The sequence below is a fragment of the Pleurodeles waltl genome, chromosome 3_1 (assembly GCF_031143425.1).
Source record: "Pleurodeles waltl isolate 20211129_DDA chromosome 3_1, aPleWal1.hap1.20221129, whole genome shotgun sequence".
Taxonomy (NCBI): domain Eukaryota; kingdom Metazoa; phylum Chordata; class Amphibia; order Caudata; family Salamandridae; genus Pleurodeles; species Pleurodeles waltl.
Genome location: NC_090440.1, coordinates 1,330,673,010 through 1,330,817,188, shown reverse-complemented (window position 1 = coordinate 1,330,817,188; position 144,179 = coordinate 1,330,673,010).

The following is a 144,179-nucleotide window of genomic DNA, read 5'->3' as shown; positions in this document are numbered from 1 at the left end:
GAAAGGTGGACCAGCTATTTGAAGCCACCAGTCCACCTTTCACTGCACAGGCAAGAATGTGATCTGCTTTTGAAAAGGGAAAGCGACCCCACTGCCAGCAGGTGCAGAGAGAAGTTAGGTCAAGCTCTCTGGGTGTTTTCTAAGGGGGTAGGGGTCCACGGAACCCCTTTTTCCTTCTTCCAAGGTGCACCTTGGGAGGCGTACTAACTGGGCACAACCTCTTTGTGGCACACAATCAGTGCACCTCTTGATGGCCTCTTAGCCCCTGTGTCTGCACCTGCAATTCGGTGCAGGCACAGGAGCAAGGTTGTTTTACCATATTCATGGGTTGCTGGCTCCCTGCAAATGGGGGAACACCCTAATGGTAAATGTGTGCTGATTCAATCAATATTATAGAAGGTTCTGCACATACGCCTGCAGCCCCTTCTGCCATACTAAAGTGTCCCAAGTAGAAAAAGCAGGCATCTATGCCCACTGCAAAATTAGGGGAATTTTTATATTTTGGCCCTCATTGTTTCCACTTGCAGTTGGCATCAGTGTTTTCTTTGATTTAATTTTTAAGTTATCACTAACCTCACATGCGTATGTTTAGGTCTGTACTTTACAAGGTATCTTCTTTACTGACCTGAGTGACCTCTCAAAGCTCTGTGCTATCACTATTGTATCTCTCAATGAATGGTTTATATGTGTCAATGGACCACCACTTGGTGTTTGACATTTTTTTCAATAATATCTCCAAAGTCACAATTAGCAGCAATTACTCTTAAGGGGTTTTAGGATGTAACGCCTTAATATTGTGCTTGAAATATCGATTGATAAAAGACATTGAGATTCATAATAGCATCTGGAATGATACTGTCTACTAAATATTATGGTAATAATTAGGTATGGGGTGAAGTTAGGTTTAGGATTAGTTTCAGGGCAAGGGTTAGGTTCAAGGCTTGAGTTAGTTTCAGAGCCAGGCTTGATATGAGGGTATTTGTTAGGTGTAAGGTTAGGTGGTAGGTTTAGGGCTGGTGTAAGGTTTAGGTTAGGTTTAGTGATAGAGTAACGTTTAGGGTTAAGGTTAGATTCAAGGCTAGGGTTACAGTTAGGGCTATTGGCTAGAGTTTAGTATGTAGTTATAGTTTGTTTCAGTATGTATGCTCTTTATGTTTTACAGTGATATGATATGCATATGTTACAAACAATATTTTGAAATGTGGATCGTTTTTCCAATGGTAAGGCTGTATCTAAAACTGCTCTAAGTAGGTAGATAGGTCAGGCCATTTCACAGGCTTATTCTTTTGAAGGTGTTCCTCTCTCAGGTTCCATCCATCGTCATTACACTCCGGGAAGTTTCAGCTTTTTGGTTGAGAGCAGCTGGAGTTCCTCTGATTGAAAGTTGCATAGCAGTTACCTGGTCCTCACCCACACATTTATTAAACATTATTGCTTGGATTTATGATTCAGTGCAAGGCATTGTTGGTTCTGCAGTCTTTTACTCTGCAATGATGTAAATTTAATAGGAATTAAATTGTTTGTCTGCATTCAATGTCAGCGCAGGTGTGTCCTTGTGAGGTCCTCATATAGCAGTGACTGGGACAAAGAGGACTCCACTTAGGGTTAATGAACCTTTTACTTACCAGTAATATTAATTTCCTCGATTAGGAGTTTCTTTTGTTTAGTCACTTGCCTTCCTCCTCCATTGTATAGTTTACTTGGTATAGTGACAGGAGAGGGGGAGGTATCTGATGAATCCACATGACGATTTTGATGAACAGAAGTTTTATTTAGGTAAGAGTCCCCAGTATCTGCTTGTTCCATCACTTCACACAGCTTGACTGTCTCAACATTGTAAAGTGAGCTTCATGCAAGCATTCCAATAGGAGAAAGGAATAGTACATTACAGGTATAAAAAGGAGTGTTTGGAAAGACACAAATAAGAGATGGAACATCACAATACTTTATAAATTATTACTTAGAACATAACACTACATTATAAATTATAAGACATCCTATTACCAACATTTTAAAGGAGAAATCTTTTGATATTTAATTCACTGTGTAGTCTGATGGCCATTTTGGTGGTTGTGGTTTCAGTAGATGTATTGGGGTTACCAGCTGATTAATCAGATCTAGGAATTAGAGTCTCTGGAAAGCAGGTTACTGTGTCCACGCTTCAAATGCGTCTACCCTCCAGATCGACTGAATTGTGTTTGATATATTTGATCTTCAATGGTTTAGAAAAGGGCACTTCTACTGGGAGAAGAGGAACTTTACGTATGACCTTGGATTGGTCACTAGAGCTGCATGCCAGACAAATCCCACTTTATTCTTTACCATAGAACCTATTGGAGGAACCAGTAATCATTTCTAATTTTGCTTTTGGTCATACTCCTCCCCAAATGTCCCTCATGGGCAACTTTAATAATCTGGTCACACATCATACTTGGTGGCACAGTCTTATTGGACCTCAAAATCATATTACTCAGGACTGACAACTTATCTTTCACATTCCAATATGGTTGGGGATTTTCTGGTAAGTCTATACACTTGTTAGGCCATCCATTAATATTCTTGTTTCTGACTGAAGCTAGGGTCTCATAATTTTTGTCACTCTGCTTCCCCCCTTCCCCCACACAATCTTCTTTATGGATAGTAGGGATTTCTTTGGAAAGAACAGCTTCTTCTGGAGGATTGTTTCCCTGAATTCTTCCTTCCACTGACATATGGGTCAAGCAATCAGCAACTTGGTTTCTTGTCCCTGAAACATATTCTACATAGAAGTTATATTATTGCAACCCTAATACCCATTTGGGTACTCAATGTGTAGACTCCTCAATACATTTGGTGGAGAGCATTGAATTCAGATGGTTGTAATATGTTGTTAGGCTAAAAGGTAAGCCTCACAAGAAAACTTAAAATGGTTTATAACCTAGTAACATTCAAATGCTTCTTGTTTGATGGTGGACTACTTTAAGTGTCCTTGATGCAAATGCTATGATCTTTTCCTTACCATTGATTATTTAGGATGAGAAGGCTCCTAGACCTTTTTTACTGGCATCAGTGGTTAATACAGTCTTTTATTTAACATCAAAAGCTCTTAAGTGTGGACCTTAACAATTTCTTCTTTTACCTTATTGAAGGCGTTCTGGCATTTCTCGGTCCACTCAAAAGGAACCCCTTTCCTAAGTAGAGCTCTTAAAGGGTGAACTTGTTCAGCAAAGTTTTTTGTATGTGTATTTAGCCGTAGATTTTACCAACCCCAGGAAGGACTTGTGTCTTCTTTGCAAGTGAAAGAAGCTGCCCTAAATATTCCATTGACTTGACTCCTGTTTTACATTTCTCCATCTTTGTAGTGAATCCTGCCTTACTTAATTTACACAAAACCTCTTTGAGCGTATTATTGTGTTCTTAGTCAGAATTCCCTTAAATTAGGATATCATCTTGGAACCAGAAGACTTTATGTGTTCCCTGCAGTGTATGTTGCATTATGCATTAAAATACTGGCACTTCAGATGCCAACACAAATGGCATTCTTCAGAGCTGATATACCCTAAAAGCAACTATGAATGATGTGAGGGCTTTAGAATCAGGAGAGAGAACCACCTGAGGATAAGCAGACAACAAGTCTAAAACGCTAAAGGAACAATCCTCCTGGATGAGGCTCAACATTTCATTAATATTAGCCAGGGGTGCCTGTCTACCCATATGTTTGCATTCAAATCACTAAGATCCGCACAGAATCGAATACTTTTACCTTCTTCTTTTGAAGCAATCACAATTGGAGATAACCATTCTGAACACTTAACTTTTTCAATTATCATTAGTGCTTCAGGCTTATCAAGTTCTTTTCTAAGGGGTTCTCTCATGAGCAGGGGAATAGGATGTGCTTCATGTACAAGTGGAACAGCATTAGGTTTCAGTTTGATTTTGTGAAGAAAATCTTTAAGTAAGCCTACTTCGTCTGAAAAGACTTCTGGGAATCCCTTACATACTTCCATTCCTGTTATGGACCTATCAACTAGAATAATTTGTTCATCTGCATTGGGGTCAAATTTGATTCCTTTTTCTTTCTGTGATTTCCAACCTAGAAGATTTGATCCCTGTTTGTTAATTAACACCTTTCCTTAGGTGGGTCTATCCATTAAGGTTATATGCATTGTCAACAAACCTACCAAAGGAATAGGATTCTCATCATACCCTCGAGGGTTGATGTCAGGAGGTGACAAGGTGTATTCTCTTCAATAACATTTTTATCCCATAAAATGTTTCTTTAAATGTCAACTCATCAAGTAAGGTGTTTGGGGAACATGAATCTGCAAAAACCTTGAGAGGAATACCATTAAAACTTATATTACATGTAGGATATATCATCTCTAAATGCGTACTTATAGTAGACACTTGGGAAATTATGTTCTCCATTTCACAATCCTCACTATTAAACGTGTTGATAATTTTGCTTCCCGTTTCCTTGCAGACTTTTGCAAAGAGCTCTTTTTATTGCAATTCCTGCATATCACTCCCCTTGCAGGATATTTGGAGTTATTGGCTAAATGCTTCCCATTTCCGCATATTTAGCATTTCAGTTTTTCACATTTAAACTTTTGTTTATGCACCTCCATTACTCCCACTTAACAGACTTCAACTTTGTTTGATATATGATTCATACTTCTTGGTTTCAAGAGATTCTTTCATTTCTTTCATGCACAATGCCGTATGCTCAATGATTTTGGCTATACTTATAGCTTGAGATAAGTCAGGGTTTTCTGCCAATAATTTTTGCTGTGTATTGATATCATTTGTACATCAAACAATTTGGCCCCTGTAAAGAAAGTGAACTAACAATCCAAATTCACATGTAGTAGATAATCCTCTCAAGACAGCAATGTAATTCACAACTTTCTCATTCTTACTGTGCGTCCTAGAGAAACATGTATGTCTTTCCAATACTACGTTGATTTTTTCCCCAAACTGTTCTTCTATCTTTTTTAATATTTTCTGGTATACATCTAACTGTACATCACCATGCGTTTCTCCTTCACCCTCTTCCTCCTCTACATTAAAGTCTGGTAATTCATCAAATATTATCCTTGCATGAATTCCTCTATTATGCAAATAATTATGTTGTTTACATGGCAGATAGAACCTATCTCTCCCTATAGCAATTAAATAAGATTCAAACAATTGTATTCACTGTTTCCATGGTGTTAACCTTTTTCCAATTTCAAAGGAGTAGGTTGGGACATATTAAATGAAGCCATGTCTCAAGCATAATACCCAACTATGGTCAAAATAATAGTTGCTACGAATACCAATGCAATTCCCTAGTAAACCACTTGCATGATTACTGTAATATTTAAACAACTATAAAATTACAGCGGAATCCTAGTATGAACATTTACATGAACATATCCATACTACCTGCTTTCACACCCATATACCGTAACAGACATAGGGGGTGATTCTAACCCTGGCGGTCGGTGATAAGGCGGCGGCCAACCCGCCAACAGGCTGGCGGTCCAAAAAATGGAATTCTGACCCTGGCGGAAACCGCCAACACAGGCCGCCACATTAACACTTCGACCGCCACGGCGGGACCGACAAACAGCGCGGCGGTCACCGCCAACAGACAGGCGGCAGACAATGTACCGCCCACACTATCATGACCGGCCAATCTGCCACCTTTTCCGGGGCGGGAGCACCGCCGATAAAAACACGGCGGAAACAGACTACGAATGGGAAAACGCGCACCTCTACGCACTCCACGAGGAAGGAGGACAGCATGGAACCCGAATTAAACATTCTACCTGCTCTCATCTACCTGGTCATCTACCACGAGTACGAACGCCGGTGCAGACGACAACGGTGAGTACTGCACCTACGACATAGGGGAGGGGGGAGGACGAAAGGTTACGTGCACACACATACGTGATACACCCACCCCCCCAAACCATGTACACACCAATGCAGAGCAACAAGTCACAGTGAAACCACCCAAACCCCCGCAAAAAAAGCAAGGACATAATAATATTGTGACTCGAAATTTATGGGAAATAAAAACCACTGATAAGTCACGGTCAAATAGCAATAACAATTCAAAAATACCAATTCAATATCCAGTGCGTACGATAAACCGAGGCAATAAGTCCTGCACATCTAACGAGATTCCAAGTGTCCGTGGGCCAAAGTGTAGCAACACAAGGGCAAAGCCCACACAGGAGACCTGAGTCCTTTGGAGAGAACACTGCAGGGGCATCTGATGAAAAAACCACAGGCACCTCAGGGGGAAGGGAAGGGGAGGGCACCACAGCCACATGAGTCCACGACGCCAGATCCACGAAGGGGCCACCATGCCCACTGTGACATCCTGGGGAGTGCAAAGCCACAGTCTCTCAAGTCTCTACAGTGGGTGGCTTGCCCACTGTGCCATCCTGGGGAGTGCAAAGCCACAGTCTCTCAAGTCTCTACAGTGGGTGGGTTGCCCACTGTTCCATCCTGGGGAGTGCAAAGCCACAGTCTCTCAAGTCTCTACAGTGGGTGGCTTGGCCACTCGGCCATCCTGGGGAGTGCAAAGCCACAGTCTCTCAAGTCTCTACAGTGGGTGGCTTGCCCACTCGGCCATCCTGGGGATTGCAAAGCCACAGTCCATCAGGTGGATAACAGTCTCCACCGGTCAAGGAGGAGGCATGGTGGGCACAGTGAACCGTGAACAGTAGCTCGAGACAGATCCGGCACTGTCATTGTGCCAGTGGTGCTTGAGACGGCGGGGCCCAGCGGAGCGGTGCTTGAGACGGCGGGGCCCAGCGGATCAGTGCTTGAGATGAAGGGCCCAGCGGAGCGGTGCTTGAGACGACGGGGCCCAGCGGAGCGGTGCTTGAGATGAAGGGCCCAGCGGAGCAGTGCTTGAGACGGCGGGGCCCAGCGGAGCGGTGCTTGAGATGAAGGGCCCAGCGGAGCGGTGCTTGATACGGCGGGGCCCAGCGGAGCGGTGCTTGAGATGAAGGGCCCAGCGGAGCGGTGCTTGAGACGGCAGGGCCCAGCGGAGCGGTGCTTGAGATGAAGGGCCCAGCGGAGCGGTGCTTGAGACGGCGGGCCCAGCGGAGCGGTGCTTGAGACAGCGGGGCCCAGCGGAGCGGTGCTTGAGACGGCGGGGCCCAGCGGAGCGGTGCTTGAGATGAAGGGCCCAGCGGAGCGGTGCTTGAGACGGCGGGGCCCAGCAGAGCGGTGCTTGAGACGGCGGGGCCCTGTTCAGCGGTGCTTGAGACGGCGGGGCCCAGCGGAGCGGTGCTTGAGACGGCGGGGCCCAGTGGAGCGGTGCTTGAGACGGCGGGGCCCAGCGGAGCGGTGCTTGAGATGAAGGGCCCAGCGGAGCGGTGCTTGAGACGGCGGGGCCCAGCAGAGCGGTGCTTGAGATGAAGGGCCCAGCGGAGTGGTGCTTGAGACGGCGGGGCCCAGCGGAGCGGTGCTTGAGACGGCGGGGCCCAGCGGAGCGGTGCTTGAGACGGCGGGGCCCTGTTCAGCGGTGCTTGAGACGGCGGGGCCCAGCGGAGCGGTGCTTGAGACGGCGGGGCCCTGTTCAGCGGTGCTTGAGACGGCGGGGCCCAGCGGAGCGGTGCTTGAGACGGCGGGGCCCAGCGGAGCGGTGCTTGAGATGAAGGGCCCAGCGGAGCGGTGCTTGAGACGGCGGGGCCCAGCGGAGCGGTGCTTGAGACGGCGGGGCCCAGCGGAGCGGTGCTTGAGATGTAGGGCCCAGCGGAGCGGTGCTTGAGACGGCGGGGCCCAGCGGAGCGGTGCTTGAGACGGCGGGGCCCAGCGGAGCGGTGCTTGAGACGGCGGGGCCCTGTTCAGCGGTGCTTGAGACGGCGGGGCCCAGCGGAGCGGTGCTTGAGACGGCGGGGCCCAGCGGAGCGGTGCTTGAGACGGCAGGGCCCAGCGGAGCGGTGCTTGAGACGGCGAGGCCCTGTTCAGCGGTGCTCTTCTGCACGGCGGGGCCCTGTTCAGCGGTGCTCTTCTCCACGGCGGGGCCCTGTTCAGCGGTGCTCGTCCAGTAGGTCAAGGGAGCTAGACCTGGCCTGGACTCCCTGCTCAGTCGCCCTCCGACTGTGCTGTTGCTGGACCCTTCGGTGACGGAGTCCTGGGCCCTTTGGTGTCCTTCCTAACACCCGGGATGGGGCTTGTGGGCCCCTCCTGCTCCGCGCTCCTGCTGGCTGACTTTTCCGCCCTGCTGCCCTTTCGCTCCTTAGATGGGGCTCTCGGGCCCTGTACTGCCATTTGTTAAATTTTGTTTTGCCCAATGACTTTGTGTTTCACCACTGCGCATATTAGTTGCTCAATGTTCACCAGTAGCACATGGTATGTTTTGTTCAGTTTAGCCGCCTATGGGCTTTGACATTGCATTAGCCATTACATTCTGTATTCTGCCTATTGGCTTTGACATGCTGTATCCAGTCTAGCCGCGTATTGGCTTTGACATTGCATTCCTATTGGCTTTGACATGATGTATTCAGTTTAGCTGCCTATTGACTTTGACATGCTATTAGATATTCTGCCTATTGACTTTGACATGATATTATATATTGCATTTTATATTCAGCTCCGCTGCCTATTGGCTTTGACATGATATTATACATTGCATTTTGTATTCAGCTCAGCTGCCTATGGGCTTTGACATGATATAAGACATTGCATTTTGTATTCAGCTTCGATGCTTATTGGCTTTGACATGAAACTAGACATTGCATTTGATATTTAGGTTAGCTGCCCATTGCCTTTAACGTGGAGTTAGACATCGCAGTTGAGAATCCAAGCTGTATTTTTCCAAGCTGTGTTTTTGAACCAAGATGTTTTTCTCACAGTAGACTAGACCTGATAAGAGAGGGTACATGGTGTTGTTCTCTCTGCTTGAGCTTGGGAACAGGAGTAGTCTTGGAGACCTGGCCAGTCTCCAAAAGGCTTGCTCAGTTTCCCGGGTCTGAGAGGAGGGGGCACACCTTTGTAACGAATGTAACAGGCTGCAGAGGGTCAGATTCGAATCTGCCGGACCTCGTGCTGGAGCTTGGCGCCAGCTGGCAGCAATCCTGTGTGGGTAGATGAATCTCTTTCTCGCGGCTGACAGGGGTCATCAGCTTGCAGACCTTAGAAAGATGAAGCTGTGAATAGTTCCCACACGGTGAAGTATTTGTTTTGCTTTGCATTCAATATCTTATAAATATAACCTGCTGTGTATATTCCAAACTGATATATTTTGTTTGATTAACGCGGACTTGAAAGCTACTAATTCGTCATTCATAAATATTGTGGTTGGGGAAGAATTAACAACAATAAAAGTCTTCTTTGACCTCAGAAGTGCATTTCTGTTGTGTTATGTTAGTGCTTTAGAAACTAGCTAAGAGGAAAGCACTACAATTGGTACCAGAAGTGGGGCCGGTCATTAAGAGGTGATTAAGAGGGTGTTGACGAGTTGGTAGATTTCTAAGTGCACACTTTAAAAGTGTAATTGTTTTTGTTGTTTGGAGAATTACAGAAATTGTTTTTTTTGGAGAATCACAGTAGCACGGCAGACCATGTCTGAGAATGCATGTGTTGATAAACTGCCTGATGGTGCTACGAAAAACTGTGAATTGTTTTCTGTTTGGAGAATTACAGAAGCACAGCAGACCATTTTTGAAAATGCATGTGTAGCTAAAATGCCTGATAGTGTTTTGAGAAATAATTTCTGTTGTACATATGTAGAAAAAGTGTCTTTTGGAAGTAATGATGACAGAAAGGTCTGGATACCTTTATCTGCTTACAGAGAAATGCAGGAGAAATGTAGGCAGTTGGAACATGAAAATAGGAATTTACGTGAGCAAATTAGCCAGGATACAATAATTCGAAATAATGCTGAAAGTTATAAAACTGCTGTTTTTGAAGAATCTTTCTTGTCCCATTCCAGTAATGAGGGGGTTAAGACAGCTCCGAGCTGCACTGAGTTTTCGTGTGAGAAGTTGGAACATGAAAATAGGAATTTACGTGAGCAAATTAGCCCGACTGAAAGTTATAAAAAGGCTGTTTTTGAAGAATCTTTCTTGTCCCATTCCAGTAATGAGGGGGTTAAGACAGCTCCGAGCTGCACTGAGTTTCCGTGTGAGCCAGGGTTTTTGCCAGCCAAAATGCATTCCTTAACTGATAAGATGGACGAGAGAGACCAGAATGTGATTTACCAGTTACCGTTGCAAAATGCACAAGTAAAACGAAGGATTTTAGAGCAAGACACCCCGAGTTTCATTAGCTTGTTTGATTTTTGGAAAAAGAATAGCCCTCATTTGAGAGAAATCCTAACACTTTTGTATATGGTCACTGTGAAAAATTATATGCAGTTGCGCGCTTGTGATTTGGCAAATGAAATAATGCAGACTTTAGGTTTCTGCGCAGTGCAAGAAGGAAATACTTATGTACATTTAAATCAAGAACAAGGAAAGAAAATATTGCCCCTAGCTAGAATCATACAATGGATCTGGTACTTGCAGACAGGGCTAGAGTACCACAGGTAAAAGAATTACCAATGAAATTGTGTGCACCATTTGAATTCGTGTCCACTGAAGATAAAAAGCATGTTTGTTTTACTAATGATTCATTCACTGAAATGTTGCTTTCTGGCACAGTAGAAGGAACAGCGTTGTATAATGTGTGTCAGATTTTAAAGCAAGAGCTACGTGAGATGTGTCATTTGTACGCTGATTTTTGGTTCATTGCTAATGTTTTAGCTGCTTGTTTTTGCATATGGCTTGTACCTAACTGGTTCAATTACCTTGCAGATGTTAATGAGAAAAATTCAGAGAGAGAAGTGTACACCCAGAATTCTGCCTTAGTGGGGATGGCTAAGTGGGTGCCCCAGAAATGTGAACAGCTGAGAGAAAAAGCCACTTACAGGTGGGCAGAGATGAGAGAGATGCACATTCCCCTAGATTTGATAAAAACTGTGCAGCACGCACAAAAGCAATCTGTCATGCAAGCAGTCACAGAGCAGTTGGGGAGAGGAAAGTTACCAGGACAGAAATGGCAAATTGATCAGGTTTTAGGGAGAGTGATTGCTGCAAATTACCAAGGAAAAATCGAAATTATGCTGATACCTAGAAAATAATCTGATTCATTCATACAAATTGGAGACAGAATGGCCCAAATTGACAAAAATGCAATGAATGGAGGTTTGGTAAAGAAGGAGTCTGCCCCAGCCCTTCTGACAGTGCAAGAAAAGGGAAGCTGTGGCGCAGCAGATAAAAACCTCAGTGCGGATGTGTGGGCTGAAGCCCTAAGTGATCCTCCAGAACCTGCAGAAAATATAACAAAGGGCCTCAAAAACGTCCTGCTGATTATAAAACAGGGAAAGAAAGAGGAAGGGTGCAGTTTAAATGAAAAATGTTATTTGCAAGAAAAGTCATACTTGTTTCTTTTGCAGATCCTAGCACGTTTCGCCACTGTCCCTGAGTGTGCTGTGTGGTCCCCCTTCCGGTGTGTGCGTGTGGGGGTCGGGGAAGGGACCGAATCCCCAACCTGAACCTGGCTGAGTAAAGTGCCAGCACCATGGATCCATTTTGCGCAAACTGCGCCTTCAGTTCAAGTTCAACTTGTTTGATTGCATTCTTCCACTGGAACTAAGCTGTGTTTTTTTTTTTTCCCTTCTCGCATGGAATTCTGACTTTTGCTTACCTTCCAGAAAACCTTTCAGGTGGACCGTGCACCTTTACATGAGCAGAACTCATGCCACATCAAATTGCTAACACTGTTGAATTAGAGACTCACTCAGAGTATAAAAATTGCCCAGTCTTTTCTATGTAGATGTATCTGATGTGAAAAGTTATGAGATCAATGTGTTAATTCACTTCTATTGCTTTACAGGGATTGTTTTGATCATTCAAATGTGACTTGCTGATAATGTTTTTTTTTTGTGCTGATGTTTTTTGTTTTTTGTTTTTGTTTGAAACAAGAGATATGTGAAACAAAAATTCATTGGTCAAAGGGCGGAATGTACTGCCATTTGTTAAATTTTGTTTTGACCAATGACTTTGTGTTTCACCACTGCGCATATTAGTTGCTCAATGTTCACCAGTAGCACATGGTATGTTTTGTTCAGTTTAGCCGCCTATGGGCTTTGACATTGCATTAGCCATTACATTCTGTATTCTGCCTATTGGCTTTGACATGCTGTATCCATTCTAGCCGCCTATTGGCTTTGACATTGCATTCCTATTGGCTTTGACATGATGTATTCAGTTTAGCTGCCTATTGACTTTGACATGCTATTAGATATTCTGCCTATTGACTTTGACATGATATTATATATTGCATTTTATATTCAGCTCCGCTGCCTATTGGCTTTGACATGATATTATACATTGCATTTTGTATTCAGCTCAGCTGCCTATGGGCTTTGACATGATATAAGACATTGCATTTTGTATTCAGCTTCAATGCTTATTGGCTTTGACATGACACTAGACATTGCATTTGATATTTAGGTTAGCTGCCCATTGCCTTTAACGTGGAGTTAGACATCGCAGTTGAGAATCCAAGCTGTATTTTTCCAAGCTGTGTTTTTGAACCAAGATGTTTTTCTCACAGTAGACTAGACCTGATAAGAGAGGGTACATGGTGTTGTTCTCTCTGCTTGAGCTTGGGAACAGGAGTAGTCTTGGAGACCTGGCCAGTCTCCAAAAGGCTTGCTCAGTTTCCCGGGTCTGAGAGGAGGGGGCACACCTTTGTAACGAATGTAACAGGCTGCAGAGGGTCAGATTCGAATCTGCCGGACCTCGTGCTGGAGCTTGGCGCCAGCTGCCAGCAATCCCGTGTGGGTAGATGAATCTCTTTCTCGCGGCTGACAGGGGTCATCAGCTTGCAGACCTTAGAAAGATGAAGCTGTGAATAGTTCCCACACGGTGAAGTATTTGTTTTGCTTTGCATTCAATATCTTATAAATATAACCTGCTGTGTATATTGCTAACTGATATATTTTGTTTGATTAACGCGGACTTGAAAGCTACTAATTCGTCATTCATAAATATTGTGGTTGGGGAAGAATTAACAACAATAAAAGTCTTCTTTGACCTCAGAAGTGCATTTCTGTTGTGTTATGTTAGTGCTTTAGAAACTAGCTAAGAGGAAAGCACTACAGGCCCTTGCCTCCCCTAGATGTTGTGGCTGGTGAAGTGGGCGAACTTTGCTCCTTGGGGGCAGCCGTGTCAGTCCTCTCACAGCGGCCCTTTAGCTTCCTGGTCTTCTTGCCTGGTGGGGGGCTGGCTGTCCCCTTGCTGCTGATTGAAGTGTCACTGCTGGCAAAGGGTGGGCTCCAGAACCCATGCACCACAGTGACACTCGAAGCTGGGCTGGTGGTGGCTGAGGTGCTCTTGGGACTCTTTGCAGATGGAGGGGGTGGGTCAGTGGAGGGAAAGAGGTCAAGATTAGCAAGGAAAACTTTCTTAGGACCAAGGTAAAAGGTAGGAGAAGTGGTGATGGAAGTGGAGGAAGAGGATGTGGTTGTAGGAGAGTCAGGTGTGCTGTCTTTGGGTGCAGGTGCTTGTGCTGGAGGCTGTCATGAGGTGGATGGCTGTTGGGTGGGTGTCTGCCTGCGTTTGTGTGTCTTGGAAGAGGGGGTGACAGACACAGTGGGAGAGGACACAAGGGACGTGTAAATGGTAGTGGGGGTGGTGACTGCACGTGTGCGGACTGGACTGGAGGGTGTGCTGGTGATGGAAGCACTGGCTGATGGTGGTGTGCATGCAGGTGTGAGTGTAGACGTCACAGGGAGGGAGGAGGGAGACGAGGAGGAGGGGGACACAGAGGTGGTAGTGACTGTTGGAATGTCTGCATCTGGGTGTTGCTTGCGTGAATGCTTGTGGGTTCTGTGGTGCTTGTGTCTGGATGAGCTGCCCTTGGGTGTTGAGGTGTGTGCAGGCTGGTCTGATGGTGTGGATGGGATAGGCTGAGGAACAGGAGACAGAGACAGGCTGGAGGCAGTCAGAAGAGGGAGGCTGGAAACAGGGACAATGGCTGCCGTCAGTGCTGAGGCCAGAGCATTGAACGATCGTTGATGGGCAGCCTGACCCGAATGAATGCCCTCCAGGTAGGCATGGCTCCGATGCACCTCCCTTTCTACCCCCTGGATGGCATTCAAAAGGGTAGTCTGCCCAACAATGATGGTCCGCAGGAGGTCAATGACCTCCTCACTGAGGGCAGCAGGGGTAACAGGGGCAGGGGCTGAGGTGCCTGGGGCGAAGGAGACGCCCGCCTTCCTGGGCGAGCGGGCACGGAGCGTAGGCTGAGGGGCTGCTGGGAGGGCGGGGCTGGTGCGCTGGGTGGCGGCTGTACCTGTAGAGGCGGGGGCCCGGATGTTGCCGCCACCGCTAGGGAGCTCCCATCCGAGGATGTGTCGCTGTCGCTGGTGTCACCACCGGTCCCCGTTGTGGTGCTCCCCTCGCCCTCCGGATCACTGGTGCCCTCGGTGTCTGTTCCTGGTCCCACCGGGGCCTTGTGACTTGCAGCTCCCTCGTGCTCCGATGCCAATTCTCCTCCGCCTGATGATGCTAATGCACAGATGCACAAGAAGACGAAGAAGAAGGGTGGGGGGAGAAAAACAAAGACCAGGTTGAGTGCATGCAATGTCAACACCGTTGGCGGAGAGGACAGACACAGGAGCCTCATGCACTAAGCCGCGCATTCGGGGTACACTACTCAGTACTTCGGACTAGGACAACAGGTCTAGAGACGACAAAGGCGCACATGTGTGATGCTGGACCATCGATAGCTGTACTTGTCACCCTACAGAGGTGGGGGCCGGGAGCACAGGGCCATGCCTAAAGGAGAGGACTACACTACAGAAAGCGCCCTGGCCTAATGTCACCCCCAACCCTCCTCCCCCACCCAGACGCCTCCACTGCGCAGAGAGATAGCAGAATGTGCTGATACTCACCCCCTTGTGTCTGCTGTGATGTCCTCAAGCGCCCATCCAAATCAGGGTAGGCCACCGCCAGGATCCGGGACATCAGGGGGGTCAGGGTACGACTGGCACCCCTCCTAGGTTGGGAGGCCATCCCCAGCAGTGACTCGGCGGTCTTCCTGGTCCCGCGGCGGATGTCCTCCCACCTCTTGCGGCAGTGGGTGCCCCGTCTGACGTGGACCCCCAGGGCCCGGACTTCCTTGGCGATAGCACGCCAAATGTCCACTTTCTGATGGGCGCTGACCTATTTGACATGTACAGGGTGGGAAGGAAAAAACATCAATTTTCTGCATGTTAGATGCGATCGGCCCCACCTCCCCAACCTTGCCATATGGTACATGCTCTCATCTGTCGTGCGTTGCACTCCTCATTCGCCCCCCACCCCACCAACTTAGCATCCACCCCAATCCACACAGGCATAGCCCATTCAATGTGCACCCAGTGTACTTACCTGTTGGTCTGGAGGACCGTAGAGTAACGCATACTGGGGGAGGACCCCATCCACAAGTTTCTCCAACTCCTCATACGTGAAGGCAGGGGCCCTTTCCCCAGTCGCAGCAGCCATTGTCACTTCCAGACCGAGGTCACAGCAGCACTTGCAGTATAGGTCCTCTCCTGTGGATGATCAGGTCTCGAGTGATTAAGCAGATAGAAAATGGCGGTCACGCCCGCAGCGGTGCGTACCGCGGCGGTGCGTACCGTGACCGCCGGCGCACCTCGTCATTGGCTCCTGAAACCCATAGGCCTCAATGTTAGCCAATGCGGCTTCGTATAGCGGTCTTCGACCGCCTACCGCCACGGTGTGCCACGCCAGCGCATTGACCTCACATCCCATTGTCCCACTTCACAGGTCAGGCAGCCGCCATTTCAAGGACCCACATGGCATTATTTGTACTGCGTCACACAGGCCTAGGCCTTGCATTGCCACACATACACGCCTTTCAATACATAGATAAACGTGTGCTATGCATGCAGTGGTGAACGTACCTGTGATTTGCTTGACTCTGTGCGCCATGTTGTCCTTCCTAGGCACCGTCCGCTGGGACTTGCGAGGAGAAGGATGAATCCTCGCGTGTACCGACCGCTGGTGGACCTGTCGACAATGGAAGAACGCCACATCATACTACGATACCGACTTGACCGAGCCACTATACATGAACTGTGTGCCCAGCTGGAGCCAGCCCTGATGTCCCCCATCCGCCAACCCACAGGAATTCCCCCTCTAGTGCAGGTTCTGTCAGTCCTCCATTTTTTGGCAAGTGGCTCATTCCAGACAACAGTGGCCATGTCATCTGGAATGTCTCAGCCTATGTTTTCAAAAATCTTGTCTAGAGTGTTGTCTGCCCTGACGAAACACATGCGGCTCTACATTGTATTCCCTGAGGAGGTTAATTTGGCCACTGTGAAGGGTGATTTTTATGCCCTTGGACATATCCCCAACATAATTGGTGCCATTGATGGGACCCATGTGGCTTTAGTACACCCAAAAGACGATGAGCAGGTGTACAGAAACAGGAAAAGTTACCATTCGATGAACGTCCAGGTGGTCTGTTTGGCTGACCAGTACATCTCCCATGTGAATGCCAAGTTCCCTGGGTCAGTGCATGACGCGTATGTGATGCGAAATAGCAGCATCCCTTATGTGATGGAACAGCTACAGAGACAACGTGTGTGGCTAATTGGTGACTCTGGTTACCCCAACCTGCCTTGGCTATTGACCCCAGTGAGGAATCCCCAGACCAGGGCAGAGGAACGGTACAATGAGGCCCATGGGCGAACTAGGAGGATCATTGAAAGAACCTTTGGCCTCCTGAAGGCCAGGTTTAGGTGCCTGCATATGACAGGGGGATCCCTGATGTACTCACCAAAGAAGGTGTGCCAGATCATCGTGGCCTGCTGTATGCTTCACAATCTGGCATTGCGACGTCACGTGCCCTTCCTGCAGGAGGATGGTCCAGATGGTGGTGTTGAAGCAGCTGTGGAGCCTGCGGAGAGTGAAAAGGAGGAAGACGAAGAGGACGACCCAGACAACAGGGACAGAGTTATCCAACAGTATTTTCAGTAGCACACAGGTAGGAATCACCCACGCCATTTAACATTTACTGAATGCCCCCTGCATCTTTACTTTGTGTATTTCCCCCCAGTTCTTTTAAACTGAAGTTTGCTTTTCCCTTCCCTTTTCAGTGCTGTATGACCCACTGCGTGACTTCTGCTTGGTTAGCCCATGGACTAATGCTTATTGACATCGGTATGTTGTCCACACATAAATAACAGAACATTATTGATAAGTAATGTGTTTTATACATTTGTAAATAATACAGGCTGACTCCAGAATGATTTCTGTGCAATGAGTGATTTATTTTTAGTGCTATATATTGGTACATGATATTAAAACGGTGATGGGTGAGGGTGGAGTTATGTCCATGGCAGAGTCCAGTTCTCGGTCGCACAGGTGCATTGTTCATATGGCTGTGGAAGGATGGAGCAGGGGCAGTTCAAGGTTGGACAGGGTGACACTGTGGGACAGTGGAATGACATCCGGGGGGATATTAGGCTGGCGGGGGTCTTGGCATCCTACTCTGTCTTCCTTTGAGATCTCAGGTTCCTCTTGCGGGGTGGTTGTTCTTCAGCAGGACGTGGGGTTCTGGTGGCCCGTCGTTCTGTGGGGGCCTCCTGACCACTAGCGCCGGTGGAGGTGGTAGGCTGTTCCTGGCTAGTGACAGGGGCCCTTTGCGGTGCCACATGGTCCCGCAATGTGGTTTCTATCCGGTTGAGGGCCTGGACTATGGTCCCCATAGCGGTAGCGATGTTCCGGAGTTCATTGCTGAACCCCATGTACCGTTCCTCCTGCTGTGCCTGGATCTCGGTGAACCTGGCCAGTACCGTCGCCATCGTCTCCTGGGAGTGATGGTACGCTCCCATGATGGTGGTGAGGGCCTCTTGGAGAGTCGTTCCCTGGGCCTGTCCTCCCCCCCCCTGTCGCACAGCAGCCCTCCCAGTTGCCCTGTTTCCCCGGGCCTCTGTCCCCTGGACGGTGTGCCCACTACCACTGCCCCCAGGTCCCTGTTGTTGTTGGGGTGTTGGGTCAGCCTGGGTGCCCTGTAGTGGCGGACACACCGCTGATTGACGCGTCCGCGAGACAGAGGCATGGGCCCGCTGGGTGGGAGCTGTGCTGGTGTTCCCAGAGGGGTTTGGGTCTGCTGTGGCCTGTGTCTGTGTGTGGGGAACCGACTGTCCAGAGGTCCCCAATGGTCCGGGTTGGTCATCAGGTTCTAGGTCGACAGAGCTGCTGTCCTCGCTAGGGGCCTGTTCTGGGGGTGGGATGGACAAATCTGGACCCTCCGTGGCGGTGTGTTGGCGTTCGGGCCCTGCAGGGGTAAAGGAGTATGGTTATTGTTTCTGTGTGTGCCATGGCGTGCATTTTGAGTGCCCTTGTCCCCCAGTGCTGGCATTCCCTTGTGGGAGGTGTTGTGAGGGTTTGGGGGGGGGGGGGTGTATGGGTATGTGCAATGGTCATGCTTTGGTGGTGGCTGTCTATGGTTTGTGTTGGCATTCAGGGGTTGGTGTTGTTTAGGGTGGGTTGTGCTGGTGAGACATTGGCAGGGAGGTTGTGTGCTGGGGGTTGAGATTGGGGGTGAGGGGGGGGTTGGCATGCTGGTGGTTGGGGGGGGGTGAAGTAGTTGAGATTCGACTTACCAGAGTCCATTCCTCCGCCTACTCCAGCGAGGCCATCAGGATGCAGGATGTTTACCACCTCTTGCTCCCATGCTGTGAATTGGGGTGGAGTGGGTGGGGGTCCGCCGCCAGTCTTCTGCACAGCGATGTTGTGCCTGGAGATCATCGAGCGCACCTTCCCCCGTAGGTCGTTCCATCGCTTTCTGATATCTTCCCGATTTCTGGGATGCTGTCCCACAGCGTTGACCCTGTCTACGATCCTTTGCCATAGCTCAGCCTTTCTTGCTATGGTGGTGTGCTGCACCTGTGTGCCGAAGAGCTGGGGCTCAACCCTCATGATTTCCTCCACCATGACCCGGAGTTCTTGGTCTGAAAACCTTGGGTGTCTTTGGGGTGCCATGGGGTGGTGTGGATGAGGTGTGGGGTGGTGTTTGTGGTGATGTGCGTGGTGATATGTGGTGATGTGTGCGTAGATGTGGTGTGGGTGATGAAGTTGGGTTCCTGTGTGTGTTGGGGTTTTCTATTGCTGTGCTCGCTCTCTCTATCTCTATCTCTCTCGCTCTCGCCTTCGCTCCGATTTCCAACTAGTGGGGGTTTGTGGGTGATGTGGGTGTGTGTTTTATAGTTGATTGGATGTGTGGGTGTGTTGTTTGTATGTGTCTCAGGTGTGCGTATTTCAAAATGTCCAATGTGGCAGTGTTTTGGAGCTGGGTGTGTATTTTGACCGCGGCGGTGTGTACCGCCAATGGAATACCGCGGTTGAAAGACCGCCGCGTGGATTCGTGGGTCAGAATGGCATGGGCGTGTTTGTGTTGGCGTGACGGTGGAGGTTTGGTCATCTCCAGTTTTCCGCGGCCCGCTGATGTGGCGGCCTTCCTTGGATGTCGGATTTTTGGCGGTTTCACAGTTGATGGTCAGAATGACCGTGGCGGTTTACCGCGGCCGCGGCGGTGGAATGGCGGACTTCTGACCGGCGGTAAGGGCCTTTTACCGCCGAGGTCAGAATGACCCCCATAGATTACTATTGAGAAAAATACTCCAAAACATGTAAGATTATCACTCATATATGAGCTATGTATATGAGTTCATCTGACCTACGTAATGATCACAAGGTCAAAACTTCCTTTAGGCGAATGAAGTCTCACTATTACATTTAAAATGGAAAAGTTACCTCAAGTCCTTGTCAGAAAATCTTTGTGCGATTCTGGAAAATTTTAGTTAAATAGTTACAGGAAGCTAAAAGTGTGTGTGCGGCAAGCACACCTCTTCCTGACATTGGTAGAACAAACAAGAGGCAGTTTGAGCCTCTCTATTGTTAAGCAGGTTCCTTGCCGTACCTCACAAGGTGTGCCCGACAGTTCCTTCTTCTTCACTCAACGGCGCTTGTCCACTGAGCACTCCTGAGACGTGATTTGGGCTTCCTTTTTATCGCAAGCACAGGTAGGCTTCCTAGCCTTTCCTCTAAGGGGCTTACCTGGCGACTTCTTCTTAACCATGACAACGCTTCAGATGAATGCAACGTTCCTAGTTTCAAGAGGATATGCTTCTGTAGCACAATGTTCTTCCTCCTTTTCCTCTGAGATGCGAATTGGATGGTACTCCTTCGGAAGTGTGATAATTCCAGTGGAACTCCTAGCTCCGATAAAGCTGCATACTTTTCCTTGATAACTGATGAACAGGTACGCCTAGCAGGCAACTTCTCGCAATGATTCTAAGTAACTGCCTTAATTGTGCAACATGTACAACAGCAAATACTAGGTAGGACTTTCCAAGGCAGTACCTTAAACCTTCAAAGGTGTCTATTAAGCGGACAGCTTGAAAACACATCAGTCGTGAATAAAGCTAACAGCAGGGGGAAATTACATGGCTAAGGACTCAGAGCTGTCTACAGCACAGCTATCACATCCACATTGCCAATATTGATGAACAACAGTCAAAATGGGGAGCACCCTGTCTTCCATTCCAGCATTTGTGACCCCAAGGCATCATGGTAAATGCAGTCATTAGCACAAATTTGAATAGAGTTTTGAAAGTTTTTCACCATAAGTTGGTGCGGCGAGTGCCGTATCTTCGGACACGTGTTTCTGGCTATTTGGCCGTCATCAGCGAAGAGCAACGTGTAGCTGGCAGGGTTGCTTGAAATGCCGCCTTGAAAGTATTCACAGGTTTAAGTACCACTCAAGAAGGCGCACAGGTGCTTCACCCGAGCTCGTCAGCTCAGAGGCTCACGGGAGCCTTAATTACAACAGTCAAAATGGGGAGCACCCTGTCTTCCATTCCAGCATTTGTGACCCCAAGGCATCATGGTAAATGCAGTCATTAGCACGAATTTGAATAGAGTTTTGAAAGTTTTTCACCATAAGTTGGTGCGGCGAGTGCCGTATCTTCGGACACGTGTTTCTGGCTATTTGGCCGTCATCAGCGAAGAGCAACGTGTAGCTGGCAGGGTTGCTTGAAATGCCGCCTTGAAAGTATTCACAGGTTTAAGTACCACTCAAGAAGGCGCACAGGTGCTTCACCCGAGCTCGTCAGCTCAGAGGCTCACGGGAGCCTTAATTACAACAGTCAAAATGGGGAGCACCCTGTCTTCCATTCCAGCATTTGTGACCCCAAGGCATCATGGTAAATGCAGTCATTAGCACGAATTTGAATAGAGTTTTGAAAGTTTTTCACCATAAGTTGGTGCGGCGAGTGCCATATCTTCGGACACGTGTTTCTGGCTATTTGGCCGTCATCAGCGAAGAGCAACGTGTAGCTGGCAGGGTTGCTTGAAATGCCGCCTTGAAAGTATTCACAGGTTTAAGTACCACTCAAGAAGGCGCACAGGTGCTTCACCCGAGCTCGTCAGCTCAGAGGCTCACGGGAGCCTTAATTACAACAGTCAAAATGGGGAGCACCCTGTCTTCCATTCCAGCATTTGTGACCCCAAGGCATCATGGTAAATGCAGTCATTAGCACGAATTTGAATAGAGTTTTGAAAGTTTTTCACCATAAGTTGGTGCGGCGAGTGCCGTATCTTCGGACACGTGTTTCTGGCTATTTGGCCGTCATCAGCAAAGAGCAACGTGTAGCTGGCAGGGTTGCTTGAAATGCCGCCTTGAAAGTATTCACAGGTTTAAGTACCACTCAAGAAGGCGCACAGGTGCTTCACCCGAGCTCGTCAGCTCAGAGGCTCACGGGAGCCTTAATTACAACAGTCAAAATGGGGAGCACCCTGTCTTCCATTCCAGCATTTGTGACCCCAAGGCATCATGGTAAATGCAGTCATTAGCACGAATTTGAATAGAGTTGTGAAAGTTTTTCACCATAAGTTGGTGCGGCGAGTGCCGTATCTTCGGGCACGTGTTTCTGGCTATTTGGCCGTCATCAGCGAAGAGCAACGTGTAGCTGGCAGGGTTGCTTGAAATGCCGCCTTGAAAGTATTCACAGGTTTAAGTACCACTCAAGAAGGCGCACAGGTGCTTCACCCGAGCTCGTCAGCTCAGAGGCTCACGGGAGCCTTAATTACAGAAGTCAAAATGGGGAGCACCCTGTCTTCCATTCCAGCATTTGTGACCCCAAGGCATCATGGTAAATGCAGTCATTAGCACGAATTTGAATAGAGTTTTGAAAGTTTTTCACCATAAGGTGGTGCGGCGAGTGCCGAATCTTCGGACACGTGTTTCTGGCTACTTGGCCGTCATCAGCGAAGAGCAACGTGTAGCTGGCAGGGTTGCTTGAAATGCCACCTTGAAAGTATTCACAGGTTTAAGTACCACTCAAGAAGGCGCACAGGTGCTTCACCCGAGCTCGTCAGCTCAGAGGCTCACGGGAGCCGTAATTACAACAGTCAAAATGGGGAGCACCCTGTCTTCCATTCCAGCATTTGTGACCCCAAGGCATCATGGTAAATGCAGTCATTAGCACGAATTTGAATAGAGTTTTGAAAGTTTTTCACCATAAGTTGGTGCGGCGAGTGCTGTATCTTCGGACACGTGTTTCTGGCTATTTGGCCGTCATCAGCGAAGAGCAACGTGTAGCTGGCAGGGTTGCTTGAAATGCCGCCTTGAAAGTATTCACAGGTTTAAGTACCACTCAAGAAGGCGCACAGGTGCTTCACCCGAGCTCGTCAGCTCAGAGGCTCACGGGAGCCTTAATTACAACAGTCAAAATGGGGAGCACCCTGTCTTCCATTCCAGCATTTATGACCCCAAGGCATCATGGTAAATGCAGTCATTAGCACGAATTTGAATAGAGTTTTGAAAGTTTTTCACCATAAGTTGGTGCGGCGAGTGCCGTATCTTCGGACACGTGTTTCTGGCTATTTGGCCGTCATCAGCGAAGAGCAACGTGTAGCTGGCAGGGTTGCTTGAAATGCCGCCTTGAAAGTATTCACAGGTTTAAGTACCACTCAAGAAGGCGCACAGGTGCTTCACCCGAGCTCGTCAGCTCAGAGGCTCACGGGAGCCTTAATTACAACAGTCAAAATGGGGAGCACCCTGTCTTCCATTCCAGCATTTGTGACCCCAAGGCATCATGGTAAATGCAGTCATTAGCACGACTTTGAATAGAGTTTTGAAAGTTTTTCACCATAAGTTGGTGCGGCGAGTGCCGTATCTTCGGACACGTGTTTCTGGCTATTTGGCCGTCATCAGCGAAGAGCAACGTGTAGCTGGCAGGGTTGCTTGAAATGCCGCCTTGAAAGTATTCACAGGTTTAAGTACCACTCAAGAAGGCGCACAGGTGCTTCACCCGAGCTCGTCAGCTCAGAGGCTCACGGGAGCCTTAATTACAACAGTCAAAATGGGGAGCACCCTGTCTTCCATTCCAGCATTTGTGACCCCAAGGCATCATGGTAAATGCAGTCATTAGCACAAATTTGAATAGAGTTTTGAAAGTTTTTCACCATAAGTTGGTGCGGCGAGTGCCGTATCTTCGGACACATGTTTCTGGCTATTTGGCCGTCATCAGCGAAGAGCAACGTGTAGCTGGCAGGGTTGCTTGAAATGCCGCCTTGAAAGTATTCACAGGTTTAAGTACCACTCAAGAAGGCGCACAGGTGCTTCACCCGAGCTCGTCAGCTCAGAGGCTCACGGGAGCCTTAATTACAACAGTCAAAATGGGGAGCACCCTGTCTTCCATTCCAGCATTTGTGACCCCAAGGCATCATGGTAAATGCAGTCATTAGCACGAATTTGAATAGAGTTTTGAAAGTTTTTCACCATAAGTTGGTGCGGCGAGTGCCGTATCTTCGGACACGTGTTTCTGGCTATTTGGCCGTCATCAGCGAAGAGCAACGTGTAGCTGGCAGGGTTGCTTGAAATGCCGCCTTGAAAGTATTCACAGGTTTAAGTACCACTCAAGAAGGCGCACAGGTGCTTCACCCGAGCTCGTCAGCTCAGAGGCTCACGGGAGCCTTAATTACAACAGTCAAAATGGGGAGCACCCTGTCTTCCATTCCAGCATTTGTGACCCCAAGGCATCATGGTAAATGCAGTCATTAGCACGACTTTGAATAGAGTTTTGAAAGTTTTTCACCATAAGTTGGTGCGGCGAGTGCCGTATCTTCGGACACGTGTTTCTGGCTATTTGGCCGTCATCAGCGAAGAGCAACGTGTAGCTGGCAGGGTTGCTTGAAATGCCGCCTTGAAAGTATTCACAGGTTTAAGTACCACTCAAGAAGGCGCACAGGTGCTTCACCCGAGCTCGTCAGCTCAGAGGCTCACGAGAGCCTTAATTACAACAGTCAAAATGGGGAGCACCCTGTCTTCCATTCCAGCATTTGTGACCCCAAGGCATCATGGTAAATGCAGTCATTAGCACAAATTTGAATAGAGTTTTGAAAGTTTTTCACCATAAGTTGGTGCGGCGAGTGCCGTATCTTCGGACACATGTTTCTGGCTATTTGGCCGTCATCAGCGAAGAGCAACGTGTAGCTGGCAGGGTTGCTTGAAATGCCGCCTTGAAAGTATTCACAGGTTTAAGTACCACTCAAGAAGGCGCACAGGTGCTTCACCCGAGCTCGTCAGCTCAGAGGCTCACGGGAGCCTTAATTACAACAGTCAAAATGGGGAGCACCCTGTCTTCCATTCCAGCATTTGTGACCCCAAGGCATCATGGTAAATGCAGTCATTAGCACGAATTTGAATAGAGTTTTGAAAGTTTTTCACCATAAGTTGGTGCGGCGAGTGCCGTATCTTCGGACACGTGTTTCTGGCTATTTGGCCGTCATCAGCGAAGAGCAACGTGTAGCTGGCAGGGTTGCTTGAAATGCCGCCTTGAAAGTATTCACAGGTTTAAGTACCACTCAAGAAGGCGCACAGGTGCTTCACCCGAGCTCGTCAGCTCAGAGGCTCACGGGAGCCTTAATTACAACAGTCAAAATGGGGAGCACCCTGTCTTCCATTCCAGCATTTGTGACCCCAAGGCATCATGGTAAATGCAGTCATTAGCACAAATTTGAATAGAGTTTTGAAAGTTTTTCACCATAAGTTGGTGCGGCGAGTGCCGTATCTTCGGACACATGTTTCTGGCTATTTGGCCGTCATCAGCGAAGAGCAACGTGTAGCTGGCAGGGTTGCTTGAAATGCCGCCTTGAAAGTATTCACAGGTTTAAGTACCACTCAAGAAGGCGCACAGGTGCTTCACCCGAGCTCGTCAGCTCAGAGGCTCACCGGAGCCTTAATTACAACAGTCAAAATGGGGAGCACCCTGTCTTCCATTCCAGCATTTGTGACCCCAAGGCATCATGGTAAATGCAGTCATTAGCACGAATTTGAATAGAGTTTTGAAAGTTTTTCACCATAAGTTGGTGCGGCGAGTGCCGTATCTTCGGACACGTGTTTCTGGCTATTTGGCCGTCATCAGCGAAGAGCAACGTGTAGCTGGCAGGGTTGCTTGAAATGCCGCCTTGAAAGTATTCACAGGTTTAAGTACCACTCAAGAAGGCGCACAGGTGCTTCACCCGAGCTCGTCAGCTCAGAGGCTCACGGGAGCCTTAATTACAACAGTCAAAATGGGGAGCACCCTGTCTTCCATTCCAGCATTTGTGACCCCAAGGCATCATGGTAAATGCAGTCATTAGCACGAATTTGAATAGAGTTTTGAAAGTTTTTCACCATAAGTTGGTGCGGCGAGTGCCGTATCTTCGGACACGTGTTTCTGGCTATTTGGCCGTCATGAGCGAAGAGCAACGTGTAGCTGGCAGGGTTGCTTGAAATGCCGCCTTGAAAGTATTCACAGGTTTAAGTACCACTCAAGAAGGCGCACAGGTGCTTCACCCGAGCTCGTCAGCTCAGAGGCTCACGGGAGCCTTAATTACAACAGTCAAAATGGGGAGCACCCTGTCTTCCATTCCAGCATTTGTGACCCCAAGGCATCATGGTAAATGCAGTCATTAGCACAAATTTGAATAGAGTTTTGAAAGTTTTTCACCATAAGTTGGTGCGGCGAGTGCCGTATCTTCAGACACATGTTTCTGGCTATTTGGCCGTCATCAGCGAAGAGCAACGTGTAGCTGGCAGGGTTGCTTGAAATGCCGCCTTGAAAGTATTCACAGGTTTAAGTACCACTCAAGAAGGCGCACAGGTGCTTCACCCGAGCTCGTCAGCTCAGAGGCTCACGGGAGCCTTAATTACAACAGTCAAAATGGGGAGCACCCTGTCTTCCATTCCAGCATTTGTGACCCCAAGGCATCATGGTAAATGCAGTCATTAGCACGAATTTGAATAGAGTTTTGAAAGTTTTTCACCATAAGTTGGTGCGGCGAGTGCCGTATCTTCGGACACGTGTTTCTGGCTATTTGGCCGTCATCAGCGAAGAGCAACGTGTAGCTGGCAGGGTTGCTTGAAATGCCGCCTTGAAAGTATTCACAGGTTTAAGTACCACTCAAGAAGGCGCACAGGTGCTTCACCCGAGCTCGTCAGCTCAGAGGCTCACGGGAGCCTTAATTACAACAGTCAAAATGGGGAGCACCCTGTCTTCCATTCCAGCATTTGTGACCCCAAGGCATCATGGTAAATGCAGTCATTAGCACGAATTTGAATAGAGTTTTGAAAGTTTTTCACCATAAGTTGGTGCGGCGAGTGCCGTATCTTCGGACACGTGTTTCTGGCTATTTGGCCGTCATCAGCGAAGAGCAACGTGTAGCTGGCAGGGTTGCTTGAAATGCCGCCTTGAAAGTATTCACAGGTTTAAGTACCACTCAAGAAGGCGCACAGGTGCTTCACCCGAGCTCGTCAGCTCAGAGGCTCACGGGAGCCTTAATTACAACAGTCAAAATGGGGAGCACCCTGTCTTCCATTCCAGCATTTGTGACCCCAAGGCATCATGGTAAATGCAGTCATTAGCACGAATTTGAATAGAGTTTTGAAAGTTTTTCACCATAAGTTGGTGCGGCGAGTGCCGTATCTTCGGGCACGTGTTTCTGGCTATTTGGCCGTCATCAGCGAAGAGCAACGTGTAGCTGGCAGGGTTGCTTGAAATGCCGCCTTGAAAGTATTCACAGGTTTAAGTACCACTCAAGAAGGCGCACAGGTGCTTCACCCGAGCTCGTCAGCTCAGAGGCTCACGGGAGCCTTAATTACAACAGTCAAAATGGGGAGCACCCTGTCTTCCATTCCAGCATTTGTGACCCCAAGGCATCATGGTAAATGCAGTCATTAGCACAAATTTGAATAGAGTTTTGAAAGTTTTTCACCATAAGTTGGTGCGGCGAGTGCCGTATCTTCGGACACATGTTTCTGGCTATTTGGCTGTCATCAGCGAAGAGCAACGTGTAGCTGGCTGGGTTGCTTGAAATGCCGCCTTGAAAGTATTCACAGGTTTAAGTACCACTCAAGAAGGCGCACAGGTGCTTCACCCGAGCTCGTCAGCTCAGAGGCTCACCGGAGCCTTAATTACAACAGTCAAAATGGGGAGCACCCTGTCTTCCATTCCAGCATTTGTGACCCCAAGGCATCATGGTAAATGCAGTCATTAGCACGAATTTGAATAGAGTTTTGAAAGTTTTTCACCATAAGTTGGTGCGGCGAGTGCCGTATCTTCGGACACGTGTTTCTGGCTATTTGGCCGTCATGAGCGAAGAGCAACGTGTAGCTGGCAGGGTTGCTTGAAATGCCGCCTTGAAAGTATTCACAGGTTTAAGTACCACTCAAGAAGGCGCACAGGTGCTTCACCCGAGCTCGTCAGCTCAGAGGCTCACGGGAGCCTTAATTACAACAGTCAAAATGGGGAGCACCCTGTCTTCCATTCCAGCATTTGTGACCCCAAGGCATCATGGTAAATGCAGTCATTAGCACGAATTTGAATAGAGTTTTGAAAGTTTTTCACCATAAGTTGGTGCGGCGAGTGCCGTATCTTCGGACACGTGTTTCTGGCTATTTGGCCGTCATCAGCGAAGAGCAACGTGTAGCTGGCAGGGTTGCTTGAAATGCCGCCTTGAAAGTATTCACAGGTTTAAGTACCACTCAAGAAGGCGCACAGGTGCTTCACCCGAGCTCGTCAGCTCAGAGGCTCACGGGAGCCTTAATTACAACAGTCAAAATGGGGAGCACCCTGTCTTCCATTCCAGCATTTGTGACCCCAAGGCATCATGGTAAATGCAGTCATTAGCACGAATTTGAATAGAGTTTTGAAAGTTTTTCACCATAAGTTGGTGCGGCGAGTGCCGTATCTTCGGACACGTGTTTCTGGCTATTTGGCCGTCATCAACGAAGAGCAACGTGTAGCTGGCAGGGTTGCTTGAAATGCCGCCTTGAAAGTATTCACAGGTTTAAGTACCACTCAAGAAGGCGCACAGGTGCTTCACCCGAGCTCGTCAGCTCAGAGGCTCACGGGAGCCTTAATTACAACAGTCAAAATGGGGAGCACCCTGTCTTCCATTCCAGCATTTGTGACCCCAAGGCATCATGGTAAATGCAGTCATTAGCACGAATTTGAATAGAGTTTTGAAAGTTTTTCACCATAAGTTGGTGCGGCGAGTGCCGTATCTTCGGACAAGTGTTTCTGGCTATTTGGCCGTCATCAGCAAAGAGCAACGTGTAGCTGGCAGGGTTGCTTGAAATGCCACCTTGAAAGTATTCACAGGTTTAAGTACCACTCAAGAAGGCGCACAGGTGCTTCACCCGAGCTCGTCAGCTCAGAGGCTCACGGGAGCCTTAATTACAACAGTCAAAATGGGGAGCACCCTGTCTTCCATTCCAGCATTTGTGACCCCAAGGCATCATGGTAAATGCAGTCATTAGCACGAATTTGAATAGAGTTTTGAAAGTTTTTCACCATAAGTTGGTGCGGCGAGTGCCGTATCTTCGGGCACGTGTTTCTGGCTATTTGGCCGTCATCAGCGAAGAGCAACGTGTAGCTGGCAGGGTTGCTTGAAATGCCGCCTTGAAAGTATTCACAGGTTTAAGTACCACTCAAGAAGGCGCACAGGTGCTTCACCCGAGCTCGTCAGCTCAGAGGCTCACGGGAGCCTTAATTACAGAAGTCAAAATGGGGAGCACCCTGTCTTCCATTCCAGCATTTGTGACCCCAAGGCATCATGGTAAATGCAGTCATTAGCACGAATTTGAATAGAGTTGTGAAAGTTTTTCACCATAAGTTGGTGCGGCGAGTGCCGAATCTTCGGACACGTGTTTCTGGCTACTTGGCCGTCATCAGCGAAGAGCAACGTGTAGCTGGCAGGGTTGCTTGAAATGCCGCCTTGAAAGTATTCACAGGTTTAAGTACCACTCAAGAAGGCGCACAGGTGCTTCACCCGAGCTCGTCAGCTCAGAGGCTCACGGGAGCCTTAATTACAGAAGTCAAAATGGGGAGCACCCTGTCTTCCATTCCAGCATTTGTGACCCCAAGGCATCATGGTAAATGCAGTCATTAGCACGAATTTGAATAGAGTTTTGAAAGTTTTTCACCATAAGTTGGTGCGGCGAGTGCTGTATCTTCGGACACGTGTTTCTGGCTATTTGGCCGTCATCAGCGAAGAGCAACGTGTAGCTGGCAGGGTTGCTTGAAATGCCGCCTTGAAAGTATTCACAGGTTTAAGTACCACTCAAGAAGGCGCACAGGTGCTTCACCCGAGCTCGTCAGCTCAGAGGCTCACGGGAGCCGTAATTACAACAGTCAAAATGGGGAGCACCCTGTCTTCCATTCCAGCATTTGTGACCCCAAGGCATCATGGTAAATGCAGTCATTAGCACGAATTTGAATAGAGTTTTGAAAGTTTTTCACCATAAGTTGGTGCGGCGAGTGCTGTATCTTCGGACACGTGTTTCTGGCTATTTGGCCGTCATCAGCGAAGAGCAACGTGTAGCTGGCAGGGTTGCTTGAAATGCCGCCTTGAAAGTATTCACAGGTTTAAGTACCACTCAAGAAGGCGCACAGGTGCTTCACCCGAGCTCGTCAGCTCAGAGGCTCACGGGAGCCTTAATTACAACAGTCAAAATGGGGAGCACCCTGTCTTCCATTCCAGCATTTGTGACCCCAAGGCATCATGGTAAATGCAGTCATTAGCACGAATTTGAATAGAGTTTTGAAAGTTTTTCACCATAAGGTGGTGCGGCGAGTGCCGTATCTTCGGACACGTGTTTCTGGCTATTTGGCCGTCATCAGCGAAGAGCAACGTGTAGCTGGCAGGGTTGCTTGAAATGCCGCCTTGAAAGTATTCACAGGTTTAAGTACCACTCAAGAAGGCGCACAGGTGCTTCACCCGAGCTCGTCAGCTCAGAGGCTCACGGGAGCCTTAATTACAACAGTCAAAATGGGGAGCACCCTGTCTTCCATTCCAGCATTTGTGACCCCAAGGCATCATGGTAAATGCAGTCATTAGCACGAATTTGAATAGAGTTTTGAAAGTTTTTCACCATAAGTTGGTGCGGCGACTGCCGTATCTTCGGACACGTGTTTCTGGCTATTTGGCCGTCATCAGCGAAGAGCAACGTGTAGCTGGCAGGGTTGCTTGAAATGCCGCCTTGAAAGTATTCACAGGTTTAAGTACCACTCAAGAAGGCGCACAGGTGCTTCACCCGAGCTCGTCAGCTCAGAGGCTCACGGGAGCCTTAATTACAACAGTCAAAATGGGGAGCACCCTGTCTTCCATTCCAGCATTTGTGACCCCAAGGCATCATGGTAAATGCAGTCATTAGCACGAATTTGAATAGAGTTTTGAAAGTTTTTCACCATAAGTTGGTGCGGCGAGTGCCGTATCTTCGGACACGTGTTTCTGGCTATTTGGCCGTCATCAGCGAAGAGCAACGTGTAGCTGGCAGGGTTGCTTGAAATGCCGCCTTGAAAGTATTCACAGGTTTAAGTACCACTCAAGAAGGCGCACAGGTGCTTCACCCGAGCTCGTCAGCTCAGAGGCTCACGGGAGCCTTAATTACAACAGTCAAAATGGGGAGCACCCTGTCTTCCATTCCAGCATTTGTGACCCCAAGGCATCATGGTAAATGCAGTCATTAGCACGAATTTGAATAGAGTTTTGAAAGTTTTTCACCATAAGTTGGTGCGGCGAGTGCCGTATCTTCGGACACGTGTTTCTGGCTATTTGGCCGTCATCAGCGAAGAGCAACGTGTAGCTGGCAGGGTTGCTTGAAATGCCGCCTTGAAAGTATTCACAGGTTTAAGTACCACTCAAGAAGGCGCACAGGTGCTTCACCCGAGCTCGTCAGCTCAGAGGCTCACGGGAGCCTTAATTACAACAGTCAAAATGGGGAGCACCCTGTCTTCCATTCCAGCATTTGAGACCCCAAGGCATCATGGTAAATGCAGTCATTAGCACGAATTTGAATAGAGTTTTGAAAGTTTTTCACCATAAGTTGGTGCGGCGAGTGCCGTATCTTCGGACACGTGTTTCTGGCTATTTGGCCGTCATCAGCGAAGAGCAACGTGTAGCTGGCAGGGTTGCTTGAAATGCCGCCTTGAAAGTATTCACAGGTTTAAGTACCACTCAAGAAGGCGCACAGGTGCTTCACCCGAGCTCGTCAGCTCAGAGGCTCACGGGAGCCTTAATTACAACAGTCAAAATGGGGAGCACCCTGTCTTCCATTCCAGCATTTGTGACCCCAAGGCATCATGGTAAATGCAGTCATTAGCACGAATTTGAATAGAGTTTTGAAAGTTTTTCACCATAAGTTGGTGCGGCGAGTGCCGTATCTTCGGACAAGTGTTTCTGGCTATTTGGCCGTCATCAGCAAAGAGCAACGTGTAGCTGGCAGGGTTGCTTGAAATGCCACCTTGAAAGTATTCACAGGTTTAAGTACCACTCAAGAAGGCGCACAGGTGCTTCACCCGAGCTCGTCAGCTCAGAGGCTCACGGGAGCCTTAATTACAACAGTCAAAATGGGGAGCACCCTGTCTTCCATTCCAGCATTTGTGACCCCAAGGCATCATGGTAAATGCAGTCATTAGCACGAATTTGAATAGAGTTTTGAAAGTTTTTCACCATAAGTTGGTGCGGCGAGTGCCGTATCTTCGGGCACGTGTTTCTGGCTATTTGGCCGTCATCAGCGAAGAGCAACGTGTAGCTGGCAGGGTTGCTTGAAATGCCGCCTTGAAAGTATTCACAGGTTTAAGTACCACTCAAGAAGGCGCACAGGTGCTTCACCCGAGCTCGTCAGCTCAGAGGCTCACGGGAGCCTTAATTACAGAAGTCAAAATGGGGAGCACCCTTTCTTCCATTCCAGCATTTGTGACCCCAAGGCATCATGGTAAATGCAGTCATTAGCACGAATTTGAATAGAGTTTTGAAAGTTTTTCACCATAAGGTGGTGCGGCGAGTGCCGAATCTTCGGACACGTGTTTCTGGCTACTTGGCCGTCATCAGCGAAGAGCAACGTGTAGCTGGCAGGGTTGCTTGAAATGCCGCCTTGAAAGTATTCACAGGTTTAAGTACCACTCAAGAAGGCGCACAGGTGCTTCACCCGAGCTCGTCAGCTCAGAAGCTCACGGGAGCCGTAATTACAACAGTCAAAATGGGGAGCACCCTGTCTTCCATTCCAGCATTTGTGACCCCAGGGCATCATGGTAAATGCAGTCATTAGCACGAATTTGAATAGAGTTTTGAAAGTTTTTCACCATAAGTTGGTGCGGCGAGTGCTGTATCTTCGGACACGTGTTTCTGGCTATTTGGCCGTCATCAGCGAAGAGCAACGTGTAGCTGGCAGGGTTGCTTGAAATGCCGCCTTGAAAGTATTCACAGGTTTAAGTACCACTCAAGAAGGCGCACAGGTGCTTCACCCGAGCTCGTCAGCTCAGAGGCTCACGGGAGCCTTAATTACAACAGTCAAAATGGGGAGCACCCTGTCTTCCATTCCAGCATTTATGACCCCAAGGCATCATGGTAAATGCAGTCATTAGCACGAATTTGAATAGAGTTTTGAAAGTTTTTCACCATAAGTTGGTGCGGCGAGTGCCGTATCTTCGGACACGTGTTTCTGGCTATTTGGCCGTCATCAGCGAAGAGCAACGTGTAGCTGGCAGGGTTGCTTGAAATGCCGCCTTGAAAGTATTCACAGGTTTAAGTACCACTCAAGAAGGCGCACAGGTGCTTCACCCGAGCTCGTCAGCTCAGAGGCTCACGGGAGCCTTAATTACAACAGTCAAAATGGGGAGCACCCTGTCTTCCATTCCAGCATTTGTGACCCCAAGGCATCATGGTAAATGCAGTCATTAGCACGAATTTTAATAGAGTTTTGAAAGTTTTTCACCATAAGGTGGTGCGGCGAGTGCCGAATCTTCGGACACGTGTTTCTGGCTACTTGGCCGTCATCAGCGAAGAGCAACGTGTAGCTGGCAGGGTTGCTTGAAATGCCGCCTTGAAAGTATTCACAGGTTTAAGTACCACTCAAGAAGGCGCACAGGTGCTTCACCCGAGCTCGTCAGCTCAGAGGCTCACGGGAGCCGTAATTACAACAGTCAAAATGGGGAGCACCCTGTCTTCCATTCCAGCATTTGTGACCCCAAGGCATCATGGTAAATGCAGTCATTAGCACGACTTTGAATAGAGTTTTGAAAGTTTTTCACCATAAGTTGGTGCGACGAGTGCCGTATCTTCGGACACGTGTTTCTGGCTATTTGGCCGTCATCAGCGAAGAGCAACGTGTAGCTGGCAGGGTTGCTTGAAATGCCGCCTTGAAAGTATTCACAGGTTTAAGTACCACTCAAGAAGGCGCACAGGTGCTTCACCCGAGCTCGTCAGCTCAGAGGCTCACGGGAGCCTTAATTACAACAGTCAAAATGGGGAGCACCCTGTCTTCCATTCCAGCATTTGTGACCCCAAGGCATCATGGTAAATGCAGTCATTAGCACAAATTTGAATAGAGTTTTGAAAGTTTTTCACCATAAGTTGGTGCGGCGAGTGCCGTATCTTCGGACACATGTTTCTGGCTATTTGGCCGTCATCAGCGAAGAGCAACGTGTAGCTGGCAGGGTTGCTTGAAATGCCGCCTTGAAAGTATTCACAGGTTTAAGTACCACTCAAGAAGGCGCACAGGTGCTTCACCCGAGCTCGTCAGCTCAGAGGCTCACGGGAGCCTTAATTACAACAGTCAAAATGGGGAGCACCCTGTCTTCCATTCCAGCATTTGTGACCCCAAGGCATCATGGTAAATGCAGTCATTAGCACGAATTTGAATAGAGTTTTGAAAGTTTTTCACCATAAGTTGGTGCGGCGAGTGCCGTATCTTCGGACACGTGTTTCTGGCTATTTGGCCGTCATCAGCGAAGAGCAACGTGTAGCTGGCAGGGTTGCTTGAAATGCCGCCTTGAAAGTATTCACAGGTTTAAGTACCACTCAAGAAGGCGCACAGGTGCTTCACCCGAGCTCGTCAGCTCAGAGGCTCACGGGAGCCTTAATTACAACAGTCAAAATGGGGAGCACCCTGTCTTCCATTCCAGCATTTGTGACCCCAAGGCATCATGGTAAATGCAGTCATTAGCACGAATTTGAATAGAGTTTTGAAAGTTTTTCACCATAAGTTGGTGCGGCGAGTGCCGTATCTTCGGACACGTGTTTCTGGCTATTTGGCCGTCATCAGCGAAGAGCAACGTGTAGCTGGCAGGGTTGCTTGAAATGCCGCCTTGAAAGTATTCACAGGTTTAAGTACCACTCAAGAAGGCGCACAGGTGCTTCACCCGAGCTCGTCAGCTCAGAGGCTCACGGGAGCCTTAATTACAACAGTCAAAATGGGGAGCACCCTGTCTTCCATTCCAGCATTTGTGACCCCAAGGCATCATGGTAAATGCAGTCATTAGCACGAATTTGAATAGAGTTTTGAAAGTTTTTCACCATAAGTTGGTGCGGCGAGTGCCGTATCTTCGGACACGTGTTTCTGGCTATTTGGCCGTCATCAGCGAAGAGCAACGTGTAGCTGGCAGGGTTGCTTGAAATGCCGCCTTGAAAGTATTCACAGGTTTAAGTACCACTCAAGAAGGCGCACAGGTGCTTCACCCGAGCTCGTCAGCTCAGAGGCTCACGGGAACCTTAATTACAACAGTCAAAATGGGGAGCACCCTGTCTTCCATTCCAGCATTTGTGACCCCAAGGCATCATGGTAAATGCAGTCATTAGCACAAATTTGAATAGAGTTTTGAAAGTTTTTCACCATAAGTTGGTGCGGCGAGTGCCGTATCTTCGGACACATGTTTCTGGCTATTTGGCCGTCATCAGCGAAGAGCAACGTGTAGCTGGCAGGGTTGCTTGAAATGCCGCCTTGAAAGTATTCACAGGTTTAAGTACCACTCAAGAAGGCGCACAGGTGCTTCACCCGAGCTCGTCAGCTCAGAGGCTCACCGGAGCCTTAATTACAACAGTCAAAATGGGGAGCACCCTGTCTTCCATTCCAGCATTTGTGACCCCAAGGCATCATGGTAAATGCAGTCATTAGCACGAATTTGAATAGAGTTTTGAAAGTTTTTCACCATAAGTTGGTGCGGCGAGTGCCGTATCTTCGGACACGTGTTTCTGGCTATTTGGCCGTCATCAGCGAAGAGCAACGTGTAGCTGGCAGGGTTGCTTGAAATGCCGCCTTGAAAGTATTCACAGGTTTAAGTACCACTCAAGAAGGCGCACAGGTGCTTCACCCGAGCTCGTCAGCTCAGAGGCTCACGGGAGCCTTAATTACAACAGTCAAAATGGGGAGCACCCTGTCTTCCATTCCAGCATTTGTGACCCCAAGGCATCATGGTAAATGCAGTCATTAGCACGAATTTGAATAGAGTTTTGAAAGTTTTTCACCATAAGTTGGTGCGGCGAGTGCCGTATCTTCGGACACGTGTTTCTGGCTATTTGGCCGTCATCAGCGAAGAGCAACGTGTAGCTGGCAGGGTTGCTTGAAATGCCGCCTTGAAAGTATTCACAGGTTTAAGTACCACTCAAGAAGGCGCACAGGTGCTTCACCCGAGCTCGTCAGCTCAGAGGCTCACGGGAGCCTTAATTACAACAGTCAAAATGGGGAGCACCCTGTCTTCCATTCCAGCATTTGTGACCCCAAGGCATCATGGTAAATGCAGTCATTAGCACGAATTTGAATAGAGTTTTGAAAGTTTTTCACCATAAGTTGGTGCGGCGAGTGCCGTATCTTCGGACACGTGTTTCTGGCTATTTGGCCGTCATCAACGAAGAGCAACGTGTAGCTGGCAGGGTTGCTTGAAATGCCGCCTTGAAAGTATTCACAGGTTTAAGTACCACTCAAGAAGGCGCACAGGTGCTTCACCCGAGCTCGTCAGCTCAGAGGCTCACGGGAGCCTTAATTACAACAGTCAAAATGGGGAGCACCCTGTCTTCCATTCCAGCATTTGTGACCCCAAGGCATCATGGTAAATGCAGTCATTAGCACGAATTTGAATAGAGTTTTGAAAGTTTTTCACCATAAGTTGGTGCGGCGAGTGCCGTATCTTCGGACAAGTGTTTCTGGCTATTTGGCCGTCATCAGCAAAGAGCAACGTGTAGCTGGCAGGGTTGCTTGAAATGCCACCTTGAAAGTATTCACAGGTTTAAGTACCACTCAAGAAGGCGCACAGGTGCTTCACCCGAGCTCGTCAGCTCAGAGGCTCACGGGAGCCTTAATTACAACAGTCAAAATGGGGAGCACCCTGTCTTCCATTCCAGCATTTGTGACCCCAAGGCATCATGGTAAATGCAGTCATTAGCACGAATTTGAATAGAGTTTTGAAAGTTTTTCACCATAAGTTGGTGCGGCGAGTGCCGTATCTTCGGGCACGTGTTTCTGGCTATTTGGCCGTCATCAGCGAAGAGCAACGTGTAGCTGGCAGGGTTGCTTGAAATGCCGCCTTGAAAGTATTCACAGGTTTAAGTACCACTCAAGAAGGCGCACAGGTGCTTCACCCGAGCTCGTCAGCTCAGAGGCTCACGGGAGCCTTAATTACAGAAGTCAAAATGGGGAGCACCCTGTCTTCCATTCCAGCATTTGTGACCCCAAGGCATCATGGTAAATGCAGTCATTAGCACGAATTTGAATAGAGTTGTGAAAGTTTTTCACCATAAGTTGGTGCGGCGAGTGCCGAATCTTCGGACACGTGTTTCTGGCTACTTGGCCGTCATCAGCGAAGAGCAACGTGTAGCTGGCAGGGTTGCTTGAAATGCCGCCTTGAAAGTATTCACAGGTTTAAGTACCACTCAAGAAGGCGCACAGGTGCTTCACCCGAGCTCGTCAGCTCAGAGGCTCACGGGAGCCTTAATTACAGAAGTCAAAATGGGGAGCACCCTGTCTTCCATTCCAGCATTTGTGACCCCAAGGCATCATGGTAAATGCAGTCATTAGCACGAATTTGAATAGAGTTTTGAAAGTTTTTCACCATAAGTTGGTGCGGCGAGTGCTGTATCTTCGGACACGTGTTTCTGGCTATTTGGCCGTCATCAGCGAAGAGCAACGTGTAGCTGGCAGGGTTGCTTGAAATGCCGCCTTGAAAGTATTCACAGGTTTAAGTACCACTCAAGAAGGCGCACAGGTGCTTCACCCGAGCTCGTCAGCTCAGAGGCTCACGGGAGCCGTAATTACAACAGTCAAAATGGGGAGCACCCTGTCTTCCATTCCAGCATTTGTGACCCCAAGGCATCATGGTAAATGCAGTCATTAGCACGAATTTGAATAGAGTTTTGAAAGTTTTTCACCATAAGTTGGTGCGGCGAGTGCTGTATCTTCGGACACGTGTTTCTGGCTATTTGGCCGTCATCAGCGAAGAGCAACGTGTAGCTGGCAGGGTTGCTTGAAATGCCGCCTTGAAAGTATTCACAGGTTTAAGTACCACTCAAGAAGGCGCACAGGTGCTTCACCCGAGCTCGTCAGCTCAGAGGCTCACGGGAGCCTTAATTACAACAGTCAAAATGGGGAGCACCCTGTCTTCCATTCCAGCATTTGTGACCCCAAGGCATCATGGTAAATGCAGTCATTAGCACGAATTTGAATAGAGTTTTGAAAGTTTTTCACCATAAGGTGGTGCGGCGAGTGCCGTATCTTCGGACACGTGTTTCTGGCTATTTGGCCGTCATCAGCGAAGAGCAACGTGTTGCTGGCAGGGTTGCTTGAAATGCCGCCTTGAAAGTATTCACAGGTTTAAGTACCACTCAAGAAGGCGCACAGGTGCTTCACCCGAGCTCGTCAGCTCAGAGGCTCACGGGAGCCTTAATTACAACAGTCAAAATGGGGAGCACCCTGTCTTCCATTCCAGCATTTGTGACCCCAAGGCATCATGGTAAATGCAGTCATTAGCACGAATTTGAATAGAGTTTTGAAAGTTTTTCACCATAAGTTGGTGCGGCGACTGCCATATCTTCGGACACGTGTTTCTGGCTATTTGGCCGTCATCAGCGAAGAGCAACGTGTAGCTGGCAGGGTTGCTTGAAATGCCGCCTTGAAAGTATTCACAGGTTTAAGTACCACTCAAGAAGGCGCACAGGTGCTTCACCCGAGCTCGTCAGCTCAGAGGCTCACGGGAGCCTTAATTACAACAGTCAAAATGGGGAGCACCCTGTCTTCCATTCCAGCATTTGTGACCCCAAGGCATCATGGTAAATGCAGTCATTAGCACGAATTTGAATAGAGTTTTGAAAGTTTTTCACCATAAGTTGGTGCGGCGAGTGCCGTATCTTCGGACACGTGTTTCTGGCTATTTGGCCGTCATCAGCGAAGAGCAACGTGTAGCTGGCAGGGTTGCTTGAAATGCCGCCTTGAAAGTATTCACAGGTTTAAGTACCACTCAAGAAGGCGCACAGGTGCTTCACCCGAGCTCGTCAGCTCAGAGGCTCACGGGAGCCTTAATTACAACAGTCAAAATGGGGAGCACCCTGTCTTCCATTCCAGCATTTGTGACCCCAAGGCATCATGGTAAATGCAGTCATTAGCACGAATTTGAATAGAGTTTTGAAAGTTTTTCACCATAAGTTGGTGCGGCGAGTGCCGTATCTTCGGACACGTGTATCTGGCTATTTGGCCGTCATCAGCGAAGAGCAACGTGTAGCTGGCAGGGTTGCTTGAAATGCCGCCTTGAAAGTATTCACAGGTTTAAGTACCACTCAAGAAGGCGCACAGGTGCTTCACCCGAGCTCGTCAGCTCAGAGGCTCACGGGAGCCTTAATTACAACAGTCAAAATGGGGAGCACCCTGTCTTCCATTCCAGCATTTGTGACCCCAAGGCATCATGGTAAATGCAGTCATTAGCACGAATTTGAATAGAGTTTTGAAAGTTTTTCACCATAAGTTGGTGCGGCGAGTGCCGTATCTTCGGACACGTGTTTCTGGCTATTTGGCCGTCATCAGCGAAGAGCAACGTGTAGCTGGCAGGGTTGCTTGAAATGCCGCCTTGAAAGTATTCACAGGTTTAAGTACCACTCAAGAAGGCGCACAGGTGCTTCACCCGAGCTCGTCAGCTCAGAGGCTCACGGGAGCCTTAATTACAACAGTCAAAATGGGGAGCACCCTGTCTTCCATTCCAGCATTTGTGACCCCAAGGCATCATGGTAAATGCAGTCATTAGCACGAATTTGAATAGAGTTTTGAAAGTTTTTCACCATAAGTTGGTGCGGCGAGTGCCGTATCTTCGGACAAGTGTTTCTGGCTATTTGGCCGTCATCAGCAAAGAGCAACGTGTAGCTGGCAGGGTTGCTTGAAATGCCACCTTGAAAGTATTCACAGGTTTAAGTACCACTCAAGAAGGCGCACAGGTGCTTCACCCGAGCTCGTCAGCTCAGAGGCTCACGGGAGCCTTAATTACAACAGTCAAAATGGGGAGCACCCTGTCTTCCATTCCAGCATTTGTGACCCCAAGGCATCATGGTAAATGCAGTCATTAGCACGAATTTGAATAGAGTTTTGAAAGTTTTTCACCATAAGTTGGTGCGGCGAGTGCCGTATCTTCGGGCACGTGTTTCTGGCTATTTGGCCGTCATCAGCGAAGAGCAACGTGTAGCTGGCAGGGTTGCTTGAAATGCCGCCTTGAAAGTATTCACAGGTTTAAGTACCACTCAAGAAGGCGCACAGGTGCTTCACCCGAGCTCGTCAGCTCAGAGGCTCACGGGAGCCTTAATTACAACAGTCAAAATGGGGAGCACCCTGTCTTCCATTCCAGCATTTGTGACCCCAAGGCATCATGGTAAATGCAGTCATTAGCACGAATTTGAATAGAGTTTTGAAAGTTTTTCACCATAAGTTGGTGCGGCGAGTGCCGTATCTTCGGACACGTGTTTCTGGCTATTTGGCCGTCATCAGCGAAGAGCAACGTGTAGCTGGCAGGGTTGCTTGAAATGCCGCCTTGAAAGTATTCACAGGTTTAAGTACCACTCAAGAAGGCGCACAGGTGCTTCACCCGAGCTCGTCAGCTCAGAGGCTCACGGGAGCCTTAATTACAACAGTCAAAATGGGGAGCACCCTGTCTTCCATTCCAGCATTTGTGACCCCAAGGCATCATGGTAAATGCAGTCATTAGCACGAATTTGAATAGAGTTTTGAAAGTTTTTCACCATAAGTTGGTGCGGCGAGTGCCGTATCTTCGGACACGTGTTTCTGGCTATTTGGCCGTCATCAGCGAAGAGCAACGTGTAGCTGGCAGGGTTGCTTGAAATGCCGCCTTGAAAGTATTCACAGGTTTAAGTACCACTCAAGAAGGCGCACAGGTGCTTCACCCGAGCTCGTCAGCTCAGAGGCTCACGGGAGCCTTAATTACAACAGTCAAAATGGGGAGCACCCTGTCTTCCATTCCAGCATTTGTGACCCCAAGGCATCATGGTAAATGCAGTCATTAGCACGAATTTGAATAGAGTTTTGAAAGTTTTTCACCATAAGTTGGTGCGGCGAGTGCCGTATCTTCGGACACGTGTTTCTGGCTATTTGGCCGTCATCAGCGAAGAGCAACGTGTAGCTGGCAGGGTTGCTTGAAATGCCGCCTTGAAAGTATTCACAGGTTTAAGTACCACTCAAGAAGGCGCACAGGTGCTTCACCCGAGCTCGTCAGCTCAGAGGCTCACGGGAGCCTTAATTACAACAGTCAAAATGGGGAGCACCCTGTCTTCCATTCCAGCATTTGTGACCCCAAGGCATCATGGTAAATGCAGTCATTAGCACGAATTTGAATAGAGTTTTGAAAGTTTTTCACCATAAGGTGGTGCGGCGAGTGCCGTATCTTCGGACACGTGTTTCTGGCTATTTGGCCGTCATCAGCGAAGAGCAACGTGTTGCTGGCAGGGTTGCTTGAAATGCCGCCTTGAAAGTATTCACAGGTTTAAGTACCACTCAAGAAGGCGCACAGGTGCTTCACCCGAGCTCGTCAGCTCAGAGGCTCACGGGAGCCTTAATTACAACAGTCAAAATGGGGAGCACCCTGTCTTCCATTCCAGCATTTGTGACCCCAAGGCATCATGGTAAATGCAGTCATTAGCACGAATTTGAATAGAGTTTTGAAAGTTTTTCACCATAAGTTGGTGCGGCGACTGCCATATCTTCGGACACGTGTTTCTGGCTATTTGGCCGTCATCAGCGAAGAGCAACGTGTAGCTGGCAGGGTTGCTTGAAATGCCGCCTTGAAAGTATTCACAGGTTTAAGTACCACTCAAGAAGGCGCACAGGTGCTTCACCCGAGCTCGTCAGCTCAGAGGCTCACGGGAGCCTTAATTACAACAGTCAAAATGGGGAGCACCCTGTCTTCCATTCCAGCATTTGTGACCCCAAGGCATCATGGTAAATGCAGTCATTAGCACGAATTTGAATAGAGTTTTGAAAGTTTTTCACCATAAGTTGGTGCGGCGAGTGCCGTATCTTCGGACACGTGTTTCTGGCTATTTGGCCGTCATCAGCGAAGAGCAACGTGTAGCTGGCAGGGTTGCTTGAAATGCCGCCTTGAAAGTATTCACAGGTTTAAGTACCACTCAAGAAGGCGCACAGGTGCTTCACCCGAGCTCGTCAGCTCAGAGGCTCACGGGAGCCTTAATTACAACAGTCAAAATGGGGAGCACCCTGTCTTCCATTCCAGCATTTGTGACCCCAAGGCATCATGGTAAATGCAGTCATTAGCACGAATTTGAATAGAGTTTTGAAAGTTTTTCACCATAAGTTGGTGCGGCGAGTGCCGTATCTTCGGACACGTGTATCTGGCTATTTGGCCGTCATCAGCGAAGAGCAACGTGTAGCTGGCAGGGTTGCTTGAAATGCCGCCTTGAAAGTATTCACAGGTTTAAGTACCACTCAAAAAGGCGCACAGGTGCTTCACCCGAGCTCGTCAGCTCAGAGGCTCACGGGAGCCTTAATTACAACAGTCAAAATGGGGAGCACCCTGTCTTCCATTCCAGCATTTGTGACCCCAAGGCATCATGGTAAATGCAGTCATTAGCACGAATTTGAATAGAGTTTTGAAAGTTTTTCACCATAAGTTGGTGCGGCGAGTGCCGTATCTTCGGACACGTGTTTCTGGCTATTTGGCCGTCATCAGCGAAGAGCAACGTGTAGCTGGCAGGGTTGCTTGAAATGCCGCCTTGAAAGTATTCACAGGTTTAAGTACCACTCAAGAAGGCGCACAGGTGCTTCACCCGAGCTCGTCAGCTCAGAGGCTCACGGGAGCCTTAATTACAACAGTCAAAATGGGGAGCACCCTGTCTTCCATTCCAGCATTTGTGACCCCAAGGCATCATGGTAAATGCAGTCATTAGCACGAATTTGAATAGAGTTTTGAAAGTTTTTCACCATAAGTTGGTGCGGCGAGTGCCGTATCTTCGGACAAGTGTTTCTGGCTATTTGGCCGTCATCAGCAAAGAGCAACGTGTAGCTGGCAGGGTTGCTTGAAATGCCACCTTGAAAGTATTCACAGGTTTAAGTACCACTCAAGAAGGCGCACAGGTGCTTCACCCGAGCTCGTCAGCTCAGAGGCTCACGGGAGCCTTAATTACAACAGTCAAAATGGGGAGCACCCTGTCTTCCATTCCAGCATTTGTGACCCCAAGGCATCATGGTAAATGCAGTCATTAGCACGAATTTGAATAGAGTTTTGAAAGTTTTTCACCATAAGTTGGTGCGGCGAGTGCCGTATCTTCGGGCACGTGTTTCTGGCTATTTGGCCGTCATCAGCGAAGAGCAACGTGTAGCTGGCAGGGTTGCTTGAAATGCCGCCTTGAAAGTATTCACAGGTTTAAGTACCACTCAAGAAGGCGCACAGGTGCTTCACCCGAGCTCGTCAGCTCAGAGGCTCACGGGAGCCTTAATTACAGAAGTCAAAATGGGGAGCACCCTGTCTTCCATTCCAGCATTTGTGACCCCAAGGCATCATGGTAAATGCAGTCATTAGCACGAATTTGAATAGAGTTTTGAAAGTTTTTCACCATAAGGTGGTGCGGCGAGTGCCGAATCTTCGGACACGTGTTTCTGGCTACTTGGCCGTCATCAGCGAAGAGCAACGTGTAGCTGGCAGGGTTGCTTGAAATGCCGCCTTGAAAGTATTCACAGGTTTAAGTACCACTCAAGAAGGCGCACAGGTGCTTCACCCGAGCTCGTCAGCTCAGAGGCTCACGGGAGCCGTAATTACAACAGTCAAAATGGGGAGCACCCTGTCTTCCATTCCAGCATTTGTGACCCCAGGGCATCATGGTAAATGCAGTCATTAGCACGAATTTGAATAGAGTTTTGAAAGTTTTTCACCATAAGTTGGTGCGGCGAGTGCTGTATCTTCGGACACGTGTTTCTGGCTATTTGGTTCGTCATCAGCGAAGAGCAACGTGTAGCTGGCAGGGTTGCTTGAAATGCCGCCTTGAAAGTATTCACAGGTTTAAGTACCACTCAAGAAGGCGCACAGGTGCTTCACCCGAGCTCGTCAGCTCAGAGGCTCACGGGAGCCTTAATTACAACAGTCAAAATGGGGAGCACCCTGTCTTCCATTCCAGCATTTATGACCCCAAGGCATCATGGTAAATGCAGTCATTAGCACGAATTTGAATAGAGTTTTGAAAGTTTTTCACCATAAGTTGGTGCGGCGAGTGCCGTATCTTCGGACACGTGTTTCAGGCTATTTGGCCGTCATCAGCGAAGAGCAACGTGTAGCTGGCAGGGTTGCTTGAAATGCCGCCTTGAAAGTATTCACAGGTTTAAGTACCACTCAAGAAGGCGCACAGGTGCTTCACCCGAGCTCGTCAGCTCAGAGGCTCACGGGAGCCTTAATTACAACAGTCAAAATGGGGAGCACCCTGTCTTCCATTCCAGCATTTGTGACCCCAAGGCATCATGGTAAATGCAGTCATTAGCACGAATTTGAATAGAGTTTTGAAAGTTTTTCACCATAAGGTGGTGCGGCGAGTGCCGAATCTTCGGACACATGTTTCTGGCTACTTGGCCGTCATCAGCGAAGAGCAACGTGTAGCTGGCAGGGTTGCTTGAAATGCCGCCTTGAAAGTATTCACAGGTTTAAGTACCACTCAAGAAGGCGCACAGGTGCTTCACCCGAGCTCGTCAGCTCAGAGGCTCACGGGAGCCGTAATTACAACAGTCAAAATGGGGAGCACCCTGTCTTCCATTCCAGCATTTGTGACCCCAAGGCATCATGGTAAATGCAGTCATTAGCACGAATTTGAATAGAGTTTTGAAAGTTTTTCACCATAAGTTGGTGCGGCGAGTGCTGTATCTTCGGACACGTGTTTCTGGCTATTTGGCTGTCATCAGCGAAGAGCAACGTGTAGCTGGCAGGGTTGCTTGAAATGCCGCCTTGAAAGTATTCACAGGTTTAAGTACCACTCAAGAAGGCGCACAGGTGCTTCACCCGAGCTCGTCAGCTCAGAGGCTCACGGGAGCCTTAATTACAACAGTCAAAATGGGGAGCACCCTGTCTTCCATTCCAGCATTTATGACCCCAAGGCATCATGGTAAATGCAGTCATTAGCACGAATTTGAATAGAGTTTTGAAAGTTTTTCACCATAAGTTGGTGCGGCGAGTGCCGTATCTTCGGAGACGTGTTTCTGGCTATTTGGCCGTCATCAGCGAAGAGCAACGTGTAGCTGGCAGGGTTGCTTGAAATGCCGCCTTGAAAGTATTCACAGGTTTAAGTACCACTCAAGAAGGCGCACAGGTGCTTCACCCGAGCTCGTCAGCTCAGAGGCTCACGGGAGCCTTAATTACAACAGTCAAAATGGGGAGCACCCTGTCTTCCATTCCAGCATTTGAGACCCCAAGGCATCATGGTAAATGCAGTCATTAGCACGAATTTGAATAGAGTTTTGAAAGTTTTTCACCATAAGTTGGTGCGGCGAGTGCCGTATCTTCGGACACGTGTTTCTGGCTATTTGGCCGTCATCAGCGAAGAGCAACGTGTAGCTGGCAGGGTTGCTTGAAATGCCGCCTTGAAAGTATTCACAGGTTTAAGTACCACTCAAGAAGGCGCACAGGTGCTTCACCCGAGCTCGTCAGCTCAGAGGCTCACGGGAGCCTTAATTACAACAGTCAAAATGGGGAGCACCCTGTCTTCCATTCCAGCATTTGTGACCCCAAGGCATCATGGTAAATGCAGTCATTAGCACGAATTTGAATAGAGTTTTGAAAGTTTTTCACCATAAGTTGGTGCGGCGAGTGCCGTATCTTCGGACAAGTGTTTCTGGCTATTTGGCCGTCATCAGCAAAGAGCAACGTGTAGCTGGCAGGGTTGCTTGAAATGCCACCTTGAAAGTATTCACAGGTTTAAGTACCACTCAAGAAGGCGCACAGGTGCTTCACCCGAGCTCGTCAGCTCAGAGGCTCACGGGAGCCTTAATTACAACAGTCAAAATGGGGAGCACCCTGTCTTCCATTCCAGCATTTGTGACCCCAAGGCATCATGGTAAATGCAGTCATTAGCACGAATTTGAATAGAGTTTTGAAAGTTTTTCACCATAAGTTGGTGCGGCGAGTGCCGTATCTTCGGACACGTGTTTCTGGCTATTTGGCCGTCATCAGCGAAGAGCAACGTGTAGCTGGCAGGGTTGCTTGAAATGCCGCCTTGAAAGTATTCACAGGTTTAAGTACCACTCAAGAAGGCGCACAGGTGCTTCACCCGAGCTCGTCAGCTCAGAGGCTCACGGGAGCCTTAATTACAACAGTCAAAATGGGGAGCACCCTGTCTTCCATTCCAGCATTTGTGACCCCAAGGCATCATGGTAAATGCAGTCATTAGCACGAATTTGAATAGAGTTTTGAAAGTTTTTCACCATAAGTTGGTGCGGCGAGTGCCGTATCTTCGGACACGTGTATCTGGCTATTTGGCCGTCATCAGCGAAGAGCAACGTGTAGCTGGCAGGGTTGCTTGAAATGCCGCCTTGAAAGTATTCACAGGTTTAAGTACCACTCAAGAAGGCGCACAGGTGCTTCACCCGAGCTCGTCAGCTCAGAGGCTCACGGGAGCCTTAATTACAACAGTCAAAATGGGGAGCACCCTGTCTTCCATTCCAGCATTTGTGACCCCAAGGCATCATGGTAAATGCAGTCATTAGCACGAATTTGAATAGAGTTTTGAAAGTTTTTCACCATAAGTTGGTGCGGCGAGTGCCGTATCTTCGGACACGTGTTTCTGGCTATTTGGCCGTCATCAGCGAAGAGCAACGTGTAGCTGGCAGGGTTGCTTGAAATGCCGCCTTGAAAGTATTCACAGGTTTAAGTACCACTCAAGAAGGCGCACAGGTGCTTCACCCGAGCTCGTCAGCTCAGAGGCTCACGGGAGCCTTAATTACAACAGTCAAAATGGGGAGCACCCTGTCTTCCATTCCAGCATTTGTGACCCCAAGGCATCATGGTAAATGCAGTCATTAGCACGAATTTGAATAGAGTTTTGAAAGTTTTTCACCATAAGTTGGTGCGGCGAGTGCCGTATCTTCGGACAAGTGTTTCTGGCTATTTGGCCGTCATCAGCAAAGAGCAACGTGTAGCTGGCAGGGTTGCTTGAAATGCCACCTTGAAAGTATTCACAGGTTTAAGTACCACTCAAGAAGGCGCACAGGTGCTTCACCCGAGCTCGTCAGCTCAGAGGCTCACGGGAGCCTTAATTACAACAGTCAAAATGGGGAGCACCCTGTCTTCCATTCCAGCATTTGTGACCCCAAGGCATCATGGTAAATGCAGTCATTAGCACGAATTTGAATAGAGTTTTGAAAGTTTTTCACCATAAGTTGGTGCGGCGAGTGCCGTATCTTCGGGCACGTGTTTCTGGCTATTTGGCCGTCATCAGCGAAGAGCAACGTGTAGCTGGCAGGGTTGCTTGAAATGCCGCCTTGAAAGTATTCACAGGTTTAAGTACCACTCAAGAAGGCGCACAGGTGCTTCACCCGAGCTCGTCAGCTCAGAGGCTCACGGGAGCCTTAATTACAGAAGTCAAAATGGGGAGCACCCTGTCTTCCATTCCAGCATTTGTGACCCCAAGGCATCATGGTAAATGCAGTCATTAGCACGAATTTGAATAGAGTTTTGAAAGTTTTTCACCATAAGGTGGTGCGGCGAGTGCCGAATCTTCGGACACGTGTTTCTGGCTACTTAGCCGTCATCAGCGAAGAGCAACGTGTAGCTGGCAGGGTTGCTTGAAATGCCGCCTTGAAAGTATTCACAGGTTTAAGTACCACTCAAGAAGGCGCACAGGTGCTTCACCCGAGCTCGTCAGCTCAGAAGCTCACGGGAGCCGTAATTACAACAGTCAAAATGGGGAGCACCCTGTCTTCCATTCCAGCATTTGTGACCCCAGGGCATCATGGTAAATGCAGTCATTAGCACGAATTTGAATAGAGTTTTGAAAGTTTTTCACCATAAGTTGGTGCGGCGAGTGCTGTATCTTCGGACACGTGTTTCTGGCTATTTGGCCGTCATCAGCGAAGAGCAACGTGTAGCTGGCAGGGTTGCTTGAAATGCCGCCTTGAAAGTATTCACAGGTTTAAGTACCACTCAAGAAGGCGCACAGGTGCTTCACCCGAGCTCGTCAGCTCAGAGGCTCACGGGAGCCTTAATTACAACAGTCAAAATGGGGAGCACCCTGTCTTCCATTCCAGCATTTATGACCCCAAGGCATCATGGTAAATGCAGTCATTAGCACGAATTTGAATAGAGTTTTGAAAGTTTTTCACCATAAGTTGGTGCGGCGAGTGCCGTATCTTCGGACACGTGTTTCTGGCTATTTGGCCGTCATCAGCGAAGAGCAACGTGTAGCTGGCAGGGTTGCTTGAAATGCCGCCTTGAAAGTATTCACAGGTTTAAGTACCACTCAAGAAGGCGCACAGGTGCTTCACCCGAGCTCGTCAGCTCAGAGGCTCACGGGAGCCTTAATTACAACAGTCAAAATGGGGAGCACCCTGTCTTCCATTCCAGCATTTGTGACCCCAAGGCATCATGGTAAATGCAGTCATTAGCACGAATTTTAATAGAGTTTTGAAAGTTTTTCACCATAAGGTGGTGCGGCGAGTGCCGAATCTTCGGACACGTGTTTCTGGCTACTTGGCCGTCATCAGCGAAGAGCAACGTGTAGCTGGCAGGGTTGCTTGAAATGCCGCCTTGAAAGTATTCACAGGTTTAAGTACCACTCAAGAAGGCGCACAGGTGCTTCACCCGAGCTCGTCAGCTCAGAGGCTCACGGGAGCCGTAATTACAACAGTCAAAATGGGGAGCACCCTGTCTTCCATTCCAGCATTTGTGACCCCAAGGCATCATGGTAAATGCAGTCATTAGCACGACTTTGAATAGAGTTTTGAAAGTTTTTCACCATAAGTTGGTGCGGCGAGTGCCGTATCTTCGGACACGTGTTTCTGGCTATTTGGCCGTCATCAGCGAAGAGCAACGTGTAGCTGGCAGGGTTGCTTGAAATGCCGCCTTGAAAGTATTCACAGGTTTAAGTACCACTCAAGAAGGCGCACAGGTGCTTCACCCGAGCTCGTCAGCTCAGAGGCTCACGGGAGCCTTAATTACAACAGTCAAAATGGGGAGCACCCTGTCTTCCATTCCAGCATTTGTGACCCCAAGGCATCATGGTAAATGCAGTCATTAGCACAAATTTGAATAGAGTTTTGAAAGTTTTTCACCATAAGTTGGTGCGGCGAGTGCCGTATCTTCGGACACATGTTTCTGGCTATTTGGCCGTCATCAGCGAAGAGCAACGTGTAGCTGGCAGGGTTGCTTGAAATGCCGCCTTGAAAGTATTCACAGGTTTAAGTACCACTCAAGAAGGCGCACAGGTGCTTCACCCGAGCTCGTCAGCTCAGAGGCTCACGGGAGCCTTAATTACAACAGTCAAAATGGGGAGCACCCTGTCTTCCATTCCAGCATTTGTGACCCCAAGGCATCATGGTAAATGCAGTCATTAGCACGAATTTGAATAGAGTTTTGAAAGTTTTTCACCATAAGTTGGTGCGGCGAGTGCCGTATCTTCGGACACGTGTTTCTGGCTATTTGGCCGTCATCAGCGAAGAGCAACGTGTAGCTGGCAGGGTTGCTTGAAATGCCGCCTTGAAAGTATTCACAGGTTTAAGTACCACTCAAGAAGGCGCACAGGTGCTTCACCCGAGCTCGTCAGCTCAGAGGCTCACGGGAGCCTTAATTACAACAGTCAAAATGGGGAGCACCCTGTCTTCCATTCCAGCATTTGTGACCCCAAGGCATCATGGTAAATGCAGTCATTAGCACGAATTTGAATAGAGTTTTGAAAGTTTTTCACCATAAGTTGGTGCGGCGAGTGCCGTATCTTCGGACACGTGTTTCTGGCTATTTGGCCGTCATCAGCGAAGAGCAACGTGTAGCTGGCAGGGTTGCTTGAAATGCCGCCTTGAAAGTATTCACAGGTTTAAGTACCACTCAAGAAGGCGCACAGGTGCTTCACCCGAGCTCGTCAGCTCAGAGGCTCACGGGAGCCTTAATTACAACAGTCAAAATGGGGAGCACCCTGTCTTCCATTCCAGCATTTGTGACCCCAAGGCATCATGGTAAATGCAGTCATTAGCACGAATTTGAATAGAGTTTTGAAAGTTTTTCACCATAAGTTGGTGCGGCGAGTGCCGTATCTTCGGACACGTGTTTCTGGCTATTTGGCCGTCATCAGCGAAGAGCAACGTGTAGCTGGCAGGGTTGCTTGAAATGCCGCCTTGAAAGTATTCACAGGTTTAAGTACCACTCAAGAAGGCGCACAGGTGCTTCACCCGAGCTCGTCAGCTCAGAGGCTCACGGGAGCCTTAATTACAACAGTCAAAATGGGGAGCACCCTGTCTTCCATTCCAGCATTTGTGACCCCAGGGCATCATGGTAAATGCAGTCATTAGCACGAATTTGAATAGAGTTTTGAAAGTTTTTCACCATAAGTTGGTGCGGCGAGTGCTGTATCTTCGGACACGTGTTTCTGGCTATTTGGCCGTCATCAGCGAAGAGCAACGTGTAGCTGGCAGGGTTGCTTGAAATGCCGCCTTGAAAGTATTCACAGGTTTAAGTACCACTCAAGAAGGCGCACAGGTGCTTCACCCGAGCTCGTCAGCTCAGAGGCTCACGGGAGCCTTAATTACAACAGTCAAAATGGGGAGCACCCTGTCTTCCATTCCAGCATTTATGACCCCAAGGCATCATGGTAAATGCAGTCATTAGCACGAATTTGAATAGAGTTTTGAAAGTTTTTCACCATAAGTTGGTGCGGCGAGTGCCGTATCTTCGGACACGTGTTTCTGGCTATTTGGCCGTCATCAGCGAAGAGCAACGTGTAGCTGGCAGGGTTGCTTGAAATGCCGCCTTGAAAGTATTCACAGGTTTAAGTACCACTCAAGAAGGCGCACAGGTGCTTCACCCGAGCTCGTCAGCTCAGAGGCTCACGGGAGCCTTAATTACAACAGTCAAAATGGGGAGCACCCTGTCTTCCATTCCAGCATTTGTGACCCCAAGGCATCATGGTAAATGCAGTCATTAGCACGAATTTTAATAGAGTTTTGAAAGTTTTTCACCATAAGGTGGTGCGGCGAGTGCCGAATCTTCGGACACGTGTTTCTGGCTACTTGGCCGTCATCAGCGAAGAGCAACGTGTAGCTGGCAGGGTTGCTTGAAATGCCGCCTTGAAAGTATTCACAGGTTTAAGTACCACTCAAGAAGGCGCACAGGTGCTTCACCCGAGCTCGTCAGCTCAGAGGCTCACGGGAGCCGTAATTACAACAGTCAAAATGGGGAGCACCCTGTCTTCCATTCCAGCATTTGTGACCCCAAGGCATCATGGTAAATGCAGTCATTAGCACGACTTTGAATAGAGTTTTGAAAGTTTTTCACCATAAGTTGGTGCGGCGAGTGCCGTATCTTCGGACACGTGTTTCTGGCTATTTGGCCGTCATCAGCGAAGAGCAACGTGTAGCTGGCAGGGTTGCTTGAAATGCCGCCTTGAAAGTATTCACAGGTTTAAGTACCACTCAAGAAGGCGCACAGGTGCTTCACCCGAGCTCGTCAGCTCAGAGGCTCACGGGAGCCTTAATTACAACAGTCAAAATGGGGAGCACCCTGTCTTCCATTCCAGCATTTGTGACCCCAAGGCATCATGGTAAATGCAGTCATTAGCACAAATTTGAATAGAGTTTTGAAAGTTTTTCACCATAAGTTGGTGCGGCGAGTGCCGTATCTTCGGACACATGTTTCTGGCTATTTGGCCGTCATCAGCGAAGAGCAACGTGTAGCTGGCAGGGTTGCTTGAAATGCCGCCTTGAAAGTATTCACAGGTTTAAGTACCACTCAAGAAGGCGCACAGGTGCTTCACCCGAGCTCGTCAGCTCAGAGGCTCACGGGAGCCTTAATTACAACAGTCAAAATGGGGAGCACCCTGTCTTCCATTCCAGCATTTGTGACCCCAAGGCATCATGGTAAATGCAGTCATTAGCACGAATTTGAATAGAGTTTTGAAAGTTTTTCACCATAAGTTGGTGCGGCGAGTGCCGTATCTTCGGACACGTGTTTCTGGCTATTTGGCCGTCATCAGCGAAGAGCAACGTGTAGCTGGCAGGGTTGCTTGAAATGCCGCCTTGAAAGTATTCACAGGTTTAAGTACCACTCAAGAAGGCGCACAGGTGCTTCACCCGAGCTCGTCAGCTCAGAGGCTCACGGGAGCCTTAATTACAACAGTCAAAATGGGGAGCACCCTGTCTTCCATTCCAGCATTTGTGACCCCAAGGCATCATGGTAAATGCAGTCATTAGCACGAATTTGAATAGAGTTTTGAAAGTTTTTCACCATAAGTTGGTGCGGCGAGTGCCGTATCTTCGGACACGTGTTTCTGGCTATTTGGCCGTCATCAGCGAAGAGCAACGTGTAGCTGGCAGGGTTGCTTGAAATGCCGCCTTGAAAGTATTCACAGGTTTAAGTACCACTCAAGAAGGCGCACAGGTGCTTCACCCGAGCTCGTCAGCTCAGAGGCTCACGGGAGCCTTAATTACAACAGTCAAAATGGGGAGCACCCTGTCTTCCATTCCAGCATTTGTGACCCCAAGGCATCATGGTAAATGCAGTCATTAGCACGAATTTGAATAGAGTTTTGAAAGTTTTTCACCATAAGTTGGTGCGGCGAGTGCCGTATCTTCGGACACGTGTTTCTGGCTATTTGGCCGTCATCAGCGAAGAGCAACGTGTAGCTGGCAGGGTTGCTTGAAATGCCGCCTTGAAAGTATTCACAGGTTTAAGTACCACTCAAGAAGGCGCACAGGTGCTTCACCCGAGCTCGTCAGCTCAGAGGCTCACGGGAGCCTTAATTACAACAGTCAAAATGGGGAGCACCCTGTCTTCCATTCCAGCATTTGTGACCCCAAGGCATCATGGTAAATGCAGTCATTAGCACAAATTTGAATAGAGTTTTGAAAGTTTTTCACCATAAGTTGGTGCGGCGAGTGCCGTATCTTCGGACACATGTTTCTGGCTATTTGGCCGTCATCAGCGAAGAGCAACGTGTAGCTGGCAGGGTTGCTTGAAATGCCGCCTTGAAAGTATTCACAGGTTTAAGTACCACTCAAGAAGGCGCACAGGTGCTTCACCCGAGCTCGTCAGCTCAGAGGCTCACCGGAGCCTTAATTACAACAGTCAAAATGGGGAGCACCCTGTCTTCCATTCCAGCATTTGTGACCCCAAGGCATCATGGTAAATGCAGTCATTAGCACGAATTTGAATAGAGTTTTGAAAGTTTTTCACCATAAGTTGGTGCGGCGAGTGCCGTATCTTCGGACACGTGTTTCTGGCTATTTGGCCGTCATCAGCGAAGAGCAACGTGTAGCTGGCAGGGTTGCTTGAAATGCCGCCTTGAAAGTATTCACAGGTTTAAGTACCACTCAAGAAGGCGCACAGGTGCTTCACCCGAGCTCGTCAGCTCAGAGGCTCACGGGAGCCTTAATTACAACAGTCAAAATGGGGAGCACCCTGTCTTCCATTCCAGCATTTGTGACCCCAAGGCATCATGGTAAATGCAGTCATTAGCACGAATTTGAATAGAGTTTTGAAAGTTTTTCACCATAAGTTGGTGCGGCGAGTGCCGTATCTTCGGACACGTGTTTCTGGCTATTTGGCCGTCATCAGCGAAGAGCAACGTGTAGCTGGCAGGGTTGCTTGAAATGCCGCCTTGAAAGTATTCACAGGTTTAAGTACCACTCAAGAAGGCGCACAGGTGCTTCACCCGAGCTCGTCAGCTCAGAGGCTCACGGGAGCCTTAATTACAACAGTCAAAATGGGGAGCACCCTGTCTTCCATTCCAGCATTTGTGACCCCAAGGCATCATGGTAAATGCAGTCATTAGCACGAATTTTAATAGAGTTTTGAAAGTTTTTCACCATAAGGTGGTGCGGCGAGTGCCGAATCTTCGGACACGTGTTTCTGGCTACTTGGCCGTCATCAGCGAAGAGCAACGTGTAGCTGGCAGGGTTGCTTGAAATGCCGCCTTGAAAGTATTCACAGGTTTAAGTACCACTCAAGAAGGCGCACAGGTGCTTCACCCGAGCTCGTCAGCTCAGAGGCTCACGGGAGCCGTAATTACAACAGTCAAAATGGGGAGCACCCTGTCTTCCATTCCAGCATTTGTGACCCCAAGGCATCATGGTAAATGCAGTCATTAGCACGACTTTGAATAGAGTTTTGAAAGTTTTTCACCATAAGTTGGTGCGGCGAGTGCCGTATCTTCGGACACGTGTTTCTGGCTATTTGGCCGTCATCAGCGAAGAGCAACGTGTAGCTGGCAGGGTTGCTTGAAATGCCGCCTTGAAAGTATTCACAGGTTTAAGTACCACTCAAGAAGGCGCACAGGTGCTTCACCCGAGCTCGTCAGCTCAGAGGCTCACGGGAGCCTTAATTACAACAGTCAAAATGGGGAGCACCCTGTCTTCCATTCCAGCATTTGTGACCCCAAGGCATCATGGTAAATGCAGTCATTAGCACAAATTTGAATAGAGTTTTGAAAGTTTTTCACCATAAGTTGGTGCGGCGAGTGCCGTATCTTCGGACACATGTTTCTGGCTATTTGGCCGTCATCAGCGAAGAGCAACGTGTAGCTGGCAGGGTTGCTTGAAATGCCGCCTTGAAAGTATTCACAGGTTTAAGTACCACTCAAGAAGGCGCACAGGTGCTTCACCCGAGCTCGTCAGCTCAGAGGCTCACGGGAGCCTTAATTACAACAGTCAAAATGGGGAGCACCCTGTCTTCCATTCCAGCATTTGTGACCCCAAGGCATCATGGTAAATGCAGTCATTAGCACGAATTTGAATAGAGTTTTGAAAGTTTTTCACCATAAGTTGGTGCGGCGAGTGCCGTATCTTCGGACACGTGTTTCTGGCTATTTGGCCGTCATCAGCGAAGAGCAACGTGTAGCTGGCAGGGTTGCTTGAAATGCCGCCTTGAAAGTATTCACAGGTTTAAGTACCACTCAAGAAGGCGCACAGGTGCTTCACCCGAGCTCGTCAGCTCAGAGGCTCACGGGAGCCTTAATTACAACAGTCAAAATGGGGAGCACCCTGTCTTCCATTCCAGCATTTGTGACCCCAAGGCATCATGGTAAATGCAGTCATTAGCACGAATTTGAATAGAGTTTTGAAAGTTTTTCACCATAAGTTGGTGCGGCGAGTGCCGTATCTTCGGACACGTGTTTCTGGCTATTTGGCCGTCATCAGCGAAGAGCAACGTGTAGCTGGCAGGGTTGCTTGAAATGCCGCCTTGAAAGTATTCACAGGTTTAAGTACCACTCAAGAAGGCGCACAGGTGCTTCACCCGAGCTCGTCAGCTCAGAGGCTCACGGGAGCCTTAATTACAACAGTCAAAATGGGGAGCACCCTGTCTTCCATTCCAGCATTTGTGACCCCAAGGCATCATGGTAAATGCAGTCATTAGCACGAATTTGAATAGAGTTTTGAAAGTTTTTCACCATAAGTTGGTGCGGCGAGTGCCGTATCTTCGGACACGTGTTTCTGGCTATTTGGCCGTCATCAGCGAAGAGCAACGTGTAGCTGGCAGGGTTGCTTGAAATGCCGCCTTGAAAGTATTCACAGGTTTAAGTACCACTCAAGAAGGCGCACAGGTGCTTCACCCGAGCTCGTCAGCTCAGAGGCTCACGGGAGCCTTAATTACAACAGTCAAAATGGGGAGCACCCTGTCTTCCATTCCAGCATTTGTGACCCCAAGGCATCATGGTAAATGCAGTCATTAGCACGAATTTGAATAGAGTTTTGAAAGTTTTTCACCATAAGGTGGTGCGGCGAGTGCCGTATCTTCGGACACGTGTTTCTGGCTATTTGGCCGTCATCAGCGAAGAGCAACGTGTTGCTGGCAGGGTTGCTTGAAATGCCGCCTTGAAAGTATTCACAGGTTTAAGTACCACTCAAGAAGGCGCACAGGTGCTTCACCCGAGCTCGTCAGCTCAGAGGCTCACGGGAGCCTTAATTACAACAGTCAAAATGGGGAGCACCCTGTCTTCCATTCCAGCATTTGTGACCCCAAGGCATCATGGTAAATGCAGTCATTAGCACGAATTTGAATAGAGTTTTGAAAGTTTTTCACCATAAGTTGGTGCGGCGACTGCCATATCTTCGGACACGTGTTTCTGGCTATTTGGCCGTCATCAGCGAAGAGCAACGTGTAGCTGGCAGGGTTGCTTGAAATGCCGCCTTGAAAGTATTCACAGGTTTAAGTACCACTCAAGAAGGCGCACAGGTGCTTCACCCGAGCTCGTCAGCTCAGAGGCTCACGGGAGCCTTAATTACAACAGTCAAAATGGGGAGCACCCTGTCTTCCATTCCAGCATTTGTGACCCCAAGGCATCATGGTAAATGCAGTCATTAGCACGAATTTGAATAGAGTTTTGAAAGTTTTTCACCATAAGTTGGTGCGGCGAGTGCCGTATCTTCGGACACGTGTTTCTGGCTATTTGGCCGTCATCAGCGAAGAGCAACGTGTAGCTGGCAGGGTTGCTTGAAATGCCGCCTTGAAAGTATTCACAGGTTTAAGTACCACTCAAGAAGGCGCACAGGTGCTTCACCCGAGCTCGTCAGCTCAGAGGCTCACGGGAGCCTTAATTACAACAGTCAAAATGGGGAGCACCCTGTCTTCCATTCCAGCATTTGTGACCCCAAGGCATCATGGTAAATGCAGTCATTAGCACGAATTTGAATAGAGTTTTGAAAGTTTTTCACCATAAGTTGGTGCGGCGAGTGCCGTATCTTCGGACACGTGTATCTGGCTATTTGGCCGTCATCAGCGAAGAGCAACGTGTAGCTGGCAGGGTTGCTTGAAATGCCGCCTTGAAAGTATTCACAGGTTTAAGTACCACTCAAAAAGGCGCACAGGTGCTTCACCCGAGCTCGTCAGCTCAGAGGCTCACGGGAGCCTTAATTACAACAGTCAAAATGGGGAGCACCCTGTCTTCCATTCCAGCATTTGTGACCCCAAGGCATCATGGTAAATGCAGTCATTAGCACGAATTTGAATAGAGTTTTGAAAGTTTTTCACCATAAGTTGGTGCGGCGAGTGCCGTATCTTCGGACACGTGTTTCTGGCTATTTGGCCGTCATCAGCGAAGAGCAACGTGTAGCTGGCAGGGTTGCTTGAAATGCCGCCTTGAAAGTATTCACAGGTTTAAGTACCACTCAAGAAGGCGCACAGGTGCTTCACCCGAGCTCGTCAGCTCAGAGGCTCACGGGAGCCTTAATTACAACAGTCAAAATGGGGAGCACCCTGTCTTCCATTCCAGCATTTGTGACCCCAAGGCATCATGGTAAATGCAGTCATTAGCACGAATTTGAATAGAGTTTTGAAAGTTTTTCACCATAAGTTGGTGCGGCGAGTGCCGTATCTTCGGACAAGTGTTTCTGGCTATTTGGCCGTCATCAGCAAAGAGCAACGTGTAGCTGGCAGGGTTGCTTGAAATGCCACCTTGAAAGTATTCACAGGTTTAAGTACCACTCAAGAAGGCGCACAGGTGCTTCACCCGAGCTCGTCAGCTCAGAGGCTCACGGGAGCCTTAATTACAACAGTCAAAATGGGGAGCACCCTGTCTTCCATTCCAGCATTTGTGACCCCAAGGCATCATGGTAAATGCAGTCATTAGCACGAATTTGAATAGAGTTTTGAAAGTTTTTCACCATAAGTTGGTGCGGCGAGTGCCGTATCTTCGGGCACGTGTTTCTGGCTATTTGGCCGTCATCAGCGAAGAGCAACGTGTAGCTGGCAGGGTTGCTTGAAATGCCGCCTTGAAAGTATTCACAGGTTTAAGTACCACTCAAGAAGGCGCACAGGTGCTTCACCCGAGCTCGTCAGCTCAGAGGCTCACGGGAGCCTTAATTACAGAAGTCAAAATGGGGAGCACCCTGTCTTCCATTCCAGCATTTGTGACCCCAAGGCATCATGGTAAATGCAGTCATTAGCACGAATTTGAATAGAGTTTTGAAAGTTTTTCACCATAAGGTGGTGCGGCGAGTGCCGAATCTTCGGACACGTGTTTCTGGCTACTTGGCCGTCATCAGCGAAGAGCAACGTGTAGCTGGCAGGGTTGCTTGAAATGCCGCCTTGAAAGTATTCACAGGTTTAAGTACCACTCAAGAAGGCGCACAGGTGCTTCACCCGAGCTCGTCAGCTCAGAGGCTCACGGGAGCCGTAATTACAACAGTCAAAATGGGGAGCACCCTGTCTTCCATTCCAGCATTTGTGACCCCAGGGCATCATGGTAAATGCAGTCATTAGCACGAATTTGAATAGAGTTTTGAAAGTTTTTCACCATAAGTTGGTGCGGCGAGTGCTGTATCTTCGGACACGTGTTTCTGGCTATTTGGTTCGTCATCAGCGAAGAGCAACGTGTAGCTGGCAGGGTTGCTTGAAATGCCGCCTTGAAAGTATTCACAGGTTTAAGTACCACTCAAGAAGGCGCACAGGTGCTTCACCCGAGCTCGTCAGCTCAGAGGCTCACGGGAGCCTTAATTACAACAGTCAAAATGGGGAGCACCCTGTCTTCCATTCCAGCATTTATGACCCCAAGGCATCATGGTAAATGCAGTCATTAGCACGAATTTGAATAGAGTTTTGAAAGTTTTTCACCATAAGTTGGTGCGGCGAGTGCCGTATCTTCGGACACGTGTTTCAGGCTATTTGGCCGTCATCAGCGAAGAGCAACGTGTAGCTGGCAGGGTTGCTTGAAATGCCGCCTTGAAAGTATTCACAGGTTTAAGTACCACTCAAGAAGGCGCACAGGTGCTTCACCCGAGCTCGTCAGCTCAGAGGCTCACGGGAGCCTTAATTACAACAGTCAAAATGGGGAGCACCCTGTCTTCCATTCCAGCATTTGTGACCCCAAGGCATCATGGTAAATGCAGTCATTAGCACGAATTTGAATAGAGTTTTGAAAGTTTTTCACCATAAGGTGGTGCGGCGAGTGCCGAATCTTCGGACACATGTTTCTGGCTACTTGGCCGTCATCAGCGAAGAGCAACGTGTAGCTGGCAGGGTTGCTTGAAATGCCGCCTTGAAAGTATTCACAGGTTTAAGTACCACTCAAGAAGGCGCACAGGTGCTTCACCCGAGCTCGTCAGCTCAGAGGCTCACGGGAGCCGTAATTACAACAGTCAAAATGGGGAGCACCCTGTCTTCCATTCCAGCATTTGTGACCCCAAGGCATCATGGTAAATGCAGTCATTAGCACGAATTTGAATAGAGTTTTGAAAGTTTTTCACCATAAGTTGGTGCGGCGAGTGCTGTATCTTCGGACACGTGTTTCTGGCTATTTGGCTGTCATCAGCGAAGAGCAACGTGTAGCTGGCAGGGTTGCTTGAAATGCCGCCTTGAAAGTATTCACAGGTTTAAGTACCACTCAAGAAGGCGCACAGGTGCTTCACCCGAGCTCGTCAGCTCAGAGGCTCACGGGAGCCTTAATTACAACAGTCAAAATGGGGAGCACCCTGTCTTCCATTCCAGCATTTATGACCCCAAGGCATCATGGTAAATGCAGTCATTAGCACGAATTTGAATAGAGTTTTGAAAGTTTTTCACCATAAGTTGGTGCGGCGAGTGCCGTATCTTCGGAGACGTGTTTCTGGCTATTTGGCCGTCATCAGCGAAGAGCAACGTGTAGCTGGCAGGGTTGCTTGAAATGCCGCCTTGAAAGTATTCACAGGTTTAAGTACCACTCAAGAAGGCGCACAGGTGCTTCACCCGAGCTCGTCAGCTCAGAGGCTCACGGGAGCCTTAATTACAACAGTCAAAATGGGGAGCACCCTGTCTTCCATTCCAGCATTTGAGACCCCAAGGCATCATGGTAAATGCAGTCATTAGCACGAATTTGAATAGAGTTTTGAAAGTTTTTCACCATAAGTTGGTGCGGCGAGTGCCGTATCTTCGGACACGTGTTTCTGGCTATTTGGCCGTCATCAGCGAAGAGCAACGTGTAGCTGGCAGGGTTGCTTGAAATGCCGCCTTGAAAGTATTCACAGGTTTAAGTACCACTCAAGAAGGCGCACAGGTGCTTCACCCGAGCTCGTCAGCTCAGAGGCTCACGGGAGCCTTAATTACAACAGTCAAAATGGGGAGCACCCTGTCTTCCATTCCAGCATTTGTGACCCCAAGGCATCATGGTAAATGCAGTCATTAGCACGAATTTGAATAGAGTTTTGAAAGTTTTTCACCATAAGTTGGTGCGGCGAGTGCCGTATCTTCGGACAAGTGTTTCTGGCTATTTGGCCGTCATCAGCAAAGAGCAACGTGTAGCTGGCAGGGTTGCTTGAAATGCCACCTTGAAAGTATTCACAGGTTTAAGTACCACTCAAGAAGGCGCACAGGTGCTTCACCCGAGCTCGTCAGCTCAGAGGCTCACGGGAGCCTTAATTACAACAGTCAAAATGGGGAGCACCCTGTCTTCCATTCCAGCATTTGTGACCCCAAGGCATCATGGTAAATGCAGTCATTAGCACGAATTTGAATAGAGTTTTGAAAGTTTTTCACCATAAGTTGGTGCGGCGAGTGCCGTATCTTCGGGCACGTGTTTCTGGCTATTTGGCCGTCATCAGCGAAGAGCAACGTGTAGCTGGCAGGGTTGCTTGAAATGCCGCCTTGAAAGTATTCACAGGTTTAAGTACCACTCAAGAAGGCGCACAGGTGCTTCACCCGAGCTCGTCAGCTCAGAGGCTCACGGGAGCCTTAATTACAGAAGTCAAAATGGGGAGCACCCTTTCTTCCATTCCAGCATTTGTGACCCCAAGGCATCATGGTAAATGCAGTCATTAGCACGAATTTGAATAGAGTTTTGAAAGTTTTTCACCATAAGGTGGTGCGGCGAGTGCCGAATCTTCGGACACGTGTTTCTGGCTACTTGGCCGTCATCAGCGAAGAGCAACGTGTAGCTGGCAGGGTTGCTTGAAATGCCGCCTTGAAAGTATTCACAGGTTTAAGTACCACTCAAGAAGGCGCACAGGTGCTTCACCCGAGCTCGTCAGCTCAGAAGCTCACGGGAGCCGTAATTACAACAGTCAAAATGGGGAGCACCCTGTCTTCCATTCCAGCATTTGTGACCCCAGGGCATCATGGTAAATGCAGTCATTAGCACGAATTTGAATAGAGTTTTGAAAGTTTTTCACCATAAGTTGGTGCGGCGAGTGCTGTATCTTCGGACACGTGTTTCTGGCTATTTGGCCGTCATCAGCGAAGAGCAACGTGTAGCTGGCAGGGTTGCTTGAAATGCCGCCTTGAAAGTATTCACAGGTTTAAGTACCACTCAAGAAGGCGCACAGGTGCTTCACCCGAGCTCGTCAGCTCAGAGGCTCACGGGAGCCTTAATTACAACAGTCAAAATGGGGAGCACCCTGTCTTCCATTCCAGCATTTATGACCCCAAGGCATCATGGTAAATGCAGTCATTAGCACGAATTTGAATAGAGTTTTGAAAGTTTTTCACCATAAGTTGGTGCGGCGAGTGCCGTATCTTCGGACACGTGTTTCTGGCTATTTGGCCGTCATCAGCGAAGAGCAACGTGTAGCTGGCAGGGTTGCTTGAAATGCCGCCTTGAAAGTATTCACAGGTTTAAGTACCACTCAAGAAGGCGCACAGGTGCTTCACCCGAGCTCGTCAGCTCAGAGGCTCACGGGAGCCTTAATTACAACAGTCAAAATGGGGAGCACCCTGTCTTCCATTCCAGCATTTGTGACCCCAAGGCATCATGGTAAATGCAGTCATTAGCACGAATTTTAATAGAGTTTTGAAAGTTTTTCACCATAAGGTGGTGCGGCGAGTGCCGAATCTTCGGACACGTGTTTCTGGCTACTTGGCCGTCATCAGCGAAGAGCAACGTGTAGCTGGCAGGGTTGCTTGAAATGCCGCCTTGAAAGTATTCACAGGTTTAAGTACCACTCAAGAAGGCGCACAGGTGCTTCACCCGAGCTCGTCAGCTCAGAGGCTCACGGGAGCCGTAATTACAACAGTCAAAATGGGGAGCACCCTGTCTTCCATTCCAGCATTTGTGACCCCAAGGCATCATGGTAAATGCAGTCATTAGCACGACTTTGAATAGAGTTTTGAAAGTTTTTCACCATAAGTTGGTGCGACGAGTGCCGTATCTTCGGACACGTGTTTCTGGCTATTTGGCCGTCATCAGCGAAGAGCAACGTGTAGCTGGCAGGGTTGCTTGAAATGCCGCCTTGAAAGTATTCACAGGTTTAAGTACCACTCAAGAAGGCGCACAGGTGCTTCACCCGAGCTCGTCAGCTCAGAGGCTCACGGGAGCCTTAATTACAACAGTCAAAATGGGGAGCACCCTGTCTTCCATTCCAGCATTTGTGACCCCAAGGCATCATGGTAAATGCAGTCATTAGCACAAATTTGAATAGAGTTTTGAAAGTTTTTCACCATAAGTTGGTGCGGCGAGTGCCGTATCTTCGGACACATGTTTCTGGCTATTTGGCCGTCATCAGCGAAGAGCAACGTGTAGCTGGCAGGGTTGCTTGAAATGCCGCCTTGAAAGTATTCACAGGTTTAAGTACCACTCAAGAAGGCGCACAGGTGCTTCACCCGAGCTCGTCAGCTCAGAGGCTCACGGGAGCCTTAATTACAACAGTCAAAATGGGGAGCACCCTGTCTTCCATTCCAGCATTTGTGACCCCAAGGCATCATGGTAAATGCAGTCATTAGCACGAATTTGAATAGAGTTTTGAAAGTTTTTCACCATAAGTTGGTGCGGCGAGTGCCGTATCTTCGGACACGTGTTTCTGGCTATTTGGCCGTCATCAGCGAAGAGCAACGTGTAGCTGGCAGGGTTGCTTGAAATGCCGCCTTGAAAGTATTCACAGGTTTAAGTACCACTCAAGAAGGCGCACAGGTGCTTCACCCGAGCTCGTCAGCTCAGAGGCTCACGGGAGCCTTAATTACAACAGTCAAAATGGGGAGCACCCTGTCTTCCATTCCAGCATTTGTGACCCCAAGGCATCATGGTAAATGCAGTCATTAGCACGAATTTGAATAGAGTTTTGAAAGTTTTTCACCATAAGTTGGTGCGGCGAGTGCCGTATCTTCGGACACGTGTTTCTGGCTATTTGGCCGTCATCAGCGAAGAGCAACGTGTAGCTGGCAGGGTTGCTTGAAATGCCGCCTTGAAAGTATTCACAGGTTTAAGTACCACTCAAGAAGGCGCACAGGTGCTTCACCCGAGCTCGTCAGCTCAGAGGCTCACGGGAGCCTTAATTACAACAGTCAAAATGGGGAGCACCCTGTCTTCCATTCCAGCATTTGTGACCCCAAGGCATCATGGTAAATGCAGTCATTAGCACGAATTTGAATAGAGTTTTGAAAGTTTTTCACCATAAGTTGGTGCGGCGAGTGCCGTATCTTCGGACACGTGTTTCTGGCTATTTGGCCGTCATCAGCGAAGAGCAACGTGTAGCTGGCAGGGTTGCTTGAAATGCCGCCTTGAAAGTATTCACAGGTTTAAGTACCACTCAAGAAGGCGCACAGGTGCTTCACCCGAGCTCGTCAGCTCAGAGGCTCACGGGAACCTTAATTACAACAGTCAAAATGGGGAGCACCCTGTCTTCCATTCCAGCATTTGTGACCCCAAGGCATCATGGTAAATGCAGTCATTAGCACAAATTTGAATAGAGTTTTGAAAGTTTTTCACCATAAGTTGGTGCGGCGAGTGCCGTATCTTCGGACACATGTTTCTGGCTATTTGGCCGTCATCAGCGAAGAGCAACGTGTAGCTGGCAGGGTTGCTTGAAATGCCGCCTTGAAAGTATTCACAGGTTTAAGTACCACTCAAGAAGGCGCACAGGTGCTTCACCCGAGCTCGTCAGCTCAGAGGCTCACCGGAGCCTTAATTACAACAGTCAAAATGGGGAGCACCCTGTCTTCCATTCCAGCATTTGTGACCCCAAGGCATCATGGTAAATGCAGTCATTAGCACGAATTTGAATAGAGTTTTGAAAGTTTTTCACCATAAGTTGGTGCGGCGAGTGCCGTATCTTCGGACACGTGTTTCTGGCTATTTGGCCGTCATCAGCGAAGAGCAACGTGTAGCTGGCAGGGTTGCTTGAAATGCCGCCTTGAAAGTATTCACAGGTTTAAGTACCACTCAAGAAGGCGCACAGGTGCTTCACCCGAGCTCGTCAGCTCAGAGGCTCACGGGAGCCTTAATTACAACAGTCAAAATGGGGAGCACCCTGTCTTCCATTCCAGCATTTGTGACCCCAAGGCATCATGGTAAATGCAGTCATTAGCACGAATTTGAATAGAGTTTTGAAAGTTTTTCACCATAAGTTGGTGCGGCGAGTGCCGTATCTTCGGACACGTGTTTCTGGCTATTTGGCCGTCATCAGCGAAGAGCAACGTGTAGCTGGCAGGGTTGCTTGAAATGCCGCCTTGAAAGTATTCACAGGTTTAAGTACCACTCAAGAAGGCGCACAGGTGCTTCACCCGAGCTCGTCAGCTCAGAGGCTCACGGGAGCCTTAATTACAACAGTCAAAATGGGGAGCACCCTGTCTTCCATTCCAGCATTTGTGACCCCAAGGCATCATGGTAAATGCAGTCATTAGCACGAATTTGAATAGAGTTTTGAAAGTTTTTCACCATAAGTTGGTGCGGCGAGTGCCGTATCTTCGGACACGTGTTTCTGGCTATTTGGCCGTCATCAACGAAGAGCAACGTGTAGCTGGCAGGGTTGCTTGAAATGCCGCCTTGAAAGTATTCACAGGTTTAAGTACCACTCAAGAAGGCGCACAGGTGCTTCACCCGAGCTCGTCAGCTCAGAGGCTCACGGGAGCCTTAATTACAACAGTCAAAATGGGGAGCACCCTGTCTTCCATTCCAGCATTTGTGACCCCAAGGCATCATGGTAAATGCAGTCATTAGCACGAATTTGAATAGAGTTTTGAAAGTTTTTCACCATAAGTTGGTGCGGCGAGTGCCGTATCTTCGGACAAGTGTTTCTGGCTATTTGGCCGTCATCAGCAAAGAGCAACGTGTAGCTGGCAGGGTTGCTTGAAATGCCACCTTGAAAGTATTCACAGGTTTAAGTACCACTCAAGAAGGCGCACAGGTGCTTCACCCGAGCTCGTCAGCTCAGAGGCTCACGGGAGCCTTAATTACAACAGTCAAAATGGGGAGCACCCTGTCTTCCATTCCAGCATTTGTGACCCCAAGGCATCATGGTAAATGCAGTCATTAGCACGAATTTGAATAGAGTTTTGAAAGTTTTTCACCATAAGTTGGTGCGGCGAGTGCCGTATCTTCGGGCACGTGTTTCTGGCTATTTGGCCGTCATCAGCGAAGAGCAACGTGTAGCTGGCAGGGTTGCTTGAAATGCCGCCTTGAAAGTATTCACAGGTTTAAGTACCACTCAAGAAGGCGCACAGGTGCTTCACCCGAGCTCGTCAGCTCAGAGGCTCACGGGAGCCTTAATTACAGAAGTCAAAATGGGGAGCACCCTGTCTTCCATTCCAGCATTTGTGACCCCAAGGCATCATGGTAAATGCAGTCATTAGCACGAATTTGAATAGAGTTGTGAAAGTTTTTCACCATAAGTTGGTGCGGCGAGTGCCGAATCTTCGGACACGTGTTTCTGGCTACTTGGCCGTCATCAGCGAAGAGCAACGTGTAGCTGGCAGGGTTGCTTGAAATGCCGCCTTGAAAGTATTCACAGGTTTAAGTACCACTCAAGAAGGCGCACAGGTGCTTCACCCGAGCTCGTCAGCTCAGAGGCTCACGGGAGCCTTAATTACAGAAGTCAAAATGGGGAGCACCCTGTCTTCCATTCCAGCATTTGTGACCCCAAGGCATCATGGTAAATGCAGTCATTAGCACGAATTTGAATAGAGTTTTGAAAGTTTTTCACCATAAGTTGGTGCGGCGAGTGCTGTATCTTCGGACACGTGTTTCTGGCTATTTGGCCGTCATCAGCGAAGAGCAACGTGTAGCTGGCAGGGTTGCTTGAAATGCCGCCTTGAAAGTATTCACAGGTTTAAGTACCACTCAAGAAGGCGCACAGGTGCTTCACCCGAGCTCGTCAGCTCAGAGGCTCACGGGAGCCGTAATTACAACAGTCAAAATGGGGAGCACCCTGTCTTCCATTCCAGCATTTGTGACCCCAAGGCATCATGGTAAATGCAGTCATTAGCACGAATTTGAATAGAGTTTTGAAAGTTTTTCACCATAAGTTGGTGCGGCGAGTGCTGTATCTTCGGACACGTGTTTCTGGCTATTTGGCCGTCATCAGCGAAGAGCAACGTGTAGCTGGCAGGGTTGCTTGAAATGCCGCCTTGAAAGTATTCACAGGTTTAAGTACCACTCAAGAAGGCGCACAGGTGCTTCACCCGAGCTCGTCAGCTCAGAGGCTCACGGGAGCCTTAATTACAACAGTCAAAATGGGGAGCACCCTGTCTTCCATTCCAGCATTTGTGACCCCAAGGCATCATGGTAAATGCAGTCATTAGCACGAATTTGAATAGAGTTTTGAAAGTTTTTCACCATAAGGTGGTGCGGCGAGTGCCGTATCTTCGGACACGTGTTTCTGGCTATTTGGCCGTCATCAGCGAAGAGCAACGTGTTGCTGGCAGGGTTGCTTGAAATGCCGCCTTGAAAGTATTCACAGGTTTAAGTACCACTCAAGAAGGCGCACAGGTGCTTCACCCGAGCTCGTCAGCTCAGAGGCTCACGGGAGCCTTAATTACAACAGTCAAAATGGGGAGCACCCTGTCTTCCATTCCAGCATTTGTGACCCCAAGGCATCATGGTAAATGCAGTCATTAGCACGAATTTGAATAGAGTTTTGAAAGTTTTTCACCATAAGTTGGTGCGGCGACTGCCATATCTTCGGACACGTGTTTCTGGCTATTTGGCCGTCATCAGCGAAGAGCAACGTGTAGCTGGCAGGGTTGCTTGAAATGCCGCCTTGAAAGTATTCACAGGTTTAAGTACCACTCAAGAAGGCGCACAGGTGCTTCACCCGAGCTCGTCAGCTCAGAGGCTCACGGGAGCCTTAATTACAACAGTCAAAATGGGGAGCACCCTGTCTTCCATTCCAGCATTTGTGACCCCAAGGCATCATGGTAAATGCAGTCATTAGCACGAATTTGAATAGAGTTTTGAAAGTTTTTCACCATAAGTTGGTGCGGCGAGTGCCGTATCTTCGGACACGTGTTTCTGGCTATTTGGCCGTCATCAGCGAAGAGCAACGTGTAGCTGGCAGGGTTGCTTGAAATGCCGCCTTGAAAGTATTCACAGGTTTAAGTACCACTCAAGAAGGCGCACAGGTGCTTCACCCGAGCTCGTCAGCTCAGAGGCTCACGGGAGCCTTAATTACAACAGTCAAAATGGGGAGCACCCTGTCTTCCATTCCAGCATTTGTGACCCCAAGGCATCATGGTAAATGCAGTCATTAGCACGAATTTGAATAGAGTTTTGAAAGTTTTTCACCATAAGTTGGTGCGGCGAGTGCCGTATCTTCGGACACGTGTATCTGGCTATTTGGCCGTCATCAGCGAAGAGCAACGTGTAGCTGGCAGGGTTGCTTGAAATGCCGCCTTGAAAGTATTCACAGGTTTAAGTACCACTCAAGAAGGCGCACAGGTGCTTCACCCGAGCTCGTCAGCTCAGAGGCTCACGGGAGCCTTAATTACAACAGTCAAAATGGGGAGCACCCTGTCTTCCATTCCAGCATTTGTGACCCCAAGGCATCATGGTAAATGCAGTCATTAGCACGAATTTGAATAGAGTTTTGAAAGTTTTTCACCATAAGTTGGTGCGGCGAGTGCCGTATCTTCGGACACGTGTTTCTGGCTATTTGGCCGTCATCAGCGAAGAGCAACGTGTAGCTGGCAGGGTTGCTTGAAATGCCGCCTTGAAAGTATTCACAGGTTTAAGTACCACTCAAGAAGGCGCACAGGTGCTTCACCCGAGCTCGTCAGCTCAGAGGCTCACGGGAGCCTTAATTACAACAGTCAAAATGGGGAGCACCCTGTCTTCCATTCCAGCATTTGTGACCCCAAGGCATCATGGTAAATGCAGTCATTAGCACGAATTTGAATAGAGTTTTGAAAGTTTTTCACCATAAGTTGGTGCGGCGAGTGCCGTATCTTCGGACAAGTGTTTCTGGCTATTTGGCCGTCATCAGCAAAGAGCAACGTGTAGCTGGCAGGGTTGCTTGAAATGCCACCTTGAAAGTATTCACAGGTTTAAGTACCACTCAAGAAGGCGCACAGGTGCTTCACCCGAGCTCGTCAGCTCAGAGGCTCACGGGAGCCTTAATTACAACAGTCAAAATGGGGAGCACCCTGTCTTCCATTCCAGCATTTGTGACCCCAAGGCATCATGGTAAATGCAGTCATTAGCACGAATTTGAATAGAGTTTTGAAAGTTTTTCACCATAAGTTGGTGCGGCGAGTGCCGTATCTTCGGGCACGTGTTTCTGGCTATTTGGCCGTCATCAGCGAAGAGCAACGTGTAGCTGGCAGGGTTGCTTGAAATGCCGCCTTGAAAGTATTCACAGGTTTAAGTACCACTCAAGAAGGCGCACAGGTGCTTCACCCGAGCTCGTCAGCTCAGAGGCTCACGGGAGCCTTAATTACAGAAGTCAAAATGGGGAGCACCCTGTCTTCCATTCCAGCATTTGTGACCCCAAGGCATCATGGTAAATGCAGTCATTAGCACGAATTTGAATAGAGTTTTGAAAGTTTTTCACCATAAGGTGGTGCGGCGAGTGCCGAATCTTCGGACACGTGTTTCTGGCTACTTAGCCGTCATCAGCGAAGAGCAACGTGTAGCTGGCAGGGTTGCTTGAAATGCCGCCTTGAAAGTATTCACAGGTTTAAGTACCACTCAAGAAGGCGCACAGGTGCTTCACCCGAGCTCGTCAGCTCAGAAGCTCACGGGAGCCGTAATTACAACAGTCAAAATGGGGAGCACCCTGTCTTCCATTCCAGCATTTGTGACCCCAGGGCATCATGGTAAATGCAGTCATTAGCACGAATTTGAATAGAGTTTTGAAAGTTTTTCACCATAAGTTGGTGCGGCGAGTGCTGTATCTTCGGACACGTGTTTCTGGCTATTTGGCCGTCATCAGCGAAGAGCAACGTGTAGCTGGCAGGGTTGCTTGAAATGCCGCCTTGAAAGTATTCACAGGTTTAAGTACCACTCAAGAAGGCGCACAGGTGCTTCACCCGAGCTCGTCAGCTCAGAGGCTCACGGGAGCCTTAATTACAACAGTCAAAATGGGGAGCACCCTGTCTTCCATTCCAGCATTTATGACCCCAAGGCATCATGGTAAATGCAGTCATTAGCACGAATTTGAATAGAGTTTTGAAAGTTTTTCACCATAAGTTGGTGCGGCGAGTGCCGTATCTTCGGACACGTGTTTCTGGCTATTTGGCCGTCATCAGCGAAGAGCAACGTGTAGCTGGCAGGGTTGCTTGAAATGCCGCCTTGAAAGTATTCACAGGTTTAAGTACCACTCAAGAAGGCGCACAGGTGCTTCACCCGAGCTCGTCAGCTCAGAGGCTCACGGGAGCCTTAATTACAACAGTCAAAATGGGGAGCACCCTGTCTTCCATTCCAGCATTTGTGACCCCAAGGCATCATGGTAAATGCAGTCATTAGCACGAATTTTAATAGAGTTTTGAAAGTTTTTCACCATAAGGTGGTGCGGCGAGTGCCGAATCTTCGGACACGTGTTTCTGGCTACTTGGCCGTCATCAGCGAAGAGCAACGTGTAGCTGGCAGGGTTGCTTGAAATGCCGCCTTGAAAGTATTCACAGGTTTAAGTACCACTCAAGAAGGCGCACAGGTGCTTCACCCGAGCTCGTCAGCTCAGAGGCTCACGGGAGCCGTAATTACAACAGTCAAAATGGGGAGCACCCTGTCTTCCATTCCAGCATTTGTGACCCCAAGGCATCATGGTAAATGCAGTCATTAGCACGACTTTGAATAGAGTTTTGAAAGTTTTTCACCATAAGTTGGTGCGGCGAGTGCCGTATCTTCGGACACGTGTTTCTGGCTATTTGGCCGTCATCAGCGAAGAGCAACGTGTAGCTGGCAGGGTTGCTTGAAATGCCGCCTTGAAAGTATTCACAGGTTTAAGTACCACTCAAGAAGGCGCACAGGTGCTTCACCCGAGCTCGTCAGCTCAGAGGCTCACGGGAGCCTTAATTACAACAGTCAAAATGGGGAGCACCCTGTCTTCCATTCCAGCATTTGTGACCCCAAGGCATCATGGTAAATGCAGTCATTAGCACAAATTTGAATAGAGTTTTGAAAGTTTTTCACCATAAGTTGGTGCGGCGAGTGCCGTATCTTCGGACACATGTTTCTGGCTATTTGGCCGTCATCAGCGAAGAGCAACGTGTAGCTGGCAGGGTTGCTTGAAATGCCGCCTTGAAAGTATTCACAGGTTTAAGTACCACTCAAGAAGGCGCACAGGTGCTTCACCCGAGCTCGTCAGCTCAGAGGCTCACGGGAGCCTTAATTACAACAGTCAAAATGGGGAGCACCCTGTCTTCCATTCCAGCATTTGTGACCCCAAGGCATCATGGTAAATGCAGTCATTAGCACGAATTTGAATAGAGTTTTGAAAGTTTTTCACCATAAGTTGGTGCGGCGAGTGCCGTATCTTCGGACACGTGTTTCTGGCTATTTGGCCGTCATCAGCGAAGAGCAACGTGTAGCTGGCAGGGTTGCTTGAAATGCCGCCTTGAAAGTATTCACAGGTTTAAGTACCACTCAAGAAGGCGCACAGGTGCTTCACCCGAGCTCGTCAGCTCAGAGGCTCACGGGAGCCTTAATTACAACAGTCAAAATGGGGAGCACCCTGTCTTCCATTCCAGCATTTGTGACCCCAAGGCATCATGGTAAATGCAGTCATTAGCACGAATTTGAATAGAGTTTTGAAAGTTTTTCACCATAAGTTGGTGCGGCGAGTGCCGTATCTTCGGACACGTGTTTCTGGCTATTTGGCCGTCATCAGCGAAGAGCAACGTGTAGCTGGCAGGGTTGCTTGAAATGCCGCCTTGAAAGTATTCACAGGTTTAAGTACCACTCAAGAAGGCGCACAGGTGCTTCACCCGAGCTCGTCAGCTCAGAGGCTCACGGGAGCCTTAATTACAACAGTCAAAATGGGGAGCACCCTGTCTTCCATTCCAGCATTTGTGACCCCAAGGCATCATGGTAAATGCAGTCATTAGCACGAATTTGAATAGAGTTTTGAAAGTTTTTCACCATAAGTTGGTGCGGCGAGTGCCGTATCTTCGGACACGTGTTTCTGGCTATTTGGCCGTCATCAGCGAAGAGCAACGTGTAGCTGGCAGGGTTGCTTGAAATGCCGCCTTGAAAGTATTCACAGGTTTAAGTACCACTCAAGAAGGCGCACAGGTGCTTCACCCGAGCTCGTCAGCTCAGAGGCTCACGGGAGCCTTAATTACAACAGTCAAAATGGGGAGCACCCTGTCTTCCATTCCAGCATTTGTGACCCCAAGGCATCATGGTAAATGCAGTCATTAGCACAAATTTGAATAGAGTTTTGAAAGTTTTTCACCATAAGTTGGTGCGGCGAGTGCCGTATCTTCGGACACATGTTTCTGGCTATTTGGCCGTCATCAGCGAAGAGCAACGTGTAGCTGGCAGGGTTGCTTGAAATGCCGCCTTGAAAGTATTCACAGGTTTAAGTACCACTCAAGAAGGCGCACAGGTGCTTCACCCGAGCTCGTCAGCTCAGAGGCTCACCGGAGCCTTAATTACAACAGTCAAAATGGGGAGCACCCTGTCTTCCATTCCAGCATTTGTGACCCCAAGGCATCATGGTAAATGCAGTCATTAGCACGAATTTGAATAGAGTTTTGAAAGTTTTTCACCATAAGTTGGTGCGGCGAGTGCCGTATCTTCGGACACGTGTTTCTGGCTATTTGGCCGTCATCAGCGAAGAGCAACGTGTAGCTGGCAGGGTTGCTTGAAATGCCGCCTTGAAAGTATTCACAGGTTTAAGTACCACTCAAGAAGGCGCACAGGTGCTTCACCCGAGCTCGTCAGCTCAGAGGCTCACGGGAGCCTTAATTACAACAGTCAAAATGGGGAGCACCCTGTCTTCCATTCCAGCATTTGTGACCCCAAGGCATCATGGTAAATGCAGTCATTAGCACGAATTTGAATAGAGTTTTGAAAGTTTTTCACCATAAGTTGGTGCGGCGAGTGCCGTATCTTCGGACACGTGTTTCTGGCTATTTGGCCGTCATCAGCGAAGAGCAACGTGTAGCTGGCAGGGTTGCTTGAAATGCCGCCTTGAAAGTATTCACAGGTTTAAGTACCACTCAAGAAGGCGCACAGGTGCTTCACCCGAGCTCGTCAGCTCAGAGGCTCACGGGAGCCTTAATTACAACAGTCAAAATGGGGAGCACCCTGTCTTCCATTCCAGCATTTGTGACCCCAAGGCATCATGGTAAATGCAGTCATTAGCACGAATTTGAATAGAGTTTTGAAAGTTTTTCACCATAAGTTGGTGCGGCGAGTGCCGTATCTTCGGACACGTGTTTCTGGCTATTTGGCCGTCGTCAACGAAGAGCAACGTGTAGCTGGCAGGGTTGCTTGAAATGCCGCCTTGAAAGTATTCACAGGTTTAAGTACCACTCAAGAAGGCGCACAGGTGCTTCACCCGAGCTCGTCAGCTCAGAGGCTCACGGGAGCCTTAATTACAACAGTCAAAATGGGGAGCACCCTGTCTTCCATTCCAGCATTTGTGACCCCAAGGCATCATGGTAAATGCAGTCATTAGCACGAATTTGAATAGAGTTTTGAAAGTTTTTCACCATAAGTTGGTGCGGCGAGTGCCGTATCTTCGGACAAGTGTTTCTGGCTATTTGGCCGTCATCAGCAAAGAGCAACGTGTAGCTGGCAGGGTTGCTTGAAATGCCACCTTGAAAGTATTCACAGGTTTAAGTACCACTCAAGAAGGCGCACAGGTGCTTCACCCGAGCTCGTCAGCTCAGAGGCTCACGGGAGCCTTAATTACAACAGTCAAAATGGGGAGCACCCTGTCTTCCATTCCAGCATTTGTGACCCCAAGGCATCATGGTAAATGCAGTCATTAGCACGAATTTGAATAGAGTTTTGAAAGTTTTTCACCATAAGTTGGTGCGGCGAGTGCCGTATCTTCGGGCACGTGTTTCTGGCTATTTGGCCGTCATCAGCGAAGAGCAACGTGTAGCTGGCAGGGTTGCTTGAAATGCCGCCTTGAAAGTATTCACAGGTTTAAGTACCACTCAAGAAGGCGCACAGGTGCTTCACCCGAGCTCGTCAGCTCAGAGGCTCACGGGAGCCTTAATTACAGAAGTCAAAATGGGGAGCACCCTGTCTTCCATTCCAGCATTTGTGACCCCAAGGCATCATGGTAAATGCAGTCATTAGCACGAATTTGAATAGAGTTGTGAAAGTTTTTCACCATAAGTTGGTGCGGCGAGTGCCGAATCTTCGGACACGTGTTTCTGGCTACTTGGCCGTCATCAGCGAAGAGCAACGTGTAGCTGGCAGGGTTGCTTGAAATGCCGCCTTGAAAGTATTCACAGGTTTAAGTACCACTCAAGAAGGCGCACAGGTGCTTCACCCGAGCTCGTCAGCTCAGAGGCTCACGGGAGCCTTAATTACAGAAGTCAAAATGGGGAGCACCCTGTCTTCCATTCCAGCATTTGTGACCCCAAGGCATCATGGTAAATGCAGTCATTAGCACGAATTTGAATAGAGTTTTGAAAGTTTTTCACCATAAGTTGGTGCGGCGAGTGCTGTATCTTCGGACACGTGTTTCTGGCTATTTGGCCGTCATCAGCGAAGAGCAACGGGTAGCTGGCAGGGTTGCTTGAAATGCCGCCTTGAAAGTATTCACAGGTTTAAGTACCACTCAAGAAGGCGCACAGGTGCTTCACCCGAGCTCGTCAGCTCAGAGGCTCACGGGAGCCGTAATTACAACAGTCAAAATGGGGAGCACCCTGTCTTCCATTCCAGCATTTGTGACCCCAAGGCATCATGGTAAATGCAGTCATTAGCACGAATTTGAATAGAGTTTTGAAAGTTTTTCACCATAAGTTGGTGCGGCGAGTGCTGTATCTTCGGACACGTGTTTCTGGCTATTTGGCCGTCATCAGCGAAGAGCAACGTGTAGCTGGCAGGGTTGCTTGAAATGCCGCCTTGAAAGTATTCACAGGTTTAAGTACCACTCAAGAAGGCGCACAGGTGCTTCACCCGAGCTCGTCAGCTCAGAGGCTCACGGGAGCCTTAATTACAACAGTCAAAATGGGGAGCACCCTGTCTTCCATTCCAGCATTTGTGACCCCAAGGCATCATGGTAAATGCAGTCATTAGCACGAATTTGAATAGAGTTTTGAAAGTTTTTCACCATAAGGTGGTGCGGCGAGTGCCGTATCTTCGGACACGTGTTTCTGGCTATTTGGCCGTCATCAGCGAAGAGCAACGTGTTGCTGGCAGGGTTGCTTGAAATGCCGCCTTGAAAGTATTCACAGGTTTAAGTACCACTCAAGAAGGCGCACAGGTGCTTCACCCGAGCTCGTCAGCTCAGAGGCTCACGGGAGCCTTAATTACAACAGTCAAAATGGGGAGCACCCTGTCTTCCATTCCAGCATTTGTGACCCCAAGGCATCATGGTAAATGCAGTCATTAGCACGAATTTGAATAGAGTTTTGAAAGTTTTTCACCATAAGTTGGTGCGGCGACTGCCATATCTTCGGACACGTGTTTCTGGCTATTTGGCCGTCATCAGCGAAGAGCAACGTGTAGCTGGCAGGGTTGCTTGAAATGCCGCCTTGAAAGTATTCACAGGTTTAAGTACCACTCAAGAAGGCGCACAGGTGCTTCACCCGAGCTCGTCAGCTCAGAGGCTCACGGGAGCCTTAATTACAACAGTCAAAATGGGGAGCACCCTGTCTTCCATTCCAGCATTTGTGACCCCAAGGCATCATGGTAAATGCAGTCATTAGCACGAATTTGAATAGAGTTTTGAAAGTTTTTCACCATAAGTTGGTGCGGCGAGTGCCGTATCTTCGGACACGTGTTTCTGGCTATTTGGCCGTCATCAGCGAAGAGCAACGTGTAGCTGGCAGGGTTGCTTGAAATGCCGCCTTGAAAGTATTCACAGGTTTAAGTACCACTCAAGAAGGCGCACAGGTGCTTCACCCGAGCTCGTCAGCTCAGAGGCTCACGGGAGCCTTAATTACAACAGTCAAAATGGGGAGCACCCTGTCTTCCATTCCAGCATTTGTGACCCCAAGGCATCATGGTAAATGCAGTCATTAGCACGAATTTGAATAGAGTTTTGAAAGTTTTTCACCATAAGTTGGTGCGGCGAGTGCCGTATCTTCGGACACGTGTATCTGGCTATTTGGCCGTCATCAGCGAAGAGCAACGTGTAGCTGGCAGGGTTGCTTGAAATGCCGCCTTGAAAGTATTCACAGGTTTAAGTACCACTCAAAAAGGCGCACAGGTGCTTCACCCGAGCTCGTCAGCTCAGAGGCTCACGGGAGCCTTAATTACAACAGTCAAAATGGGGAGCACCCTGTCTTCCATTCCAGCATTTGTGACCCCAAGGCATCATGGTAAATGCAGTCATTAGCACGAATTTGAATAGAGTTTTGAAAGTTTTTCACCATAAGTTGGTGCGGCGAGTGCCGTATCTTCGGACACGTGTTTCTGGCTATTTGGCCGTCATCAGCGAAGAGCAACGTGTAGCTGGCAGGGTTGCTTGAAATGCCGCCTTGAAAGTATTCACAGGTTTAAGTACCACTCAAGAAGGCGCACAGGTGCTTCACCCGAGCTCGTCAGCTCAGAGGCTCACGGGAGCCTTAATTACAACAGTCAAAATGGGGAGCACCCTGTCTTCCATTCCAGCATTTGTGACCCCAAGGCATCATGGTAAATGCAGTCATTAGCACGAATTTGAATAGAGTTTTGAAAGTTTTTCACCATAAGTTGGTGCGGCGAGTGCCGTATCTTCGGACAAGTGTTTCTGGCTATTTGGCCGTCATCAGCAAAGAGCAACGTGTAGCTGGCAGGGTTGCTTGAAATGCCACCTTGAAAGTATTCACAGGTTTAAGTACCACTCAAGAAGGCGCACAGGTGCTTCACCCGAGCTCGTCAGCTCAGAGGCTCACGGGAGCCTTAATTACAACAGTCAAAATGGGGAGCACCCTGTCTTCCATTCCAGCATTTGTGACCCCAAGGCATCATGGTAAATGCAGTCATTAGCACGAATTTGAATAGAGTTTTGAAAGTTTTTCACCATAAGTTGGTGCGGCGAGTGCCGTATCTTCGGGCACGTGTTTCTGGCTATTTGGCCGTCATCAGCGAAGAGCAACGTGTAGCTGGCAGGGTTGCTTGAAATGCCGCCTTGAAAGTATTCACAGGTTTAAGTACCACTCAAGAAGGCGCACAGGTGCTTCACCCGAGCTCGTCAGCTCAGAGGCTCACGGGAGCCTTAATTACAGAAGTCAAAATGGGGAGCACCCTGTCTTCCATTCCAGCATTTGTGACCCCAAGGCATCATGGTAAATGCAGTCATTAGCACGAATTTGAATAGAGTTTTGAAAGTTTTTCACCATAAGGTGGTGCGGCGAGTGCCGAATCTTCGGACACGTGTTTCTGGCTACTTGGCCGTCATCAGCGAAGAGCAACGTGTAGCTGGCAGGGTTGCTTGAAATGCCGCCTTGAAAGTATTCACAGGTTTAAGTACCACTCAAGAAGGCGCACAGGTGCTTCACCCGAGCTCGTCAGCTCAGAGGCTCACGGGAGCCGTAATTACAACAGTCAAAATGGGGAGCACCCTGTCTTCCATTCCAGCATTTGTGACCCCAGGGCATCATGGTAAATGCAGTCATTAGCACGAATTTGAATAGAGTTTTGAAAGTTTTTCACCATAAGTTGGTGCGGCGAGTGCTGTATCTTCGGACACGTGTTTCTGGCTATTTGGTTCGTCATCAGCGAAGAGCAACGTGTAGCTGGCAGGGTTGCTTGAAATGCCGCCTTGAAAGTATTCACAGGTTTAAGTACCACTCAAGAAGGCGCACAGGTGCTTCACCCGAGCTCGTCAGCTCAGAGGCTCACGGGAGCCTTAATTACAACAGTCAAAATGGGGAGCACCCTGTCTTCCATTCCAGCATTTATGACCCCAAGGCATCATGGTAAATGCAGTCATTAGCACGAATTTGAATAGAGTTTTGAAAGTTTTTCACCATAAGTTGGTGCGGCGAGTGCCGTATCTTCGGACACGTGTTTCAGGCTATTTGGCCGTCATCAGCGAAGAGCAACGTGTAGCTGGCAGGGTTGCTTGAAATGCCGCCTTGAAAGTATTCACAGGTTTAAGTACCACTCAAGAAGGCGCACAGGTGCTTCACCCGAGCTCGTCAGCTCAGAGGCTCACGGGAGCCTTAATTACAACAGTCAAAATGGGGAGCACCCTGTCTTCCATTCCAGCATTTGTGACCCCAAGGCATCATGGTAAATGCAGTCATTAGCACGAATTTGAATAGAGTTTTGAAAGTTTTTCACCATAAGGTGGTGCGGCGAGTGCCGAATCTTCGGACACATGTTTCTGGCTACTTGGCCGTCATCAGCGAAGAGCAACGTGTAGCTGGCAGGGTTGCTTGAAATGCCGCCTTGAAAGTATTCACAGGTTTAAGTACCACTCAAGAAGGCGCACAGGTGCTTCACCCGAGCTCGTCAGCTCAGAGGCTCACGGGAGCCGTAATTACAACAGTCAAAATGGGGAGCACCCTGTCTTCCATTCCAGCATTTGTGACCCCAAGGCATCATGGTAAATGCAGTCATTAGCACGAATTTGAATAGAGTTTTGAAAGTTTTTCACCATAAGTTGGTGCGGCGAGTGCTGTATCTTCGGACACGTGTTTCTGGCTATTTGGCTGTCATCAGCGAAGAGCAACGTGTAGCTGGCAGGGTTGCTTGAAATGCCGCCTTGAAAGTATTCACAGGTTTAAGTACCACTCAAGAAGGCGCACAGGTGCTTCACCCGAGCTCGTCAGCTCAGAGGCTCACGGGAGCCTTAATTACAACAGTCAAAATGGGGAGCACCCTGTCTTCCATTCCAGCATTTATGACCCCAAGGCATCATGGTAAATGCAGTCATTAGCACGAATTTGAATAGAGTTTTGAAAGTTTTTCACCATAAGTTGGTGCGGCGAGTGCCGTATCTTCGGAGACGTGTTTCTGGCTATTTGGCCGTCATCAGCGAAGAGCAACGTGTAGCTGGCAGGGTTGCTTGAAATGCCGCCTTGAAAGTATTCACAGGTTTAAGTACCACTCAAGAAGGCGCACAGGTGCTTCACCCGAGCTCGTCAGCTCAGAGGCTCACGGGAGCCTTAATTACAACAGTCAAAATGGGGAGCACCCTGTCTTCCATTCCAGCATTTGTGACCCCAAGGCATCATGGTAAATGCAGTCATTAGCACGAATTTTAATAGAGTTTTGAAAGTTTTTTACCATAAGTTGGTGCGGCGAGTGCCGTATCTTCGGACACGTGTTTCTGGCTATTTGGCCGTCATCAGCGAAGAGCAACGTGTAGCTGGCAGGGTTGCTTGAAATGCCGCCTTGAAAGTATTCACAGGTTTAAGTACCACTCAAGAAGGCGCACAGGTGCTTCACCCGAGCTCGTCAGCTCAGAGGCTCACGGGAGCCTTAATTACAACAGTCAAAATGGGGAGCACCCTGTCTTCCATTCCAGCATTTGTGACCCCAAGGCATCATGGTAAATGCAGTCATTAGCACAAATTTGAATAGAGTTTTGAAAGTTTTTCACCATAAGTTGGTGCGGCGAGTGCCGTATCTTCGGACACATGTTTCTGGCTATTTGGCCGTCATCAGCGAAGAGCAACGTGTAGCTGGCAGGGTTGCTTGAAATGCCGCCTTGAAAGTATTCACAGGTTTAAGTACCACTCAAGAAGGCGCACAGGTGCTTCACCCGAGCTCGTCAGCTCAGAGGCTCACGGGAGCCTTAATTACAACAGTCAAAATGGGGAGCACCCTGTCTTCCATTCCAGCATTTGTGACCCCAAGGCATCATGGTAAATGCAGTCATTAGCACGAATTTGAATAGAGTTTTGAAAGTTTTTCACCATAAGTTGGTGCGGCGAGTGCCGTATCTTCGGACACGTGTTTCTGGCTATTTGGCCGTCATCAGCGAAGAGCAACGTGTAGCTGGCAGGGTTGCTTGAAATGCCGCCTTGAAAGTATTCACAGGTTTAAGTACCACTCAAGAAGGCGCACAGGTGCTTCACCCGAGCTTGTCAGCTCAGAGGCTCACGGGAGCCTTAATTACAACAGTCAAAATGGGGAGCACCCTGTCTTCCATTCCAGCATTTGTGACCCCAAGGCATCATGGTAAATGCAGTCATTAGCACGAATTTGAATAGAGTTTTGAAAGTTTTTCACCATAAGTTGGTGCGGCGAGTGCCGTATCTTCGGACACGTGTTTCTGGCTATTTGGCCGTCATCAGCGAAGAGCAACGTGTAGCTGGCAGGGTTGCTTGAAATGCCGCCTTGAAAGTATTCACAGGTTTAAGTACCACTCAAGAAGGCGCACAGGTGCTTCACCCGAGCTCGTCAGCTCAGAGGCTCACGGGAGCCTTAATTACAACAGTCAAAATGGGGAGCACCCTGTCTTCCATTCCAGCATTTGTGACCCCAAGGCATCATGGTAAATGCAGTCATTAGCACGAATTTGAATAGAGTTTTGAAAGTTTTTCACCATAAGTTGGTGCGGCGAGTGCCGTATCTTCGGACACGTGTTTCTGGCTATTTGGCCGTCATCAGCGAAGAGCAACGTGTAGCTGGCAGGGTTGCTTGAAATGCCGCCTTGAAAGTATTCACAGGTTTAAGTACCACTCAAGAAGGCGCACAGGTGCTTCACCCGAGCTCGTCAGCTCAGAGGCTCACGGGAGCCTTAATTACAACAGTCAAAATGGGGAGCACCCTGTCTTCCATTCCAGCATTTGTGACCCCAAGGCATCATGGTAAATGTAGTCATTAGCACAAATTTGAATAGAGTTTTGAAAGTTTTTCACCATAAGTTGGTGCGGCGAGTGCCGTATCTTCGGACACATGTTTCTGGCTATTTGGCCGTCATCAGCGAAGAGCAACGTGTAGCTGGCAGGGTTGCTTGAAATGCCGCCTTGAAAGTATTCACAGGTTTAAGTACCACTCAAGAAGGCGCACAGGTGCTTCACCCGAGCTCGTCAGCTCAGAGGCTCACGGGAGCCTTAATTACAACAGTCAAAATGGGGAGCACCCTGTCTTCCATTCCAGCATTTGTGACCCCAAGGCATCATGGTAAATGCAGTCATTAGCACAAATTTGAATAGAGTTTTGAAAGTTTTTCACCATAAGTTGGTGCGGCGAGTGCCGTATCTTCGGACACATGTTTCTGGCTATTTGGCCGTCATCAGCGAAGAGCAACGTGTAGCTGGCAGGGTTGCTTGAAATGCCGCCTTGAAAGTATTCACATGTTTAAGTACCACTCAAGAAGGCGCACAGGTGCTTCACCCGAGCTTGTCAGCTCAGAGGCTCACGGGAGCCTTAATTACAACAGTCAAAATGGGGAGCACCCTGTCTTCCATTCCAGCATTTGTGACCCCAAGGCATCATGGTAAATGCAGTCATTAGCACGAATTTGAATAGAGTTTTGAAAGTTTTTCACCATAAGTTGGTGCGGCGAGTGCCGTATCTTCGGACACGTGTTTCTGGCTATTTGGCCGTCATCAGCGAAGAGCAACGTGTAGCTGGCAGGGTTGCTTGAAATGCCGCCTTGAAAGTATTCACAGGTTTAAGTACCACTCAAGAAGGCGCACAGGTGCTTCACCCGAGCTCGTCAGCTCAGAGGCTCACGGGAGCCTTAATTACAACAGTCAAAATGGGGAGCACCCTGTCTTCCATTCCAGCATTTGTGACCCCAAGGCATCATGGTAAATGCAGTCATTAGCACGAATTTGAATAGAGTTTTGAAAGTTTTTCACCATAAGTTGGTGCGGCGAGTGCCGTATCTTCGGACACGTGTTTCTGGCTATTTGGCCGTCATCAGCGAAGAGCAACGTGTAGCTGGCAGGGTTGCTTGAAATGCCGCCTTGAAAGTATTCACAGGTTTAAGTACCACTCAAGAAGGCGCACAGGTGCTTCACCCGAGCTCGTCAGCTCAGAGGCTCACAGGAGCCTTAATTACAACAGTCAAAATGGGGAGCACCCTGTCTTCCATTCCAGCATTTGTGACCCCAAGGCATCATGGTAAATGCAGTCATTAGCACGAATTTGAATAGAGTTTTGAAAGTTTTTCACCATAAGTTGGTGCGGCGAGTGCCGTATCTTCGGACACGTGTTTCTGGCTATTTGGCCGTCATCAGCGAAGAGCAACGTGTAGCTGGCAGGGTTGCTTGAAATGCCGCCTTGAAAGTATTCACAGGTTTAAGTACCACTCAAGAAGGCGCACAGGTGCTTCACCCGAGCTCGTCAGCTCAGAGGCTCACGGGAGCCTTAATTACAACAGTCAAAATGGGGAGCACCCTGTCTTCCATTCCAGCATTTGTGACCCCAAGGCATCATGGTAAATGCAGTCATTAGCACGAATTTGAATAGAGTTTTGAAAGTTTTTCACCATAAGTTGGTGCGGCGAGTGCCGTATCTTCGGGCACGTGTTTCTGGCTATTTGGCCGTCATCAGCGAAGAGCAACGTGTAGCTGGCAGGGTTGCTTGAAATGCCGCCTTGAAAGTATTCACAGGTTTAAGTACCACTCAAGAAGGCGCACAGGTGCTTCACCCGAGCTCGTCAGCTCAGAGGCTCACGGGAGCCTTAATTACAGAAGTCAAAATGGGGAGCACCCTGTCTTCCATTCCAGCATTTGTGACCCCAAGGCATCATGGTAAATGCAGTCATTAGCACGAATTTGAATAGAGTTGTGAAAGTTTTTCACCATAAGTTGGTGCGGCGAGTGCCGAATCTTCGGACACGTGTTTCTGGCTACTTGGCTGTCATCAGCGAAGAGCAACGTGTAGCTGGCAGGGTTGCTTGAAATGCCGCCTTGAAAGTATTCACAGGTTTAAGTACCACTCAAGAAGGCGCACAGGTGCTTCACCCGAGCTCGTCAGCTCAGAGGCTCACGGGAGCCTTAATTACAGAAGTCAAAATGGGGAGCACCCTGTCTTCCATTCCAGCATTTGTGACCCCAAGGCATCATGGTAAATGCAGTCATTAGCACGAATTTGAATAGAGTTTTGAAAGTTTTTCACCATAAGTTGGTGCGGCGAGTGCTGTATCTTCGGACACGTGTTTCTGGCTATTTGGCCGTCATCAGCGAAGAGCAACGTGTAGCTGGCAGGGTTGCTTGAAATGCCGCCTTGAAAGTATTCACAGGTTTAAGTACCACTCAAGAAGGCGCACAGGTGCTTCACCCGAGCTCGTCAGCTCAGAGGCTCACGGGAGCCGTAATTACAACAGTCAAAATGGGGAGCACCCTGTCTTCCATTCCAGCATTTGTGACCCCAAGGCATCATGGTAAATGCAGTCATTAGCACGAATTTGAATAGAGTTTTGAAAGTTTTTCACCATAAGTTGGTGCGGCGAGTGCTGTATCTTCGGACACGTGTTTCTGGCTATTTGGCCGTCATCAGCGAAGAGCAACGTGTAGCTGGCAGGGTTGCTTGAAATGCCGCCTTGAAAGTATTCACAGGTTTAAGTACCACTCAAGAAGGCGCACAGGTGCTTCACCCGAGCTCGTCAGCTCAGAGGCTCACGGGAGCCTTAATTACAACAGTCAAAATGGGGAGCACCCTGTCTTCCATTCCAGCATTTGTGACCCCAAGGCATCATGGTAAATGCAGTCATTAGCACGAATTTGAATAGAGTTTTGAAAGTTTTTCACCATAAGGTGGTGCGGCGAGTGCCGTATCTTCGGACACGTGTTTCTGGCTATTTGGCCGTCATCAGCGAAGAGCAACGTGTAGCTGGCAGGGTTGCTTGAAATGCCGCCTTGAAAGTATTCACAGGTTTAAGTACCACTCAAGAAGGCGCACAGGTGCTTCACCCGAGCTCGTCAGCTCAGAGGCTCACGGGAGCCTTAATTACAACAGTCAAAATGGGGAGCACCCTGTCTTCCATTCCAGCATTTGTGACCCCAAGGCATCATGGTAAATGCAGTCATTAGCACGAATTTGAATAGAGTTTTGAAAGTTTTTCACCATAAGTTGGTGCGGCGACTGCCGTATCTTCGGACACGTGTTTCTGGCTATTTGGCCGTCATCAGCGAAGAGCAACGTGTAGCTGGCAGGGTTGCTTGAAATGCCGCCTTGAAAGTATTCACAGGTTTAAGTACCACTCAAGAAGGCGCACAGGTGCTTCACCCGAGCTCGTCAGCTCAGAGGCTCACGGGAGCCTTAATTACAACAGTCAAAATGGGGAGCACCCTGTCTTCCATTCCAGCATTTGTGACCCCAAGGCATCATGGTAAATGCAGTCATTAGCACGAATTTGAATAGAGTTTTGAAAGTTTTTCACCATAAGTTGGTGCGGCGAGTGCCGTATCTTCGGACACGTGTTTCTGGCTATTTGGCCGTCATCAGCGAAGAGCAACGTGTAGCTGGCAGGGTTGCTTGAAATGCCGCCTTGAAAGTATTCACAGGTTTAAGTACCACTCAAGAAGGCGCACAGGTGCTTCACCCGAGCTCGTCAGCTCAGAGGCTCACGGGAGCCTTAATTACAACAGTCAAAATGGGGAGCACCCTGTCTTCCATTCCAGCATTTGTGACCCCAAGGCATCATGGTAAATGCAGTCATTAGCACGAATTTGAATAGAGTTTTGAAAGTTTTTCACCATAAGTTGGTGCGGCGAGTGCCGTATCTTCGGACACGTGTTTCTGGCTATTTGGCCGTCATCAGCGAAGAGCAACGTGTAGCTGGCAGGGTTGCTTGAAATGCCGCCTTGAAAGTATTCACAGGTTTAAGTACCACTCAAGAAGGCGCACAGGTGCTTCACCCGAGCTCGTCAGCTCAGAGGCTCACGGGAGCCTTAATTACAACAGTCAAAATGGGGAGCACCCTGTCTTCCATTCCAGCATTTGTGACCCCAAGGCATCATGGTAAATGCAGTCATTAGCACAAATTTGAATAGAGTTTTGAAAGTTTTTCACCATAAGTTGGTGCGGCGAGTGCCGTATCTTCGGACACGTGTTTCTGGCTATTTGGCCGTCATCAGCGAAGAGCAACGTGTAGCTGGCAGGGTTGCTTGAAATGCCGCCTTGAAAGTATTCACAGGTTTAAGTACCACTCAAGAAGGCGCACAGGTGCTTCACCCGAGCTCGTCAGCTCAGAGGCTCACGGGAGCCTTAATTACAACAGTCAAAATGGGGAGCACCCTGTCTTCCATTCCAGCATTTGTGACCCCAAGGCATCATGGTAAATGCAGTCATTAGCACGAATTTGAATAGAGTTTTGAAAGTTTTTCACCATAAGTTGGTGCGGCGAGTGCCGTATCTTCGGACAAGTGTTTCTGGCTATTTGGCCGTCATCAGCAAAGAGCAACGTGTAGCTGGCAGGGTTGCTTGAAATGCCACCTTGAAAGTATTCACAGGTTTAAGTACCACTCAAGAAGGCGCACAGGTGCTTCACCCGAGCTCGTCAGCTCAGAGGCTCACGGGAGCCTTAATTACAACAGTCAAAATGGGGAGCACCCTGTCTTCCATTCCAGCATTTGTGACCCCAAGGCATCATGGTAAATGCAGTCATTAGCACGAATTTGAATAGAGTTTTGAAAGTTTTTCACCATAAGTTGGTGCGGCGAGTGCCGTATCTTCGGGCACGTGTTTCTGGCTATTTGGCCGTCATCAGCGAAGAGCAACGTGTAGCTGGCAGGGTTGCTTGAAATGCCGCCTTGAAAGTATTCACAGGTTTAAGTACCACTCAAGAAGGCGCACAGGTGCTTCACCCGAGCTCGTCAGCTCAGAGGCTCACGGGAGCCTTAATTACAGAAGTCAAAATGGGGAGCACCCTGTCTTCCATTCCAGCATTTGTGACCCCAAGGCATCATGGTAAATGCAGTCATTAGCACGAATTTGAATAGAGTTTTGAAAGTTTTTCACCATAAGGTGGTGCGGCGAGTGCCGAATCTTCGGACACGTGTTTCTGGCTACTTGGCCGTCATCAGCGAAGAGCAACGTGTAGCTGGCAGGGTTGCTTGAAATGCCGCCTTGAAAGTATTCACAGGTTTAAGTACCACTCAAGAAGGCGCACAGGTGCTTCACCCGAGCTCGTCAGCTCAGAGGCTCACGGGAGCCGTAATTACAACAGTCAAAATGGGGAGCACCCTGTCTTCCATTCCAGCATTTATGACCCCAAGGCATCATGGTAAATGCAGTCATTAGCACGAATTTGAATAGAGTTTTGAAAGTTGTTCACCATAAGTTGGTGCGGCGAGTGCCGTATCTTCGGACACGTGTTTCTGGCTATTTGGCCGTCATCAGCGAAGAGCAACGTGTAGCTGGCAGGGTTGCTTGAAATGCCGCCTTGAAAGTATTCACAGGTTTAAGTACCACTCAAGAAGGCGCACAGGTGCTTCACCCGAGCTCGTCAGCTCAGAGGCTCACGGGAGCCTTAATTACAGAAGTCAAAATGGGGAGCACCCTGTCTTCCATTCCAGCATTTGTGACCCCAAGGCATCATGGTAAATGCAGTCATTAGCACGAATTTGAATAGAGTTTTGAAAGTTTTTCACCATAAGGTGGTGCGGCGAGTGCCGAATCTTCGGACACGTGTTTCTGGCTACTTGGCCGTCATCAGCGAAGAGCAACGTGTAGCTGGCAGGGTTGCTTGAAATGCCGCCTTGAAAGTATTCACAGGTTTAAGTACCACTCAAGAAGGCGCACAGGTGCTTCACCCGAGCTCGTCAGCTCAGAGGCTCACGGGAGCCGTAATTACAACAGTCAAAATGGGGAGCACCCTGTCTTCCATTCCAGCATTTGTGACCCCAAGGCATCATGGTAAATGCAGTCATTAGCACGAATTTGAATAGAGTTTTGAAAGTTTTTCACCATAAGTTGGTGCGGCGAGTGCTGTATCTTCGGACACGTGTTTCTGGCTATTTGGCCGTCATCAGCGAAGAGCAACGTGTAGCTGGCAGGGTTGCTTGAAATGCCGCCTTGAAAGTATTCACAGGTTTAAGTACCACTCAAGAAGGCGCACAGGTGCTTCACCCGAGCTCGTCAGCTCAGAGGCTCACGGGAGCCTTAATTACAACAGTCAAAATGGGGAGCACCCTGTCTTCCATTCCAGCATTTATGACCCCAAGGCATCATGGTAAATGCAGTCATTAGCACGAATTTGAATAGAGTTTTGAAAGTTTTTCACCATAAGTTGGTGCGGCGAGTGCCGTATCTTCGGACACGTGTTTCTGGCTATTTGGCCGTCATCAGCGAAGAGCAACGTGTAGCTGGCAGGGTTGCTTGAAATGCCGCCTTGAAAGTATTCACAGGTTTAAGTACCACTCAAGAAGGCGCACAGGTGCTTCACCCGAGCTCGTCAGCTCAGAGGCTCACGGGAGCCTTAATTACAACAGTCAAAATGGGGAGCACCCTGTCTTCCATTCCAGCATTTGTGACCCCAAGGCATCATGGTAAATGCAGTCATTAGCACGAATTTGAATAGAGTTTTGAAAGTTTTTCACCATAAGTTGGTGCGGCGAGTGCCGTATCTTCGGACACGTGTTTCTGGCTATTTGGCCGTCATCAGCGAAGAGCAACGTGTAGCTGGCAGGGTTGCTTGAAATGCCGCCTTGAAAGTATTCACAGGTTTAAGTACCACTCAAGAAGGCGCACAGGTGCTTCACCCGAGCTCGTCAGCTCAGAGGCTCACGGGAGCCTTAATTACAACAGTCAAAATGGGGAGCACCCTGTCTTCCATTCCAGCATTTGTGACCCCAAGGCATCATGGTAAATGCAGTCATTAGCACAAATTTGAATAGAGTTTTGAAAGTTTTTCACCATAAGTTGGTGCGGCGAGTGCCGTATCTTCGGACACATGTTTCTGGCTATTTGGCCGTCATCAGCGAAGAGCAACGTGTAGCTGGCAGGGTTGCTTGAAATGCCGCCTTGAAAGTATTCACAGGTTTAAGTACCACTCAAGAAGGCGCACAGGTGCTTCACCCGAGCTCGTCAGCTCAGAGGCTCACGGGAGCCTTAATTACAACAGTCAAAATGGGGAGCACCCTGTCTTCCATTCCAGCATTTGTGACCCCAAGGCATCATGGTAAATGCAGTCATTAGCACGAATTTGAATAGAGTTTTGAAAGTTTTTCACCATAAGTTGGTGCGGCGAGTGCCGTATCTTCGGACACGTGTTTCTGGCTATTTGGCCGTCATCAGTGAAGAGCAACGTGTAGCTGGCAGGGTTGCTTGAAATGCCGCCTTGAAAGTATTCACAGGTTTAAGTACCACTCAAGAAGGCGCACAGGTGCTTCACCCGAGCTCGTCAGCTCAGAGGCTCACGGGAGCCTTAATTACAACAGTCAAAATGGGGAGCACCCTGTCTTCCATTCCAGCATTTGTGACCCCAAGGCATCATGGTAAATGCAGTTATTAGCACGAATTTGAATAGAGTTTTGAAAGTTTTTCACCATAAGTTGGTGCGGCGAGTGCCGTATCTTCGGACACGTGTTTCTGGCTATTTGGCCGTCATCAGCGAAGAGCAACGTGTAGCTGGCAGGGTTGCTTGAAATGCCGCCTTGAAAGTATTCACAGGTTTAAGTACCACTCAAGAAGGCGCACAGGTGCTTCACCCGAGCTCGTCAGCTCAGAGGCTCACGGGAGCCTTAATTACAACAGTCAAAATGGGGAGCACCCTGTCTTCCATTCCAGCATTTGTGACCCCAAGGCATCATGGTAAATGCAGTCATTAGCACGAATTTGAATAGAGTTTTGAAAGTTTTTCACCATAAGTTGGTGCGGCGAGTGCCGTATCTTCGGACACGTGTTTCTGGCTATTTGGCCGTCATCAGCGAAGAGCAACGTGTAGCTGGCAGGGTTGCTTGAAATGCCGCCTTGAAAGTATTCACAGGTTTAAGTACCACTCAAGAAGGCGCACAGGTGCTTCACCCGAGCTCGTCAGCTCAGAGGCTCACGGGAGCCTTAATTACAACAGTCAAAATGGGGAGCACCCTGTCTTCCATTCCAGCATTTGTGACCCCAAGGCATCATGGTAAATGCAGTCATTAGCACAAATTTGAATAGAGTTTTGAAAGTTTTTCACCATAAGTTGGTGCGGCGAGTGCCGTATCTTCGGACACATGTTTCTGGCTATTTGGCCGTCATCAGCGAAGAGCAACGTGTAGCTGGCAGGGTTGCTTGAAATGCCGCCTTGAAAGTATTCACAGGTTTAAGTACCACTCAAGAAGGCGCACAGGTGCTTCACCCGAGCTCGTCAGCTCAGAGGCTCACCGGAGCCTTAATTACAACAGTCAAAATGGGGAGCACCCTGTCTTCCATTCCAGCATTTGTGACCCCAAGGCATCATGGTAAATGCAGTCATTAGCACGAATTTGAATAGAGTTTTGAAAGTTTTTCACCATAAGTTGGTGCGGCGAGTGCCGTATCTTCGGACACGTGTTTCTGGCTATTTGGCCGTCATCAGCGAAGAGCAACGTGTAGCTGGCAGGGTTGCTTGAAATGCCGCCTTGAAAGTATTCACAGGTTTAAGTACCACTCAAGAAGGCGCACAGGTGCTTCACCCGAGCTCGTCAGCTCAGAGGCTCACGGGAGCCTTAATTACAACAGTCAAAATGGGGAGCACCCTGTCTTCCATTCCAGCATTTGTGACCCCAAGGCATCATGGTAAATGCAGTCATTAGCACGAATTTGAATAGAGTTTTGAAAGTTTTTCACCATAAGTTGGTGCGGCGAGTGCCGTATCTTCGGACACGTGTTTCTGGCTATTTGGCCGTCATCAGCGAAGAGCAACGTGTAGCTGGCAGGGTTGCTTGAAATGCCGCCTTGAAAGTATTCACAGGTTTAAGTACCACTCAAGAAGGCGCACAGGTGCTTCACCCGAGCTCGTCAGCTCAGAGGCTCACGGGAGCCTTAATTACAACAGTCAAAATGGGGAGCACCCTGTCTTCCATTCCAGCATTTGTGACCCCAAGGCATCATGGTAAATGCAGTCATTAGCACGAATTTGAATAGAGTTTTGAAAGTTTTTCACCATAAGTTGGTGCGGCGAGTGCCGTATCTTCGGACACGTGTTTCTGGCTATTTGGCCGTCATCAACGAAGAGCAACGTGTAGCTGGCAGGGTTGCTTGAAATGCCGCCTTGAAAGTATTCACAGGTTTAAGTACCACTCAAGAAGGCGCACAGATGCTTCACCCGAGCTCGTCAGCTCAGAGGCTCACGGGAGCCTTAATTACAACAGTCAAAATGGGGAGCACCCTGTCTTCCATTCCAGCATTTGTGACCCCAAGGCATCATGGTAAATGCAGTCATTAGCACGAATTTGAATAGAGTTTTGAAAGTTTTTCACCATAAGTTGGTGCGGCGAGTGCCGTATCTTCGGACAAGTGTTTCTGGCTATTTGGCCGTCATCAGCAAAGAGCAACGTGTAGCTGGCAGGGTTGCTTGAAATGCCACCTTGAAAGTATTCACAGGTTTAAGTACCACTCAAGAAGGCGCACAGGTGCTTCACCCGAGCTCGTCAGCTCAGAGGCTCACGGGAGCCTTAATTACAACAGTCAAAATGGGGAGCACCCTGTCTTCCATTCCAGCATTTGTGACCCCAAGGCATCATGGTAAATGCAGTCATTAGCACGAATTTGAATAGAGTTTTGAAAGTTTTTCACCATAAGTTGGTGCGGCGAGTGCCGTATCTTCGGGCACGTGTTTCTGGCTATTTGGCCGTCATCAGCGAAGAGCAACGTGTAGCTGGCAGGGTTGCTTGAAATGCCGCCTTGAAAGTATTCACAGGTTTAAGTACCACTCAAGAAGGCGCACAGGTGCTTCGCCCGAGCTCGTCAGCTCAGAGGCTCACGGGAGCCTTAATTACAGAAGTCAAAATGGGGAGCACCCTGTCTTCCATTCCAGCATTTGTGACCCCAAGGCATCATGGTAAATGCAGTCATTAGCACGAATTTGAATAGAGTTGTGAAAGTTTTTCACCATAAGTTGGTGCGGCGAGTGCCGAATCTTCGGACACGTGTTTCTGGCTACTTGGCCGTCATCAGCGAAGAGCAACGTGTAGCTGGCAGGGTTGCTTGAAATGCCGCCTTGAAAGTATTCACAGGTTTAAGTACCACTCAAGAAGGCGCACAGGTGCTTCACCCGAGCTCGTCAGCTCAGAGGCTCACGGGAGCCTTAATTACAGAAGTCAAAATGGGGAGCACCCTGTCTTCCATTCCAGCATTTGTGACCCCAAGGCATCATGGTAAATGCAGTCATTAGCACGAATTTGAATAGAGTTTTGAAAGTTTTTCACCATAAGTTGGTGCGGCGAGTGCTGTATCTTCGGACACGTGTTTCTGGCTATTTGGCCGTCATCAGCGAAGAGCAACGTGTAGCTGGCAGGGTTGCTTGAAATGCCGCCTTGAAAGTATTCACAGGTTTAAGTACCACTCAAGAAGGCGCACAGGTGCTTCACCCGAGCTCGTCAGCTCAGAGGCTCACGGGAGCCGTAATTACAACAGTCAAAATGGGGAGCACCCTGTCTTCCATTCCAGCATTTGTGACCCCAAGGCATCATGGTAAATGCAGTCATTAGCACGAATTTGAATAGAGTTTTGAAAGTTTTTCACCATAAGTTGGTGCGGCGAGTGCTGTATCTTCGGACACGTGTTTCTGGCTATTTGGCCGTCATCAGCGAAGAGCAACGTGTAGCTGGCAGGGTTGCTTGAAATGCCGCCTTGAAAGTATTCACAGGTTTAAGTACCACTCAAGAAGGCGCACAGGTGCTTCACCCGAGCTCGTCAGCTCAGAGGCTCACGGGAGCCTTAATTACAACAGTCAAAATGGGGAGCACCCTGTCTTCCATTCCAGCATTTGTGACCCCAAGGCATCATGGTAAATGCAGTCATTAGCACGAATTTGAATAGAGTTTTGAAAGTTTTTCACCATAAGGTGGTGCGGCGAGTGCCGTATCTTCGGACACGTGTTTCTGGCTATTTGGCCGTCATCAGCGAAGAGCAACGTGTAGCTGGCAGGGTTGCTTGAAATGCCGCCTTGAAAGTATTCACAGGTTTAAGTACCACTCAAGAAGGCGCACAGGTGCTTCACCCGAGCTCGTCAGCTCAGAGGCTCACGGGAGCCTTAATTACAACAGTCAAAATGGGGAGCACCCTGTCTTCCATTCCAGCATTTGTGACCCCAAGGCATCATGGTAAATGCAGTCATTAGCACGAATTTGAATAGAGTTTTGAAAGTTTTTCACCATAAGTTGGTGCGGCGACTGCCGTATCTTCGGACACGTGTTTCTGGCTATTTGGCCGTCATCAGCGAAGAGCAACGTGTAGCTGGCAGGGTTGCTTGAAATGCCGCCTTGAAAGTATTCACAGGTTTAAGTACCACTCAAGAAGGCGCACAGGTGCTTCACCCGAGCTCGTCAGCTCAGAGGCTCACGGGAGCCTTAATTACAACAGTCAAAATGGGGAGCACCCTGTCTTCCATTCCAGCATTTGTGACCCCAAGGCATCATGGTAAATGCAGTCATTAGCACGAATTTGAATAGAGTTTTGAAAGTTTTTCACCATAAGTTGGTGCGGCGAGTGCCGTATCTTCGGACACGTGTTTCTGGCTATTTGGCCGTCATCAGCGAAGAGCAACGTGTAGCTGGCAGGGTTGCTTGAAATGCCGCCTTGAAAGTATTCACAGATTTAAGTACCACTCAAGAAGGCGCACAGGTGCTTCACCCGAGCTCGTCAGCTCAGAGGCTCACGGGAGCCTTAATTACAACAGTCAAAATGGGGAGCACCCTGTCTTCCATTCCAGCATTTGTGACCCCAAGGCATCATGGTAAATGCAGTCATTAGCACGAATTTGAATAGAGTTTTGAAAGTTTTTCACCATAAGTTGGTGCGGCGAGTGCCGTATCTTCGGACACGTGTTTCTGGCTATTTGGCCGTCATCAGCGAAGAGCAACGTGTAGCTGGCAGGGTTGCTTGAAATGCCACCTTGAAAGTATTCACAGGTTTAAGTACCACTCAAGAAGGCGCACAGGTGCTTCACCCGAGCTCGTCAGCTCAGAGGCTCACGGGAGCCTTAATTACAACAGTCAAAATGGGGAGCACCCTGTCTTCCATTCCAGCATTTGTGACCCCAAGGCATCATGGTAAATGCAGTCATTAGCACGAATTTGAATAGAGTTTTGAAAGTTTTTCACCATAAGTTGGTGCGGCGAGTGCCGTATCTTCGGACACGTGTTTCTGGCTATTTGGCCGTCATCAGCGAAGAGCAACGTGTAGCTGGCAGGGTTGCTTGAAATGCCGCCTTGAAAGTATTCACAGGTTTAAGTACCACTCAAGAAGGCGCACAGGTGCTTCACCCGAGCTCGTCAGCTCAGAGGCTCACGGGAGCCTTAATTACAACAGTCAAAATGGGGAGCACCCTGTCTTCCATTCCAGCATTTGTGACCCCAAGGCATCATGGTAAATGCAGTCATTAGCACGAATTTGAATAGAGTTTTGAAAGTTTTTCACCATAAGTTGGTGCGGCGAGTGCCGTATCTTCGGACAAGTGTTTCTGGCTATTTGGCCGTCATCAGCAAAGAGCAACGTGTAGCTGGCAGGGTTGCTTGAAATGCCACCTTGAAAGTATTCACAGGTTTAAGTACCACTCAAGAAGGCGCACAGGTGCTTCACCCGAGCTCGTCAGCTCAGAGGCTCACGGGAGCCTTAATTACAACAGTCAAAATGGGGAGCACCCTGTCTTCCATTCCAGCATTTGTGACCCCAAGGCATCATGGTAAATGCAGTCATTAGCACGAATTTGAATAGAGTTTTGAAAGTTTTTCACCATAAGTTGGTGCGGCGAGTGCCGTATCTTCGGGCACGTGTTTCTGGCTATTTGGCCGTCATCAGCGAAGAGCAACGTGTAGCTGGCAGGGTTGCTTGAAATGCCGCCTTGAAAGTATTCACAGGTTTAAGTACCACTCAAGAAGGCGCACAGGTGCTTCACCCGAGCTCGTCAGCTCAGAGGCTCACGGGAGCCTTAATTACAGAAGTCAAAATGGGGAGCACCCTGTCTTCCATTCCAGCATTTGTGACCCCAAGGCATCATGGTAAATGCAGTCATTAGCACGAATTTGAATAGAGTTTTGAAAGTTTTTCACCATAAGGTGGTGCGGCGAGTGCCGAATCTTCGGACACGTGTTTCTGGCTACTTGGCCGTCATCAGCGAAGAGCAACGTGTAGCTGGCAGGGTTGCTTGAAATGCCGCCTTGAAAGTATTCACAGGTTTAAGTACCACTCAAGAAGGCGCACAGGTGCTTCACCCGAGCTCGTCAGCTCAGAGGCTCACGGGAGCCGTAATTACAACAGTCAAAATGGGGAGCACCCTGTCTTCCATTCCAGCATTTGTGACCCCAAGGCATCATGGTAAATGCAGTCATTAGCACGAATTTGAATAGAGTTTTGAAAGTTTTTCACCATAAGTTGGTGCGGCGAGTGCCGTATCTTCGGACACGTGTTTCTGGCTATTTGGCCGTCATCAGCGAAGAGCAACGTGTAGCTGGCAGGGTTGCTTGAAATGCCGCCTTGAAAGTATTCACAGGTTTAAGTACCACTCAAGAAGGCGCACAGGTGCTTCACCCGAGCTCGTCAGCTCAGAGGCTCACGGGAGCCTTAATTACAACAGTCAAAATGGGGAGCACCCTGTCTTCCATTCCAGCATTTGTGACCCCAAGGCATCATGGTAAATGCAGTCATTAGCACGAATTTGAATAGAGTTTTGAAAGTTTTTCACCATAAGTTGGTGCGGCGAGTGCCGTATCTTCGGACACGTGTTTCTGGCTATTTGGCCGTCATCAGCGAAGAGCAACGTGTAGCTGGCAGGGTTGCTTGAAATGCCGCCTTGAAAGTATTCACAGGTTTAAGTACCACTCAAGAAGGCGCACAGGTGCTTCACCCGAGCTCGTCAGCTCAGAGGCTCACGGGAGCCTTAATTACAACAGTCAAAATGGGGAGCACCCTGTCTTCCATTCCAGCATTTGTGACCCCAAGGCATCATGGTAAATGCAGTCATTAGCACGAATTTGAATAGAGTTTTGAAAGTTTTTCACCATAAGTTGGTGCGGCGAGTGCCGTATCTTCGGACACGTGTTTCTGGCTATTTGGCCGTCATCAGCAAAGAGCAACGTGTAGCTGGCAGGGTTGCTTGAAATGCCGCCTTGAAAGTATTCACAGGTTTAAGTACCACTCAAGAAGGCGCACAGGTGCTTCACCCGAGCTCGTCAGCTCAGAGGCTCACGGGAGCCTTAATTACAACAGTCAAAATGGGGAGCACCCTGTCTTCCATTCCAGCATTTGTGACCCCAAGGCATCATGGTAAATGCAGTCATTAGCACGAATTTGAATAGAGTTTTGAAAGTTTTTCACCATAAGTTGGTGCGGCGAGTGCCGTATCTTCGGGCACGTGTTTCTGGCTATTTGGCCGTCATCAGCGAAGAGCAACGTGTAGCTGGCAGGGTTGCTTGAAATGCCGCCTTGAAAGTATTCACAGGTTTAAGTACCACTCAAGAAGGCGCACAGGTGCTTCACCCGAGCTCGTCAGCTCAGAGGCTCACGGGAGCCTTAATTACAGAAGTCAAAATGGGGAGCACCCTGTCTTCCATTCCAGCATTTGTGACCCCAAGGCATCATGGTAAATGCAGTCATTAGCACGAATTTGAATAGAGTTTTGAAAGTTTTTCACCATAAGGTGGTGCGGCGAGTGCCGAATCTTCGGACACGTGTTTCTGGCTACTTGGCCGTCATCAGCGAAGAGCAATGTGTAGCTGGCAGGGTTGCTTGAAATGCCGCCTTGAAAGTATTCACAGGTTTAAGTACCACTCAAGAAGGCGCACAGGTGCTTCACCCGAGCTCGTCAGCTCAGAGGCTCACGGGAGCCGTAATTACAACAGTCAAAATGGGGAGCACCCTGTCTTCCATTCCAGCATTTGTGACCCCAAGGCATCATGGTAAATGCAGTCATTAGCACGAATTTGAATAGAGTTTTGAAAGTTTTTCACCATAAGTTGGTGCGGCGAGTGCTGTATCTTCGGACACGTGTTTCTGGCTATTTGGCCGTCATCAGCGAAGAGCAACGTGTAGCTGGCAGGGTTGCTTGAAATGCCGCCTTGAAAGTATTCACAGGTTTAAGTACCACTCAAGAAGGCGCACAGGTGCTTCACCCGAGCTCGTCAGCTCAGAGGCTCACGGGAGCCTTAATTACAGAAGTCAAAATGGGGAGCACCCTGTCTTCCATTCCAGCATTTGTGACCCCAAGGCATCATGGTAAATGCAGTCATTAGCACGAATTTGAATAGAGTTTTGAAAGTTTTTCACCATAAGGTGGTGCGGCGAGTGCCGAATCTTCGGACACGTGTTTCTGGCTACTTGGCCGTCATCAGCGAAGAGCAACGTGTAGCTGGCAGGGTTGCTTGAAATGCCGCCTTGAAAGTATTCACAGGTTTAAGTACCACTCAAGAAGGCGCACAGGTGCTTCACCCGAGCTCGTCAGCTCAGAGGCTCACGGGAGCCGTAATTACAACAGTCAAAATGGGGAGCACCCTGTCTTCCATTCCAGCATTTGTGACCCCAAGGCATCATGGTAAATGCAGTCATTAGCACGAATTTGAATAGAGTTTTGAAAGTTTTTCACCATAAGTTGGTGCGGCGAGTGCCGTATCTTCGGACACGTGTTTCTGGCTATTTGGCCGTCATCAGCGAAGAGCAACGTGTAGCTGGCAGGGTTGCTTGAAATGCCGCCTTGAAAGTATTCACAGGTTTAAGTACCACTCAAGAAGGCGCACAGGTGCTTCACCCGAGCTCGTCAGCTCAGAGGCTCACGGGAGCCTTAATTACAACAGTCAAAATGGGGAGCACCCTGTCTTCCATTCCAGCATTTGTGACCCCAAGGCATCATGGTAAATGCAGTCATTAGCACGAATTTGAATAGAGTTTTGAAAGTTTTTCACCATAAGTTGGTGCGGCGAGTGCCGTATCTTCGGACACGTGTTTCTGGCTATTTGGCCGTCATCAGCGAAGAGCAACGTGTAGCTGGCAGGGTTGCTTGAAATGCCGCCTTGAAAGTATTCACAGGTTTAAGTACCACTCAAGAAGGCGCACAGGTGCTTCACCCGAGCTCGTCAGCTCAGAGGCTCACGGGAGCCTTAATTACAACAGTCAAAATGGGGAGCACCCTGTCTTCCATTCCAGCATTTGTGACCCCAAGGCATCATGGTAAATGCAGTCATTAGCACAAATTTGAATAGAGTTTTGAAAGTTTTTCACCATAAGTTGGTGCGGCGAGTGCCGTATCTTCGGACACATGTTTCTGGCTATTTGGCCGTCATCAGCGAAGAGCAACGTGTAGCTGGCAGGGTTGCTTGAAATGCCGCCTTGAAAGTATTCACAGGTTTAAGTACCACTCAAGAAGGCGCACAGGTGCTTCACCCGAGCTCGTCAGCTCAGAGGCTCACGGGAGCCTTAATTACAACAGTCAAAATGGGGAGCACCCTGTCTTCCATTCCAGCATTTGTGACCCCAAGGCATCATGGTAAATGCAGTCATTAGCACGAATTTGAATAGAGTTTTGAAAGTTTTTCACCATAAGTTGGTGCGGCGAGTGCCGTATCTTCGGACACGTGTTTCTGGCTATTTGGCCGTCATCAGCGAAGAGCAACGTGTAGCTGGCAGGGTTGCTTGAAATGCCGCCTTGAAAGTATTCACAGGTTTAAGTACCACTCAAGAAGGCGCACACGTGCTTCACCCGAGCTCGTCAGCTCAGAGGCTCACGGGAGCCTTAATTACAACAGTCAAAATGGGGAGCACCCTGTCTTCCATTCCAGCATTTGTGACCCCAAGGCATCATGGTAAATGCAGTCATTAGCACGAATTTGAATAGAGTTTTGAAAGTTTTTCACCATAAGTTGGTGCGGCGAGTGCCGTATCTTCGGACACGTGTTTCTGGCTATTTGGCCGTCATCAGCGAAGAGCAACGTGTAGCTGGCAGGGTTGCTTGAAATGCCGCCTTGAAAGTATTCACAGGTTTAAGTACCACTCAAGAAGGCGCACAGGTGCTTCACCCGAGCTCGTCAGCTCAGAGGCTCACGGGAGCCTTAATTACAACAGTCAAAATGGGGAGCACCCTGTCTTCCATTCCAGCATTTGTGACCCCAAGGCATCATGGTAAATGCAGTCATTAGCACGAATTTGAATAGAGTTTTGAAAGTTTTTCACCATAAGTTGGTGCGGCGAGTGCCGTATCTTCGGACACGTGTTTCTGGCTATTTGGCCGTCATCAGCGAAGAGCAACGTGTAGCTGGCAGGGTTGCTTGAAATGCCGCCTTGAAAGTATTCACAGGTTTAAGTACCACTCAAGAAGGCGCACAGGTGCTTCACCCGAGCTCGTCAGCTCAGAGGCTCACGGGAGCCTTAATTACAACAGTCAAAATGGGGAGCACCCTGTCTTCCATTCCAGCATTTGTGACCCCAAGGCATCATGGTAAATGCAGTTATTAGCACGAATTTGAATAGAGTTTTGAAAGTTTTTCACCATAAGTTGGTGCGGCGAGTGCCGTATCTTCGGACACGTGTTTCTGGCTATTTGGCCGTCATCAGCGAAGAGCAACGTGTAGCTGGCAGGGTTGCTTGAAATGCCGCCTTGAAAGTATTCACAGGTTTAAGTACCACTCAAGAAGGCGCACAGGTGCTTCACCCGAGCTCGTCAGCTCAGAGGCTCACGGGAGCCTTAATTACAACAGTCAAAATGGGGAGCACCCTGTCTTCCATTCCAGCATTTGTGACCCCAAGGCATCATGGTAAATGCAGTCATTAGAACGAATTTGAATAGAGTTTTGAAAGTTTTTCACCATAAGTTGGTGCGGCGAGTGCCGTATCTTCGGACACGTGTTTCTGGCTATTTGGCCGTCATCAGTGAAGAGCAACGTGTAGCTGGCAGGGTTGCTTGAAATGCCGCCTTGAAAGTATTCACAGGTTTAAGTACCACTCAAGAAGGCGCACAGGTGCTTCACCCGAGCTCGTCAGCTCAGAGGCTCACGGGAGCCTTAATTACAACAGTCAAAATGGGGAGCTCCCTGTCTTCCATTCCAGCATTTGTGACCCCAAGGCATCATGGTAAATGCAGTCATTAGCACAAATTTGAATAGAGTTTTGAAAGTTTTTCACCATAAGTTGGTGCGGCGAGTGCCGTATCTTCGGACACGTGTTTCTGGCTATTTGGCCGTCATCAGCGAAGAGCAACGTGTAGCTGGCAGGGTTGCTTGAAATGCCGCCTTGAAAGTATTCACAGGTTTAAGTACCACTCAAGAAGGCGCACAGGTGCTTCACCCGAGCTCGTCAGCTCAGAGGCTCACGGGAGCCTTAATTACAACAGTCAAAATGGGGAGCACCCTGTCTTCCATTCCAGCATTTGTGACCCCAAGGCATCATGGTAAATGCAGTCATTAGCACGAATTTGAATAGGGTTTTGAAAGTTTTTCACCATAAGTTGGTGCGGCGAGTGCCGTATCTTCGGACACATGTTTCTGGCTATTTGGCCGTCATCAGCGAAGAGCAACATGTAGCTGGCAGGGTTGCTTGAAATGCCGCCTTTGAAAGTATTCACAGGTTTAAGTACCACTCAAGAAGGCGCACAGGTGCTTCACCCGAGCTCGTCAGCTCAGAGGCTCACGGGAGCCTTAATTACAACAGTCAAAATGGGGAGCACCCTGTCTTCCATTCCAGCATTTGTGACCCCAAGGCATCATGGTAAATGCAGTCATTAGCACGAATTTGAATAGAGTTTTGAAAGTTTTTCACCATAAGTTGGTGCGGCGAGTGCCGTATCTTCGGACACGTGTTTCTGGCTATTTGGCCGTCATCAGCGAAGAGCAACGTGTAGCTGGCAGGGTTGCTTGAAATGCCGCCTTGAATGTATTCACAGGTTTAAGTACCACTCAAGAAGGCGCACAGGTGCTTCACCCAAGCTCGTCAGCTCAGAGGCTCACGGGAGCCTTAATTACAACAGTCAAAATGGGGAGCACCCTGTCTTCCATTCCAGCATTTGTGACCCCAAGGCATCATGGTAAATGCAGTCATTAGCACGAATTTGAATAGAGTTTTGAAAGTTTTTCACCATAAGTTGGTGCGGCGAGTGCCGTATCTTCGGACACGTGTTTCTGGCTATTTGGCCGTCATCAGCGAAGAGCAACGTGTAGCTGGCAGGGTTGCTTGAAATGCCGCCTTGAAAGTATTCACAGGTTTAAGTACCACTCAAGAAGGCGCACAGGTGCTTCACACGAGCTCGTCAGCTCAGAGGCTCACGGGAGCCTTAATTACAACAGTCAAAATGGGGAGCACCCTGTCTTCCATTCTAGCATTTGTGACCCCAAGGCATCATGGTAAATGCAGTCATTAGCACGAATTTGAATAGAGTTTTGAAAGTTTTTCACCATAAGTTGGTGCGGCGAGTGCCGTATCTTCGGACACGTGTTTCTGGCTATTTGGCCGTCATCAGCGAAGAGCAACGTGTAGCTGGCAGGGTTGCTTGAAATGCCGCCTTGAAAGTATTCACAGGTTTAAGTACCACTCAAGAAGGCGCACAGGTGCTTCACCCGAGCTCGTCAGCTCAGAGGCTCACAGGAGCCTTAATTACAACAGTCAAAATGGGGAGCACCCTGTCTTCCATTCCAGCATTTGTGACCCCAAGGCATCATGGTAAATGCAGTCATTAGCACGAATTTGAATAGAGTTTTGAAAGTTTTTCACCATAAGTTGGTGCGGCGAGTGCCGTATCTTCGGACACGTGTTTCTGGCTATTTGGCCGTCATCAGCAAAGAGCAACGTGTAGCTGGCAGGGTTGCTTGAAATGCCGCCTTGAAAGTATTCACAGGTTTAAGTACCACTCAAGAAGGCGCACAGGTGCTTCACCCGAGCTCGTCAGCTCAGAGGCTCACGGGAGCCTTAATTACAACAGTCAAAATGGGGAGCACCCTGTCTTCCATTCCAGCATTTGTGACCCCAAGGCATCATGGTAAATGCAGTCATTAGCACGAATTTGAATAGAGTTTTGAAAGTTTTTCACCATAAGTTGGTGCGGCGAGTGCCGTATCTTCGGGCACGTGTTTCTGGCTATTTGGCCGTCATCAGCGAAGAGCAACGTGTAGCTGGCAGGGTTGCTTGAAATGCCGCCTTGAAAGTATTCACAGGTTTAAGTACCACTCAAGAAGGCGCACAGGTGCTTCACCCGAGCTCGTCAGCTCAGAGGCTCACGGGAGCCTTAATTACAGAAGTCAAAATGGGGAGCACCCTGTCTTCCATTCCAGCATTTGTGACCCCAAGGCATCATGGTAAATGCAGTCATTAGCACGAATTTGAATAGAGTTTTGAAAGTTTTTCACCATAAGGTGGTGCGGCAGGTGCCGAATCTTCGGACACGTGTTTCTGGCTACTTGGCCGTCATCAGCGAAGAGCAATGTGTAGCTGGCAGGGTTGCTTGAAATGCCGCCTTGAAAGTATTCACAGGTTTAAGTACCACTCAAGAAGGCGCACAGGTGCTTCACCCGAGCTCGTCAGCTCAGAGGCTCACGGGAGCCGTAATTACAACAGTCAAAATGGGGAGCACCCTGTCTTCCATTCCAGCATTTGTGACCCCAAGGCATCATGGTAAATGCAGTCATTAGCACGAATTTGAATAGAGTTTTGAAAGTTTTTCACCATAAGTTGGTGCGGCGAGTGCCGTATCTTCGGACACGTGTTTCTGGCTATTTGGCCGTCATCAGCGAAGAGCAACGTGTAGCTGGCAGGGTTGCTTGAAATGCCGCCTTGAAAGTATTCACAGGTTTAAGTACCACTCAAGAAGGCGCACAGGTGCTTCACCCGAGCTCGTCAGCTCAGAGGCTCACGGGAGCCTTAATTACAACAGTCAAAATGGGGAGCACCCTGTCTTCCATTCCAGCATTTGTGACCCCAAGGCATCATGGTAAATGCAGTCATTAGAACGAATTTGAATAGAGTTTTGAAAGTTTTTCACCATAAGTTGGTGCGGCGAGTGCCGTATCTTCGGACACGTGTTTCTGGCTATTTGGCCGTCATCAGTGAAGAGCAACGTGTAGCTGGCAGGGTTGCTTGAAATGCCGCCTTGAAAGTATTCACAGGTTTAAGTACCACTCAAGAAGGCGCACAGGTGCTTCACCCGAGCTCGTCAGCTCAGAGGCTCACGGGAGCCTTAATTACAACAGTCAAAATGGGGAGCTCCCTGTCTTCCATTCCAGCATTTGTGACCCCAAGGCATCATGGTAAATGCAGTCATTAGCACAAATTTGAATAGAGTTTTGAAAGTTTTTCACCATAAGTTGGTGCGGCGAGTGCCGTATCTTCGGACACGTGTTTCTGGCTATTTGGCCGTCATCAGCGAAGAGCAACGTGTAGCTGGCAGGGTTGCTTGAAATGCCCCCTTGAAAGTATTCACAGGTTTAAGTACCACTCAAGAAGGCGCACAGGTGCTTCACCCGAGCTCGTCAGCTCAGAGGCTCACGGGAGCCTTAATTACAACAGTCAAAATGGGGAGCACCCTGTCTTCCATTCCAGCATTTGTGACCCCAAGGCATCATGGTAAATGCAGTCATTAGCACGAATTTGAATAGGGTTTTGAAAGTTTTTCACCATAAGTTGGTGCGGCGAGTGCCGTATCTTCGGAAACATGTTTCTGGCTATTTGGCCGTCATCAGCGAAGAGCAACGTGTAGCTGGCAGGGTTGCTTGAAATGCCGCCTTGAAAGTATTCACAGGTTTAAGTACCACTCAAGAAGGCGCACAGGTGCTTCACCCGAGCTCGTCAGCTCAGAGGCTCACGGGAGCCTTAATTACAACAGTCAAAATGGGGAGCACCCTGTCTTCCATTCCAGCATTTGTGACCCCAAGGCATCATGGTAAATGCAGTCATTAGCACGAATTTGAATAGAGTTTTGAAAGTTTTTCACCATAAGTTGGTGCGGCGAGTGCCGTATCTTCGGACACGTGTTTCTGGCTATTTGGCCGTCATCAGCGAAGAGCAACGTGTAGCTGGCAGGGTTGCTTGAAATGCCGCCTTGAAAGTATTCACAGGTTTAAGTACCACTCAAGAAGGCGCACAGGTGCTTCACCCGAGCTCGTCAGCTCAGAGGCTCACGGGAGCCTTAATTACAACAGTCAAAATGGGGAGCACCCTGTCTTCCATTCCAGCATTTGTGACCCCAAGGCATCATGGTAAATGCAGTCATTAGCACGAATTTGAATAGAGTTTTGAAAGTTTTTCACCATAAGTTGGTGCGGCGAGTGCCGTATCTTCGGACACGTGTTTCTGGCTATTTGGCCGTCATCAGCGAAGAGCAACGTGTAGCTGGCAGGGTTGCTTGAAATGCCGCCTTGAAAGTATTCACAGGTTTAAGTACCACTCAAGAAGGCGCACAGGTGCTTCACCCGAGCTCGTCAGCTCAGAGGCTCACGGGAGCCTTAATTACAACAGTCAAAATGGGGAGCACCCTGTCTTCCATTCCAGCATTTGTGACCCCAAGGCATCATGGTAAATGCAGTCATTAGCACGAATTTGAATAGAGTTTTGAAAGTTTTTCACCATAAGTTGGTGCGGCGAGTGCCGTATCTTCGGACACGTGTTTCTGGCTATTTGGCCGTCATCAGCGAAGAGCAACGTGTAGCTGGCAGGGTTGCTTGAAATGCCGCCTTGAAAGTATTCACAGGTTTAAGTACCACTCAAGAAGGCGCACAGGTGCTTCACCCGAGCTCGTCAGCTCAGAGGCTCACGGGAGCCTTAATTACAACAGTCAAAATGGGGAGCACCCTGTCTTCCATTCCAGCATTTGTGACCCCAAGGCATCATGGTAAATGCAGTCATTAGCACGAATTTGAATAGAGTTTTGAAAGTTTTTCCCCATAAGTTGGTGCGGCGAGTGCCGTATCTTCGGACACGTGTTTCTGGCTATTTGGCCATCATCAGCAAAGAGCAACGTGTAGCTGGCAGGGTTGCTTGAAATGCCGCCTTGAAAGTATTCACAGGTTTAAGTACCACTCAAGAAGGCGCACAGGTGCTTCACCCGAGCTCGTCAGCTCAGAGGCTCACGGGAGCCTTAATTACAACAGTCAAAATGGGGAGCACCCTGTCTTCCATTCCAGCATTTGTGACCCCAAGGCATCATGGTAAATGCAGTCATTAGCACGAATTTGAATAGAGTTTTGAAAGTTTTTCACCATAAGTTGGTGCGGCGAGTGCCGTATCTTCGGGCACGTGTTTCTGGCTATTTGGCCGTCATCAGCGAAGAGCAACGTGTAGCTGGCAGGGTTGCTTGAAATGCCGCCTTGAAAGTATTCACAGGTTTAAGTACCACTCAAGAAGGCGCACAGGTGCTTCACCCGAGCTCGTCAGCTCAGAGGCTCACGGGAGCCTTAATTACAGAAGTCAAAATGGGGAGCACCCTGTCTTCCATTCCAGCATTTGTGACCCCAAGGCATCATGGTAAATGCAGTCATTAGCACGAATTTGAATAGAGTTTTGAAAGTTTTTCACCATAAGGTGGTGCGGCGAGTGCCGAATCTTCGGACACGTGTTTCTGGCTACTTGGCCGTCATCAGCGAAGAGCAATGTGTAGCTGGCAGGGTTGCTTGAAATGCCGCCTTGAAAGTATTCACAGGTTTAAGTACCACTCAAGAAGGCGCACAGGTGCTTCACCCGAGCTCGTCAGCTCAGAGGCTCACGGGAGCCGTAATTACAACAGTCAAAATGGGGAGCACCCTGTCTTCCATTCCAGCATTTGTGACCCCAAGGCATCATGGTAAATGCAGTCATTAGCACGAATTTGAATAGAGTTTTGAAAGTTTTTCACCATAAGTTGGTGCGGCGAGTGCTGTATCTTCGGACACGTGTTTCTGGCTATTTGGCCGTCATCAGCGAAGAGCAACGTGTAGCTGGCAGGGTTGCTTGAAATGCCGCCTTGAAAGTATTCACAGGTTTAAGTACCACTCAAGAAGGCGCACAGGTGCTTCACCCGAGCTCGTCAGCTGAGAGGCTCACGGGAGCCTTAATTACAGAAGTCAAAATGGGGAGCACCCTGTCTTCCATTCCAGCATTTGTGACCCCAAGGCATCATGGTAAATGCAGTCATTAGCACGAATTTGAATAGAGTTTTGAAAGTTTTTCACCATAAGGTGGTGCGGCGAGTGCCGAATCTTCGGACACGTGTTTCTGGCTACTTGGCCGTCATCAGCGAAGAGCAATGTGTAGCTGGCAGGGTTGCTTGAAATGCCGCCTTGAAAGTATTCACAGGTTTAAGTACCACTCAAGAAGGCGCACAGGTGCTTCACCCGAGCTCGTCAGCTCAGAGGCTCACGGGAGCCGTAATTACAACAGTCAAAATGGGGAGCACCCTGTCTTCCATTCCAGCATTTGTGACCCCAAGGCATCATGGTAAATGCAGTCATTAGCACGAATTTGAATAGAGTTTTGAAAGTTTTTCACCATAAGTTGGTGCGGCGAGTGCTGTATCTTCGGACACGTGTTTCTGGCTATTTGGCCGTCATCAGCGAAGAGCAACGTGTAGCTGGCAGGGTTGCTTGAAATGCCGCCTTGAAAGTATTCACAGGTTTAAGTACCACTCAAGAAGGCGCACAGGTGCTTCACCCGAGCTCGTCAGCTCAGAGGCTCACGGGAGCCTTAATTACAACAGTCAAAATGGGGAGCACCCTGTCTTCCATTCCAGCATTTATGACCCCAAGGCATCATGGTAAATGCAGTCATTAGCACGAATTTGAATAGAGTTTTGAAAGTTTTTCACCATAAGTTGGTGCGGCGAGTGCCGTATCTTCGGACACGTGTTTCTGGCTATTTGGCCGTCATCAGCGAAGAGCAACGTGTAGCTGGCAGGGTTGCTTGAAATGCCGCCTTGAAAGTATTCACAGGTTTAAGTACCACTCAAGAAGGCGCACAGGTGCTTCACCCGAGCTCGTCAGCTCAGAGGCTCACGAGAGCCTTAATTACAGAAGTCAAAATGGGGAGCACCCTGTCTTCCATTCCAGCATTTGTGACCCCAAGGCATCATGGTAAATGCAGTCATTAGCACGAATTTGAATAGAGTTTTGAAAGTTTTTCACCATAAGGTGGTGCGGCGAGTGCCGAATCTTCGGACACGTGTTTCTGGCTACTTGGCCGTCATCAGCGAAGAGCAACGTGTAGCTGGCAGGGTTGCTTGAAATGCCGCCTTGAAAGTATTCACAGGTTTAAGTACCACTCAAGAAGGCGCACAGGTGCTTCACCCGAGCTCGTCAGCTCAGAGGCTCACGGGAGCCGTAATTACAACAGTCAAAATGGGGAGCACCCTGTCTTCCATTCCAGCATTTGTGACCCCAAGGCATCATGGTAAATGCAGTCATTAGCACGAATTTGAATAGAGTTTTGAAAGTTTTTCACCATAAGTTGGTGCGGCGAGTGCTGTATCTTCGGACACGTGTTTCTGGCTATTTGGCCGTCATCAGCGAAGAGCAACGTGTAGCTGGCAGGGTTGCTTGAAATGCCGCCTTGAAAGTATTCACAGGTTTAAGTACCACTCAAGAAGGCGCACAGGTGCTTCACCCGAGCTAGTCAGCTCAGAGGCTCACGGGAGCCTTAATTACAACAGTCAAAATGGGGAGCACCCTGTCTTCCGTTCCAGCATTTATGACCCCAAGGCATCATGGTTAATGCAGTCATTAGCACGAATTTGAATAGAGTTTTGAAAGTTTTTCACCATAAGTTGGTGCGGCGAGTGCCGTATCTTCGGACACGTGTTTCTGGCTATTTGGCCGTCATCAGCGAAGAGCAACGTGTAGCTGGCAGGGTTGCTTGAAATGCCGCCTTGAAAGTATTCACAGGTTTAAGTACCACTCAAGAAGGCGCACAGGTGCTTCACCCGAGCTCGTCAGCTCAGAGGCTCACGGGAGCCTTAATTACAACAGTCAAAATGGGGAGCACCCTGTCTTCCATTCCAGCATTTGTGACCCCAAGGCATCATGGTAAATGCAGTCATTAGCACGAATTTGAATAGAGTTTTGAAAGTTTTTCACCATAAGTTGGTGCGGCGAGTGCCGTATCTTCGGACACGTGTTTCTGGCTATTTGGCCGTCATCAGCGAAGAGCAACGTGTAGCTGGCAGGGTTGCTTGAAATGCCGCCTTGAAAGTATTCACAGGTTTAAGTACCACTCAAGAAGGCGCACAGGTGCTTCACCCGAGCTCGTCAGCTCAGAGGCTCACGGGAGCCTTAATTACAACAGTCAAAATGGGGAGCACCCTGTCTTCCATTCCAGCATTTGTGACCCCAAGGCATCATGGTAAATGCAGTCATTAGCACAAATTTGAATAGAGTTTTGAAAGTTTTTCACCATAAGTTGGTGCGGCGAGTGCCGTATCTTCGGACACATGTTTCTGGCTATTTGGCCGTCATCAGCGAAGAGCAACGTGTAGCTGGCAGGGTTGCTTGAAATGCCGCCTTGAAAGTATTCACAGGTTTAAGTACCACTCAAGAAGGCGCACAGGTGCTTCACCCGAGCTCGTCAGCTCAGAGGCTCAAGGGAGCCTTAATTACAACAGTCAAAATGGGGAGCACCCTGTCTTCCATTCCAGCATTTGTGACCCCAAGGCATCATGGTAAATGCAGTCATTAGCACGAATTTGAATAGAGTTTTGAAAGTTTTTCACCATAAGGTGGTGCGGCGAGTGCCGAATCTTCGGACACGTGTTTCTGGCTACTTGGCCGTCATCAGCGAAGAGCAACGTGTAGCTGGCAGGGTTGCTTGAAATGCCGCCTTGAAAGTATTCACAGGTTTAAGTACCACTCAAGAAGGCGCACAGGTGCTTCACCCGAGCTCGTCAGCTCAGAGGCTCACGGGAGCCGTAATTACAACAGTCAAAATGGGGAGCACCCTGTCTTCCATTCCAGCATTTGTGACCCCAAGGCATCATGGTAAATGCAGTCATTAGCACGAATTTGAATAGAGTTTTGAAAGTTTTTCACCATAAGTTGGTGCGGCGAGTGCTGTATCTTCGGACACGTGTTTCTGGCTATTTGGCCGTCATCAGCGAAGAGCAACGTGTAGCTGGCAGGGTTGCTTGAAATGCCGCCTTGAAAGTATTCACAGGTTTAAGTACCACTCAAGAAGGCGCACAGGTGCTTCACCCGAGCTCGTCAGCTCAGAGGCTCACGGGAGCCTTAATTACAACAGTCAAAATGGGGAGCACCCTGTCTTCCATTCCAGCATTTATGACCCCAAGGCATCATGGTAAATGCAGTCATTAGCACGAATTTGAATAGAGTTTTGAAAGTTTTTCACCATAAGTTGGTGCGGCGAGTGCCGTATCTTCGGACACGTGTTTCTGGCTATTTGGCCGTCATCAGCGAAGAGCAACGTGTAGCTGGCAGGGTTGCTTGAAATGCCGCCTTGAAAGTATTCACAGGTTTAAGTACCACTCAAGAAGGCGCACAGGTGCTTCACCCGAGCTCGTCAGCTCAGAGGCTCACGGGAGCCTTAATTACAACAGTCAAAATGGGGAGCACCCTGTCTTCCATTCCAGCATTTGTGACCCCAAGGCATCATGGTAAATGCAGTCATTAGCACGAATTTGAATAGAGTTTTGAAAGTTTTTCACCATAAGGTGGTGCGGCGAGTGCCGAATCTTCGGACACGTGTTTCTGGCTACTTGGCCGTCATCAGCGAAGAGCAACGTGTAGCTGGCAGGGTTGCTTGAAATGCCGCCTTGAAAGTATTCACAGGTTTAAGTACCACTCAAGAAGGCGCACAGGTGCTTCACCCGAGCTCGTCAGCTCAGAGGCTCACGGGAGCCTTAATTACAACAGTCAAAATGGGGAGCACCCTGTCTTCCATTCCAGCATTTGTGACCCCAAGGCATCATGGTAAATGCAGTCATTAGCACGAATTTGAATAGAGTTTTGAAAGTTTTTCACCATAAGTTGGTGCGGCGAGTGCCGTATCTTCGGACACGTGTTTCTGGCTATTTGGCCGTCATCAGCGAAGAGCAACGTGTAGCTGGCAGGGTTGCTTGAAATGCCGCCTTGAAAGTATTCACAGGTTTAAGTACCACTCAAGAAGGCGCACAGGTGCTTCACCCGAGCTCGTCAGCTCAGAGGCTCACAGGAGCCTTAATTACAACAGTCAAAATGGGGAGCACCCTGTCTTCCATTCCAGCATTTGTGACCCCAAGGCATCATGGTAAATGCAGTCATTAGCACGAATTTGAATAGAGTTTTGAAAGTTTTTCACCATAAGTTGGTGCGGCGAGTGCCGTATCTTCGGACACGTGTTTCTGGCTATTTGGCCGTCATCAGCAAAGAGCAACGTGTAGCTGGCAGGGTTGCTTGAAATGCCGCCTTGAAAGTATTCACAGGTTTAAGTACCACTCAAGAAGGCGCACAGGTGCTTCACCCGAGCTCGTCAGCTCAGAGGCTCACGGGAGCCTTAATTACAACAGTCAAAATGGGGAGCACCCTGTCTTCCATTCCAGCATTTGTGACCCCAAGGCATCATGGTAAATGCAGTCATTAGCACGAATTTGAATAGAGTTTTGAAAGTTTTTCACCATAAGTTGGTGCGGCGAGTGCCGTATCTTCGGGCACGTGTTTCTGGCTATTTGGCCGTCATCAGCGAAGAGCAACGTGTAGCTGGCAGGGTTGCTTGAAATGCCGCCTTGAAAGTATTCACAGGTTTAAGTACCACTCAAGAAGGCGCACAGGTGCTTCACCCGAGCTCGTCAGCTCAGAGGCTCACGGGAGCCTTAATTACAGAAGTCAAAATGGGGAGCACCCTGTCTTCCATTCCAGCATTTGTGACCCCAAGGCATCATGGTAAATGCAGTCATTAGCACGAATTTGAATAGAGTTTTGAAAGTTTTTCACCATAAGGTGGTGCGGCGAGTGCCGAATCTTCGGACACGTGTTTCTGGCTACTTGGCCGTCATCAGCGAAGAGCAATGTGTAGCTGGCAGGGTTGCTTGAAATGCCGCCTTGAAAGTATTCACAGGTTTAAGTACCACTCAAGAAGGCGCACAGGTGCTTCACCCGAGCTCGTCAGCTCAGAGGCTCACGGGAGCCGTAATTACAACAGTCAAAATGGGGAGCACCCTGTCTTCCATTCCAGCATTTGTGACCCCAAGGCATCATGGTAAATGCAGTCATTAGCACGAATTTGAATAGAGTTTTGAAAGTTTTTCACCATAAGTTGGTGCGGCGAGTGCTGTATCTTCGGACACGTGTTTCTGGCTATTTGGCCGTCATCAGCGAAGAGCAACGTGTAGCTGGCAGGGTTGCTTGAAATGCCGCCTTGAAAGTATTCACAGGTTTAAGTACCACTCAAGAAGGCGCACAGGTGCTTCACCCGAGCTCGTCAGCTCAGAGGCTCACGGGAGCCTTAATTACAACAGTCAAAATGGGGAGCACCCTGTCTTCCGTTCCAGCATTTATGACCCCAAGGCATCATGGTTAATGCAGTCATTAGCACGAATTTGAATAGAGTTTTGAAAGTTTTTCACCATAAGTTGGTGCGGCGAGTGCCGTATCTTCGGACACGTGTTTCTGGCTATTTGGCCGTCATCAGCGAAGAGCAACGTGTAGCTGGCAGGGTTGCTTGAAATGCCGCCTTGAAAGTATTCACAGGTTTAAGTACCACTCAAGAAGGCGCACAGGTGCTTCACCCGAGCTCGTCAGCTCAGAGGCTCACGGGAGCCTTAATTACAACAGTCAAAATGGGGAGCACCCTGTCTTCCATTCCAGCATTTGTGACCCCAAGGCATCATGGTAAATGCAGTCATTAGCACGAATTTGAATAGAGTTTTGAAAGTTTTTCACCATAAGTTGGTGCGGCGAGTGCCGTATCTTCGGACACGTGTTTCTGGCTATTTGGCCGTCATCAGCGAAGAGCAACGTGTAGCTGGCAGGGTTGCTTGAAATGCCGCCTTGAAAGTATTCACAGGTTTAAGTACCACTCAAGAAGGCGCACAGGTGCTTCACCCGAGCTCGTCAGCTCAGAGGCTCACGGGAGCCTTAATTACAACAGTCAAAATGGGGAGCACCCTGTCTTCCATTCCAGCATTTGTGACCCCAAGGCATCATGGTAAATGCAGTCATTAGCACAAATTTGAATAGAGTTTTGAAAGTTTTTCACCATAAGTTGGTGCGGCGAGTGCCGTATCTTCGGACACATGTTTCTGGCTATTTGGCCGTCATCAGCGAAGAGCAACGTGTAGCTGGCAGGGTTGCTTGAAATGCCGCCTTGAAAGTATTCACAGGTTTAAGTACCACTCAAGAAGGCGCACAGGTGCTTCACCCGAGCTCGTCAGCTCAGAGGCTCACGGGAGCCTTAATTACAACAGTCAAAATGGGGAGCACCCTGTCTTCCATTCCAGCATTTGTGACCCCAAGGCATCATGGTAAATGCAGTCATTAGCACGAATTTGAATAGAGTTTTGAAAGTTTTTCACCATAAGGTGGTGCGGCGAGTGCCGAATCTTCGGACACGTGTTTCTGGCTACTTGGCCGTCATCAGCGAAGAGCAACGTGTAGCTGGCAGGGTTGCTTGAAATGCCGCCTTGAAAGTATTCACAGGTTTAAGTACCACTCAAGAAGGCGCACAGGTGCTTCACCCGAGCTCGTCAGCTCAGAGGCTCACGGGAGCCGTAATTACAACAGTCAAAATGGGGAGCACCCTGTCTTCCATTCCAGCATTTGTGACCCCAAGGCATCATGGTAAATGCAGTCATTAGCACGAATTTGAATAGAGTTTTGAAAGTTTTTCACCATAAGTTGGTGCGGCGAGTGCTGTATCTTCGGACACGTGTTTCTGGCTATTTGGCCGTCATCAGCGAAGAGCAACGTGTAGCTGGCAGGGTTGCTTGAAATGCCGCCTTGAAAGTATTCACAGGTTTAAGTACCACTCAAGAAGGCGCACAGGTGCTTCACCCGAGCTCGTCAGCTCAGAGGCTCACGGGAGCCTTAATTACAACAGTCAAAATGGGGAGCACCCTGTCTTCCATTCCAGCATTTATGACCCCAAGGCATCATGGTAAATGCAGTCATTAGCACGAATTTGAATAGAGTTTTGAAAGTTTTTCACCATAAGTTGGTGCGGCGAGTGCCGTATCTTCGGACACGTGTTTCTGGCTATTTGGCCGTCATCAGCGAAGAGCAACGTGTAGCTGGCAGGGTTGCTTGAAATGCCGCCTTGAAAGTATTCACAGGTTTAAGTACCACTCAAGAAGGCGCACAGGTGCTTCACCCGAGCTCGTCAGCTCAGAGGCTCACGGGAGCCTTAATTACAACAGTCAAAATGGGGAGCACCCTGTCTTCCATTCCAGCATTTGTGACCCCAAGGCATCATGGTAAATGCAGTCATTAGCACGAATTTGAATAGAGTTTTGAAAGTTTTTCACCATAAGGTGGTGCGGCGAGTGCCGAATCTTCGGACACGTGTTTCTGGCTACTTGGCCGTCATCAGCGAAGAGCAACGTGTAGCTGGCAGGGTTGCTTGAAATGCCGCCTTGAAAGTATTCACAGGTTTAAGTACCACTCAAGAAGGCGCACAGGTGCTTCACCCGAGCTCGTCAGCTCAGAGTCTCACGGGAGCCTTAATTACAACAGTCAAAATGGGGAGCACCCTGTCTTACATTCCAGCATTTGTGACCCCAAGGCATCATGGTAAATGCAGTCATTAGCACGAATTTGAATAGAGTTTTGAAAGTTTTTCACCATAAGTTGGTGCGGCGAGTGCCGTATCTTCGGACACGTGTTTCTGGCTATTTGGCCGTCATCAGCGAAGAGCAACGTGTAGCTGGCAGGGTTGCTTGAAATGCCGCCTTGAAAGTATTCACAGGTTTAAGTACCACTCAAGAAGGCGCACAGGTGCTTCACCCGAGCTCGTCAGCTCAGAGGCTCACAGGAGCCTTAATTACAACAGTCAAAATGGGGAGCACCCTGTCTTCCATTCCAGCATTTGTGACCCCAAGGCATCATGGTAAATGCAGTCATTAGCACGAATTTGAATAGAGTTTTGAAAGTTTTTCACCATAAGTTGGTGCGGCGAGTGCCGTATCTTCGGACACGTGTTTCTGGCTATTTGGCCGTCATCAGCAAAGAGCAACGTGTAGCTGGCAGGGTTGCTTGAAATGCCGCCTTGAAAGTATTCACAGGTTTAAGTACCACTCAAGAAGGCGCACAGGTGCTTCACCCGAGCTCGTCAGCTCAGAGGCTCACGGGAGCCTTAATTACAACAGTCAAAATGGGGAGCACCCTGTCTTCCATTCCAGCATTTGTGACCCCAAGGCATCATGGTAAATGCAGTCATTAGCACGAATTTGAATAGAGTTTTGAAAGTTTTTCACCATAAGTTGGTGCGGCGAGTGCCGTATCTTCGGGCACGTGTTTCTGGCTATTTGGCCGTCATCAGCGAAGAGCAACGTGTAGCTGGCAGGGTTGCTTGAAATGCCGCCTTGAAAGTATTCACAGGTTTAAGTACCACTCAAGAAGGCGCACAGGTGCTTCACCCGAGCTCGTCAGCTCAGAGGCTCACGGGAGCCTTAATTACAGAAGTCAAAATGGGGAGCACCCTGTCTTCCATTCCAGCATTTGTGACCCCAAGGCATCATGGTAAATGCAGTCATTAGCACGAATTTGAATAGAGTTTTGAAAGTTTTTCACCATAAGGTGGTGCGGCAGGTGCCGAATCTTCGGACACGTGTTTCTGGCTACTTGGCCGTCATCAGCGAAGAGCAATGTGTAGCTGGCAGGGTTGCTTGAAATGCCGCCTTGAAAGTATTCACAGGTTTAAGTACCACTCAAGAAGGCGCACAGGTGCTTCACCCGAGCTCGTCAGCTCAGAGGCTCACGGGAGCCGTAATTACAACAGTCAAAATGGGGAGCACCCTGTCTTCCATTCCAGCATTTGTGACCCCAAGGCATCATGGTAAATGCAGTCATTAGCACGAATTTGAATAGAGTTTTGAAAGTTTTTCACCATAAGTTGGTGCGGCGAGTGCTGTATCTACGGACACGTGTTTCTGGCTATTTGGCCGTCATCAGCGAAGAGCAACGTGTAGCTGGCAGGGTTGCTTGAAATGCCGCCTTGAAAGTATTCACAGGTTTAAGTACCACTCAAGAAGGCGCACAGGTGCTTCACCCGAGCTCGTCAGCTCAGAGGCTCACGGGAGCCTTAATTACAACAGTCAAAATGGGGAGCACCCTGTCTTCCATTCCAGCATTTGTGACCCCAAGGCATCATGGTAAATGCAGTCATTAGAACGAATTTGAATAGAGTTTTGAAAGTTTTTCACCATAAGTTGGTGCGGCGAGTACCGTATCTTCGGACACGTGTTTCTGGCTATTTGGCCGTCATCAGTGAAGAGCAACGTGTAGCTGGCAGGGTTGCTTGAAATGCCGCCTTGAAAGTATTCACAGGTTTAAGTACCACTCAAGAAGGCGCACAGGTGCTTCACCCGAGCTCGTCAGCTCAGAGGCTCACGGGAGCCTTAATTACAACAGTCAAAATGGGGAGCTCCCTGTCTTCCATTCCAGCATTTGTGACCCCAAGGCATCATGGTAAATGCAGTCATTAGCACAAATTTGAATAGAGTTTTGAAAGTTTTTCACCATAAGTTGGTGCGGCGAGTGCCGTATCTTCGGACACGTGTTTCTGGCTATTTGGCCGTCATCAGCGAAGAGCAACGTGTAGCTGGCAGGGTTGCTTGAAATGCCGCCTTGAAAGTATTCACAGGTTTAAGTACCACTCAAGAAGGCGCACAGGTGCTTCACCCGAGCTCGTCAGCTCAGAGGCTCACGGGAGCCTTAATTACAACAGTCAAAATGGGGAGCACCCTGTCTTCCATTCCAGCATTTGTGACCCCAAGGCATCATGGTAAATGCAGTCATTAGCACGAATTTGAATAGGGTTTTGAAAGTTTTTCACCATAAGTTGGTGCGGCGAGTGCCGTATCTTCGGACACATGTTTCTGGCTATTTGGCCATCATCAGCGAAGAGCAACGTGTAGCTGGCAGGGTTGCTTGAAATGCCGCCTTGAAAGTATTCACAGGTTTAAGTACCACTCAAGAAGGCGCACAGGTGCTTCACCCGAGCTCGTCAGCTCAGAGGCTCACGGGAGCCTTAATTACAACAGTCAAAATGGGGAGCACCCTGTCTTCCATTCCAGCATTTGTGACCCCAAGGCATCATGGTAAATGCAGTCATTAGCACGAATTTGAATAGAGTTTTGAAAGTTTTTCACCATAAGTTGGTGCGGCGAGTGCCGTATCTTCGGACACGTGTTTCTGGCTATTTGGCCGTCATCAGCGAAGAGCAACGTGTAGCTGGCAGGGTTGCTTGAAATGCCGCCTTGAAAGTATTCACAGGTTTAAGTACCACTCAAGAAGGCGCACAGGTGCTTCACCCGAGCTCGTCAGCTCAGAGGCTCACGGGAGCCTTAATTACAACAGTCAAAATGGGGAGCACCCTGTCTTCCATTCCAGCATTTGTGACCCCAAGGCATCATGGTAAATGCAGTCATTAGCACGAATTTGAATAGAGTTTTGAAAGTTTTTCACCATAAGTTGGTGCGGCGAGTGCCGTATCTTCGGACACGTGTTTCTGGCTATTTGGCCGTCATCAGCGAAGAGCAACGTGTAGCTGGCAGGGTTGCTTGAAATGCCGCCTTGAAAGTATTCACAGGTTTAAGTACCACTCAAGAAGGCGCACAGGTGCTTCACCCGAGCTCGTCAGCTCAGAGGCTCACGGGAGCCTTAATTACAACAGTCAAAATGGGGAGCACCCTGTCTTCCATTCCAGCATTTGTGACCCCAAGGCATCATGGTAAATGCAGTCATTAGCACGAATTTGAATAGAGTTTTGAAAGTTTTTCACCATAAGTTGGTGCGGCGAGTGCCGTATCTTCGGACACGTGTTTCTGGCTATTTGGCCGTCATCAGCGAAGAGCAACGTGTAGCTGGCAGGGTTGCTTGAAATGCCGCCTTGAAAGTATTCACAGGTTTAAGTACCACTCAAGAAGGCGCACAGGTGCTTCACCCGAGCTCGTCAGCTCAGAGGCTCACGGGAGCCTTAATTACAACAGTCAAAATGGGGAGCACCCTGTCTTCCATTCCAGCATTTGTGACCCCAAGGCATCATGGTAAATGCAGTCATTAGCACGAATTTGAATAGAGTTTTGAAAGTTTTTCACCATAAGTTGGTGCGGCGAGTGCCGTATCTTCGGACACGTGTTTCTGGCTATTTGGCCATCATCAGCAAAGAGCAACGTGTAGCTGGCAGGGTTGCTTGAAATGCCGCCTTGAAAGTATTCACAGGTTTAAGTACCACTCAAGAAGGCGCACAGGTGCTTCACCCGAGCTCGTCAGCTCAGAGGCTCACGGGAGCCTTAATTACAACAGTCAAAATGGGGAGCACCCTGTCTTCCATTCCAGCATTTGTGACCCCAAGGCATCATGGTAAATGCAGTCATTAGCACGAATTTGAATAGAGTTTTGAAAGTTTTTCACCATAAGTTGGTGCGGCGAGTGCTGTATCTTCGGGCACGTGTTTCTGGCTATTTGGCCGTCATCAGCGAAGAGCAACGTGTAGCTGGCAGGGTTGCTTGAAATGCCGCCTTGAAAGTATTCACAGGTTTAAGTACCACTCAAGAAGGCGCACAGGTGCTTCACCCGAGCTCGTCAGCTCAGAGGCTCACGGGAGCCTTAATTACAGAAGTCAAAATGGGGAGCACCCTGTCTTCCATTCCAGCATTTGTGACCCCAAGGCATCATGGTAAATGCAGTCATTAGCACGAATTTGAATAGAGTTTTGAAAGTTTTTCACCATAAGGTGGTGCGGCGAGTGCCGAATCTTCGGACACGTGTTTCTGGCTACTTGGCCGTCATCAGCGAAGAGCAATGTGTAGCTGGCAGGGTTGCTTGAAATGCCGCCTTGAAAGTATTCACAGGTTTAAGTACCACTCAAGAAGGCGCACAGGTGCTTCACCCGAGCTCGTCAGCTCAGAGGCTCACGGGAGCCGTAATTACAACAGTCAAAATGGGGAGCACCCTGTCTTCCATTCCAGCATTTGTGACCCCAAGGCATCATGGTAAATGCAGTCATTAGCACGAATTTGAATAGAGTTTTGAAAGTTTTTCACCATAAGTTGGTGCGGCGAGTGCTGTATCTTCGGACACGTGTTTCTGGCTATTTGGCCGTCATCAGCGAAGAGCAACGTGTAGCTGGCAGGGTTGCTTGAAATGCCGCCTTGAAAGTATTCACAGGTTTAAGTACCACTCAAGAAGGCGCACAGGTGCTTCACCCGAGCTCGTCAGCTCAGAGGCTCATGGGAGCCTTAATTACAACAGTCAAAATGGGGAGCACCCTGTCTTCCATTCCAGCATTTATGACCCCAAGGCATCATGGTAAATGCAGTCATTAGCACGAATTTGAATAGAGTTTTGAAAGTTTTTCACCATAAGTTGGTGCGGCGAGTGCCGTATCTTCGGACACGTGTTTCTGGCTATTTGGCCGTCATCAGCGAAGAGCAACGTGTAGCTGGCAGGGTTGCTTGAAATGCCGCCTTGAAAGTATTCACAGGTTTAAGTACCACTCAAGAAGGCGCACAGGTGCTTCACCCGAGCTCGTCAGCTCAGAGGCTCACGGGAGCCTTAATTACAGAAGTCAAAATGGGGAGCACCCTGTCTTCCATTCCAGCATTTGTGACCCCAAGGCATCATGGTAAATGCAGTCATTAGCACGAATTTGAATAGAGTTTTGAAAGTTTTTCACCATAAGGTGGTGCGGCGAGTGCCGAATCTTCGGACACGTGTTTCTGGCTACTTGGCCGTCATCAGCGAAGAGCAACGTGTAGCTGGCAGGGTTGCTTGAAATGCCGCCTTGAAAGTATTCACAGGTTTAAGTACCACTCAAGAAGGCGCACAGGTGCTTCACCCGAGCTCGTCAGCTCAGAGGCTCACGGGAGCCGTAATTACAACAGTCAAAATGGGGAGCACCCTGTCTTCCATTCCAGCATTTGTGACCCCAAGGCATCATGGTAAATGCAGTCATTAGCACGAATTTGAATAGAGTTTTGAAAGTTTTTCACCATAAGTTGGTGCGGCGAGTGCTGTATCTTCGGACACGTGTTTCTGGCTATTTGGCCGTCATCAGCGAAGAGCAACGTGTAGCTGGCAGGGTTGCTTGAAATGCCGCCTTGAAAGTATTCACAGGTTTAAGTACCACTCAAGAAGGCGCACAGGTGCTTCACCCGAGCTCGTCAGCTCAGAGGCTCACGGGAGCCTTAATTACAACAGTCAAAATGGGGAGCACCCTGTCTTCCGTTCCAGCATTTATGACCCCAAGGCATCATGGTTAATGCAGTCATTAGCACGAATTTGAATAGAGTTTTGAAAGTTTTTCACCATAAGTTGGTGCGGCGAGTGCCGTATCTTCGGACACGTGTTTCTGGCTATTTGGCCGTCATCAGCGAAGAGCAACGTGTAGCTGGCAGGGTTGCTTGAAATGCCGCCTTGAAAGTATTCACAGGTTTAAGTACCACTCAAGAAGGCGCACAGGTGCTTCACCCGAGCTCGTCAGCTCAGAGGCTCACGGGAGCCTTAATTACAACAGTCAAAATGGGGAGCACCCTGTCTTCCATTCCAGCATTTGTGACCCCAAGGCATCATGGTAAATGCAGTCATTAGCACGAATTTGAATAGAGTTTTGAAAGTTTTTCACCATAAGTTGGTGCGGCGAGTGCCGTATCTTCGGACACGTGTTTCTGGCTATTTGGCCGTCATCAGCGAAGAGCAACGTGTAGCTGGCAGGGTTGCTTGAAATGCCGCCTTGAAAGTATTCACAGGTTTAAGTACCACTCAAGAAGGCGCACAGGTGCTTCACCCGAGCTCGTCAGCTCAGAGGCTCACGGGAGCCTTAATTACAACAGTCAAAATGGGGAGCACCCTGTCTTCCATTCCAGCATTTGTGACCCCAAGGCATCATGGTAAATGCAGTCATTAGCACAAATTTGAATAGAGTTTTGAAAGTTTTTCACCATAAGTTGGTGCGGCGAGTGCCGTATCTTCGGACACATGTTTCTGGCTATTTGGCCGTCATCAGCGAAGAGCAACGTGTAGCTGGCAGGGTTGCTTGAAATGCCGCCTTGAAAGTATTCACAGGTTTAAGTACCACTCAAGAAGGCGCACAGGTGCTTCACCCGAGCTCGTCAGCTCAGAGGCTCACGGGAGCCTTAATTACAACAGTCAAAATGGGGAGCACCCTGTCTTCCATTCCAGCATTTGTGACCCCAAGGCATCATGGTAAATGCAGTCATTAGCACGAATTTGAATAGAGTTTTGAAAGTTTTTCACCATAAGGTGGTGCGGCGAGTGCCGAATCTTCGGACACGTGTTTCTGGCTACTTGGCCGTCATCAGCGAAGAGCAACGTGTAGCTGGCAGGGTTGCTTGAAATGCCGCCTTGAAAGTATTCACAGGTTTAAGTACCACTCAAGAAGGCGCACAGGTGCTTCACCCGAGCTCGTCAGCTCAGAGGCTCACGGGAGCCGTAATTACAACAGTCAAAATGGGGAGCACCCTGTCTTCCATTCCAGCATTTGTGACCCCAAGGCATCATGGTAAATGCAGTCATTAGCACGAATTTGAATAGAGTTTTGAAAGTTTTTCACCATAAGTTGGTGCGGCGAGTGCTGTATCTTCGGACACGTGTTTCTGGCTATTTGGCCGTCATCAGCGAAGAGCAACGTGTAGCTGGCAGGGTTGCTTGAAATGCCGCCTTGAAAGTATTCACAGGTTTAAGTACCACTCAAGAAGGCGCACAGGTGCTTCACCCGAGCTCGTCAGCTCAGAGGCTCACGGGAGCCTTAATTACAACAGTCAAAATGGGGAGCACCCTGTCTTCCATTCCAGCATTTATGACCCCAAGGCATCATGGTAAATGCAGTCATTAGCACGAATTTGAATAGAGTTTTGAAAGTTTTTCACCATAAGTTGGTGCGGCGAGTGCCGTATCTTCGGACACGTGTTTCTGGCTATTTGGCCGTCATCAGCGAAGAGCAACGTGTAGCTGGCAGGGTTGCTTGAAATGCCGCCTTGAAAGTATTCACAGGTTTAAGTACCACTCAAGAAGGCGCACAGGTGCTTCACCCGAGCTCGTCAGCTCAGAGGCTCACGGGAGCCTTAATTACAACAGTCAAAATGGGGAGCACCCTGTCTTCCATTCCAGCATTTGTGACCCCAAGGCATCATGGTAAATGCAGTCATTAGCACGAATTTGAATAGAGTTTTGAAAGTTTTTCACCATAAGGTGGTGCGGCGAGTGCCGAATCTTCGGACACGTGTTTCTGGCTACTTGGCCGTCATCAGCGAAGAGCAACGTGTAGCTGGCAGGGTTGCTTGAAATGCCGCCTTGAAAGTATTCACAGGTTTAAGTACCACTCAAGAAGGCGCACAGGAGCTTCACCCGAGCTCGTCAGCTCAGAGGCTCACGGGAGCCGTAATTACAACAGTCAAAATGGGGAGCACCCTGTCTTCCATTCCAGCATTTGTGACCCCAAGGCATCATGGTAAATGCAGTCATTAGCATGAATTTGAATAGAGTTTTGAAAGTTTTTCACCATAAGTTGGTGCGGCGACTGCCGTATCTTCGGACACGTGTTTCTGGCTATTTGGCCGTCATCAGCGAAGAGCAACGTGTAGCTGGCAGGGTTGCTTGAAATGCCGCCTTGAAAGTATTCACAGGTTTAAGTACCACTCAAGAAGGCGCACAGGTGCTTCACCCGAGCTCGTCAGCTCAGAGGCTCACGGGAGCCTTAATTACAACAGTCAAAATGGGGAGCACCCTGTCTTCCAATCCAGCATTTGTGACCCCAAGGCATCATGGTAAATGCAGTCATTAGCACGAATTTGAATAGAGTTTTGAAAGTTTTTCACCATAAGTTGGTGCGGCGAGTGCCGTATCTTCGGACACGTGTTTCTGGCTATTTGGCCGTCATCAGTGAAGAGCAACGTGTAGCTGGCAGGGTTGCTTGAAATGCCGCCTTGAAAGTATTCACAGGTTTAAGTACCACTCAAGAAGGCGCACAGGTGCTTCACCCGAGCTCGTCAGCTCAGAGGCTCACGGGAGCCTTAATTACAACAGTCAAAATGGGGAGCTCCCTGTCTTCCATTCCAGCATTTGTGACCCCAAGGCATCATGGTAAATGCAGTCATTAGCACAAATTTGAATAGAGTTTTGAAAGTTTTTCACCATAAGTTGGTGCGGCGAGTGCCGTATTTTCGGACACGTGTTTCTGGCTATTTGGCCGTCATCAGCGAAGAGCAACGTGTAGCTGGCAGGGTTGCTTGAAATGCCGCCTTGAAAGTATTCACAGGTTTAAGTACCACTCAAGAAGGCGCACAGGTGCTTCACCCGAGCTCGTCAGCTCAGAGGCTCACGGGAGCCTTAATTACAACAGTCAAAATGGGGAGCACCCTGTCTTCCATTCCAGCATTTGTGACCCCAAGGCATCATGGTAAATGCAGTCATTAGCACAAATTTGAATAGAGTTTTGAAAGTTTTTCACCATAAGTTGGTGCGGCGAGTGCCGTATCTTCGGACACATGTTTCTGGCTATTTGGCCGTCATCAGCGAAGAGCAACGTGTAGCTGGCAGGGTTGCTTGAAATGCCGCCTTGAAAGTATTCACAGGTTTAAGTACCACTCAAGAAGGCGCACAGGTGCTTCACCCGAGCTCGTCAGCTCAGAGGCTCACGGGAGCCTTAATTACAACAGTCAAAATGGGGAGCACCCTGTCTTCCATTCCAGCATTTGTGACCCCAAGGCATCATGGTAAATGCAGTCATTAGCACGAATTTGAATAGAGTTTTGAAAGTTTTTCACCATAAGTTGGTGCGGCGAGTGCCGTATCTTCGGACACGTGTTTCTGGCTATTTGGCCGTCATCAGCGAAGAGCAACGTGTAGCTGGCAGGGTTGCTTGAAATGCCGCCTTGAAAGTATTCACAGGTTTAAGTACCACTCAAGAAGGCGCACAGGTGCTTCACCCGAGCTCGTCAGCTCAGAGGCTCACGGGAGCCTTAATTACAACAGTCAAAATGGGGAGCACCCTGTCTTCCATTCCAGCATTTGTGACCCCAAGGCATCATGGTAAATGCAGTCATTAGCACGAATTTGAATAGAGTTTTGAAAGTTTTTCACCATAAGTTGGTGCGGCGAGTGCCGTATCTTCGGACACGTGTTTCTGGCTATTTGGCCGTCATCAGCGAAGAGCAACGTGTAGCTGGCAGGGTTGCTTGAAATGCCGCCTTGAAAGTATTCACAGGTTTAAGTACCACTCAAGAAGGCGCACAGGTGCTTCACCCGAGCTCGTCAGCTCAGAGGCTCACTGGAGCCTTAATTACAACAGTCAAAATGGGGAGCACCCTGTCTTCCATTCCAGCATTTGTGACCCCAAGGCATCATGGTAAATGCAGTCATTAGCACGAATTTGAATAGAGTTTTGAAAGTTTTTCACCATAAGTTGGTGCGGCGAGTGCCGTATCTTCGGACACGTGTTTCTGGCTATTTGGCCGTCATCAGCGAAGAGCAACGTGTAGCTGGCAGGGTTGCTTGAAATGCCGCCTTGAAAGTATTCACAGGTTTAAGTACCACTCAAGAAGGCGCACAGGTGCTTCACCCGAGCTCGTCAGCTCAGAGGCTCACGGGAGCCTTAATTACAACAGTCAAAATGGGGAGCACCCTGTCTTCCATTCCAGCATTTGTGACCCCAAGGCATCATGGTAAATGCAGTCATTAGCACAAATTTGAATAGAGTTTTGAAAGTTTTTCACCATAAGTTGGTGCGGCGAGTGCCGTATCTTCGGACACATGTTTCTGGCTATTTGGCCGTCATCAGCGAAGAGCAACGTGTAGCTGGCAGGGTTGCTTGAAATGCCGCCTTGAAAGTATTCACAGGTTTAAGTACCACTCAAGAAGGCGCACAGGTGCTTCACCCGAGCTCGTCAGCTCAGAGGCTCACGGGAGCCTTAATTACAACAGTCAAAATGGGGAGCACCCTGTCTTCCATTCCAGCATTTGTGACCCCAAGGCATCATGGTAAATGCAGTCATTAGCACGAATTTGAATAGAGTTTTGAAAGTTTTTCACCATAAGTTGGTGCGGCGAGTGCCGTATCTTCGGACACGTGTTTCTGGCTATTTGGCCGTCATCAGCGAAGAGCAACGTGTAGCTGGCAGGGTTGCTTGAAATGCCGCCTTGAAAGTATTCACAGGTTTAAGTACCACTCAAGAAGGCGCACAGGTGCTTCACCCGAGCTCGTCAGCTCAGAGGCTCACGGGAGCCTTAATTACAACAGTCAAAATGGGGAGCACCCTGTCTTCCATTCCAGCATTTGTGACCCCAAGGCATCATGGTAAATGCAGTCATTAGCACGAATTTGAATAGAGTTTTGAAAGTTTTTCACCATAAGTTGGTGCGGCGAGTGCCGTATCTTCGGACACGTGTTTCTGGCTATTTGGCCGTCATCAGCGAAGAGCAACGTGTAGCTGGCAGGGTTGCTTGAAATGCCGCCTTGAAAGTATTCACAGGTTTAAGTACCACTCAAGAAGGCGCACAGGTGCTTCACCCGAGCTCGTCAGCTCAGAGGCTCACGGGAGCCTTAATTACAACAGTCAAAATGGGGAGCACCCTGTCTTCCATTCCAGCATTTGTGACCCCAAGGCATCATGGTAAATGCAGTCATTAGCACGAATTTGAATAGAGTTTTGAAAGTTTTTCACCATAAGTTGGTGCGGCGAGTGCCGTATCTTCGGACACGTGTTTCTGGCTATTTGGCCGTCATCAGCGAAGAGCAACGTGTAGCTGGCAGGGTTGCTTGAAATTCCGCCTTGAAAGTATTCACAGGTTTAAGTACCACTCAAGAAGGCGCACAGGTGCTTCACCCGAGCTCGTCAGCTCAGAGGCTCACGGGAGCCTTAATTACAACAGTCAAAATGGGGAGCACCCTGTCTTCCATTCCAGCATTTGTGACCCCAAGGCATCATGGTAAATGCAGTCATTAGCACGAATTTGAATAGAGTTTTGAAAGTTTTTCACCATAAGTTGGTGCGGCGAGTGCCGTATCTTCGGACACGTGTTTCTGGCTATTTGGCCGTCATCAGCAAAGAGCAACGTGTAGCTGGCAGGGTTGCTTGAAATGCCTCCTTGAAAGTATTCACAGGTTTAAGTACCACTCAAGAAGGCGCACAGGTGCTTCACCCGAGCTCGTCAGCTCAGAGGCTCACGGGAGCCTTAATTACAACAGTCAAAATGGGGAGCACCCTGTCTTCCATTCCAGCATTTGTGACCCCAAGGCATCATGGTAAATGCAGTCATAAGCACAAATTTGAATAGAGTTTTGAAAGTTTTTCACCATAAGTTGGTGCGGCGAGTGCCGTATCTTCGGGCACGTGTTTCTGGCTATTTGGCCGTCATCAGCGAAGAGCAACGTGTAGCTGGCAGGGTTGCTTGAAATGCCGCCTTGAAAGTATTCACAGGTTTAAGTACCACTCAAGAAGGCGCACAGGTGCTTCACCCGAGCTCGTCAGCTCAGAGGCTCACGGGAGCCTTAATTACAGAAGTCAAAATGGGGAGCACCCTGTCTTCCATTCCAGCATTTGTGACCCCAAGGCATCATGGTAAATGCAGTCATTAGCACGAATTTGAATAGAGTTTTGAAAGTTTTTCACCATAAGGTGGTGCGGCGAGTGCCGAATCTTCGGACACGTGTTTCTGGCTACTTGGCCGTCATCAGCGAAGAGCAATGTGTAGCTGGCAGGGTTGCTTGAAATGCCGCCTTGAAAGTATTCACAGGTTTAAGTACCACTCAAGAAGGCGCACAGGTGCTTCACCCGAGCTCGTCAGCTCAGAGGCTCACGGGAGCCGTAATTACAACAGTCAAAATGGGGAGCACCCTGTCTTCCATTCCAGCATTTGTGACCCCAAGGCATCATGGTAAATGCAGTCATTAGCACGAATTTGAATAGAGTTTTGAAAGTTTTTCACCATAAGTTGGTGCGGCGAGTGCTGTATCTTCGGACACGTGTTTCTGGCTATTTGGCCGTCATCAGCGAAGAGCAACGTGTAGCTGGCAGGGTTGCTTGAAATGCCGCCTTGAAAGTATTCACAGGTTTAAGTACCACTCAAGAAGGCGCACAGGTGCTTCACCCGAGCTCGTCAGCTCAGAGGCTCACGGGAGCCTTAATTACAACAGTCAAAATGGGGAGCACCCTGTCTTCCATTCCAGCATTTATGACCCCAAGGCATCATGGTAAATGCAGTCATTAGCACGAATTTGAATAGAGTTTTGAAAGTTTTTCACCATAAGTTGGTGCGGCGAGTGCCGTATCTTCGGACACGTGTTTCTGGCTATTTGGCCGTCATCAGCGAAGAGCAACGTGTAGCTGGCAGGGTTGCTTGAAATGCCGCCTTGAAAGTATTCACAGGTTTAAGTACCACTCAAGAAGGCGCACAGGTGCTTCACCCGAGCTCGTCAGCTCAGAGGCTCACGGGAGCCTTAATTACAGAAGTCAAAATGGGGAGCACCCTGTCTTCCATTCCAGCATTTGTGACCCCAAGGCATCATGGTAAATGCAGTCATTAGCACGAATTTGAATAGAGTTTTGAAAGTTTTTCACCATAAGGTGGTGCGGCGAGTGCCGAATCTTCGGACACGTGTTTCTGGCTACTTGGCCGTCATCAGCGAAGAGCAACGTGTAGCTGGCAGGGTTGCTTGAAATGCCGCCTTGAAAGTATTCACAGGTTTAAGTACCACTCAAGAAGGCGCACAGGTGCTTCACCCGAGCTCGTCAGCTCAGAGGCTCACGGGAGCCGTAATTACAACAGTCAAAATGGGGAGCACCCTGTCTTCCATTCCAGCATTTGTGACCCCAAGGCATCATGGTAAATGCAGTCATTAGCACGAATTTGAATAGAGTTTTGAAAGTTTTTCACCATAAGTTGGTGCGGCGAGTGCTGTATCTTCGGACACGTGTTTCTGGCTATTTGGCCGTCATCAGCGAAGAGCAACGTGTAGCTGGCAGGGTTGCTTGAAATGCCGCCTTGAAAGTATTCACAGGTTTAAGTACCACTCAAGAAGGCGCACAGGTGCTTCACCCGAGCTCGTCAGCTCAGAGGCTCACGGGAGCCTTAATTACAACAGTCAAAATGGGGAGCACCCTGTCTTCCATTCCAGCATTTATGACCCCAAGGCATCATGGTAAATGCAGTCATTAGCACGAATTTGAATAGAGTTTTGAAAGTTTTTCACCATAAGTTGGTGCGGCGAGTGCCGTATCTTCGGACACGTGTTTCTGGCTATTTGGCCGTCATCAGCGAAGAGCAACGTGTAGCTGGCAGGGTTGCTTGAAATGCCGCCTTGAAAGTATTCACAGGTTTAAGTACCACTCAAGAAGGCGCACAGGTGCTTCACCCGAGCTCGTCAGCTCAGAGGCTCACGGGAGCCTTAATTACAACAGTCAAAATGGGGAGCACCCTGTCTTCCATTCCAGCATTTGTGACCCCAAGGCATCATGGTAAATGCAGTCATTAGCACGAATTTGAATAGAGTTTTGAAAGTTTTTCACCATAAGTTGGTGCGGCGAGTGCCGTATCTTCGGACACGTGTTTCTGGCTATTTGGCCGTCATCAGCGAAGAGCAACGTGTAGCTGGCAGGGTTGCTTGAAATGCCGCCTTGAAAGTATTCACAGGTTTAAGTACCACTCAAGAAGGCGCACAGGTGCTTCACCCGAGCTCGTCAGCTCAGAGGCTCACGGGAGCCTTAATTACAACAGTCAAAATGGGGAGCTCCCTGTCTTCCATTCCAGCATTTGTGACCCCAAGGCATCATGGTAAATGCAGTAATTAGCACAAATTTGAATAGAGTTTTGAAAGTTTTTCACCATAAGTTGGTGCGGCGAGTGCCGTATCTTCGGACACGTGTTTCTGGCTATTTGGCCGTCATCAGCGAAGAGCAACGTGTAGCTGGCAGGGTTGCTTGAAATGCCGCCTTGAAAGTATTCACAGGTTTAAGTACCACTCAAGAAGGCGCACAGGTGCTTCACCCGAGCTCGTCAGCTCAGAGGCTCACGGGAGCCTTAATTACAACAGTCAAAATGGGAGCACCCTGTCTTCCATTCCAGCATTTGTGACCCCAAGGCATCATGGTAAATGCAGTCATTAGCACGAATTTGAATAGGGTTTTGAAAGTTTTTCACCATAAGTTGGTGCGGCGAGTGCCGTATCTTCGGACACGTGTTTCTGGCTATTTGGCCGTCATCAGCGAAGAGCAACGTGTAGCTGGCAGGGTTGCTTGAAATGCCGCCTTGAAAGTATTCACAGGTTTAAGTACCACTCAAGAAGGCGCACAGGTGCTTCACCCGAGCTCGTCAGCTCAGAGGCTCACGGGAGCCTTAATTACAACAGTCAAAATGGGGAGCACCCTGTCTTCCATTCCAGCATTTGTGACCCCAAGGCATCATGGTAAATGCAGTCATTAGCACAAATTTGAATAGAGTTTTGAAAGTTTTTCACCATAAGTTGGTGCGGCGAGTGCCGTATCTTCGGACACGTGTTTCTGGCTATTTGGCCGTCATCAGCGAAGAGCAACGTGTAGCTGGCAGGGTTGCTTGAAATGCCGCCTTGAAAGTATTCACAGGTTTAAGTACCACTCAAGAAGGCGCACAGGTGCTTCACCCGAGCTCGTCAGCTCAGAGGCTCACGGGAGCCTTAATTACAACAGTCAAAATGGGGAGCACCCTGTCTTCCATTCCAGCATTTGTGACCCCAAGGCATCATGGTAAATGCAGTCATTAGCACAAATTTGAATAGAGTTTTGAAAGTTTTTCACCATAAGTTGGTGCGGCGAGTGCCGTATCTTCGGACACGTGTTTCTGGCTATTTGGCCGTCATCAGCGAAGAGCAACGTGTAGCTGGCAGGGTTGCTTGAAATGCCGCCTTGAAAGTATTCACAGGTTTAAGTACCACTCAAGAAGGCGCACAGCTGCTTCACCCGAGCTCATCAGCTCAGAGGCTCATGGGAGCCTTAATTACAACAGTCAAAATGGGGAGCACCCTGTCTTCCATTCCAGCATTTGTGACCCCAAGGCATCATGGTAAATGCAGTCATTAGCACGAATTTGAATAGAGTTTTGAAAGTTTTTCACCATAAGTTGGTGCGGCGAGTGCCGTATCTTCGGACACGTGTTTCTGGCTATTTGGCCGTCATCAGCGAAGAGCAACGTGTAGCTGGCAGGGTTGCTTGAAATGCCGCCTTGAAAGTATTCACAGGTTTAAGAACCACTCAAGAAGGCGCACAGGTGCTTCACCCGAGCTCGTCAGCTCAGAGGCTCACGGGAGCCTTAATTACAACAGTCAAAATGGGGAGCACCCTGTCTTCCATTCCAGCATTTGTGACCCCAAGGCATCATGGTAAATTCAGTCATTAGCACGAATTTGAATAGAGTTTTGAAAGTTATTCACCATAGGTTGGTGCGGCGAGTGCCGTATCTTCGGACACGTGTTTCTGGCTATTTGGCCGTCATCAGCGAAGAGCAACATGTAGCTGGCAGGGTTGCTTGAAATGCCACCTTGAAAGTATTCACAGGTTTAAGTACCACTCAAGAAGGCGCACAGGTGCTTCACCCGAGCTCGTCAGCTCAGAGGCTCACGGGAGCCTTAATTACAACAGTCAAAATGGGGAGCACCCTGTCTTCCATTCCAGCATTTGTGACCCCAAGGCATCATGGTAAATGCAGTCATTAGTACGAATTTGAAAAGAGTTTTGAAAGTTTTTCACCATAAGTTGGTGCGGCGATGCCTTGGGGTCACAAATGCTGGAATGGAAGACAGGGTGCTCCCCATTTTGACTGTTGTAATTAAGGCTCCCGTGAGCCTCTGAGCTGACGAGCTCGGGTGAAGCACCTGTGCGCCTTCTTGAGTGGTTCTTAAACCTGTGAATACTTTCAAGGCGGCATTTCAAGCAACCCTGCCAGCTACACGTTGCTCTTCGCTGATGACGGCCAAATAGCCAGAAACACGTGTCCGAAGATACGGCACTCGCCGCACCAACTTATGGTGAAAAACTTTCAAAACTCTATTCAAATTCGTGCTAATGACTGCATTTACCATGATGCCTTGGGGTCACAAATGCTGGAATGGAAGACAGGGTGCTCCCCATTTTGACTGTTGTAATTAAGGCTCCCATGAGCCTCTGAGCTGATGAGCTCGGGTGAAGCACCTGTGCGCCTTCTTGAGTGGTACTTAAACCTGTGAATACTTTCAAGGCGGCATTTCAAGCAACCCTGCCAGCTACACGTTGCTCTTCGCTGATGACGGCCAAATAGCCAGAAACACGTGTCCGAAGATACGGCACTCGCCGCACCAACTTATGGTGAAAAACTTTCAAAACTCTGTTCAAATTTGTGCTAATGACTGCATTTACCATGATGCCTTGGGGTCACAAATGCTGGAATGGAAGACAGGGTGCTCCCCATTTTGACTGTTGTAATTAAGGCTCCCGTGAGCCTCTGAGCTGACGAGCTCGGGTGAAGCACCTGTGCGCCTTCTTGAGTGGTACTTAAACCTGTGAATACTTTCAAGGCGGCATTTCAAGCAACCCCGCCAGCTACACGTTGCTCTTCGCTGATGACGGCCAAATAGCCAGAAACACGTGTCCGAAGATACGGCACTCGCCGCACCAACTTATGGTGAAAAACTTTCAAAACTCTGTTCAAATTTGTTATAATGACTGCATTTACCATGATGCCTTGGGGTCACAAATGCTGGAATGGAAGACAGGGTGCTCCCCATTTTGACTGTTGTAATTAAGGCTCCCGTGAGCCTCTGAGCTGACGAGCTCGGGTGAAGCACCTGTGCGCCTTCTTGAGTGGTACTTAAACCTGTGAATACTTTCAAGGCGGCATTTCAAGCAACCCCGCCAGCTACACGTTGCTCTTCGCTGATGACGGCCAAATAGCCAGAAACACGTGTCCGAAGATACGGCACTCGCCGCACCAACTTATGGTGAAAAACTTTCAAAACTCTGTTCAAATTTGTGCTAATGACTGCATTTACCATGATGCCTTGGGGTCACAAATGCTGGAATGGAAGACAGGGTGCTCCCCATTTTGACTGTTGTAATATTGATGAACAGAAGTTTTATTCAGGTAACAGAGTCACTAATCTCTGCTTGCTCCATTCATCTTCCACAAATTGAATCTCTCAACATTCTAAATTGAGCTTCATGCCAACATTCTGTTAGGAGAAAGGAATAGCACATTACAGGAAAGAAAGAGGGGGTTTGGGAAGACAAGGATAAGAAATAGAACATCCCAATATATTATAAATTATGAGAATTAGGTCATAACAATACATTATAAATTATAACAGTAGTGTTTTATAGTAGTCACAGAAATAGAAGTATTGAAACAAACATGTGTGCTTTACATGTTGTGGGAGCAGGGATGACTCATATAGTAATGACAGGGATGAGGAATAATCCTAATGGAGGCAATAAAGATTACTGATATGTAAAAGATTCATTACCATCTATAAATGCAGGTGTTAAGTCTGACAAAAATGTGTGAAAAAAGGTGATGATGATGCTGCAGTGTGTCATACACTATTTGTACCACACAAAATAATCAATCGTCAGGTTAAGTCCAGGTTACATGTTATCTCGCTTTCTGGTTGCACCTCCTGTATTAGCACTTTGCTCTACATGAGCCCACAGTTTGTGTTTCCACTTTGTGATGTTACTCTTTTAGTGTATTGTATGTTAGTTTTTTTTTGTGATTTATGGGGTTCTTCTTTTCCTACTTATTGAAATATTGTGTGGTCTGCAAGCAAGTGCTTCATTGCACTAAATCACTTTGCTATTAAAAGGCCTTCAACCATTTAGATATGTTGACTCTCGACCTTCAGTGCTATATATGTCAAAGAGTTGGAGATCTGTGACATACATAGGGACTTAGAGGTCTAGCGGTTCCCCAACTATCTTAGGTACTTCAAAACACAAATAATGAGTGCCTCATTATAATATTTGGTTATGGAAATCTGGCTGACGTCACATAACTCACTTCACATATTTAATAGACCCGTTGTTTGTAGAGGCTTGGGTAGAATTTATTTCCTTGCAGGCTGAAGGCTCATGGAAGTTTCCATTCACGCACAAAGAAGCAATTTGATGAAGCATGTACCATCTATAAATAGCATTACCCTGCCAACTATATTTAGCTATATATTATTAGAAATGTAGTTTAGAATCTACCACTAGACTTTCCAATGCATCCCCATTATGCTGCTGAAAGTGTAGTGCTCTTTACGTGGTAACGTTTAGGTTTATCACGACCCTTGGACCCTTGTATTTTCAGTGCACTCACATTAATGGTCTCCAGTTTGTCAACCGGTCTAGCTGTACTGATTGAAATGTGGTATCTTGAAAGGAAAAAGACACAAACAAAAGAGATGCTGTTCAGTAAAAAGTACAAAGTAAAGAGAAAATAATTGCTACATTGACTAGCTAGTTGAAGTAAAACAGAAAGAATGGAGGGACAAACTGGTTTTGAATTTATCAGAACTACTGGGAAAAGATCAAGCATTAGCAAGAGCCAGGGGGAGATGGCGGCTACTCTAGTCATTGTTCTCTGGAGTCATGTCCACCTTTATTCATTAGTTCATCATGGCCTGAGTCACTGGAATCCTCCATAGCAAGGTTACAAGGCTTTGATTCTGATAACCTTGCAAATACGATTGGATCTCCAGTGGTGACTCACTCTAGCCTGTTTTTAGATAGAGGACCAGTTGACTCAACTCTCCCCTCTTGTTATGTCCACAGATGCCAGGAAGAAAGGTTGGGAACAGTCCAGAGAATCATCAAGGCTTAGAGACAAAGGTCCTTCAAGGAGTCCCATTACTCGTCCAACTGAAAAGAGCGAAAACAACACTATAATTTTTTTTTCCCCTTGATTAGGCAACAGTCAGTTTGCATTTAGACAGATGTGATTTGACAGGGGGGTGGTTTAATCACCCTTTGTTCTCTCCCGGGAGATTTGTACTTGGTCTTTTGAGAATGGACCTAGTGACCAGCTCAGCAGGAGGTTTCCTTCCTCAATATCCCTTTGTCTCTCACAGCCTGTCTTTCAAGAGATATCTTGGAGGTTCGGTCTTTCCACAGAAAATAATTGTGTTCTTCCTAAATTTGGCCCTAGCTCCATCCCCGGTATCCTGGGCGATAGATGCATTCATAGTGAAAATTTCCTCTCATTGTTTTCTTTAAATCTTTAAATCTTGGAGAAAATTTGAGAGGATCAGGTCAAAATTAGTGGTCAGAGGTGGTCAAGGAGGCCTTGGTTTCCCATTCTCTGACAGCTGGTGACCACCCCCTCCATGAGTCTTCCTCTACAGCCATCTCCCTTAAGCCAGCTGATTCTCTCCCGGAGGTCACTCAGCCGGCTGAACCTGGTTGTTTGGCTGATGAACAGCTGATTCTGTTAGCCCAAGACTGTTCTGTGGAAGTGGTGGACTCTATCCAGCAATCCTGCTGGCCCTCCACTTGTATTCAAACTGTTGCCACTGGGGACATTTTGAGAAATGCAGCTTATCTAAAGCTTTCAGTTGACTTGTTGTGAATTGGTAAAAATCCTAATTTTTTAATGAGATGGTTTTCTCCTATGGTTGGCGGTTACCACCATAAAGGTTCAATGGGCTGCAATTAGTTTTTTTTTAGGGGAAGTGGTTTCAGAGATTGCCACTTTGGGTTCCCAATTATTACGCAGTTGCTTTCTACAACGTCAAGCTATTCACTTCCCCATTCCACCATGGGATGAGCCCTTGGTTCTTCAGGTCTTAACTAACTCTCTTTTTGAACCGCTTGATCACTGAAGTTGAAATGTTTGGAACTGAAGGTGGCCTTCTTGGTGGCAATTTGTTCAGGAAGAAGAGTGGACGAGTTGGGAGCTCTTTTTGTGGTTCTCACTTTGTTTGCTTTCTTCCTTATAAAGTAGTGCTTTGCCTCAGTTCCACCTTTTTACCCAAAGTTCAATTTTCCTTTCTTTGATTACAAAACCTTTTTCTCCCAATGGTACATCCAACTCCTTCTTCTGCTGAGGAGGACCAGCTTCATACTTTAGATGTCCATAGGGCTCTTTCAATTTACTTGGACTGAATATCTTCTTTCCTAAATGTATGAATTTGTGGCTTTTGGAGTTCCTAGTAAAGGTTCGCCACCTTCCAGTTCCCCTACCTAGATGGCTTGCGTCTACCATAACCATATGTTTAGAAATTACTCACACATCAATCCCTTTAAAGTGTAGGGTAGATCAACAAGAGGAATGCTGACCTCCTGGGCTTCTTTTAAAGAAGCTTCATTGAGGGACATTTGTTGCACAACTTTGTGGAAGTCTCCACCTACACACACATTTTCACATCATAGAGTTCCCTTGGATGAAGGTTTTTGTACTTCTATTGGGGATTGTGAGGTTTTGGGTGTATCATGCGGTACACTCGCAAATACCATCTTGGGTCTAGTCAGTTATGCTTACTTAACCTTAAGCTCAACCCTGGGTAGGTGTGGGTGTGAGCAGTAAGGCTTAGCAAAGAAACAAGGTGTAAAGCATTTAACAAGACCAAACAATGAAATAAGAAAGTCACACAACATGAAGGAAACAATACACAAATTAATAAAAAATAAAGCTTATTTTTATGATTTTTTGGAGGCCTTAACCATAAAAATCCTCCAAAGGGTTCCGGTGATACAGATTTAACATTCAAATGAAATGCAAACAAATGCTGGCGGAAAAAAAGTTTGGAAACAGTAGAAACATTTGTAAACAGTTAGTTCGACACCTCCGGCCTGGGTTGGAAAATTAAGTCCCACAGGACAGAGGTCTAGGGGGCCAAAACAGATACGTTGCACAGTTACCTGGCCACCAGAGAGTTTTTAAAGCAAGATCCAAACTTTACAAGATGACTGTGATAGGTGACAATGGAGTAGTACTGATACTGAAGTATGCAGACATAAAGATGCTCCTGATGCATCCATGGGGGTGAAGTCTGGTCGAATCCTTGTTCCACAGGTGGGTGAAGGTGACTGTGTCCATGGATCTTGGGGTCTCATGAAGCCCTCTTTGCAGGGTTCCAGGGGCTTCTGATGCGGACCTTGCGCTTTTGCAACACAGAGCTCACAATGCAAATCTTTGCTGGAGGATGGTGTCTGCCTTGAGAGACAAATCCGGTCACAGCCAACACTCAAGAGTCCAGCAGGCACTGGTACACCTTTTGGCTATATCTGAATTGTCCTTTGGGGTGCCCGGTGTCTGGTAGTGACAAAACTTCTAGCCTCGCTACCAGAGGTGTGTATTGGGCTCTTTCAGCTTTGATGTCCCCAGGCCCATTCTGGGGGGACAGCCAATCTGCACTTGGAGTCTGTGCTTCACATGAGAACCAGTTTTTCCCTGAGATGGGCACAAAGAACAGGGTCCTAACTCTGCTAGCCCAAAGTGCAGTAGGTTCAGTCTATCAGGCATCATAACCTCTCTTTTTGTGCATCCAACAGGTGCAAAGTGGTCTTCATTTCATCCTTCTTTGAAGCCCAAGGAGTACTGAGTTCTCAGGTACCAGGGGTGCACATTATATCCCAGTAAAGGGTCCCGAGGGGACAACGCAGTCACTAGCCAATGGGCTAGTTGGTCTCCTCCTCTCTGGGAACAGTTCTGTTGGTGTGGCATTAGGCTATCCCAGAGCGCAACATTCTTGCCACAACCAACATGGTACAATTCTTCCTCGACTGAAAGGATCTTGGTAGCCCACCCCCAGAGGTGTGGCCTCCATGGGACTCCACATCCCTGGAAAACTGGTTTGGGAACTGGTTTTCTCTCCTCAGGTCCTGGCTCTACTCTGCCTGCTGGAAACAAAAAGCATCTTGCCAGTGAGCGGTCCTTCGAAAGTAGCTTCACCTTTGAAGCTCGCCTTTTGGGGTAACACCCCAAGTAGCCATCCTGGAGGGGAGGTCATGCCTTCCAGTGTGGCAAAAGCCTTTGTTCCTGCCCATAGAATCATTCACACCTTTCCTCAGGCAGGCAGAGAGATGCCTGTGTGTCAGTGCCTTTCTGAGTCCTCCGGACTAGCTGGGGCACAGATTCGCAACTTCAGAAAAGTTGTTTACCTGTTAAAAGTGACATTTCAATTTGGCCATGAGGTCACATTTAGGGCCTGATTACAACTTTGGTGGAGGGGGTTAATCCCTCCCAAATATGAGGGATATCCCGCCGTCGTATTATGAGTCCATTATATCCTATGGAAGTCGTAATACGGTGTGTGGGATATCCGTCACATTTGGGATGGATTAACCCCCTCCGCCAACGTTGTAATCAGGCCCTTAGTGCCCTGATTATTTTGATACTTCACATAACTCACTTTGGTTGTCCCAGTCAAGAGTTAATCAGGTTGTGAAGCCATCTGATAATGTTGTAGTAGCCAAAGGGGCTACCAAGAGTACCCACAACAAAACAAAATCTGGAAGTGTTGCTGCTAAAACTTCTCGTAAAACATGTGTCATACTTCACAAATTATAGCTCCCTGTCATAATCCTTAGGGGGAGACACATATAGGGGCTCATTCTGAGCCCGGCGGGCGGCGGGCGCCGCCCGCCTGGAGGGAGCCGCCCGCCTGGAGGGAGCCGCCAAATGACCGCACCGCGGTCATAAGACCGCGGCGGCCATTCAGACATCTCATCTGGGCCGGCGGGCGCTCTCCAAAAGAGCGCCCGCCGGCCCAGAGGAAATGCCCCTGCAACGAGGACGCCGGCTCAGAATTGAGCCGGCGTAGTTGCAGGGGTGCGACGGGTGCAGTTTGCACCCGTCGCGTATTTCAGTGTCTGCATTGCAGACACTGAAATACACAGTGGGGCCCTCTTACGGGGGCCCCTGCAGTGCCCATGCCATTGGCATGGGCACTGCAGGGGCCCCCAGGGGCCCCGCGGCACCCCCTACCGCCATCCTGTTCCTGGCGGGAGACCCGCCAGGAACAGGATGGCGGTAGGGGGTGTCAGAATCCCCATGGCTGCGGAGCGCGCTCCGCAGCCATGGAGGATTCCCCCGAGCAGCGGGAAGTCGGCGGGAGACCGCCGACTTTCCGCTTCTGACCGCGGCTGAACCGCTGCGGTCAGAATGCTCGTGGGAGCACCGCCAGCCTGTTGGCGGTGCTCCCGTGGTCGGTGGCCCTGGCGCCCACCGGCCGCCAGGGTCAGAATGACCCCCATAATGTTAAGGGATGGAGTGCCTTTGCCATAGGTTTTAAATGGCAAAGTCAAACATTTTGTATCTTTTCCCATGAAAGGTGGCACAAACATTGCTGCAGTCCTGAGTGGACACTATTTTACATGCCCTGGTTACCCTGAGTACCATATACTAGGGACTTATAGGTAAGGCAGGCCTTGGCAATTGGGTGTATCCAACTCAATAAGCAATTTGCATGGGGTTAAAACACTGGCACTGAGGTCCGGTTAGCAGCCCTCAGTGTACACAGTGTTGAAACTCAGCAGTTAATGGTACAAATGGTGGCAAAAACCTGCACTGTGGCGCAAAATGTGGATCCCAGATGCTTGTACAGACCCCAGGAAGATGACAACAGACCAGGAACCAGTCAGAAGGACCCACACAAGGCCCAGGACAGGGAGAAGAAGAAAATAAAGTGTTGCTTCAGTGCAGAGGAGCAGGAAATTCTGGTGAAAGAGATGACGGAACACCAGCACCAACTGTTTGTCCTCTCAAAGTTGCCAATCCGTAGGAGAGAGGCAATATGGCAACAAATTGTTGACAAGATCAACAGTGTGGCAGAAGTACGGAGAACAGTCGTCGAGTGTAAGAAACGCTGGCATGACTGCAAGCGCAGGACCAAGGAAAAGATGGCCAGGAACAGGAAGTCAGCACTGCAGACTGGAGGTGGGAGTTCAGCACCGCAGGATGCCCTGGACCACATGGAGGAGATGGTCACAGCCGTTATCCCTGAGGAGATCGTCACAGGGATTCAAGGACAGGACAGCGCAGACTACCAGGAGACAGGGGGGGTGGACATGCCTACTACACAATGCATGTAAGTCATGATATTCAGGGAGTGGCATGGGTAAAGGGGCCCGGCACGGGGGTATGGGCTGTACAGAGGAAGCCTGGGGCACAATACTACACAACACCAACAACCTTTGCATGGGGTATGCTGCCATGCTAAGGATGTTGCAAAGGTAAAGCCAGGCCAGGAGGGCAGGGTACAACGTTAAACTGGCAGCCCGTCACACATCAGCCAGTATTCTCCCGACATTAACTAGGGCCCAATTAACAACCGCTGGCCATATCTGCAAGTGGAATGTAACATTGACAACAGTTGCCACTACCACCTCTGCTGTGTGTGCAGGTCAAACACACCCAAATTAGAGGGTTCAGGATGTCAACGTTATCAATCCCCTGAAATTAATACAAATGTTCCAATCCTGTCAATTGTGATTATCCAAAGTTGCTACAAACATCAGCTATTGTCATAAACATTAGGAGTTCACAGCACTAATGCCATACCCATGCTGCATATGTCAGGGTCTACTCTGTGCCTGGGTCACAATAGCTCTATGACACCATGCAACATCCCAAATGTCATACTGCTCAGACAACAGCATTGAGGGGGAGGACACATGTAGCTGGTTACAGAAATACACCCGCACAGTCAGAGGAGGAAACGGAACACTGCTAGGACAATCAGTGCAATCCAATGTACCACACATTCCCCAACATCAGCAGTACACATTACCAATGCTGACATCCAGAACATGCCATAACAATGCTATACATAGTATATGCTAGATCTCAACAACATATAGGTGGATGTGAAAGATCAGAGACTGGGGCAGTTCCAGATTGTTAAGTGTTGTGCTAGTGCCATCAGAACACCCACAGCCAGTGAAAGGCCTCACCATGAGAATGGAAGTAGACGGAGGGTTGAGTAGGACAAGAAGGTGGCAATTCACATTTTGGCCTGACCCAACACCTAGAGGATGTGATGCTGACAAGTCCACAAACTGACCACAATACATGTGACATGCAGGTGGGGCATAGGCCTGGGATAATGCCAATATTAAAGACAGGAACAATGAGAAAACAATTGGAAGGCAGGCATGTCACATTACAAATCCCACAACACAGACACACTAATTGTACCATATCTCATTGCAGAGGACGATGGCTCTCCTGCGGATATGCCTGTCCAGGACTACCCTGATGACATGGGTGACGAGCTGACAAACATCAGCCAGCAGATCCTCCAAAATGTCCTTGCTTGGAACCCTCCAGACTGCACCTTCAGTCACAAGGAGGAGAACAGAACTAGCAGCCATCACAGAGGATGCACCCACCACCCCAATTTTGCGACCTGCCAGCTCCAACACAGCTGAGGAAGGAAGTGCTGGTGGGAATGCAAACTATGGCAGCCAGCCTAGAGGGGGTGCGTTTGTGCATGATCTCAACTGAAGAACAGGCAGCAGCTATGCAAGGGCAAACAACTATCTTGCAGGAACTTGAAAAAAGGTTGAAGGAAATCAGCACAGCTGTAATAGAGTTGACCCAACACCTACAACAACAATCTTGTCAACGCATGCACGAATGCAATATTGAACCCCTCAGGGCCGACCTGCCTGCCTACCACCGTGGTGTGGCTGCTATTCTTAAGAACCAGCAGCTCCTCCTTGCTGCAGTACTGCCCTTAAGAGCCCCACAGTTGGCAGCTACCGGGATGTCTGACTCCACGTCTTCAAACACTGAGGTGTGTGTTGTCCTTTCACAAACACCACCACCTAGGGCAGAGGAGACAATACACACATCAGAAGATAAAGACGTGGAACAGATCACCTTCACCCGTAATAGTACACAGTAGCACTAGTCCCTGCCACATGGCCACCTATTACCAAGGTCCTGTGCTTTGTAACATGCCAGTCTTGCAAAAACTGTACTCAAGCACTGTTCTTCAACCCACTGTTTATCTTGTCACCCTGCCCTGTGATTGTCTCTCACTACCTCATTGGCAAATCCTGTCCCTCTGCACTGTCTAACACTTCACCCCATCATGTCCAATGACATGTCCTTTTGCACCTGTGTAGGATCACAATGAAAGATGTCAACACTAATGGACTCACAATCATGGAAAATGTACATAGCACTACAGCACTTTTAAATAAATAGCACTTACACAACAACTTTGTCTCTGTGTAATGTGACACATCATCCGTGAGGGTCATTCAGTGATGTTTACCTCATGTCAATGATTAATGATTGTCAATACACCTGACCTGAACGAATCTTGGCTGATAACTCTGCACAGTGGTCTGGATTGTACCATCATGTGCCCTTCCTGAAGGTTAATTCAAAGGAAAATAGAAACTATACACCATAATGCCATGTTGGACAGAATAACACTTCCTCAAGGGATGTCTAAGACAGAAAATAGTGCCTTAAATTTTTTCTGAAAGACAAAACTTACGCATGTGACATTTGCCACTTTTTTTTAGCTAACACACACCATACAGCATGAATGGATGTGTATGAGTTTCCATAGAAATAAGTCACTGGGCTGAACATTGTAACAAATGATAGGTGTGAGTTATGTATACCATACTACATGAGAGCATACCACCACTCAGGATTCGCTTGGACATCAGGCTGCAGGCAGACTTAACACAGTGTCCTCAATACCAAATCTGGTAGCAAAGGATGTGACATTTAAAACATACATCACAAAATAACCACTCTTTGGGATCCATAGTAACCGTGAGTGGTGGGTGCAGTGGATGAACGAATCTTAGCTAAGTAGCTTTGGTGTAGCAGCCAGTGTAACAGCTCATTTGGGGTGTGATTGCAGCAAGGAACACAAAATCTAATACAAAAGAGACACTGTTCACTCATGCCAAGGCCCTGATCTACAAGCATTTGACACATACTGTGAAGGGTTAACTATATATTTATTAAAACAGTAAAAACAGAAGCTAAAAACAGGGGAAACACCTTACCTAACCTAAATTACTCTAACTACACATTACCCACAACTGTCCCTAACTAACCTAAGCTAAACTTACTTATCACATTTAACGAAATGATCCAAACATCAACTCCCCCCCCCCCCTATAAGACGGGACACATGGAGGACAACATATACTAACCTAAACACAAACTATCTTATACTAAACAAATATATATTTTTTTGGATTATTATTTTTTTAAACACCAAAACCCCAACATCGTTAACACACATAATAAAAAACAGTTGTAAAAAGTATGATACCCCCACCCACTACTACGAACTAAACTAACAGCCTCTACTAACCTAACACCAAGCCCCCTAAACCCACTAATTTAAAGAACCAGGAAAGAGGAGGGAGCGGAGGGAATCAAGGCTGATGAGAAGGTCTACAAGTTGGCCCTCCGCCGGGTCTTTTTGATGGCTTGTGCCACTCCTGCTGCAGCCTGGTCATTTTACGCAACACACGGTCCAAGTTCTGTTGCATCTGGTTAAAAGCTGCAGGGTCTATGACTGCAGCAGGGGTGGTCTGGGTGCCAGTGGAGGAAGTATGGGCCCTTGTCGGTGCCATGTCTGTTGGAGGAGGTGCAGGTGGTGCTGTGACAGATCCTGGAGCTGTGGATGTTGATGGTCCAGCAAAGGTCCCTGCTAATGTTGGTGCCACCTGGGTGGTAGTGGTGGTGCTGGTGGCTGTGGTGGACACGGAAGAGCCCCCTTGGGCAAATGCCCTCCACACTCCAGAGGCTCTTTCATGGCGATCACGCCTTGCCATGTTGCGGAACCCAGACTCCACATCCAGAATGTGGCGGTAAATCATTGCCCTGCGCTGAAACTCTCAAATCTGGATGGGAGTCATATTGGCAGCCGTTAAGACAAATAGAAAACCAAACATTAGGTACTTCGTTGTGTGAAATGGCTCAAGAAGTAAATCAGACAATACATCTAATGTACCTGAAACAGCCATATCATCATACAGATCACTGATTGTCCCTGAGGCAGTACATGCCAAGCCAGCCTACACATGTCCTATCATCAAACAGCACATCAAAACCCTAAAAGATGGGTAACAACTGGATTGACTTTGGCATCATTGTTCAGCCATTTGTCAGGTAAAAATCATGCTGCAAATCCTCCACCACTGACAGGCCAACAAATTACTATGTTCTTGATGACAATCTAGGGCTCAAAGATCTGTGAGTTGTAAATGGAATTGCTAGGATGGAATGCATTTGCTAATCATGAGTCGGTATCCTAGGTTTGGACAAGTGATTTACATGTCTGTGCACTAAACTTGGATCATCAGTCCTAGGTACACCTGTAGTGTGGTTAGTTTTACGTATACTTTACGCATTAGCTTCAGGCTTTAGGCCTTTGTGCACTTTGCTCTACATGTATTTTATTCTTTTGCTGACAGCTTAGAGCCTCTGTGCACTTTGCTCTACATGCTTTTTATTAGGCTTCGTACTGTTATTTTTCAAATAGCCAGTTCTACGGTGTTGTTTTTTATTCATATCACACTGTTTTGCCTACTTCAGCACTGGAGTTCTTCATAACATATTCACTCTGTTCTTCAGTCAAGGATACAGTCTGGTACATTGCCGATAGACGTGGTAGGAGTTTAGATTTGGCATTCCTGCGTAGGGACATTTTGTGATCACGATGACATGTTAGTTATAAAATCACTTCCTTGTCCCAATACATGCAAGAGGGAGATTCCGACCAGAGACCCACAGCTAGACGCTGACTGCCTCGTTGCAGATGCTGAACCAGATCACAGGCCTTTGCTCAGGTATGAGGGCTTATGTCTCCCCGGTGATTCGGAAAGGCAAGCTAGAAGCTTAACATGCTGTGCTCTAAATAGATCAAGCAGAGGGAGAGTAGAAACTGTTAGGAAATATGATAGCTTTGTTCTTATGTTTTACTCTCCTGGTGACTATTTCAATCCTACTATGTTGTATTGTTCTGGTTATTGCGGCTCACGCCTTATTATCTAAAATACAGTCGTTTTATTAAAACATTATATAAAACCTATACTGTCTTTGTCATTTGTATATGAGACCATATTGTAAATGAGAGAGTTGGTTTGGATCTGAGTGACCACGATTTCCCTGAGAAGTTCCAAAGATGTCATGCGCTCGGCTGCCTAATCATTTTTTCCCCGTGGGAGAAATGAGGCACTGCTAGTTAGCCGGAGCAAAAAACGGATTTAGGGTGACAGAGTTCCTTACACGTGGGTCAGACTCAGTCCCCCACACCGTTATCGATCCTGCTGCCTAGAAATCCAGTAGTCTCATTTAGGATAATGAGAGCCCACGCGACACACCCTACGCCTATGCCTGAGGGGGGGGGCAGACAAGCAACAAATAATTTCAAACAACAAGGACACCCAGGAAGTTTTGGAAAGCTGTACATGGGTTTGGCCAGCACACCACAGGTAAGGAGGATGCCCAACTAGGATACACCCAAAGCTTGGACAATCCCATCAACACTTATCTTTGGAAATGCAGACCACTGTCAACATCATTTCCTACCAGTAACACATGACTTACAACAAACAGATAGATGCAAACACACCTCTGGCCATGAGCTGCATGCACACCTAGGCCATTGTACTCAAGTGCCTCATACTCGTAGCACAACATGTGGAGCTACATGCTGCTAGGAAGTGAAACATACAGTTGAACATGTTCATTGGTGAACAGGGAGGCTGAAGTCTGTGGGTAAGACTTTGGCATCCCTATTCTGGGAGAATCAGGGTCTACCTGGCTGACTAAGTCACTAATGTGGTGTACTGCTACATTTTCTGATTTCAAGTTTTATCCACATAACTCATCCCTATTCACATTGCCGTGCCTACAGAAGTGACCTACAATCCCAAATTATGAAAATACGATAAGGATTGGCCAACTCAGAGATGGGGAAAAAATGATACTCCACTCAAGGAACACAACCGATCATTAACCAGTGCATCACACCTTGCTGTGTGTATAACACACAGGAGTCAATCACACATCATCAGCAAACACAACACAGAACAGAAATATCAACACTTACTTGAGATGTCTGGGTCTGCAAATCGAGCCACCTCTCCGATAGTCTAGGTTGCAAGTCCACCTGTAAGGCTTGGAAGGGAGAAATGTGCTCAATGTCGGTGCACTATACAATACTTCCAAATACAAATACTATGTGTAATATTAACTCAGAAAGTCAAGCCTCTCAGACATGATGATACTGCATCCTACATACCACTGCAAACATGTACAGACCCGGGGACTCCAGTGAGTGAGACACACATATCTGCACACATGCAGTGGCCCTAATTAACATGTGGTGGCAAACATGCTCCTTCATTAGTTAGCAGACTAATTCATGGAGTGTATTCCTATCATCATGTGTATCCATGAGAGACATGCAAAGGCACTTTCCATGAGGACTGCAATACCAGTCACCCAGAGATTGTGACTAAGACCAATTTAAGACACACAGGTACAATGTACAGTGGGCCCGGGACAGTTGTTAGCCCTCACTTTGTATCATTCGCTTCATTCGATGTGCCACAGCTATGGTAAGTTGCACCAACCATAGAGATATGAACCCTGTGTGCATACCTTTTGCCATCCATCCCTAATTTAAATGTGGCACTACAAACTCCAAATATCAGTCTAAGATGTTACGTGAGGTCAGATATAACATGTTACGTATGTGTCAGAATCCAGTTCAGACATGTATCCAAAAAAAGGGAGGGACACATTATTTCTTGAAAATATCTGGATTTCAAACATACGTTTCCTGATACACTCACAGACCATGCATGAAACACATTCTAGAGTCACATTGGCATCATCAATTGACGTGAAGCCAGCACTAATTTACAGGCTCCTATTGTGTTTTGAAAGTTAGTCTAGCTGTTGCGTCAACAAATTACGGTAATGTGTAGGAAATATTTTACACCTCACAGGCAACTGTGGCCCATATTTATACATATTTTGCGCCGCATTTGTGCTGCTTTTTGACACAAAGGCGGCGCTCTTGCTTCAAAACATGTCCCAAATGCGGTGCTAACAGAGTAGAAATATGGCCCTGTATGTTTAACTAGCATTCCACATGTTCAAAAACATTGCCTGCAACATTTGAACAAGTCAGCTACTGTCACTACAGAGCATTTAAATGTACACATTACTCAGCTGTGTCCACTTCACATTCCGACGCGAGACCCGCCACCTCCGCACTCAACCCATCCCTCGTCGACAGTGGAACAAGATCCCCGAAGAGCAACTCCTCTCCGCACTCGCCGCCAACCAACCCACCCTCACCACCGACCCCAACGACGCAGCCCTCAGCCTCACAAACTGGATCTCCAACTGCGCAGACAACCTTGCTCCCCTCAAACGCACGCATCGACAGACCAACACCAAAAAACCTCTCTGGTTCTCTGACACCCTCAAAGAATCAAAGAAAACTTGTCGCACCCTCGAGAAGGCCTGGCGCAAGGACCACACCGCTGACAACATGACCGCCCTCAAGAACGCTACCCGTGAACACCACCACCTGATCCGCGCTGCCAAAAGGAACTTTTTCACCGACAGACTGGACAAAAACAGCCACAACAGCAGAGAACTTTTCAGCATCGTCAAGGAGTTCTCCAACGCAAACACCGTCACGCCCTCACAGGATTTGTGCGAATTCCTCGCCACCTTCTTCCACCGCAAGATCAGCGACCTCCACGACAGCTTCGGACACCAGACCCAACCTAACATCACCGAACCCGCACCCCCGGCCTTCACCCTCAACAACTGGACCAACATCAACACT